Genomic DNA, 144179 nt, shown 5'->3' with positions numbered 1-144179 from the left:
GGATATTGATACTTTGGAAAGAGTTCAGAGTAGGGCTACTAAACTGGTTCATGGATTGCAGGATAAAACTTACCAGGAAAGGTTAAAGGAACTTAACATGTATAGCTTGGAGGAAAGACGAGACAGGGGGGATATGATAGAAACATTTAAATACATAAAAGGAATCAACTATATAAAAGGAGACTATATATATATATATAAAAGAAGAAGAACTACCACAACAAGAGGACATAGTCTTAAATTAGATTAACAAAAAGGTTTAAAAATAATTTCAGGAAGTATTACTTTACCGAGAGGGTAGTGGATGCATGGAATAGCCTTCCAGCTTAAGTGGTAGAGGTCACACAGGGAGGGAGTTTAAGCATGCATGGGATATGCATAAGGCTATTCTAACTATAAGATAAGGCCAGGGACTAATGAAAGTATTTAGAAAATTAGGTAGACTAGATGGGCCGAATGGTTCTCATCTGCCGTCACATTCTGTTTCTATGGTCTGCACCTGCTGGCAGTGTGTTGCCACGGTAACAAAAACATGTGGTATGCACCTTACAGGGGTGCTAGCTCCCTGGGTCCCCACCAGCCTCACAATGGGTTGACAAAAGCTCGGTGGCCCTGTAGAGAATCCGGCCCTGATCACCATTAGTCCTACATCTGCCATAGATGAAAATAAAAGGTCAGTGTATTAGAATCATGTCCATTAGGTGGTGCTCTTGCCTTGCAAATGTAGCACTGGTATGTTCATTGTATAAAAGCAAGGTTTACTTTGCCCCAAGCCACCTCATAGTGTGCCACAAACGTGGACATCAGGACTACAATAGTTTTAATGCAGACCTTGATTATTTATATTGTAGTAATTACAATTTCTACCTGGAAATTCATTAAGAAGGAACAGGGGGGCCTGCAGCATAGGGCGAGGAGACAAGTGGCTCCACGTGGACTTTGTGTAGAAATCTGGTATCTTTTGCAACATAAAAATATTGGGACTTACACATAGAATGGTCTTCTTGATTTTAATATATCATTTATTTTGCGCCCCCGCCCCCAAACAAATACCATAAACTTGAGTGTTACTGAGCAATGCGTTTAGGAGATCTACTTTTCAGCTACCAGAGTGCTTCTTTAACTGCGTAAATAGAAAATAATAATAATGATAAATGTCACCGACACAAGGTGTGGTAGTGATACTTGCTTTAAATAATTAAATATGTAAAATAAACCGTAAGATTACAATAAGAGAGACATAGGTGTTTGACCTTTTATTTATTAAAAAAGAAATCCAGGTTGGATTTGATACAAAGTTTAAAATTACACTTTATTAAATAGTGGCATTTAATAGTGGCATACGAAATACAACGTTTAATGCTGTTTTTGGTACATAAAGTAATAGGAACACTAAACAGGAACATCCAAAAATACTTTGTGTTTAGTGAGGAAACAGGGACTTGCATTGAGCTGAAAACGTAAATTGCAAAATCCTGACTAAAACGGCCAATTTGTGCGCGTTATTGAGAGAGAGAATTTTTCCAACTCTGCCATTTTAAGTTTTGTAATTTGATTTTCAATAGATTGTTTAGTGAATAAGCTTGAAACTGCAATGCAATATCACGGCCTTTAGTTAAAACCACCTTTTGTTTATGACTCTGCAGGAAGTAAAATACTCTAATAAAAATAAAGTGATGGCTACAGAAAAAATATTTTACAAATATTTTTAAATATATAAGCCATTCAATGCCAGTGGTGTAAATATGTGCCTTGAAGATAAATTTGTTGGGCACACCGATGGCACTTTCAGGTTTAATGGGGATGTCCAAGCACTATAACCACTACATGCTAATGTAGCCATTATCGTGTTATTAGGCTGCATCTGCCATCCACTTTGATTCCTGATCAAACTATTTGAGCAGAAGTTCTACTTAACTCACAGTATCTGATGTATCCCGATTTGGACAGCACTGATTGGTTGAGCATGTCATGTGACATAGTGAAAAATATTTGATCAAGAACTGTGGGATGGCATTGACATGTAGTGGTTATGGTCCTTATATTACCCCTCTACATTACCAGGTCCCATTTATTTGTAAATGAAATGCATTCCCTGCTTGGAACAGAATCAAAGCTATGCATTATATCTTGGCATTTAAACAGTTGCTTTGGATCTCTAAAAATGTAACATAATATTGTTGGTGAAAAAAGTTTATATATAAAAAAAAAAAAAAAAAAAAAAAATACAAACTATACACATGACCGTACATGTAAAATAACTAATTTACACCAATCCATAAACACATATAAAGTAGGCGCTTACTATTCACAGGTTACTGTTCATTAGTTAGAACCACAAGGAAGGGAAGGTCAGTGTTCCCCAGGTATAGCTGTCCATAATGTTCAAACACATCACTCACGGCCCACGTCACCCTCCCATCCGGGTCATGGAAACTCTCTACAACGTCACCTTGGTCATTTACTTCCAGAAACAAGCCGTGCTTTCTCAGGAGGACGCTGTAAAAGGACAACGGGGTAACCTGCAAGTGTCAAAGAAGCCAGGTCTTTGTAAGATTATAGTGAAATGTATGTAGCCCCAACAAGTACAACTTTTAATTCACTAAGCGACAGACAAAATACTGTGCTATTGGAGGGTTAGGTCGCAATGACCTCAATGTGCTAGAGGTGGGACCCATAGTCCCCAGGTTAGTAATTAACCCTGGGGTGTTGTACTAATTTAAAAACAAACCGCAAACAGTTTTTCTCCATAAACCCATAATATAGCTGCACATGACCTCATCACTTAAAGCTCTATTCGAGAGAGCACAGAAATGGTAGATTAGCAGTAATTGTTCTGAGTGAAGCCACCCAATATCAATAACACTGCAAGAGAGCTTCATCTTTGCTTTTCATGAATGAAGCTAACTGCAGGCTGCACAACTGTCAGTAAACAGCTGTAATGAGAACGACAACTCTTATAAATCTGTGTTCTATCCATATGCTCAGAATCTTATAGAAAGTTATGGGAACAAGTGAAGCGGAGAAGCCACTTTCTGTTTGGGTGGTCCATGGTGAGGTCCATGAAGCAGCGGAAATCCTCGCACATTTCTATAATACATTACCTATATGATGCATAAATAGGTGGGGGACAAATCCATCTTGCAGCTCTGTAGAGGACGGGTCCCTATAAATTACAGTTTATACCGCAGTCAGCTGGCACGGCCTCCTATATCACCCCAGATACAGACACTGAATATTTGATGAGATACATTCCAATCATTGCGATGGTGAATTACATATTTTTTTGGCCATCACCCTCTTGTGCAGCTGCCTTTGGGAGGAGAAACAATTTGATTCACCGCATTAGTGTGAGGACATAATTCCTTAATTAACCCATTGACAGCTGTTTTTTTTTATTTTAGATCTGATAAATCGCAGACGAGATCAGATTGCAACTACACAGTTTGGAATTTGGATCCATAATCTAAAATATAATGCAAAGAACAAGCCTCCTGCCACCTCCCTAAAATGGGAAATGTATTCCCTGGGGTACTATGTGTGGGATTGTTGGGGGTGAAGTCAGTAAGCTGAGAATATAGGAAGGATGCCGATTTTAGTAAAAACTTTTGTATATATCGATGTCTTGTACAGCAGTGTCTTGATGTACTCATGCTGGTGAGATTTCCGAGATATTAGGAAACCTATGGAGTAAGGCAAGGGGTGGATTACACCAAGACGTAAGTCACGGAGACTAAACCTCCCCTCTATCTTTGTAAGTGTTGGGGCAGAGTGGAAGTAAAGCATTGCACACACACTATCTGCTAGTAAATATAGAGTGTTACAGATTGCAGAACTGAAAGATTAAACAAAAAGGAAAAAAATTATCAGCAATGTTGTCTGGTGCCATGCCCTCATATAAAGGGGTCTTCATGAAAAACATTGACAAAGACACAGGAGGTAAAGCTGGCAAATAAGGGCAGGATCCATGGAGAATATGTGAGCTATGAAAAATATCCAGGTGATTGTTGATGATATTGGACTCTGTGGAAGGAAAGGGTGTAGGGGTACTAGAAGGGGTTAACTGGCGAGTCTCATCTTTAGGGTGTGTAATCAGGTGATATATTAAGCACGATAGTGTAAAGTTGGAAAAAAATAATCTTATGAAAGTGAAGATGCTTTAGTGGCAATTACCTGGTGGTAAAAACAAAATGAAGTTGTTATAGTGCCAGGAGGTCCTTACTGCTGGCTCACTTAAGGGTTTTAAACCATTCTCTAACAGTTTAACTCCAATATTGTGATCCAGTGCTGAATCTCCTTGCCTCTCTACCCAAAAAAGAAAAATGTGCAGCAAAACAAATTGCAAGGACTTTGCGCAGTCTTAGCTCTCAAGGCAGTAAAACCCTTATAAAGGCCATCCTACGCTTTGAAATTTCAGTCTGGGAGCTCTGATTGGTTGGCTTGTAAACCAATCTATTTTCGGTTAGATTAAACAATTCATGATAGAAGGGAGATGGTCCCAGAAGAAAAGCACGTACTATACCTTGACAATTAATCTCTTCAGTGCTGGATAGGGGGCAAGGGCATCCAAGAATGGGGGAAAGAGTCCAGGAAACCGCGTTGTAGATAAACCAATTCTGTAGGTGTCGCGACTTGACAGTCTGATGTTATCCGGATAGCCGGGCATATTGTCCACAAAGACTTCATGGACTCCTCTTCTGCTGCCAGTTAGCCAGTATCTAACCAACAAAAATCCAGAAACATACATAATACTATTGGACATGGTCATTTTCTATTATTACTTGCCCGATTTTTGAAAATTAATAAAAACGTTCATAATAAAATCATAAATGCATATAAAAGATTCAAGGTAGCATTATTTAAGTTGCGTCAAAAATGTCACATTTTATAGCAGTGCTCCTTGTAGATATCAATCCAAAGAACAGAGAATAGTGTTATCTCGATAGAACTATACTGTAGCCATAGTAAGTCATGATGAGGTACCACACTCAGGTGGTTATGACCTACCCAACTAGCTCAGTGTTAAGCAACAGCAGGGGAGGGCTTATCCCAGTTTGGGATATACAAGGCAATGAAATTTGTTTGGAGAACCCAAAAAAAGAAACAAGGAAAGCCTCCAATAGTATAAAACCACATGGTGATGTATATAGTAAAATTAATGTCATATACTCACAATATTGCGAGCAGTGTACTGGGCTCAGAGTATAATAGCTTTAGGTGGTTTGATTCTCACTTGTACAAACTGCTGGTAACTTGCAGTGCACCATGTTTAGTGATAAAATATTTCCAATGTGTGGAATTTAGTAAGAAAGTAATAATAAAAAGCACGAAAACGCATTCAGCATACAATAACACCAACGCATTTCACCTGCTTTATTAAATTGTATTTTTGGCACAACTTAAATTCTACTACCTTGTATTTTCATTTATGTGACAAAATTGAAAGAGTGTTTGTTTTTTAACGTATTGCTGCCTTTATCTGCACCAAGCGCTGTCCTTATTGTAAAATAATATTACAGATTGTTTACTGCGAGCATCATATATTTAGGTTACTTGTCATGCACTTTACAGAGATTTACTCGCCACGTTTATAACTTTATTACCTTCTGTTTAGTTGGTTTTATTGCTCAAACATTCATTTTATTCTGTAGCAAGATGTGGCTTTCAACACAGCAGAACTGTATGTTCCATAAAAGCAAACAATAGACACTATGTATAACAATTCTCACGCTTGCTTTCCCCTTTGTGCCAGATTTGTGTGTATTTGCCATTTCATGTACGAGAACGGTTACTCAACCATTTGTTACATTGAGACCTTTTCTGAAGCGAGCCAAAATAACTTGACTTTTCATGGATGTTTTTCTTTTGAAATTGACGACATTTGTTTCCAAAAGAAAAGGCTCCGTTTTGCACAACCAAAACATTAAATGACTGAAGACACTCAGTAAAGAATAATTTATAAGGGAATAAATTAGCGTAAATAAGAAAGCGTTAGAAGAAAATACATAGAAAGCGAGGTGCCATTTGTTCCCCCATAACCCCAATAATTTGTATAACAGAATATCCTATCTGCAATAAAATATTCTTTGTGTTGCTACTGAAATCCTGAGTTATTAAAACAGTGCATCATCAAGTCACTGGTTTTCCAATGCAGAAAGGACAGGGGTCGGGAGTCCTTCCTTTCATTGCAAAGTACGAAGCAGCTAATGAATCCTCCACGTACACACGTTTATTGTGGGATATATTCCAATCCAATAGATGTAGCACATTCTCATCATGTTACTCACATTGACACATACACAATGCACTAGTAGGTTTATGACACCGTAGATCTATAGCAACTCCCTCACCATATTATGCGTACCACGGTATTCACTGACCATTTATTTTACACATTGACATTACCCAATGCAATAGATTTTTATAGCAAACATAGAATATCAGACAAGGTTAGCCAGTGTCCATTCTTCCCAGGTTAGTTATGTAATATTTTACCTACTGTGCTTCCTCTTTTATTATTTCCATTGGAGAATACGTTTCCGGAACTTCTCCCTCTGTAATTCCCCAAACACGCCATTGACATTTAACGTCTATTAAAGACAATCTAACATTGTTATTAAAGGAATTCCAGGGGAGAATCTCTACTAAACATACTGCTTTCACCGCTGTATGTTTAGCTGCATTGCTGCAACAAGTTGGTTAATTAGCTTCCTCATTCACGGCACTGTCTACATAAGGATTCCTCCAATGTTCTTATTAATGATTATTAACAGGTGAGATATAACCTCACAACACTGGTATATGTCAATGTTTGGAACTTGAGTATTTCGTCCCACAAGTGTCTCTCCTTTACCTGTGCTTTTTATCTTACAATTATCAAGCAGGGAGACTGTCTTCAACTACTGTCAAAGCAATCTGTGTGCTTGCTTACTATCAATTATACAGTTCGGCTGGAACAAGACACGCCGGGAAGTATCCAATATCTTCTATAACACAGCGGCAGCTACTTACTGCTACAGACAGACGCTTACTGGTATCTCACATGGTTACGGTATGTGTTTGATTAAAACACCCGCCCCCTCCAAATCTGTAATACTGGTACTTTATATTCACCTGTTAAAGTGGGTAAATGTTTCTTTAGCTATGTATATACTATGAGTAGAATATAAAAAAAAACTTGACTTGTATCTATTCGGAGAGCATTGTTCATGTTGGCAGCATCAGGCACTTATTTTGCCTAATTCTTAACTTACCCCTCAATAATGTTTGAACCAATGCAAAAAAAGAAAACGAGACATTTGTGTTCTCAGGTACCTTGATATTCTGCAGATGCTGGTCTCTGCTATCAGAATAAAACTCTCATCCGGAGACAGTGCCAGCCCATTAGCCATGTATAAGCCATCCAGCAACGTCTCTGCTACTTTTTTCACAGGGTTAAACTTTATCAGACGCCCCAAATTGTTCAATTCCAGGACCTAGACTGACACAAAATGCATGTCTAACAAAGAACGGTAGGGACATGCCATCACCTGTGTACTAGACATCGTATTAAAAGGTTGAAAATTCCTGGGACTTCAAAGTGAATTTAGAATTTACTGCCAAAATAACGGACCTTAAATCTAAAATTCACATTGAATTCTCGCGTTAGTGAATAACATGGTTAGCGCCCATATCAGTAAATACTGGAACTTAGCCCAACAAAGTCTGGTGAGATGCACCTGTTGAAAGAGCTGGCATAATTCCAATGAAAAATTTTTAAATCTCTCAGATTTAATTCACATGTAGCTTTTTTTTTGCCCCCAAGCTATCAAGTTTGAATATACACCATTTATTCTGATACAGAACAGGTTCATGATTTTTTTTCTGCCACTTTTTACAAACAGAGAGATTACGACTTTTTTCGAGCCTCTGTAAATCTGGAGGTCTTCTTTAATGGAAATGTTTGTCAAAGGTGTCAAAAGTGGCAGAATTTATTATAAAGAAAACCACCACTTATGACTTAATTTAACCATCACCTTTCAGATCACTTGGATAAATATTTCCCAATGTGTTAAGGATTCCAATCTGTGTGTTTGTGCACGCAAAAAATGGAATCTGGAAGTCATATGATTGCCCTCTGAAATGACTTGGTACCTCGTATCTGTGATGTCTTCTCCCCCACTTGCTACTGGAGTCAGTAAAGTAAATGGTCCCATTTCGAGACAGATCAAGTCCATTTAAGAATCTGAAAGGAATTCCATCAACACCTGTCAAATAAGAAAATAACATCTTATTAACATCTTAAGTAGTTTTCATTGAAGAAAACATATCTCAGAAATATCACATTTCTTGTAGGGGGACGGGCCAACTAGATGGATAATTCTATTCATTGTAGGTTGCCAGACTCCATCCATTATCCATGAAAAGAAGAAGCACAGATACACATCCCTGGGGTTAAAACAATTACCCGACTCGTGACATGCTCGGAGATTTCCATACTGTGCTGACTGGGTATCATGATTGGTTAAGGAATGGCTCAGCTGGTATTCTAAGCTGGAGCTCAGGATTGGCTGTGAGATTGGTAGCAATACATATTAAGGGAGAAATATAATGTTAGAATAATTATTATAATCAGAATTGTGTAACAGCAGGAAAAAGACCCTGTGGAACAATCAGGATACTTCTCTACGGAACGTTCTACTACAATGATTGCTGCCATTTATTTATAGGGCTCAATTTAAAATTCTGGTGTTTGCTTACAAGTCCCTACATAATGCTGCTCCAACCTACCAATCCTCCCTAATGCACAAATATGTCCCGTTGAGACCCCTGCTCTCTGCCGAAGACCTACGCCTATCCTCTGTCCGTACTCCCACCTCTAAGACTTCTCCAGGGCTGCACCTTTTCTGTGGAACTCCCTTCCCTTCTCCGTTAGACTTTCACCCTGTCTCTACTCCTTCAAAAAATCTTTGAAAACACACTCCTTCAGGAAAGCATATGATTTAAACTGTTAGCGGGTTTTCATACCACCCCACCCATGACTCCGCTCCTGCAACTGTCAAAAATAACTGAGAAATAAAGTTCTCAGTGAATACTTTTCTAGCAACCTATTTCTTTACCCCTACTTATACAATTTGTGTCACTATAGCCCACTCCCTCTAGCATGTAAGCTCATTGAGCAAATGTCCCTGTGCATCCATTTGTCTGGTTACAAATATGTGTCTGTTAGTCCACCCTTTGTACAGTGCTACGGAATTTGCTGGTGCTATATAAATAATAAAAAAAATAATAATTTATGCTGCTTTACAAAAAAAAAAAGGCACTGTCTACAAGTGATCTATATCCCAAGGCATACGAGATAAAATGATAATACACTCATCCACTTCTGCCAGAGGTCTCAATTTGTTTCATGTGCCCAATTCACCTTCTTCATTAGAAAGCAGGAGGGTCTTCTCTCCCGTCCGTGGGTTCACCCTGAACAATCCAAAATATGAATCTGCTACAATAAGAAATCCATTGTGATCCATACGAACAGAATGTGGTCGTCCACACACCCGTTCATATTCTGGGGTACCTGGCAGGGAAAAATTATATATGTAACAAGTATTTGTAACATGCCATCTTAGTCTGTTTCACTATATCTGAGGTGCACGATTATCCAATGGCCTTATAGATTTGACACGGGGCACTTAATCATAGCCAGGGTATCAAAGTGTAGAGAAATTAATTTACTAGACATGAAGGTTTCACGCATGTCAGCAGCTTCCCCAGCGTCTCCATTAATGTTTTGCCAGCATTGTGGCTGCAAGAGCATTATGGATCGTGTAGTCCACAATTTCTGGAGTGCCAAAGTTTTCTCCCCCCGAACTATACTGAGCGGAACACAAAGCATAGTGGGAGTTTTTCCCATCACTGCTATTTTGGTCAAAATTCAATACCAAACCATGAAATTACTAATAAGTGTCATTGTGTAAGTTTTCATTAAAAGCCAACAAAGAAGTGTCAAATTGTGTCGCCAACGGGGGGCGGGGCCGGGCCGCCGAGCTGAGCGGTCGCAGGACAGCTCAGCTCCTGCACATAGGGCCGCAAATAGCCCACAAAAAGCCAATAAAACGCACTTTTAAGGGGAAATCCCGGCAACTACTTACCTGCGACCCTCGATGTAACCGGGCTGCCGAGCTGAGGTGAGGCAGTTCTAGTCCCTCGGAGGATGGGGCCCGCTGCACCGGGCGAGACCCATGCTGGCGGTGAGTGAAGCGGACGGCCGCCGCAGCACTATCCCGCCCGACGGAGCCCGACCCGCGTGAAGAGCCGGCAGACCCGGTCCTGCTTCCCCCCCACCGGACCGGGGGGGTGATCCCGGTCCAAACCAAACCGAGCCAGACTCCTCTACCCTCGGAGACACGGATAACGGGTAACCCGCGACCAGCACACAAGATGGCGGTGGCCATGCGAGCACAGCAAGCTACCTCGAGCACAGGCCGACCAACAGCCTTCCTGTATTCCTGCATGAGGGGTAATGCCACACGGGGTCCCACACACCCAGAGATGCCCCTGACTTATGTCACCCTCCATCTACCACACCTATGCATGCCACCGTTTAGAGGCCCGCTCACTCTTCTTCTGAGCCGGGCGCTCACAGGGGAGGAATTTTCCCCCCACAGCCTGCCATACACCCAGGGAGAAGCCGGGGAAACTCCTGCTGTTTCGGCACTGATACCTTTAGCCGAACAACTGACCGACTACTGTACCGACCCAGCGGAACCCTGGGCCCACGGACCTGGTGATGGGCCCAATGGCAAAAGGCAAGAGCACCTACACAGGCCTCAGGCCGAAGACCAGCGGCCCTAGACAGCAGGGCAGCCACCAAAGGGAACGCGGCGTAGCGACGCCAGCCCACAGCGACCATCAGCGGATCCGGGGCGCACATCAGCGGACTGACACCTAAGACCTACAAGCCAGGAATCGGCATGGGCCAAATGGGACTGTTCTGTGGACTAGTAATACCTGTTCTCTCTACGTCCCCCTGCAGGAACTCTCACCAACTCACGCTTTAGTTAACCAGTTATGCCACCCCTCACTGATTCTGGAGGGGCTACCATAAAGAAGCCTGCTACCACTCTTGTCTCCCTGCTTACCGCATGGTATAATGTTATCTGGGCTGCAGAGATGCTTTTGCCAGCTAGCTTAACGTGATCTCCCATATAAGCGTGTCTTTAAACTGCATGTAAACTATGGTGTAGTTTTACCGTGTTTTCCAGTAGCCAACACTGCAGAATCTTATGAGCCCTACTATACCTTTTACTGTAATACCCATAGTGTGACATCAGTACTTACAATAGCAAACGTAGTAAAGCGGATACACCCATCTAAAGCGAGGACACTCAACGTAAATGTTAAATTAATGCTCTTAACTGATTGATATTCATTTGTATTAACAAAAAAAAAAAAAAAAAGTGCTCTGTTCATCTATTACCCTATGTAACAAATGTTTTGAAACCTACGTATGGAATGCCGTTGGGGTACCATACGTAAGCATGTAATTTCTATAAGCACTGCAAAAATAAAGATTTACAAAAAAAAAAAAATTGTGTCGCCAACAACAGTATATTTTGGCTTGTGACAATGACAATAATACTGTACGAGTTGCATTACACAAATGTATGCGTATACTTGAATGTACCATGTATGTACCTGGTCACGCAACTATATCCACCAAAGAGTAATACAACAACACACCAAACATGAATGAATCTTTAAAAGGTGGTATAGAGAAGAGGGCAAATCACAAGATAGCATAAGTGAAAAAACGTGTTAGAAATTGAATGGGACACAAGTTAGTGTTTGTTAAGAGTTAATTAAAAACTCCTTGGTGGACGGTGACCAAGATATTACTTACAATGAACATGCCGTGTCTATGGTTGCTTATTATATAACACTGTTCAAATGCATGACATGTTACTTGGCTTTTGCACAAGTCAATATGCTAATGATCTATCACTAGGTCTGCCAAGATGGAAAAATAAAGAATATAAAAAAAAAAAAAAAAGCCAACAAAGAAGAGTAGCTGAGAAACGGAGATTAATGTTTAAAAAAATAAAAATACAAAACAGGAGAATTTTGCACACTCAAAGAATGAAAGATCAAAACATATTTATTTCTGTTTCAGTATTAAAATCTGTTTTCTCGGAATCACCTGTGCCACACATGTTTTTAAAGTCAAACATATAACGTGAAAAAAGATAAAAATAGACAAACTCCGAGTGACTGATTATATTATTATGAGCTATCTACATCCGAGCAAGTTAAAAAAAACGCAAGATTATAAATCGTCTGAATTCCAAATCATACAGTTCCTATACAGGTGGTTATTTGTAGAATATCACAGTTATTTCCAATTACCACTTTGATTTTACGAGAAGGAATACATCATTAAAAAACCACTGGGATGTTGCATCATCTGACCGAAGAGAGGAGACAGAGGACATAATGTCGTACCAGCACTAGAGCTGTATCTGGGATATATAATGGTTTTCCATTTGTTTTGACAATAAAGCCCTAACAATTACATTCTTTCAGGGAATCTCCAATCCAGACATGTATAGTTGCGAATGCACTGAATAATATGTAGTAATGCACAGTCGCTTTTATGTTTAAAGGGACTCTATAGTCAACATATAAAAGCAAGAAAGACAGGTCCCCCAGCCTTCCTTCTTGCTTTTATATGAACTTACATTTAATAAAAAAAAAATTCGAGGTGTTTTTATATTAAAAACTTACCTCCGTTCCAGCGCCGAGCTCCCAGCCATGCCGCGCCCCCTTTTTCGTCAAAATGACGAAATCGCGGGGCCCAATAGGACGTTTCTCTGAGAGAAGCGTCATGGCGATGTGGTGCGCATGCGCGGCTTTGCGCTGCACCAATCGCGTTCTTCATAGAGCGGCATTGACAGCCGCCCTATGAAGAACCTGAGCGCTTTACCGCGCATGTGCGCGGAATGCGCGTTCGCGAGCTGAGCTGTCTGACTCACAGCTCAGCTCGCTTTCTAAAACCATCAATAAGTGGGGGGACCTACTGTCCCCCCCCGGCCCCCACCCCTGAGCGGTGGGTGGGGGCCCTAAAATTCACAATAGGGGGGGACCTACTGTCCCCCCCCGGCCCCCACCCCTGTGCGGCGAGTGGGGGCCCTAAAATTATCAATAAGGGGGGACCTATTGTCCCCACCGGCCCCCACCCCTGTGCAGCGGGTGGGGGCCCTAAAATAAAAAATAAGGGGGGGACCTACTGTCCCCCCCCCCCGGCCCCCACCCCTGAGCGGTGGGTGGGGGCCCTAAAATTCACAATAGGGGGGGACCTACTGCCCCCCCCCCCGGCCCCCACCCCTGAGCGGTGGGTGGGGGCCCTAAAATTCACAATAGGGGGGGGACCTATTGTCCCCCCCGGCCCCCACCCCTGAGCGGTGGGTGGGGGCCCTAAATACAAAGGGGGGGGACCCTAGTTAACCCTCCCCCCCCAAAAAAAATAATATCTCCCTACCTACCCCCCTCACCCTAAAAATAATGAGGGGGGACCCTTTAACTAAAAACCTGTAAAGAAAAAAAATAAGATAAAAACCATTACCATTACCATTCGATGTTTTCTTTCTTCTAAAATCTTCTTTCTTCAGCCCCAAAAAAGGCCAAATAAAAAGCCATAATAACCGACGCAATAAAAAAAAAAAAAAAAAAAAAAAACAGAGCGCAAAAAAAATAATCCATCTTCACCCATGGAGGGCTCCGCGCAGACTGAGCTCCGCAGGGGGGAAGGCTTATAAAGCCTTGCCCCGCCCTGCAATTAGGCTAAGAACACTCTGATTGGTGGGTTTAAGCCAATCAGAGTGCTCTTTGTCATTTTACAAGCGTGGGGAAGTTCTTTGGAATTTTCCCACGCTTGTAAAATGACACAGAGCACTGTGATTGGATGGATTTCAAGCCATCCAATCACAGTGCTCTGTGTCATTTTACAAGCGTGGGAAAATTCCAAAGAACTTTCCCACGCTTGTAAAATGACAAAGAGCACTCTGATTGGCTTAAACCCACCAATCAGAGTGTTCTTAGCCTAATTGCAGGGCGGGGCAAGGCTTTATAAGCCTTCCCCCGGAGCTCAGTCTGCGGAGCCCTCCATGGGTGAAGATGGATTATTTTTTTTGCGCTCTGGGTTTTTTTTGTTTTTTTTTATTGCGTTGGTTATTATGGCTTTTTATTTGGCCTTTTTTGGGGCTGAAGAAAGAAGATTTTAGAAGAAAGAAAACATCGAATGGTAAGTTGTTTTTATCTTATTTTTTTTTCTTTACAGGTTTTTAGTTAAAGGGTCCCCCCTCATTATTTTTAGGGTGAGGGGGGTAGGTAGGGAGATAATTTTTTTTGGGGGGGGGGGGGAGGGTTAACTAGGGCCCCCCCCCTTTGTATTTAGGGCCCCCACCCACCGCTCAGGGGTGGGGGCCGGGGGGGGGGACAGTAGGTCCCCCCCTTATTGATAATTTTAGGGCCCCCACCCGCCGCTCAGGGGTGGGGGCCGGGGGGGGGCAGTAGGTCCCCTCCCCTTATTGATAATTTTAGGGCCCCCACCCGCCGCTCAGGGGTGGGGGCCGGGGGGGACAATAGGTCCCCCCTTATTTATTATTTTAGGGCCCCCACCCGCCGCACAGGGGTGGGGGCCGGGGGGGACAATGGTTCCCCCCCTTATTGATAATTTTAGGGCCCCCACCCGCCGCACAGGGGTGGGGGCCGGGGGGGGCAGTATGTCCCACCCCTTATTTATTATTTTAGGGCCCCCACCCGCCGCACAGGGGTGGGGGCCGGGGGGGGGCAGTATGTCCCACCCCTTATTTATTATTTTAGGGCCCCCACCCGCCGCACAGGGGTGGGGGCCGGGGGGGGCAGTATTTCCCCCCTTATGTTTTATTTTAAGGCCCCACCCGCCGCACAGGGGTGGGGGCCGGGGGGGACAATAGGTCCCCCCTTATTGATAATTTTAGGGCCCCCACCCACCGCCCAGGGGTGGGGGCCGGGGGGGGGGGGGGAGGAGAGTAGGTCCCCCCCCCCTTCATATTGTGGCCAGACAGCATCCCTGTGGGTTCGGGCTTCAGCTGTCAGCTGAAGCCACGCCCACAGCAGTGCTGACAGGCTATCAGCACACAAAGCGCGTTCACAGTGCTTTGTGTGCTGATAGCCCGTCTGATGCATTCACCCAGAATGCATCGGACGAGAGGCCTTTTTAGGGCCTCTGAACTCGGAAGTCCCTCTGGTGGCCGTCTGATTGACTGCAACAAGAGGTGTTCCAAGCTTCCAATGTAAATACTGCAGTTTCTCAGAAAATACAGTGCTTACAAGAAAAAGGCTCCGGGTAGCTGTAGCACTCACCTGAACAACCTCATTAAGCTGAAGTTGTTCAGGTGACTATAGTGTCCCTTTAAATGACAGGATGTAATTTGAGCCTCTCTCATAGGGGTTGCAGTTAAAAGCATTCGGTACACATTTCTTTAATAGATACCTCCAAGTAGTAGTTATAACTACATAGAAATACTATTAGATATGATACATATTTGTACCGTATTTATTTGAAATCTTGCTATTTTGGGATAAAGGGGCTCTACCCAGCACTCAAATCCTCCCTTTCTGCTTCCAACATAATAACGAGAAAAAGCGTCTCTCTTCCTCGTTATCCAGCCAAAATATTTGTGTAGATTAACAGGATTTACAGTACGGAATTATCATTAACCCGTTCAACAGTTCTGAGTTGAGACCGGCTCCCTTAAATGAGAGTGATGTTTACAGCTTTGGTCCAGCAATCTGTTCAATGATTTCATGAAATCTGGGTAACACTTCGCTCTGATCAAACTCCTCACCTTGCCCACAAGCAGGCTTGCTACATATGTATTTTTTAATAATTGCCCCTCTTTCTGTAACGAGTATATACCCCTACACGCAGGATCCAGCCTAACAGAAGACAGTACAGAGGAGAGATACGTCTACCGGACCTTAGAGTGGCCGGACTCGACGTAATAGGATAAAACAGAGTCAGGAACGATCCGAGGTCAAGGGCACAAAGAGACAGCGTAAACGAAAACTAGCCGGGGACTGGTACACAGGAATCAGCAAGCCGGCAAACAGTACAGAATAGGATAAAGCGAAAACGAAGTCAGAATACAAAGCCAAGGTCAAATACGGAGAAACACAACTGAACACAACAAGCACTAAAGGGAACTGTAGCAGAAACCACGATAGGGCAACGAACTAAGGGAAAAGGGTAAGTATAAGTAGCCTTCAAACTAATGTGATTGGCTCCTGTCACTTCCACTCCCCCAACAGGTAAGTGTATGGGGTGATTGGCATGACAGGAGCCAATGGGAGCCTTTTTGCAATTTAGGCTCCCACTGTCTCTTTAAGAGCGCGCCCGAGATTCGCGGCGCACTCTTAGCTGCAGGCGGGACACGTGACCGCTTCTCGCGGTCACTGCCCGCCTTCCTGTCTGAACAGTCGGACGAGCCGCACGCGGCTCATGCAGCCGCAGGACCGCGCGCGGCTTGAAGAGAGGACCGCGTCCGGCCCCCGGATAAGGTAAGTACCGCTACAGTACCCCCCCCTGAGGACACGCCCTCCGGGCGGGCAGGACCAGGCCTGGCAGGAAAACGCGAATGGAAAGAACGTACAAGGCGGGGAGCATGAACAGCATCCGCCGAAATCCAACTGCGCTCCTCAGGCCCATAACCCTTCCAATGTACCAAGTACTGAAGCCGACCCCTAAGAAAACGAGAGTCAATAAAAGCAGATACTTCGAAATCCTCATGACCCTCCACAGAGACAGGAGGGGGAGGGGGAGTATGCCGGGTATAGCGGTTGCGTACGTAAGGCTTCAACAAAGAGGTGTGAAATACATTGGGTATACGCAGATTCTTAGGCAGACCCAAGGCATAAGAAACGGGATTAACCTTATGTATAATGCGATAAGGACCAATGAAGCGGGGAGCCAATTTCATAGAAGGCACCCGGAGGCGAATATTCCGTGTGGAAAGCAAAACCCTGTCCCCCACAACATAGGAAGGAGCCGCTCTGCGATGCTTGTTAGCCTGAGCCTTCTGGCGGGCAGCAGAGTCCACCAAAGAACGCTGAACCTGCTCCCAAGTATTACGCAAACCAGCCAAATGCTCATCCAGAACTGGCATGCCCTGAGAGGAGAATGCAGCCGGAAGAACAACGGGATGCTGGCCATAGACAACGTAAAAAGGGCTTTTGCCGGAAGAATCATGAGTGGCATTATTCCGAGCAAATTCAGCCCAAGGAAGCAGGTCAGACCAATTGTCCTGATGGTGAGACACAAAACAACGGAGGTACTGCTCAAGAGACTGGTTGGCACGTTCAGCAGCTCCATTAGACTGGGGATGGTAAGCGGAAGAAAATGAGAGGGAAATACCCATCTCCGAACAAAAGGCTTTCCAGAACCTGGAAATAAATTGGCTACCCCTATCGGATACAATAGATAAGGGAATACCATGTAATCGAAACACTTCTCTAGCGAAGATAAGAGCCAATTCCTTGGAAGTGGGCAACTTGCGAAGAGACACAAAGTGAGCCATTTTGGAAAACCGATCTACTATCATTAGGATGACTGTGTTACCATTCGAAGGGGGTAATTCAACAATAAAATCCATTGATAGATTAGACCAAGGTCTCTCGGGAACGGGCAATGGATGCAACAGCCCACAAGGAACTCTACGAGAGGTTTTCATACATGCACAAGTAGTACAAGCACTTATATAGTCAGTAACATCCTTACGTAAGGTATCCCACCAGAAATACCGAGAAACGGCTGACACTGTTTTGGAAATACCAGGATGTCCAGCAGTCTTAGTATCGTGATAAAGTGACAGAATATCCCGTCTCTCGGGAATGTCAACGAACAATTTATCATTAGGCCTCTCGCTGGGTGCCATGCCTTGTTTCGCTTGTATGGCCTGCAAGAGGGACGAGGAAATAGACAATATAGTAGTTGCTATTATCCTGTCTGGGGGAATGACAGGAGTGACATCAATCTCCTGTTTGTCAAGTCTCGAATTGTCTGGACAGAGCGTCCGCTTTGGTGTTCCGGTCACCTGGCCTATAGGTGATTATATAATTAAAATGAGACAAGAACAGTGACCACCTAGCCTGCCTTGAAGACAATCTTTTAGCTTCGCTAAGGTAGGATAGGTTCTTATGATCTGTAAATATGAGACTAGGATCCTTAGTTCCTTCTAGCAAATGTCTCCATTCTTTGAGTGCTAAAATGATAGCAAGGAGTTCGCGATTACCCACATCATAATTCCTCTCTGCCTTGGACATTTGTTTAGAAAAGAAGCCACAAGGATGCAATGGCTTGTCAGGAGACTCTCTTTGGGATAAGACAGCACCTACCCCTATATCGGAAGCATCAACCTCAAGTATATATGGCAATGAGGGGACAGGATGCTGTAAAATAGGGGCAGAGGCGAACGTAGTTTTAAGAAAGTCAAAAGCCTGAAGTGCCTCAGTAGACCAGACACGTGTATTGCCATCCTTTTTAGTCATACGAGTAATAGGCGCTACTATAGACGAAAAACCTTTGATAAAACGTCTATAATAATTAGAGAAACCCAGAAAACGCTGGATGGCTTTCAGACCTTGCGGCAGAGGCCATTCTATGACTGCAGCGAGCTTCTGGGGATCCATCCGAAAACCCTCGGCGGAAATCAAATACCCTAAAAACTGGACCTCGGACTGGTCGAATAGACATTTTTCTAATTTGCAATAAAGACCATTAGCAAGAAGGGTCTTCAGAACTGTTGTAACATGTCTGTGATGAGCGTGAATGTCAGTAGAATATATTAAAATGTCATCCAAGTACACAATAACAAATGAGTGAATAAAGTCCCTTAAGACATCATTAATAAATTCTTGGAACACTGCTGGGGCATTGCAAAGCCCAAATGGCATGACGGTATACTCATAATGACCTGACCGAGTGTTAAAGGCTGTCTTCCATTCGTGGTCCTTTTTAATACGTATCAAATTGTATGCTCCTCTAAGATCTAATTTGGTGAATACCGTAGCATGTTTGAGCCTGTCAAACAATTCTGTTATTAGAGGTATAGGGTAAGCATTTTTGATGGTGATCTTGTTAAGACCTCTATAATCAATGCAAGGTCTTAAATCACCTTCTTTCTTTGATACAAAGAAGAACCCCGCTCCAGCCGGAGAAGAGGATCTTCTAATAAATCCCTTGTCTAATGACTCTTTAATGTACTCCTCCATGACACGGTTTTCTTGAACCGATAGGGGGTACACCCTGCCCTTAGGAGGTATAGTACCAGGCAACAAATCAATAGCACAATCGTAGGGTCTGTGAGGCGGTAATTTGTCAGCCTCTCTTTTATCAAAGACAGTCTTTAAAGTTAAATACTGAGAGGGTATTGTCGTAGATAAAGGAGGAACAGTAGGAACGTTAATAGAATTCACAGGCGTGACTTCAATAGTACATGACTCATGGCAGGCTTCACTCCATGATTTTATCTGCCCTGTCTCCCAGTCAAAAATGGGATTGTGGGCACGTAACCATGGATACCCTAACACCAACTGTGAAGAGGGAGAGGTGATGACCTGGAACCGAATGGTTTCATAGTGTAGAACCCCTGTGTACATGTGTAGCGGTGCAGTCTCGTGAGTAACAACAGGAGATATCAATGGTCTACCATCTATGGCCTCAACGGCCAAGGGTATCTCCTTCTCTCTGATGGGAATATTGTTTCTCTTTACAAAACCAGAGTCTATAAAGTTCTCGGCTGCCCCAGAATCAACCAGGGCGTCTATGTTTTCAACTATACAACTCTCTCCCATATGTAAAGAAACAGGGAGAAGCAGTCGGTTAGGAGGCAATGTAGGAGACTTAGAAATCACACCCAAGGCCAGTCCCCTATAAGGTCTTAGGTGTGAGAGTTTTCCGGGAGCAGAGGACACTCCTTTACCATATGGTCTCTCTTACCACAATATAGGCAGAGTCCCTCCCTTCTCCTATGTAATTTCTCAGTATCTGAGAGTTTGGCAACCCCTAATTGCATAGGTTCCTCTTCAGATACTTTAACACTCTCCGGTATATTAACTCTGGGTTGAATAGGTGTAACAAAACGTCTATTCCTGTTCTTAGTATAGAGCCTGTCACGAATCCTATTATCTATATCGATGAGGTAGTCAATAAGGTCCTCTAAGGCAATAGGAAGCTCCTTAGCTGCTACCTCATCCAATATAGAGTCTGATAAACCTTCCATGAAGGCCGTAGTTAACCCATTATTGGTCCAATCGACCTGTGAGGCAAGGGTACGAAACTGTATAGCGTAATCAGCCACAGACCTAGAAACCTGTTTAACCCTCATTAATGCTCTAGCGGCATTCTTAGACCTTTTCATAGTATCAAAAGTTCTGCGAAAAGCTGTTAGGAAACTGTGAAAGTTATGCACCATAGGTCCATTAGCCTCCCAAATAGGGTTTGCCCATTCAAGTGCTTTGTCGGTAAGTTGGTGCATAAAGAACCCAACTTTAGACCTCTCTGTGGGAAATGAACGTGGATACATTTCAAAATGAAACTCTATTTGGTTAATGAACCCTCTGCATGTCTTAGAATCCCCTCCATACCTAGGAGGAGGCGTTAAATGTGCTGTAGCGTTAGGCATAGTCGATGCTTCAGGAAGCAGGGGTGCAGGAGGGTTAGGTGCGGTTGCTGGAATGGTTCTAGCTAAGAGCGTCTGGAGAGCCTGAGCTATTTGATCCATACGGTGATCCTGCTCTACAAATCTAGCCTCATGGGTCGCCATCTGTTGAGCTAAATCTGCGGGGTCCATGGCCCTATCGTAATGTAACGAGTATATACCCCTACACGCAGGATCCAGCCTAACAGAAGACAGTACAGAGGAGAGATACGTCTACCGGACCTTAGAGTGGCCAGACTCGACGTAATAGGATAAAACAGAGTCAGGAACGATCCGAGGTCAAGGGCACAAAGAGACAGCGTAAACGAAAACTAGCCGGGGACTGGTACACAGGAATCAGCAAGCCGGCAAACAGTACAGAATAGGATAAAGCGAAAACGAAGTCAGAATACAAAGCCAAGGTCAAATACGGAGAAACACAACTGAACACAACAAGCACTAAAGGGAACTGTAGCAGAAACCACGATAGGGCAACGAACTAAGGGAAAAGGGTAAGTATAAGAAGCCTTCAAACTAATGTGATTGGCTCCTGTCACTTCCACTCCCCCAACAGGTAAGTGTATGGGGTGATTGGCATGACAGGAGCCAATGGGAGCCTTTTTGCAATTTAGGCTCCCACTGTCTCTTTAAGAGCGCGCCCGAGATTCGCGGCGCGCTCTTAGCTGCAGGCGGGACACGTGACCGCTTCTCGCGGTCACTGCCCGCCTTCCTGTCTGAACAGTCGGACGAGCCGCGCGCGGCTCGTGCAGCCGCAGGACCGCGCGCGGCTTGAAGAGAGGACCGCGTCCGGCCCCCGGATAAGGTAAGTACCGCTACACTTTCTCTATTTTCCCAATATTTCTTCTTTGTTTATGGAAGTTACCAAATGTTAGCTGTAGATGTAAATCTCTTGTATCCGATCAGATTTCTGTTTTTTAGATTAAGAATTTTCATTTACAAAAGATAAAAAACACAAAACATATCCAAAAAAAAAAGACAAGACAAAATAGAATTTAGTTCTGGCTCACCACACTGTGACACATTCTGTCCCATCTGTGTTATGAAGGATAGCTTGTCCCCAGAGATCTTCCACAGTTTCCCATCCACAGTGCCGGTGTAAAGATTGCCTACATGAAAATCAATGTAAGACACTGTAAGAAATATTGTAACACAGCTTTTAGTGCATCTTAGAACTGATCTTAGCAGGTACCCCAGGATAATAGAAAATGTGGTCATTTTAATAATTTAAAAGGACACTACAAGAACTAAATTAACTTTAGCTTGATAAAGCAGTTTTAGTGTATAGATCTTAGAGAAGTTAAATCACTTTCATTTCTGTTTATGCAGAAGTATATATACCTCCGCTGGCCATGATTCCCACAAGCTGCATGCAAAAAAATTATTTAATTTTCAAATCAGATGCTAACTTGTTTTACAAGTTTTTGGCTTCTGCCCTGTAAATTAGCTTTAATTACATCCAGGGGGCTTGTGCAGGGTCTAGAATGCTATTAATAAAGCAGGCGATACATTTGAAGTTAAACAAAATTTGCATTAAAGAAAATGTAAATGTTAGATCTCTTTACAGGAAGTGTTTAAGAAGGCTGTGTACGTCACATATGGGAAGGTGTGGCTAGGGCTGAATAAACAAAATGATTTAACGCCTAAAGTGAACTGGGCAGTGAGACTGCAGAGGCATGATCTACACACCAAAACTTAATTAAAGGGACACTATAGTCAGCTGAACCACTACAGCTTATTGTAGTGGATCGTGTGTCTTTAACCTGCCCTGCAGGTTTTTTTAATGTAAATGCTGAAAAGACAGTTTTCATTGCTAGCTAATTACACCTCTAGTGGCAGTCACTCAGACGGCCACTAGAGGTGCTTCCTGTATCAGTGGGATTCAGCATCTGCCTAGAGGTACTGAACGTTCCCCGTAGAGATGCACTGATTTAAAGCATCGAAATGAGAAGATGATGATTTGCGCAGCGTTTTGTCGCACATGTACAAAAGCCTCCCAAGGCTGATTTGCTGAGATCATCCAGTCATGGCACAGCGTGGGAGAAAAGTTGGGTAAGAACACCTTTTCAAAGTGATGCAAACAGTTTAGCACTATAGTATCAGGAATATATGTTTGACACTATAGTGTTCCGATGGGCTAAAGTTGATTTGGTGCATTTAACATAAACATTATTACATAGCACTGACCAGTTGACTGTTCACTCATTGAATCTCCCTGCCCTCCCACCCTTTTCCTCCCATGACTGTCCTGAATATGTAGGCTGGTGTAACAGGTGGGAAGAATGTGCAAATAGTAGCCGGGGCCAAATAGCACAAATAACTAAATAAATAGAAAGAATTGATATACCAGTATTTACCTGTGGGGTCTTATTCAATGAATAATACTACTAACTCATATTATTTTTGTTGGCTTTAATACTTTGTAATTGATGTAACAATGCTCTGCAAGTCCTCACATGCCCGTGAAGGCAAATATGCAAAGGAAATCATTGAAAACATGTTGGGAACGACTGGCATTTCAGCTTTGGCATCAGCTACCAGCGAGACTTGGTGCTAACAGCTGGCAGGAGATCTGGAATGTGAGCAGGAAATTTAATCCACATGTCGGTTTTCAACATGACCCAAAAATATATTTCTACAGTTTTAAAAACTCTTTTAACCAGAGTAAAAAATACAACAAATGTACATAGTATTTACTGCTTATCCTTCCTGTAATTCTTAAACGGTGTCCATATACAGTTTGTAAAATGATGGAAGGACTCTGCTTGTAGATTTAATAAACCAGGTGTTACGCTGTCGTTACAGGGGCAGACAAACTTACTAAACACGCTCAGGACTCTGAACGGATTTACAATTAAAATTAATTAAACTTTAGAGTTACCTTCTTTGTCACAGGTGAACGATTCCGGGCCTTTGAGTAGTCCATAGAAAATCCTTCTCCCTTTGTGAAGTTTTTGATTTAAGGCCAATGGCCCAACGAGGGCTGGTGGAGGTTTATCAAACCTGAGCAAAGGAAAATGTACAATATTATACCGAAGACAGCAGCAGTCCTCAAAATCCCATTTAGACGATATAAAGCCCAGTGCTGTGAACCTTTCTTTGCCACCTAAAACTGGACAGACTAATACGTTGACCCAGGTTGTACAATTAGTTTGGTGACTTATTCTTCGAGTAGTGTTAGAATATACATTAAAACAAATACTGCAAAGGTTAGCTTCTACATCACACAATTCACCGTTTAGTGGACAAGCCCCATCCGTTCACTGTTCCCATGATCATACGGGATCGAAATGGGACGCAGCACTGCTTCAATTAATATTTTATTATTGGTAGTTTTTTGGAACCTAGCATTTATTATCATAAAAGTATCAATCTCATGAAGACCCACTGAAAACAGCACAGGGCCCTCATTTTAGGTCCCAACTGATAAGGTAAAAATACACTGTACTAAAGGCCGTGAGTTCTACTACATATTATAAAATGTCAGACAATGATTGGCAAGGTGCCTCTTTTTTGTCACCTTTACAAATTACGGCAATAGCTATAATTGGATGTAAGATACATACTCAGTTACTGCAGGTAACTCACATGAAAGGCTCAGGATCAATAGGGGAAGGAAGCAGGTAAATCCCAACAATAGTTGCCAAAACTGCAGCAGAAAATCCCCATTTCAGGTACCTAGAGTAAGCAAATGCATCAATCATTACAGGAAACTTGTGTGAAATGGGAACCCCGTTTAGCTGTTCCAAAAAAAATATTTTGTTTTATTTTATATATATATATATATATATATATATATATATATATATATATATATATATATATATATAGAATAAAATTATAAATGCAACACTTTTTCATGAGCTGAACTCAAAGATCTAAGACTTTTTCTATGTACACAAAAGGCCTATTTCTCTTAAATATTCACAAATCTGCCTAAATCTGTGTTAGTGAGCACTTCTCCTTTGCCGAGATAATCCATCCACCTCACAGGTGTGGCATATCAAGATGCTGATTAGACAGCATGATTATTGTACAGGTGTACCTTAGGCTGGACACAATAAAAGGCCACTCTAAAATGTGCAGTTTTACTGTATTGGTGAGGTCCGGGTGGGGGAGGGTCCGGAAACCAGTCAGTATCTGGTGTGGCCACCATTTGCCTCACTCAGTGCAACACATCTCATTTGCATAGAGTTGATCAGGTTGTTGATTGTGGCCTGTTGGTCCACTCCTCTTCAATGGCTGTGCGAAGTTCCTGGATATTGGCAGAATCTGGAACATGCTGTCATATACGCCGATCCAGAGCATTCCAAACATGCTCAATGGGTGACGAGACCTGGGTAACCTCGAGCCAGAAGAAAGGGCGCGAAGAGAAGGGTTTCGCCGCCCAATCCGAAGAAAGGGTGTAAAACGCGATTGCACCAATCAGCTGAGAGGCGCGAAACCAATTTGTTGCAATCAGCGCTCAGGGAGGAGAAGGGTTTCGCTGCCCAATCACGAGAGAAGGACACGAAACCCCATTTGAACGGGTGCTCTGATTGGTCGCCGGCTCCTTGTAACGATCAATCAGCACTCCCTCGGGCCAACCAATCAGGAGAGTGGCGCAGACCCAGTTTGAATAGGTGCTCCTTCTCCCATTGGTCGGCACAGACTTCCACGCGGCCCTGTTAACCATTACACGTCCCAATCACATTGCACCCAGTAACCATTAAACTTCTGCAATCACAGTGCACCCAATAACCATTTCACATCCACAATCACTCAGCACCCATTAAACTTCCCCAATCACAGTGCGAGCATTAACCATTAAACTTCCACAATCACAGTGCGAGCATTAACCATTAAACATCCATAATCACTTAGCACCGATTAACCATTTCATTTCCCCACAGTGCACCCATTAACCATTTCACATCCCCAATTACAGAGCACCCATTAACCATTTCCCAATCACAGTGCACCCATTAACCATTTCACACCCCAATCACAGTGCACCCATTAACCATTTCCCATCCCAATCACAGAGCACCCAATAACCATTTCCCATCCCCAATCACTCAGCACCCATTAACCATTTCCCATCCCAATCACAGCGCACCCATTAACCATTTCCCATCCCACACAGTGCACCCATTAACCATTTCCCATCCCAATCACAGTGCACCCATTAACCATTTCCCATCCCAATCACAGTGCACCCATTAACCATTTCCCATCCCAATCACAGAGCACCCATTAACCATTTCCCATCCCAAACACAGTGCACCCATTAACCATTTCCCATCCCAAACACAGTGCACCCATTAACCATTTCCCATCCCAAACACAGTGCACCCATTTAATATCCCAAACACTCAGCACCCATTAACCATTGCATATCCCAAACACTCAGCACCGATTAACCATTTCATTTCCCCACAGAGCACCCATTAACCATTTCACATCCACAATCACTTAGCACCGATTAACCATTTCATTTCCCCACAGTGCACCCATTAACCATTTCACATCCCCAATTACAGAGCACCCATTAACCATTTCACATCCACAATCACTTAGCACCCATTAACCATTTCATATCCCCAAAGTTCACTCATTAACCATTTCCCATCCCCAATTACAGTGCACCTATTAACCATTTCCCATCCCAATCACAGAGCACCCATTAACCATTGCACACCCCAATCACAGTGCACCCATTAACCATTTCCCATCCCAATCACAGAGCACCCATTAACCATTTCACACCCCAATCACAGTGCACCCATTAACCATTTCCCATCCCAATCACAGAGCACCCATTAACCATTTCACACCCCAATCACAGTGCACCCATTAACCATTTCCCATCCCAAACACAGTGCACCCATTAACCATTTCCCATCCCAAAGGGTGTTTCATATCCCAAACACTCAGCACCCATTAACCATTTCATATCCCAAACACTCAGCACCCAATAACCATTTCCCATCACAAGCCACCCTATCACCATACCCATGTCAGACCCCTACATAGCTTTAACCCTTTCAGACCCTGGTCCCATTTTAGAGGAAGTTTAACCCTTGTTACTCAGAGAGGGTGTCACATGGTCCGTCCGTCCCCCCCCCCCCCCCTTAACCATTTCCCATCCCAATCACAGAGCCCCCATTAACCATTTCCCATCCCCAATCACTCAGCACCCATTAACCATTTCCCATCCCCAATCACTCAGCACCCATTAACCATTTCCCATCCCCAATCACTCAGCACCCATTAACCATTTCCCATCCCCAATCACTCAGCACCCATTAACCATTTCCCATCCCCAATCACTCAGCACCCATTAACCATTTCCCATCCCCAATCACTCAGCACCCATTAACCATTTCCCATCCCCAATCACTCAGCACCCATTAACCATTTCCCATCCCAATCACTCAGCACCCATTAACCATTTCCCATCCCAAACACAGTGCACCCATTAACCATTTCCCATCCCAAACACAGTGCACCCATTAACCATTTCATGTCCCAAACACTCAGCACCCATTGACCATTTCATATCCCAAACACTCAGCACCCATTAACCATTTCATATCCCAAACACTCAGCACCCATTAACCATTTCCCATCACAAGCCACCCTATCACCATACCCATGTCAGACCCCTACATAGCTTTAACCCTTTCAGACCCTGGTCCCATTTTTGAGGAAGTTTAACCCTTGTTACTCAGAGAGGGTGTCACATGGTCCAGCCTCCCCTCCCTCCCCGGTGTGAGCTGTGTAACACCCTCCGGCAGTCCCAGCATGCTCTGTGCCCGCCCCTTACATGGTCACTAGGTAGGTAGATAGAGGTAGGTGTGCTGCCGGCAGGTCCCGCAGAAGGTGCCGGTATGGAGTCAGAGATCGGTGCTGGCGGCGGAGCCCGGGATTTCAGCGCTGCCCCCTGCTGGGGAGAGAGGGGCGGAGCGAGCCGCGGGGTCATCCAGGGGACACGGCCTGGCAGCACCGGGCATACCGAGAGAGCTGCCACCCCAGCACCGAGTACACCGGCCGGGCAGTGCCTGTGCCAGCACTGTGCACACAGCCTGCTCACATGTAATGGGCCCTGGGAGTGATCTGATTGCTTTACATTCATTATCAGATTCCTTCACATTCTGGAATCCATGGGAAATTCATACTTTACACAATAATAGCTGGTTTGGGGAAAAAATCTTATTCTTCTATATTATCAGTTTAATAATAACTGGTTTAAATATAAAATCCTAGCCAGCTATATTATCAGTTTAATAATAACTGGTTTAAATATAAAATCCTAGTCCGCTATATTACCAGTTTAATAATAGCTGGTTTAAATATAAAATCCTAGCCAGCTATATTATCAGTTTAATAAAAACTGGTTTAAATATAAAATCCTAGTCCGCTATATTATCAGTTTAATAATAGCTGGTTTAAATATAAAATCCTAGCCAGCTATATTATCAGTTTAATAATAGCTGGTTTAAATATAAAATCCTAGCCCGCTATATTATCAGTTTAATAATAACTGGTTTAAATATAAAATCCTAGCCCGCTATATTATCAGTTTAATAATAGCTGGTTTAAATATAAAATCCTAGCCAGCTATATTATCAGTTTAATAATAGCTGGTTTAAATATAAAATCCTAGCCCGCTATATTATCAGTTTAATAATAGCTGGTTTAAATATAAAATCCTAGTCAGCTATATTATCAGTTTAATAATAGCTGGTTTAAATATAAAATCCTAGCCAGCTATATTATCAGTTTAATAATAGCTGGTTTAAATATAAAATCCTAGCCCGCTATATTATCAGTTTAATAATAGCTGGTTTAAATATAAAATCCTAGTCAGCTATATTATCAGTTTAATAATAACTGGTTTAAATATAAAATCCTAGTCCGCTATATTATCAGTTTAATAAAAGCTGGTTTAAATATAAAATCCTAGCCAGCTATATTATCAGTTTAATAATAGCTGGTTTAAATATAAAATCCTAGTCCGCTATATTATCAGTTTAATAATAGCTGGTTTAAATATAAAATCCTAGTCCGCTATATTATCAGTTTAATAATAGCTGGTTTAAATATAAAATCCTAGTCCGCTATATTATCAGTTTAATAATAGCTGGTTTAAATATAAAATCCTAGTCCGCTATATTATCAGTTTAATAATAGCTGGTTTAGATATAAAATCCTAGTCCGCTATATTACCAGTTTAATAATAACTGGTTTAAATATAAAATCCTAGTCCGCTATATTATCAGTTTAATAATAACTGGTTTAAATATAAAATCCAAGTCCGCTATATTATCAGTTTAATAATAGCTGGTTTAAATATAAAATCCTAGTCCGCTATATTATCAGTTTAATAATAACTGGTTTAAATATAAAATCCTAGTCCGCTATATTACCAGTTTAATAATAGCTGGTTTAAATATAAAATCCTAGTCCGCTATATTATCAGTTTAATAATAACTGGTTTAAATATAAAATCCTAGCCCGCTATATTATCAGTTTAATAATAGCTGGTTTAAATATAAAATCCTAGCCCGCTATATTACCAGTTTAATAATAGCTGGTTTAGATATAAAATCCTAGCCCGCTATATTATCAGTTTAATAATAGCTGGTTTAAATATAAAATCCTAGTCCGCTATATTATCAGTTTAATAATAGCTGGTTTAAATATAAAATCCTAGTCCGCTATATTATCAGTTTAATAATAGCTGGTTTAAATATAAAATCCTAGTCCGCTATATTATCAGTTTAATAATAGCTGGTTTAAATATAAAATCCTAGTCCGCTATATTATCAGTTTATCTGTTTTTGGCCTAAAATATAAACTTCACTTTGAGTTCCTGACAGTGAGCACATTGGTGAATACCTGCTGCTGGGAGTTATGAAATTATAGAGGCTTATTGTCTAAGCTCTGTATTGTGACATTTAAATAGGAAAAAAGGAAAGGAAAAGCAGCTGATAGGGAGCAATTCTCCAAATTAGTTTTATTATTATTATTATTATTGGTATTTATATAGCGCCAATTTTTTCCACAGCACTTTACAATATTATTAAAGGGGGAGATTTAACAAAAAATGAGACAATTACAAAATATTACAGGAACAATAGGTAGATGACGACCCCGCTCAAAGGAGCTTACAGTCTAGTGACAGCTCGGCTAGTTTCACCTCAGTTTTGCTATTTGCCTTTCAATTTACTGAATAAACCATGCTGTACATTTTAAATCATTGAAGTGGTGATGGTGCTCCAAATAAGTCTTTAACTGTAAATAAACTAAACAGGATAAATAAAATGCAAGGACAAGAATTTATTCAATTAAATATATGTCGGAGTGTTTTTATTTGTTGTTAGAAAAATATTATTGAAAAGAAAAAGGCGACTTTCCAGAGGTCAATTGGTTATATTTCTATTTAAATGCTTTTAAAAAGTTTCTTCTTGGGGGGCGGAGCCAAGACCTCGAGCTGAGCGGACGCATACCGCGTGAGCTCCCGCACGACTCACTAATATTTGGGGGATCCCCCCTCAACCAGCAATCTGCTCACAACAAAACCACGCTACACTGGTTGGGGGTACGGAGCTGAATCCATAGACCCCTCACTCGAGCACACAGGCGAGCGGGTTGCCGCGGATGAGCGCTGCGGCCTGCAGGCAACAGATCTGGGGGAAGACGGCCGATTTCCCCGCTCTAAGAGTGCTGCGCAGACAAGCTCCACTCCTACCCCCCCCCTCTGGACCGGTGGGGGATATCCCGGTCCCCAAAGGCTGACCCTCGGCTGACATTACCACACTCACCTCCGGATTAATCCTGGTGGCTCCCTGCACTCTCAAGATGGCGGCAGTCTCTGGGACAGCCACACAGAAGCTATGTACATCACACGACAGCCACAGGGACACAGTCCTGCAACGACTAAACAATATATTCGAGGAATTTTGGCTAAAGATACAGCAACGCATGCAGTCTGACCACCAGAAACAGAAGGAGGAAACAAAAGGGACCCAGCGGATGCAGCGCTGTGGGCCTCCCCTGAGCGATCCTGAAACCCGAGCGCCCAACCAAGCGGCTAAACGCCTGCCTAGGCTGAGAGCCCATGAAGGGGCTGCTATTCTGAAACCAGCACCCAAGCCGAGGAGAGTCCACTGCCCGCAACGAAGACCGCCTAAACCAATCCGCCCTGGGAAGGGAAGAGATACAGGCACCAAAGCCCGCGGACCAGTGCTGCAGGCCCAGCAGGGACGGAGGAGAGCCCTGCCATACAGAGCCGTATCATATACTCGCAAGGACTATCCAACAACCCTGCTCCCATGCAGTCTCCACCAAATAGCTGTACCCACACGCTTTCCAACTACAGGGGTCGGCTGACTGTGAACTGGTCCATCAGGACAGCTATGCTGCCTCCATTTCACCACTCTACTCCTAAGAAAACAAAACGCACTCTTACAAAGCAACTGACCCTCTCAGATGAGATTCAATGTCATGTATACTTTTATTAGTTGGTTCACTATGCCGCGACTTACAATGACCTGGCACTCCAGATCTAAAACACCCAATAAGCTGGTGAATCATTTTAGTATTAAATCCGTTTTTGTTATAAGCATGTGTAACCATTTAAGTCATTGTTGAAGCCAGTTATTTAGCCACAGCATGATTTTTTTGTAATAGACAGTTCCTTGCAGCTTAATGCAGCTAAATCGTCTAGAACCTGGATAAACCGGCATAGAATGACACTCAACTGTTTAAACTATGTACATCAATATCTTGCAATAGTCTGCCTAACTAATGTTCCTATCTTGTTAAAAAAAAAAAAAAAAAAAAAAGTGCAGTACCTCTTGACTACATGTACCAAATATTTAAAATGCTATGTAATTCTGAACAAGTCACTGTTTACGCCTGTACTTAACTCTGCACTCAAAAATAAAGAATTTAAAAAAAAAAAAAAAGTTTCTTCTTTTGTGAGCGTTTCCCATCGAGAAAATCATGGCTTTCTGTATTTTTTTGTCCTTCATAGGTTCAACAGCTTAGCGCAGGGCTAGGCAACCTTTCTGGCATGTGGGCCGGATGCCATGTCTGTGTATGGACGGAGGGCCGCTTTTATCCATATAGCTAAAAATGTAATATAGTAATGATAATAACAGTGGTTATAACAAGAAACTTGATTCTGATCTCTCAGCAGTTTAGTAGACGGCCTCCTAATTTTTTGCTCATGGTCGATTGCCATATATACAAATATAAAATTAGGGAGCTCTCTCCTAAACAGCGGAAAGATCAGAATTAAGAAATGCCTTTTTCTTCTCATCACGCCCGTTGGGGTGAGTAAATGAGAAAACAGTAAAAGTGGAGAGAGACAATATAGCCCATTGGATTGTGTTTGACGCAGCTGCCCAGAGAAAACTCAGTTTCCTGGCACTGTAGGTCCCATCCCCGGTTGCTGAAGGGGTGAAAACCCCTTCAGTCACTTACCTAAGATCCCCGCCGATGTCCCTCGGCGGTGGTTTCGGGTCGCCGCCGCTCCTCCCAGTCATTACGTCGGCCGGTGGGCAAGACTGATCCCGCCCGCTGGCCCTGGAGCCCTAATGCACATGCGCGGCAAAGCGCATTAGAGCTCTCCATAGGAAAGCATTGAAAATGCTTTTCAATGCTTTTCTATGGAGAATTGAGCGAAGCTGGAGGTCCTCACACAGCGTGAGGACGTCCAGCAACGCTCTAGCACAGGTTTTATGTGCTATGGACAAGGAAGTGCCCTCTAGTGGCTGTCTAGTAGACAGCCACTAGAGGTGGCATTAACCCTGCAAGGTAATTATTGCAGTTTATAAAAAACTGCAATAATTACAGTTGCAGGGTTAAGGGTAGTGGGAGTTGGCACCCAGACTACTCCAATGGGCAGAAGTGGTCTGGGTGCCTGGAGTGTCCCTTTAAGTTGTACCAGATAAATTTGGGGGAGGATTTGAATTTAGAGCCCAGGGGTGTTTGCCTGAATTTCATCCTATTTCAGTAAACCGTAAGGAATGTCGATTATACTGTGTACTCCTGACATAATATGGACTAATTATGCACCCACCATTTCAGAATAAGCGAGTCTGGGCTCTGAAAGAGAGATCACAGATAATAATACACTGCTCAAAAAAATAAAGGGAACACTTAAACACAATGTAACTCCAAGTCAATCACACTTCTGTGAAATCAAACTGTCCACTTAGGAAGCAACACTGAGTGACAATCAATTTCACATGCTGTTGTGCAAATGGGATAGACAACAGGTGGAAATTCTAGGCAATTAGCAAGACACCCCCAATAAAGGAGTGGTTCGGCAGGTGGTGACCACAGACCACTTCTCAGTTCCTATGCTTCCTGGCTGATGTTTTGGTCACTTTTGAATGCTGGCGGTGCTTTCACTCTAGTGGTAGCATGAGACGGAGTCTACAACCCACACACGTGGCTCAGGTAGTGCAGCTCATCCAGGATGGCACAGCAATGCGAGCTGTGGCAAGAAGGTTTGCTGTATCTGTCAGCGTAGTGTCCAGAGCATAAAGGCGCTACCAGGAGACAGGCCAGTACATCACGAGACGTGAAGGAGGCCGTAGGAGGGCAATAACCCAGCAGCAGGACCGCTACCTCCGCCTTTGTGCAAGGAGGAACATGAGGAGCACTGCCAGAGCCCTGCAAAATGACCTCCAGCAGACCACAAATGTGCATGTGTCTGCTCAAACAGTCAGAAACAGATTCCATGAGGGTCCACAGATTCCATGAGGGTCCCGACGTCCACAGGTGGGGGTTGAGCTTACAGCCCAACACCGTGCAGGACGTTTGGCATTTGCCAGAGAACACCAAGATTGTCAAATTCGCCTCTGGCGCCCTGTGCTTTTCACAGATGAAAGCAGGTTCACACTGAGTGTGGCGAAACCAACCTCGCCACTGTGCACTGGAGGAGCCTGGTTGCTTGCCTGCTCCCTTTGGACTATGGCCCTGCAGGTTAAAGCTTTTATTTTCCCTGCAGAAAGGCTTGTTCATGCCTTTCTGCCAGGGTGTTCGGTAGATTCCAGCTACCGAACAAACTACCGTACGAGGGACCACCTAGGAGCTGGAGTGTGCCGTCAATTGACCGCCCAGAAGCTGCGGTTAACCGCAGCTTAATTGATGAACACTGGGTGGCCTTTGTTCGTTTGCCGAACACGTGGCAGCGGACATTTTATCTCCCGAACGGCCAGCGGTGTTCAGCGCTCAAACTATGGAACTGAAAACGGACACTTTATTGCGCGAACACCGCTGAGCCGCCAGCCTCCTTTCCTCGGCATTCGGTAGTGGAACCGACTGGCTGTTCATTCGGTAGTTGGACCGTATGAACAGCTTCACCCCAGATAGCCATGCCATGGAGCCTATTCGTGTAACAAAAGACTATGTGAAAGACTTTGGCTCCATGGCGATTGAACTATATGTATGTGGTCTGAGCGCCATTCGGTAATAATGTGCGCTCAGATCTAAGCTATCTGGGGATATGTTGCATGTATGTGTTTTGTATACTAAATGTGTCAGTGGGTAATTTTGTGTCTTTTACTGTCTTTTTGTCTACCATATGGGTAATGGAGTTTTGCCTCTGTCCTTGGAGATAATTTGATTACTTCTCCAATTATCTCCAGGCCAGGGAGGAGGGATTGTGATGCATTGTGGGCTTGTTTAAAGGTGTATGTCTGTGATTGGTCCGTGTCCTATATGTTTCCCAGTTTCCCATCTGGTCGGAGTGTCCACCAGGTGGGAAACCTGCATAAAAGCCGGGCAGGTAGCCCCAGTAAAGGAGTTCCTGCTTAACCCTCAAAGTGAAGTGTCGTCTCATTCTTGGGGGGGAATTTGATTGTATGCCGATTGCCAGGAGTGTAAGCTGTTCGTATTGCTTTTCCTGTTCGGCTGCTTCCAGTGTTCGTGTGCATCCTGTTCGGGAGTTGGTGAATTCGTGCAGTTTGCAGTTCGGGAGATTGGTGATTGCAGTAGCTGCTGGTCTATCTGGAAGGGATTATCGCCTAAACGGTTTTTATCCTCTTGTGAGCGAAACGGTCCGTTACACTGAGCACATGTGACAGACGTGACAGAGTCTGGAGACGCCGTGGAGAACGTTCTGCTGCCTGCAACATCCTCCAGCATGACCGGTTTGGCAGTGGGTCAGTAATGGTGTGGGGTGGCATTTCTTTGGGGGGCCGCACAGCCCTCCATGTGCTCGCCAGAGGTAGCCTGACTGCCATTAGGTACCGAGATGAGATTCTCAGACCCCTTGTGAGACAATGCTAGACCTCATGTGGCTGGAGTGTGTCCGCAGTTCCTGCAAGACGAAGGCATTGATGCTATGGACTGGCCCGCCCGTTCCCCAGAGCTGAATCCAATTGAGCACATCTGGGACATCATGTCTCGCTCCATCCACCACCGTCATGTTGCACCACAGACTGTCCAGGAGTTGGCAGATGCTTTAGTCCAGGTTTGGGAGGAGATCCCTCAGGAGACCATCCGCCACCTCATCAGGAGCATGCACAGGCAATGTAGGGAAGGAGCTTTTCCATGCTCTAGTAATTTCCCGCATGGATTACTGTAACCCTCTCCTGATTGGTCTCCCCAAAAGCCGTACTGCCCCGCTACAGTCTGTAAGGAATGCTGCAGCTAGACTGATTTTCCTATCCAGTCGGTCCTCTCACACCTCGCCCCTCTGCCAGTCCTTACATTGGCTCCCTGTATCCTATAGGAGTCAATTCAAAGTGCTAACCCATACATTTAAAGCACTGAACAATTCCAGCCCCTCTTATATCTCTTCACTGATCCAGAGGTATGCCCCTCCTCGTACCCTCCGCTCTGCCCGCGACCACCTCCTGACCGCTGCTCGCACCCGTACGGCCAACTCACGCTTGCAGGACTTCTCACGGGCGGCTCCTCTCCTATGGAATAACTTGCCTACTGCCATCAGACTCTCCCCTAGTCTTCAATCATTTAAGAAGGGCCTTAAATCCCATCTCTTCAGGAAAGCGTATGGCCTCCCAGAGTAATCTCTCCCTTACATACCTGTCTCTTGCTCTCCTATGGGATAGTGCTTTGCTCTCTCCTCCAGCTCTGCTTCACTCCTACTTGATATTTCCTATCCTAATGTTTCTAATACCCCACCTCCTATAGACTGTAAGCTCATTTGAGCAGGGTCCTCTTCAACCTATTATTCCTGTAAGTTTTCTTGTAATTGTCTTATTTATTGTTACATCCCCCCCTCTCAAAATATTGTAAAGCGCTACGGAATCTGTTGGCGCTATATAAATGGCAATAATAATAATAATACAGGCACGTGGAGGCCACACACACTACTGAGCCTCATGTTGACTTGTTTTAAGGACATTACATCAAAGTTGGATCAGCCTGTAGTGTGTTTTTCCACTTTAATTTTGAGTGTGACTCCAAATCCAGACCTCCATGGGTTGAAAAATTTGATTTCCATTTTTTTATTTTTGTGTGATTTTGTTGTCAGCACATTCAACTATGTAAAGAACAAAGTATTTCAGAAGAATATTTAATTCATTCATATCTAGGATGTGTTATTTTTGTGTTCCCTTTATTTTTTTTGAGCTGTGTGTGTATGTGTATATGTATATGTATATATATATAATCACATACAAGATCCACGCACTCGCTCATTCACTAAACAGCAATGTCAAGTCTCATTGAATGTAATAGTTTTATTTAAAAACACCTCACCTAGGCAAAAATGAATGGGGGTTTAGTTACATTATATGATCATATATTGCATAAGCCTGCCACAACGTCAATGTACCCCATTCTTGGCAGGTCCTATCCTAGCAACCTAAAGCCTGCTCTTATGAGATTAATCCACTTATTTGAGAAATTCTTCATCCTAGGACTCCCTGCAGGTGGAGGTTAACCCCTTAAAGGGACACTGTAGGCACCCAGACCACTTCTGCCCATTGCAGTGGTCTGGGTACCAACTCCCACTACCCTTAACCCTGCAAATTATTGCATTTTTTTTTTTATAAACTGCAGTAATTACCTTGCAGGGTTAAGTCCTCCCCTAGTGGCTGTCTAGTATACAGCCACTAGAGGGCACTTCCTGCTCCATAGCACAGGTTTTCTGTGCTAGAGCGTCGCTGGACATCCTCACGCTGTGTGAGGACCTCCAGCATTGCTCAATTCCCCATATGGAGAGCTCTAATGCGCATGCGCGGCATTCCGTGCATGCTTATTAGGTCTCCTCAGCCGGCTGGCGGGATCAGTCTCACCCACCGGCTGACGTAAGGAAGAGGAGGAGCGGCGGCGAGCAGAAACCACTGCCGAGGGACATCGGCGGGGGTGTCAGGTAAGTGACTGAAGGTGTTTTCACCCCTTCAGCAACCGGGGGTGGGAGGGAGAGGGGACCTACAGTGCCAGGAAACCGATTGTTTTCCTGGCACTGGAGTGTCCCTTTAAGGACGGAGCCAAATGTTAAAGTTGTGATTAAAAAAAATAATTTAAAGGATCACTATAGGGTCAAGAACACAAACATGTATTCCTGACCCTGTAGTGTTAAAACCACCATCTAGCTCCCCTGGGCCCCTTATGCTTCCAGAAATATAGAAAAATCTTACTTTATTCAAGCCAGAAGCTGTAACTCTGCATGCTGTTTGACTCAAAAAAAAAAACAAGCAGTCTGCTGACATCATCAGAAGTGGTAGCCTGATCCAATCACAATGCTTCCCCATAGGGTTGACTGAGACTGACAAAGAGGCAGATCAGGGGCAGAGCCAGCATGATTCAAACACAGCCCTGACCAATCAGCATCTCCTCATAGAGATGAATTAAATCAATGAATATCTATGAGGAAAGTTCAGTGTCTGCAAGCAGAGGGAGGAGACACTGAATGTTTGGATGCATTTTAGGCAGTCATGACCCAGGAAGGATCTCTAACAGCCATCTGAGGAGTGGCCAGTGAAGTTATCACTAGGCTGTAATGAAAACCCTGCATTTTCTCTGAAAATACAGTGTTTACAGCAAAAAGCCTGAAGGTAATGATTCTACTCACCAGAAACAAATTCAATAAGCTGTAGTAGTTCTGGTGACTGTAGTGTCCCTTTAAGCAAACCACATAATTTGACTATATGTCTGTTTAACAATAATTTATCTCTTTCATATTACATGCACCCACACTTATTATATATTGTTTTGTTCAGGAGAAACAGAGCTTTCCTTTTATATCAAATAGGCATATATAGGGGCGTGGCCTGGACACCGAAGAGAGCAGACGCATGGCGGCTGAGCTCCCGCTGTATAACACATAGAAATAGATAAAGAGGGATATATTACCCCGACATCGCCGACCGCCGACCGCCGACCCTAACAACTCCACCCGAGATGGGGAAGAAGGCTAAAAAGCTGAAAACCCTGATCGGGGAAGGCTCTCGCAACATTGAAGACCTCCTGCAGCGAAGGCCTAAACCTAAGAAGGCGGCGCCACTTGACTCTCCCTACACCTCCTCTGGGGAGGAAGGCATGGATGCCCTGGATAAAATACCACACACTACGGGCCACCTACCCACACCACTAGCGGGGGACCTGTCGGCTCCAGCTACAAAAGGAGACATACAGGCCCTCCTGAATAACATACGGGCCTTCTTTAATGCGGACCTCGACATTGTCCGCGAGGACATCGCTGCAGTAACGGCCCGAGTAGGGGCAACGGAAGAGCACTTCTCCACAGTAACCCACCAACAAGACAACAACAGCGAGAAGATTTGCACCCTGCAAGCTGCCCACAGGGCCCTACAGATTAAACTGGACAATATGGAGGATGCTCGAAGACGCAACAAGCTCAAAATAAGAGGTATTGCTGAAACGGTCGATGACCAAGAGCTGCCACACTTCCTCAGGTGCCTCTTCACCTCTCTTATGCCGCAGCGCTCAGCAAAAAATCTACAACTAGACTGCTGTTTTCGCCTAGCACAATCCAACAGGGCTCCGGCTGGAGCTACCCGTGATGTCCTGGTACGCTTTCTACTTGCCCGGGACAGAGCGTCGGTACAAGAGGCAGTACGAAACAAGACGCCTTATGGCTTCGAGGACATGCAACTACTATTTCTGCAGGATCTATGCCGCTCAACACTACAATGGAGGGGATCCCTCAAAGAAGTTACACAGACCCTGCGCACTAAGAGCATCACCTATAAATGGGGCCCATCTCGAACTCTTCAAGCCACCAAAGACGGCCGCACCTACCCACTCACCTCCGCGGACGACACCGAGGAGTTTCTCAAGAAATTGGGCATACCCCCACTCACAGGCTCGGGAAGCGAGCCACGCAGCACATGGGACGTTGCCAAGGTAGTACCCTTCACCCCAAGAGCCGCTGCTGACACCGGCTGAGGGCAGCCAGAAATTCCGGACGTGGGCTCTGATCGGGCCGCAAATGACACTCTAGCTACCAGTTCAATTGGTTTACTTTTTCATTTTCCTGTTTACCGTTTTTTCTTTCAGCTTAATTTTTATTGTATACGATATGCTGGTCCACACATACCATGTAGAACAAAGTGGAGATACCATTTCGGTGTCTACCCACCCCCCCCCCCCTCTCACACTGCTCAGGGGTTATTGAGCGGAACCTCTAAAACTGAGGTACTACTACGTTCACCTGTCAGGGTATTTATATCGGCAGACATTTTGTGCTATGATAGAAATTAAAAGTGTATATTCTGAGTCACTCTGAACAGAACAGACTCCATTTTGTTATTTTCAAGCTAACAAACAGACACGAAATTTCTATCCTTTCTGTAACTAACCACTTTGCCAGAGCTAAGGAATGCTTGTATATACAAATCGAGTGATAAGAAATGAGAACGGGGGATGGACAGACTGTTAGCTAAATGCTAGTGGAATATAAATAATTCTAAAACCCAGACAATTGTGACAGAGAAGATTAAATAATTTAATTTTACTTTCGATAATGTATAAGAGTCCCATTGTAATTTAAGGGTCATATTTAGTATTATAACTGTCATATTATAAATTATAGCCGAATTTGCCAGACACATAGTCTGAAGAAAATTCGAAGAAACTCTTGAACTGACAGAAAACTTGAGTTATAGACAACTATAAAGATAAGGTAAATGACGTCAAAATAGCCACCAGGAAAAGTTAACTCTTTCCTGGATAGGTATGTTTAGTGGGACGAGACTGCCCTCTATAGACCAAATACTTAAATTGTTATATGGAAGGTAACCACAACCAAAGTGTTTCTATTGGTCTATCACCTAGTGAATTTTTCCTTTAAAAGTTAAGACAAAGGGAAGAGAGAGGTATGCAGAGAAAGCAAAGGAGTAAGCAAGATAGTCGGAAGCAGGCTAAGTAAGAAGCAAGCAGAGTCAGAGCGAGAAAGACACATTCCTTGACACTTAGCTACCTGAGAACATCTGATGAGAAAATCTACTTAACAGGTAAATATGCTGGATTCATTTAATTAATCTAAATTAATTACATTTTTTCTAATAGCATGATATATGACTGGATAAATCACGATTAGATTTCGATATTTAGAAATCTTAGTTACTAAAGAATATATAATTATGACATCCCAATCTGCAGATGGGTAAAGATTAATTATGTATTTAATGTGACATATCACATGTTAGCATATCGTGATATTTATCCAGGTGTATTGATTTGCTCTAAAATAAGATAAAATATCTGTTTAGGCAAGTTAAAATTCTGCTTATAGAACAAAGTAGATTACTCTTATTGGATGGTTCCAGGAAATTACTAATGAGCTGGTTTAATTGTTATTTTATTTAAAATTACATGAGAATAGATCTTAATTACTTAAGAGGTCTAGCCAGCATTGAAAGGGTTATTCTAACTGTCAGCTAAAGTTTTTATGGCTATTCGCTGGAAGCTTTCTCTGTGTGAAACTTTCACTTTCTTTCTGTGAACTACCGTCATAAATCTTCTTGACAATTAAGACTGTGTTAGCCATTGGAAGATATTTTGACATTACCATATTGTATTGCATACCATGTTATACTAAATATTCATTGATTATTATCACGCATGTTACATATTATTATTATTTAATTTGTCACAAATTGTATCTATTTTTATAACAAATTGTGATTTTATTTATATGGAATACATTTAACTTACATGATAACGATCTTTGGGATCTGAGAATTAAAATAGTGGGCAATTCTCAACTGTTTACTATTATCATCCCATAAATATCCCCACACACCACAGCACGGTAATGTGCATACACCTTAGATCTCCTGTACTGTGATACAGGAGTCCATGTAATCGATAACCCTGCACACTGCCCTCACCCTGCGTTTAACCGGTCCCTCCTCTAAACTGAATACCCGACCAAAAGGTATAGCCGGTTGGCACGTGGAGTGTTGGCGGGTGAAGGCATGCAGTAGCACATAGTTATAATACAACAACCACACACTGAGAGACGCACCTTAAAAATACGCATCACGGACACACTAACTCTCATATAATTTCTCCCTCTCATTTACCGTTCTTTTCTTAAGCCTAACACCTACGGCTAACACTTAGGTCTAATTATAAAAATGTGCAATGTATGTCAATGTCATGCATTAGTTACTTGATGTTAAATGTTGACCTGTGATCAATGCTGTTGGGGCATGTCAAAAGTATTTGTTACCATTACTACCTTATGCACGCAAAAATAAAATATTGAGAAGAAAAAAATAATATGCATATATGGAACTCAATTTTATATGAAGAAAAATTATTATCATTATACGCTGACCACAGAATTTGACAATATATCTGTTCAACAATAATTTACCTATTTCATATTACATGCACCCACACTTATTATATATTGTTTTGTTCAGGAAAAACAGAGCTTTCATTTTATATCATATATGGAACTCAATTTTATATGGAAAAAAAAAAAATCAAAAAAAATAAATGTTATTTTTCAAGTTCTGCATGGCATTTTACCTGTGAACCACTCTTAATTCCTAAATCCCTAGGCGAAGGCCTAGTGAAGGCATCGGGTGGCTGCTCTCCTGTCCTGTGCAACACAGCCCCGGTGCAGAACCCTCTTGTTACCCCATTCCCACCACCCCTTTGGGCCAGTGGGGGTCATCCCGGTTCCTGCTGGGTCAATAGTGAGGTTGACTGAGCGCATTCACTTACCTTCAAGTAACAAAGCTGTTACTGCCAAGATGGTGGACACAACCACTCCTGACCTACACATAATGTCACCACATCCAACTGACTTTGTCGCCGGATCCCTGCTGAAGTTCGACCAAATCTTTGAGCGCTTTTGGTCAGCTGTAGAAGAACGAGCACAGGCAGCACTTCAGACAGCAAGAGTTACCCCGACTCAAGGTCTGCTCTGCTGACCGCCATCGAATGCATTGGTTTCCCCCTAGTGCTGGGTGATGCACAGGAGCAGAAGATAATGCAGGAAGCCACTTCAACGGCCGACACCACACTGCTTAAGCCCACAAGCCTGTTACCTCCAACACCGGGCAAATTTACCCCGAGGAAAGTCATCCTATTGAACTAAGCGTATAGGGCTGTGAGCTTGTTCATTGTTGATTTTATTGAATTACTATTTATACATTGTGCATTATTGGAAGAGAAAGGAGGTAGTCTCGATGTAGGTGGATCTTTTCTTTCTAAACGTCCTGCCTTTATGCTGATGTGATCATACTTTATTTTTTAATTCCATGCCGACGTTTGGTTTTCAATTAGAAGTGATCTCAGTGATGTGGGTTTGTGAGTGCATTTGGTTTATTCCTGTATGTGTGGTATGCTCACAGTACTATTCAATTTTTTTTAAAAAAATTTTTTGTAGATATACATTGGTTCTATTAGCTGGATATTGTTGACCTAGAGAAGTCCTGTTTTATTTGTAGAACTAGAGTGCACAAGGGTAATCATTTCTTATTCATATCCTCACTGTATTTTTCTTTTTTATAATTCTTTATTTTTCGTTGTGCATGAAAGAACAGTATGCTTGCGTAGCCCCAACAGCAGTCGCAAATAGTATGGTGACAGGCAAAACAAGCCTTGCAATGCATAAGAATAGACAGCACATTTTTGGATTAAGGTGAGAAGAGGTAGACAGTAGATTGACATAACATAGAGATGTAGGTATGCCTGTCTGTGGTGATAATATAAGTTAATGTTCTACATTTGTAGTACATGCTGGTGAGATTATAAATTCCACATTGCTTTGTATGAGCTGCCTAAAGTTTTTTCAACGCTTTTAGGATATGCTAGGCATATTGATGGTATCTTTTCTACATGTATACTAGCTAGAACAAATATTCATACACAGTTAACAAGCTAATAATTAAGGCATCAACATTAATAGCAAGAACATCAGTACAGAGCTTTGTCATGTCGGGTTAATGATGGGGGGAGGGGGCATCAAGGCTAGAACTGTAGCTTGTATCAGGAGGTTAGGGCCACTGGGTGTGCAGAGAGGTAAGTAGTAATTATTCATGTAGGTAGTTCCTGTAGGTATATCAACAGAGCGTGCAAATGAACTGTAGGTCCCCAATGTGGGTACTATGGAGACAGAGCGGAGGGCGCGGTGCGCTTCTTGCTCCGTGGGATCTGCAGTGCAGTTGGTAAAGTTCGTAGGTCGCTCAGCCAATGCCCATAGAAGGATAGTCCTGTTTCTCGCCGTCTGCTCTGATGGGGGCTGTCTCACGAGCTTCGGACTCCCGGTCAGTAGGCCCAGGCTTCTCAAGGCTCGCCTCCCAGCTCTCTGTCCGAGCTTTGAGTCGCGTTTCCTCGGATGTGTACCGCGGCCGGTATGTAGCTCCAGCACTAGATAGAGTGGATCTCTGTGTCGTGGCATAGGTTGTAGCTGTGATCGTAGAGGGTAGAAGTAGGCTGTGCTGGTCCCACGTTGGGCCAGGGCTTTTTGCGGTAGCCGCTGCGTGTCGTGCACAGGATGGGTACTGGTCGGCCATCTTGGGATCCTATGTACGAACCTCATTGCTCGGTGTGGCCGGAGTGAAGGCGGTACGGTTTGCGGTGGCTGCTGCCCATGGATACCGGGATGACCCCCTCGGTCGGGGGGGGGGAGCACCAGATCGCCGTCCAGAGAACCGGGAGAGCGGCCGTCTCTCTCGGCTCAAGCTTGCAGGCCTCAGCCGGGTTACTTTGGCGCCGTGGACGGTCCTGTTGGGTATCCCTTGGGTCACAGCCGTCTTGGTGGCGCAGTGAGCACGGTTTCAGGTCGGTTTCTCGTTTGTGGCCAGCAGTTGGCTCCGGTATTCCAGCTCAGAGGCCGGAGCTCAGACAAAGCGTGTCTGATCCGACCGGCGGTCAGGCCCCGCCCCCTCACTGTATTTTTCCACAAAATTATTGGGAGTTTTAGTGTGAAGTAAAATTACACCCCCCCCCCCAATTAAACTTAGTATGTGCAGCATTTCCCTTTGAAAGCACGAACATATGGACTCCAGGAACCGACTTGCATTTGTAAATGTATTTGTAGGTATCTGTTGTACTGCATCGCATAGTTATAATTGTCAGGACACTTCCACAAAAAAAGAAAAATGTTTTACTAATTAAACGGTTTTGTCACCCATCACTGTGTGTCTGGGTATTCGATATTGGCAGCTAGAGAAGTTCAGTAATCCAATTGAGTTTGACAAGACACTGAAATATAAACTCTCTTGATGGTGATAAAGTGCTTATTTACTGTGCAGTCTGCAGAACTAGTTTTATAATCCTCATGAGACCAGAATAACTCATTCACACAATAAATACGGAAAAAAAAAAAAAAACACTTGCAGATTTCAGTCTATTTTATTGGACAGTCATGACAGATATGTTGGTGGAACCTTTGAAAACGAAAAAAAAAAAAAAAAAAAAATCATTTAAAAACAAGAGATCCAGCACTGCCAGCTGCAATTTTAAGGAAATCAATTCCCAATATATAAAACCCCCTGTCCAACCCCCCAAATTATAAATAACTGATTTAATTTTTTTTTATAAAGCATCCCAAAATCTAATTTAAAACTTTCTTGTACCATCAAATACTATATATATATTAGAAACAATATTGCATTGCAATATCAGTGTTTCAGTATTTAAGACCGTAATAAATCTCTGTTCATTATCCCATTCCCTTAGTTCCCCTACATGTTGATGGTGAGACCAGTGTGTTCAATCAATTTGTGCAGAATAAATATTTTTCCAGTGATGGTTTACTTTTTAACTGCATAAAATGGTTTTCCTGCTGCTATACGGTCACCCAGTGAAACACACTGTAACTGCAAAGGGCAGTGGGTAAGACATGCAAATTAGCACACATAGCAATAACAATTTTCCTTTACAAGGCGTTCAATTAAATTACAGGTTTAAAATAAAAACAAAGCAGGACTGTGGACATTTAACACGTTGATACAGTAATGTGTCCATATAGGGATATAATGTAGTGCATAAGACATTGCTGATGAGGTTTACAACTAATGCACTGGATATGCCCGAGATAATATATTTCAAGTAAAAAAAGAAAAATAATTCACAGTTTATAAATCTTTAATATATCTCAGATAAGACACAAAGTACGAAGCCTACCACCTAAGAAATATGCCATATCTTTCAAGGGGAAAAAAGTAAAGGTAATTCTAAAGTGCAACCCAAGATGTTCCCAAACATCATATTCCTTGATGATCAGATGGCTTACGGGATAGCTGGGTATCACTGGGTTTGGAAACATCTGGGGTGCCGAGGGTACAATAACCATTGCACTGCACTAATAAAAAAAAAAAATACAAATAAAATATATCAAAACTAAAAGGACAATACTTCATTCCACTGATAAAAATATGGCCCAGTCTGTTTAAATTGAAAGGAATCTGCTAACTTACTGTGGAAATCCTTCCCTTCCCTGAGGTGTTTGTGTCATTTTGTATACTACACTGCACTACTCTGATTTAAAGTGCAGGATAGGGTCCCAGATTCTTAAATGGTGCCAAGCTTTTATCCCCATTTGCATGAATGAGGGAAGGCATTGTAGGGCATAGCAGCATTTATTAAGTCTGGGCCTAGCTAGATGTGTGCAGCACCGTGTTATAACCCCTTATCCACCAGAGGCAATTTGTTGCTGGCTCCTCTAGTTACAGGTAAGGCCAAGTGATACAAAACATTCAGCACAGATTGTCCTCCATTGCACCACGATTGCCAACACAACAGTTGTTAAAACATTGAGACAACTAATACTTCAACAATGTGAGAAAACCGTGACTGAATATAATGTACTGAAGTGGCTTATATTGCCTTTGAAACGGCACACACAAGATATATAATGTCATACATGCCAGTGAAAAATACCACAAAAAAAAAAAACAAAAAAAAAAAACTACTAACATTTATTTTAAAATAAATAAACGAACAAAAAAAAAAAAAAAAACAGCTTTTTTTTTTTTTATAAATCTACATGTTAAATGGCTGGATTCTTCCCTGTATATAAATATTGAAGAATAAAATAAAATAAATAAATCTATCCAACTGATCAACTGTATCCTGCTTTCTAGATGCAAGTGTGTAGAAATTCATAGCTGTCCATTCCCAATATGAAGGCAACTTTACCGAAGACCAAAAACTGGCCACTGGGAGGCGCTCTTAAGCCACATCTCTACCATAATATTAGAGTATGCACCAGATCCACATGAACTACAAAGTAAACGACCCCTCCACTGAGAGATATAATAAAACAAAGACTCTTAAAACATTGAATGTCATAAAAAAAAGCAATTCATATGCTGAAGAAAAAAATAAAAAAAATAAAATAATGCTACATAATACAGATTTTGATTTGCTTGTTCTTTGGTTTCCAACATGCATTTCCTCATGCTTTCTTATAATTAGTTACTAAGCAGATGTGTTGTTCATTTGCAGAATGCTTTGTAACTCATTCAAAACCAATCGAAAGCCTATGTCATTGTGGTCAATGCAAGTACAAGAAGATTAAAAAATAAATAAATTGATAGGCAGACCTGATCAATAATTATTTTTCTGCCACTCTAAGTCTGTGGTAAGAAGCACCTAGCCTGAACTATCCTATTAAATACTGCAGCATCACAAAAACATAGGTACATGTCCTCGGGCCCTCCAACACTACATACGGAAAACCAGCAGCTCAACGACTCTGTATTAGCAACCCAAAACCCACCATCACTCGCCTTTTGCTACATGCACTGCCCACCCTGGGGGTCTGACACCTGTTTTCCTCCAAACATTGCTTCATTTAACTTTAAAACGTCAACTCAAAACGTTCTTACTTCGCAACGTAAATATACATACAGAGGGCAAACAAAAGCCCCGTTAGCTGCATTCTGTATTAAATGCATAGTTGTACATTAGCACAGTAAGTTTTGTTAAGAATTCGATCTCTGTTCAATTTAACCAACAGTCCTACATCACTTCACTCTCTGTATCACTTCTCCAACCATCTCGTCACATTCCTTTACCCTTTTTGCCACTGACTGCTCTAGTAACCTTCATAAATTCATGTGAACGTTCAGGTTTTTCAGTTTGTCAGGCAAGTACTTCCCGATACTTCTCAACTTTAACAAGCAAATTAACAAAACATTTGCTTTATATTATTTCATAGAAATTCAATTTGCTGACACTTTGTTTCCATAAACACAATCATAAGAAATTTTAGACTTAAAGCTTTTTTTTTTTTTTAATAATTTACATTAAAAATAATGAAAAAATAAAATAAAATCATGTAAAAATGATTTCAGTTTTGGATTGTCTAGTGCAGTCACCGCCTGTAAAGGGGGTGACCTGTGGAGTCCTGATGACACTTGGTGTAAACCTTAACCAGAATAACCAGTTTTGGGAAGGGGATACATTTTCTCAAATTCCATATAGACGTCTCCGAGGGAACAGTTCCCCTGTAAGGAATTGTCTGTTGAACAGATTGCAATCAAATGCTGCTGCTCAGTCATGCTGTAACGAGTGACAGTATGAAAGTCTGCTTCGTCAGTCGTTTAGCCAGGTTTACGTGCTCCACTCAAAGCTTCTTCCAGTTTCTCCTTGTAGGATGCGTAACGCCTCCTTAAGCTCTGACGCTGCTCCTCCTCCTCTTTATCCAAGATCCGTAAGAAGTTCTGTAGTTCTGGGAGACTGAAGGCTCCCCACTGCAAGAATTAAAGACAGCCCAAGTGTTACTCAAAGTATTTTCGCTTGTATAGGACATAAAAAGTAGAACACACAACTTTTACAATAAAAAGTAATGTGGTCATTGAGCCACCAGATAAAACTATTCAAAGCCTTTTATAGAAAATGTTTCTAATCTGTGCCAACCTGATTGGACATTAGAAGATTAGTCAATATACTAGGTTAATGTTACCCTAGGCATATGCCAGTAGACAAAAAAATAAAACATGCCCACAAATTGCACTTATGTACTTTCGCCCTCAAAATGGGTGTATGTTTTCTCTCTCTCTCTCTCTCTCACACACACCATACATACCTACACACAAGCATCCTTTGGAATACTATACACTGCTACACGCACACACACTTATCCTCATAAAGGGACACTCATTGAAGTGGTTTGGGTGCAATGTCTCTGTGCCCTTAACCCTGCAATGTTAATTATTTCAGGTTCTTAATAAACTGCAATAAGTGCATTACAGTGTTAGGACTGGCTCTAGTGGCTGTCAGACACTACTAGAGGCAGTTCCTGCATATTAGACAACTATAGGTAGCCTGACGCTGGACGTTTTAATGCTATGCATGAGGACATCCAGTGTCGGTAAAATTCCCAAAGGAAAGCATTGCAGACCCGCAAGGGAGGGGGCAGAGCGAACTATAGTGCTAGGAATACAGCTTTACCTACCCCCATTAACTCAAACTATGTCATGGCTCCTCTAAGTTCAAAAGCTGCAATTTGAAAAATTCAGAGTTGACAAAAGGACAGCATCTCCTCAGAGCCCGGTGGATGAATAAACTCTCAGGTGAAAAGGTTACTGTAAAATATTGGTTACAACCTGCGAATCCATTTCATCTTAATTTCTTTGACAATATCCCAGCAAAGTGAGCCTGCCATGCCAGGTTCAACTACAGATATAACAGCTCCTAAAGCATCAGGTATATCATTTAATATTGTGATTAATACGATCAAAATAGTTCTTGCTTTAGGAGCTCGTCTATACTTGCCATATCTCTATCATTCAGTGCAATCATTCTCAAGGCCCATGAAGATTAAACTTCTGTACAGTGACCCAAGCAGGGCAATCACCCCAAAGCCAGTGACACATTGGCTTCAGTACAAACACATTTGTGTTGGCATGGAATTACATCAGTCACTCCACTTCTCCAAAACAAAAGGCAAACACATTACTAATCCAGCACACAGTGCACAAGCCTTTGCAGACTGTCTTTGTGCAGGAGTAAAACAGGTTAGATGAATGGACTGTTTAGCCTAGCTTACATGCCACTGCAAGTCAAAAGTTGTAGGCACTATGTTGCTGGCACAGACTCATTCCACAACACCCCATCTGTCCTAATTTCATATCCAACAGTATTGGGAGGTATGAGTTGTAATCCAATTCCACTAATACGTAGTCTAGGATTTACGAATTACTGGTTGTAATTGGCCAAAAAGGCACTTGACCAAATTAAATGTAAGAGGACTATGTGTTTTTGATTGCATTACTAACACATTTAAGCCAGTTATTTCAAGTAATGTCTAGTTTATTACAGAAACTTTAAAGAAATTTAGACAAATGTAACAAACAATGCACATTTTTCTGATGGGAGAAGCAGTGATTAAGTCTGTAAAAATGAGCTGAAAGTAAATTGCTTAGATACGATTGGTCATAATCTGCTAATGCAAAAGATTTACCAATAAACCCACCTCAAGCAGGATTTCGAGCGGGTACTATTAATCTGTAACAGTAAATAATTCATTATTGTATACCAACAAATATAAACAACTGATCTTGCTGCAATCAGTTGTGTACATCACACCAAGAAGCTATATTATGCAAGTTTCTTACAGCATTTCAAGTCTCCAACAAACTTCAATAAAAAATAAACGTCTCTTACCATGACATCTCCAGTTTCATGTTCCCGCAGAACAAAGCCAAGGGTCTCGAGACTGGGCCCAGCTACCAAACGAAGGTACAGTGGGTGTTCCCTGTCAGACAGCCGACACAGGTACACTACATAGGTGAAAGGGGGGGGCAAAATACAGACATGTTAAGTAGGAAATAAAGAGCAATAGATCCAATGCCAGTTTTTTTTGGGGGTTGGCAACTCTGGGCTTCCAGATTGTTTGGCATCATCCATCTGCTCATATCACATATTTTCCCTCTATAACTCAAACATGAAGCTATTCAGACAGTAATGAACACCAATAAATATCTTTAAATAATATATGGCTTATTGTTATAATTCGTACATGCATTTACAGTTCAGTGTCACAATGTGTTTTGCTGTTTAAATACCGCAATCCAAATATATTACAGCGGAAATCAGACAAAAATAATAGGGTGTCATTGCTAAACTAAGCACGATCCCCATTTGTTCAACATTTTCCAGTATATATAAAAAGTTACCACAACAGGTTTTAAAGGGGACACTAAACACCAAAACCACCGACACAATGAAGTAGTTTTGGTGTATAGACCCCCCTCCTCCTCTTTTTTTTTTTTTTTTTTTTTGAGTACAAGTAACTGATAGCCACCAGAGGTGGTTCCTCATTGAAGACCTTTGTTCACTACAGCGCCGTAGTGCTGTGTGTATTGAAATCACCAAATGCTTTGCTATGAGCATTGGTTTGGTGGAGCATGGCTTTTCCGTGGATTTATCAATATCAAAGTGCTCAGGAGTGTAAAGGGAGCTCTAAAACCAGAGTCTGCTTTTGTAATCATCAGGTCAATGGGAGGTTATGCTGGTAAGGATGTTTGGCTAGTTATAAATAAATTCAGTTTTGTGTCTACTTATGCAAGCGTGTGCAGTTATGAAAGTATGTGCCTCGCTAATTAGGTTATGGTGCCATTAATAATTAATGTGTGAATGTAAAAGCTAGTTTGGTATGTGTATTAGTGGCTCCATAGGTATGATTATGAGATAAGTTAATTAGGTTTGTGAGAGGATAATAAAGTGAACATGAGTGTTGCTAATTAGATACAATATTGTTTTGCTCCTAACTTTTGCGTGAACCTGGATGATATTATATGAAGGATATTTTAAAATGCAGACACAGTGGTTTCAGTAATTATAAACGGTCATGTCACCCTGGGAATACTAAAGCAAACCTAAATTGATGAAGATTTTCAAACCTCAGCTTGCAAATTAGACCACCAGAGAATATCAGGAGTATTGGACAACAACACTGTCGGCAGTAAATATGGCCCAGATGGAATGAAGGCATAAATTAAAGATGTCACTGTACCTTGATCCTCCTTCTGACAGCGCTTGTAAAGTGCAAACTTGGCGGGATTGTCAGCTACCAAGAACTTTTTCAGCAAGGCCTCGATGACTTCGCGCACAGTGTTGGTACTGCTGATGTGCAGAATATTTATGTTGTCCTTGGGCATATAGAAGGCGGTCTCATTGCTGTTGCTGTGAGCATTTGTGCGAGTCCGTACAGTGATAGGTCGTCTGAGCTCCATCTGAACTTTAATGAAACCCGTATAAATGCCAGTGGAATTCTGAGCGGAATAAAAAAAGGAAGAGTTAAATATTTAAGATTTTACCAACACATACATGTATTTAAACATATGCATCATGCATGTACTAGTTATGATGCTAGGAGTAGCCATGTGCGGTTACACAGTAATGTTACAAAATGTTTAGCAATGCTTTGCCCTCTTGCCTGGGTCCTGCAAGACACCAATCCTCTTCTAATGGTGGGTGATGCAGATGCAGTTTTTGCAGATTTGCTAATCCCGCAAGTCAGCTGAGCAATCTCAGCCAGTGTATAGCAAGTTAGAATATCTCTGTATGTGCAGCAATTCAAACAAACATAGCACATACAGATTTTAAGCACCATGACCACTTCAAAATACCATTTAACAAAAAAACAAAAAAAAATCTCACAAAAGCACATAAAAGGCACTTTACTTTTTCACTCTGCGATACCGTGAACTTAAATAATAAAGAGACATGACACATACACTGATTGATTTAAAAAGAATAAAGTTTCTTAACTCCGCAAATGTTTTATTTACCTATAGTTACAATGGCAATACACAAACTGTGATATACTATAACCAAGTGATAAGAAGTACAAGGCAATGGAACAGATACAGTAAAGTTATCTTCTGCCGAGACACACCACACCGGAATTTCAATAAATGTTATATTAAGGTGAAGGTTCTTTCCGGTAATGGATGAATTTTATTCCGGAAATACAGGGAAGTCAATGAGAGGTCTAGCAGATATGGGGCCATTGAATATGAAAATGAGATAAAGGGGTCTAGGCTGAAGTCTTCATAACAGACTCCAGAGGGAAAGATAACAGAGAAGGCAGCCCACTAGACCATTGCTGCGGTAATCAAGAAGAAGATTTATGTATGTGATCCCTCCCAAAATCTCAGGAAGGACAACTATGTGGGTTTCATTTATTCCCCATGGCATTTCATTATTATTCCTTAGTAAATGACAGACACGGGTTGTTACTGGGAGCAGGAATAATATTCTTACCAAGGTCATTCTCAATTTGTCAGTAACTTCTGAATTATAAAGTTGGATCTTCTCTTTGGTTTCTTCTTTACTGAGGTACGACAGTGGATCTCTTTCCTTTTCCACATCCTGAAATCAGAATGAAATAAGGTCAATATACGGCTGTGTCCAGGGCATACTGCTCAGTGAATTATTAGTTTATCTTGGCACAAAACGGCTTATTACTAGAACTTATTTATAACCATATTCAGTGGAATGCATTGTATCTGCATCCCAAACAAGAAAATCCTCAATCTGTGAAGCAGTAACAAAATGAATAGGTAGGTAAAACAAATTAGTAGAAGCAAATATACAAAAAGTAGAAGCACAGTTGAACCACCTGAGACAAGCAGCTGTTGATCCACGTTTTTATACTTTCAATGATTTTGTTACATATGTTTACACTGTTGACTGGTTCCGCATGCCGATAGATCTATTCACTGTATATTCACTGTTCTAAACATGCATTCAAGCCCTTTGTTTTAAATATGTGCCCCACCCATTGCACGTTCAGCTCCTACATTCCACTTACTTGGTGCAGTTATGACTGCAATTTGTTGGAGGTTTTTAAGCAGCTCTTTACACCTCTCACACACGCCTTTAGTTAAAATGGGAATTCCCATTACATGAGATACTATCTGGCAGGTACAGTTCAATAATTGCACCCACCGTCCACCTGCTTTTACCCACCATATGGACCAGACACAGGAGTGTTTTATGTAGTGTTACAGAATTTAAAATGGCATCGATCCTCACGTGTTCTTTTCATTATGATTTTTCTTATGCATGTCACTGCTTATCTACACATGGTCTACTGTAATCTGTCTGCTGACCCACAAAAATTAATACATTAAAAGGGAAAAAAGTGCACACAAATTAACTGCAACAGTTTGTATTGCTTTCATGTCCACCTTCGGTCATGGAATAAGTCTAAAATCCTCCCAAAGTAATACAACCATATGCCTTATTGCGGGAAAAACTCCAAAACACTAGGCAGGAGCCTCACAGAGGTCAATGCAGACTGACTCTTAAAATGCCTTTTATAGCAGGATTAATAATAGATAAAGAAAGGGTGAATAGCAAGAGAAGTTTCATAAAGAACTTGCATGGTAACAACTCTGAAAATGGCAGCAATCATTACTGTATTCATTTAGCAAGACTTACACCATTTTGTTTGTGTTTTTTTTTTGCAAAAGCATAATGTCAGTAGTACTGACAAGGATGACTACATTATAACACCTAAAAAAAAGTAAACACAATCTCGACAGTTCCACTTTAAGACAGTTTTCAGACATTGCTTGCCGATATACTCCTCTGTTTAAGGAACACCCCAACCACCATAAACATTACAGCTTGTGGTTTGTCCTGACACTCCTCCAAATTTAGAGTAATGTGACTTCTTACATGGGATAAGCACCTCTCCCAGTTACCAAAGAGACCCTAGCACACAACTGTGGGATCCAAGTCTTTATATCCAAACCTATCAGGTAATATCTTGCAGTTTAATGATCTAATAACGTGCCATGCACAGTTCTGTTAAAGTAACACCATCTAAAAGTCTGGAGAATACCACATATGTTTAAAGTGCTAGAATGTAGTGAAGCAAACATTAAAATAAAAACATACAGGGTTTCAGTGTATGTATTATATTTTATATTGCAGTTCTTAACTTGACGTTACTCCCGAATTGCATATTATTCATCCATGTGGGGTCAATCACCAGGAACGTTCCATTCGTTTTCGTGGTGATTGCTCCACATTATTTATCTCGAGCAATTGCAGAGCTAAACGTTTAAACCTCCTTTACCCATATTATCGTTACTTTTCATGTTGCAACACTTTTTGTCTAGGCCCTGTGCTGACTATTTGTATACTTTCTGTGGGAAAGGGAAGTGTGTGATACAGATTCCTTTTATAAAACACCTGCTAGAATAGCTCTCCAGCACTAACAGACTGGGAATATTCTAATGCTTGGATATGTAAGGAGAAGAAAAATCTGCCTTTAAGAAACTGGAGAGATTCCAAAGCAGCATTTGGTCTGACACTGCAAGTACTCCAACAAGCCAGTGTTATAAATATAACCAGCACATAACCACTTACCAGAGGCCCATATATAGTAGGAGACTGTGATGCTCACTTCAGACAAACTGCTTTGTTTTCAACAACGATTTTGCCATGGAAGCTAATCTGATTTTAAAGCAATTGCAATTACAGAAGATTAGTGTTCTTTCCAGTAAAGAAATCAAAGGGGGGGGGGAATAAAATCTCAACAATAAAACATGCCAGGAGAATATTCTGTCCTTTCAATAAACTGAAAACCTGTTTTTGGATCTGTTTAACCACTATTACAAATGATTTATTTAGGATACAATGTATTTATTCTATTGATACTACTGGATAACCAGTATATACCTGGCCATCAATAGCACAGTTGTGGAAAGGAGCAAAGCATGCTGCCTGGATTACTGGCATGTTTAAATTAGACATCAAACCACCTATTATTTTACATTTTTATTTGGACTAGTTTGCTTTGTGTGAAAGAGATAAATGGATATATTCACATATGTATATTTAAATGCAGGGTACCCAAGACCACCTACAAACTGAGGATAAGGCTGCTATGTGAACATCTCGTGCAGGTTACAGGTTTCATCATGGCGAAGAGAACACATTGGGTTTTCCACTACTCTCCTGGTTTCCTGGATGGTGTGGTCAGTACAGGGATCCTGATTACGACAAGAAGAGGGCCCTTTCCACACCCCACATGCCTGCCTAGTTGCCCTTTCCTGTATAGTTGGATCCGCTCCCTATTCTGTGGTTTAACCAATATCTCCCTGTGGATGGGGTGTGGGGATAGAGGGATCATTAAGGAGGTCTCTCATTGTTGACCTACACACCATGAGTTGATCCTATAGACTGTTAGCTCGATTGAGCAGGGCCCTCTTCAACCTATCGTTCCTGTAAGTTTTCTTGTAATTATCCTATTTATAGTTAAATCCCCCCTCTCATAATATTGTAAAGCGCTACGGAATCTGTTGGCGCTATATAAATGGTGATAGTAATAATATAAAATCTTTCTGAAATTCTCATAAAGTGTTGAAATTTCACTAAAACTAGAAACCAGTCAAAAACGAAATATAAACAATGTACAGTACTTAAGAAATAACATATCAGAAGACAATTTAAAATTATTATTATTATTATTTTTTATTTTTTTTAAAGTTGCACTCTTGACTTTTCCTTGAAATTTTTATGGGAGAGCGCCAAATTTTCCCCTTTCCTGGATACCTGGTAACTATTTTGGAAATACAACAAATGCTTTCCCCTGGGAAGCCATCTCACTTTTAATAAACGTGTTTCAAAGAGATCAAGTAAATCTTGCATACAGTCTGTCAGAAGAGTTACACTGCTGTGACACACTACGTTTTATGTCAATATACTTCAATCCATTAAGAATAGAGGACGATTTGCAAGAGAATAACATTGAACTCCATAAAGTGCGTGTTTGCAATTGAGCAGCAATGAAATCTTGTTTCAGCCGAGTTCATAATGACCTCATTTATCAAAGGCCTCACTGCCAGTTCTGCTATACCCTACAAGGCCATGCTGTAAAAACTGGATGTTATGCCAGTGTTACAACAGGCAATCACTTGTTCAGAGTTGAAAAATAATCATTTCAAAAGAAAAATACTCAAGGTTATGTGTTTAAACATGCGATTCAGCAATAAAATAGCTATTGTTTTCAACAAATACTCCCATAGGTTTCAAGGTTGGACAGATTTATAACATTTGATTCTTTGTGAGGGACCCAGATGTTATCCTTGACCATGATCCTTTCCAGCTAAAAGGGGCACACTAAGTACCAAAGCCACTACAACTTAATGTTATTGTTTTGGTGCATAGAAGTTGTGCCTTTTCTCTGGCGTTGTGGTTTCTGACGGCTGTCAGGCACTAGATTTCCTCCTTACACCTTTTGATATTCGAAGGTCTTAATGATTGGCGTCTGTGTTTACAATTTAGTTTTCTAAGTCCTGGCCGAGCTGACCACATTTTATTATTATATTCTATTGCGTATTTATACACATGCGAATTAGGTCCTCCCATTGCCTGACGTTGGCGGAGAAGTGATGGGACATCAGCACTGGAATCTCTTAAATGTAAAAAGGGTTATCCTTTATTTGCCACTGGGTGGGGGCACAAGGAAGACAGTTTTGCATTCCTAAAACTATAGTTTTCCTTTAACACCCAAAAGTGCAAGCCAATTAAATACACACTAATGTAAATCTACACTTCACCTCCTATAAACACAGTTTGACCAAACTATAAACAAAAAACACACTGCAAAACAAAATTACAGAAGTAAAAAAAAAATGAAATAAAAATCCTGCTGCGTGTCCACACAGACACGCTTGGATCATGTGGTTTTGGTTTACTCTGTCCTTTGCTACTGATGATAAATTAATCACAGGGGAAATGGATTACAGTATCCATGAGATCCAACAGGTGGCATGTGAATGTTGACAGTGGCATTAGGCCTGTATTGTGAATTATAAAAAAAAAAATAATATGTGAAAAGAAAAAAAAACTAAATATATATAGCCATCTTAACTTTAAAAAAAACAGCTGTATGAGCTTGTAAAAGGGGTCTTGTTGTAGAACACAAGAATCATGTGGAACAGAAAGATAATCTAGTTCAGTCATTTCTTAGCCGTGCTCCAAAAGGTTATAGTTGCTCAGATTTTTATTTTCATCTTAGTTCAAAGACGGCTAAACTTGGCTTGAAGTCCACCTTTCTTGTGGTCAGCCTTTGAGGGAGGGTGTTTTTTTTTGTTGTTTTTTTTTTTTTTAAACAAACTATAAAAGAACAAGTTTTGGAATTTACTAAAGACAACAGTCAAAAGCTACTCGCATCTCCTGCTACAGCCAGAAAAATCATGCCCCCCCAATACATTTGAGTTTTACATTTTGAAAAATCACAGAACATCTGTATTTTTTGTTTCCTTCCCTCTTATTCCAAGGTCTGAAGCAAGAAACGAGAAGATTACACTCTTCACCCCCCCATACTTGTAGGGATCGAAGTGCACGTGTTTGTGGGGTTGGAATGTGAATGTGTTACTGAATGGGAGAGGTACTTGCATTGTACATTGGCAATCTAGTGCAAGCATGCTGTGTGTGCTGGCATCAGACTCCAATTTTGCACAGAATTTATGTTGCCGGAAGGGGAGTTATCCCTCTGGCAGTGAAAGGGTTAAGTCATGTATTCAAATCAGTGAAGTGATCATGGTGCTTGAAGTAACCCTTTAATATTCCCAGGCTGCACCATGATCTTTAGACTTGTGATGTTAGGTTGTGGGTTTAGCCTTGCAAGACCTTAGCTCGCAAATAAATGATCCTGAGTCCTTGATAACGAAGTGTATCTAATAAAGCCATCCCCAGGTTTGTGTTAATATATGGAGAGCCTAGTAACAGTCACATAGAGTATGGTTGCTTAACACAGATTTGTTTGCTTCCCGAGTGTCACAGTAAACTATTCATTCAGACTTGCTATTTACTAAAAAGTGTGTGGGTGGAATGGAGAGGAGCAGGATATAAAATGCTGCTTTTTATAGTAGATATTTTATTATTAACCGTTTTTTATATGGCTCTAACATTTCCTGCAGAACTCTACAATTACAGAACAAAATATTTAACAACTAGTAATTGACGCAATTGTCAGACACAAGAGGTGAGGGGATATTGTTACCTAGTACAACTCATGAAGCAAGACTATCTGGCCACTTCAAAACAAGATTTGTATTATCCGGACTACAATGTACAGATCGATAAGCCAAGGCTCAGCCCTGATGGATTTTCACCTGCACTTTGTACTGAAGTGTCTAGCAAGGCCACAGAATGGCTTGACAGGACGCTGGAGCAAGTAGCCTGCGGTTTTGATTCAGTGACCTGCTACAAAACTGTACAAGTAGTTCAGTCACCCCTGGAGAGATGACTCAATTCACAGCTCCGATTTAGAAGCAAAGAACAATGCATATCAGGATTCATAGCTCAAAGCATTCTTCATTCCTTTCCCTTACAATGAATGTGCAGGAAGCTGCACTGCGCAGGAAAGTCTGTTGCTGCTCCACCTTTCCTAAACCCAGCAAACCTAGAGTTGAATCTGGTGGCTTTCGTGGCACCAATATACGTTCAGAGGAAGCAAAGGTACTGGGAAGGATGCACACATATCTTCCCAGCAACATGAGACAGGACCCCCACAAGCAAAAAGGATGTTTAAAGTGTTTAAGAGAACATATTACCAAACAATTTATCTAATGTTTCAGTTAAAGGTATACTTCCCTTTGAACATCTTCTTGCCAGAATCAGGACAGAAATCTAACACACACTGTCATACCATGACGACACTGGAGGATCCACTCACAAAATTAGGAATGGAGAAATCAGTTAGCTAATAGCTGCAAGAGTGCCGCTGCAATCAGCTTAGGAAGGGTGTTTTATTCACCCTGTTAAAGGGAAACTCCAGTGCCAGAAAAACGATCTGTTTTTCTGGCACTGGAGGGTCCCTCTCCCTCCCACCCCCCAATCCCCGGTTACTGAAGGGGTGAAAACCCCTTCAGTCACTTACCTGGGACAGCGGCGATGTCCCTCGCCGCTGTCTCCGCCTCCGCGACGCTCCTCCTAATGATTACGTCGGCCGGTGGGCGAGACTAATCTCGCTCACCGGCCGAGGAGACCTAATGCGCATGCGCGGAAATGCCGCGCATGCGCATTACGTCTCCCCATAGGAAAGCATTGAAAAATCATTTCAATGCTTTCCTATGGGGTTTTGAGCGACGCTGGAGGTCCTCACACAGCGTGAGGACGTCCAGCGACGCTCTAGCACAGGAAACCTGTGCTAGAACCCAGGAAGTGACCTCTAGTGGCTGTCTAATAGACAGCCACTAGAGGTGGAGTTAACCCTGCAATGTAAATATTGCAGTTTATGAAAAACTGCAATAATTACACTTGCAGGGTTAAGGGTAGTGGGAGTTGGCACCCAGACCACTCCAATGAGCAGAAGTGGTCTGGGTGCCTGGAGTGTCCCTTTAAGTTGCCAGGTGCTGAACTACATGCCACAAACAAACCTTGCTAGGTATGCGTTCATGGGGTATGTCAAGCTACTTGCAAATTAATTGGAGAAACTTCAAAGCAAGCAGGAAACACACCCTCCTGGCTGTCTGAGTAACAGGAATGGGACAGTCTGTAGGAGCTTTAGTGATTTTTAGTGTACTCTTACATTTTAAAGCCAGTGATTGCATGCAGGATTTTGGGTCTTTGTACCAATTTCAATAAAATTACAGGTATGTTACATAGTTGAAAAGAGACACGCATCCATCCAGTACAGCCTCTCTCACATTTGTTTTTGCTGTTGATCCAAAAAGAAGGCCAACAAAACCCCCCACAGTTTGCAATGTTTTCTTGACCCCAGAATGGCAGTAAGATCTCCTTGTATCAAGATGCTATTACCCCACTAATTAAAAAGGCTATGCCCATTAAAAAATGATATCCTTATATGTGGCAAAGCAAAGGAAAATAAAATGGGATACACGAATTGCAAAGGCAAAAATATGTCAAGCATCCACAGCTCTCTGGGCTGTGCAGTACTAGAAAGTAGGAATTGTGTTTACTTTGTTACCAAGAGACATTCTGTAGTGAGGATACACATGTCATTTTAGGCAAGCAGTTTACTTTAAATGAAAGCTTGTTTGAAACATTAAGAAAAATCCTACAATGGTTGGTTCGAGTAAAATGCGCAAGTGTTGTGCTCTAAAAGTATACATGTACAGAGGGGCACTGCGCATGGGACGGCATGACAGAGTGGTCTTTTTCAAATCTGTCCTCGCTGCACACGTAAAAGAGAAGAGGTTTGGAATTATGGAAAGATCTATGCAAGCTCAGTGTGTGCAGACCTGGCGTGTGGGAACATTTTTGGAGTGGGGGACATTTATCAAAGTTTCGGTTTTATAAACAGGAGCAATCACCATGGCAACTGCAAGCACATTTTATTGTTGACCCCTTCCCTTTTACATTTTTAGCTGTCTCTTTGCCCCCGTTCCTTTATCTCCTTCCCTTTGCCCACCTTTAAAACAAATCTTTAATTAAATTTCCCCTGCAGACTTTTTACTACCTGCCTTTGTTTAAAAATAAAATTAAAAAGAAGTTTGCATTTATTGCTGAATCAGTAAGTACTTGCAGGATCTATTAAAGGGACACTCCAGGCACCCAGACCACTTCTGCCCATTGGAGTGGTCTGGGTGCCAACTCCCACTACCCTTAACCCTGCAACTGTAAATATAGTCGCTAAAATCCCTATAGGAAAGCATTTCCTATGCTTTCCTATGGAGTGGTGTAATGCGCGTGCGTGCATTAGGTCTCCCCCGCCGGCGGACGGGCACGCGCAATCGGTCTCCCCCGCCGGATGACGTTGGCAGGGGAGGAGCGTGGGCGGACCCCTCAACCAGCACTGAGGGACATCGGCGCCAGTCTTCGGTAAGTCTCTGAAGGGGTTCTAACCCCTTCAGCAACTTGGGATGGGAGGGAGAGGGGACCTGCAGTGCCCGGAAAACTATTTGTTTTCCTGGCACTGGAGTGTCCCTTTTAACATGGATTCTGAAAATAATTTGAAAATTATTTTCCTAGCTACTTCGTGATATAATATTTGCTAGGATTTGTCTGGGGGAAATATGAAATAGGTAGGGGTACATTTACATAATTCAGCGTAGAATACTCCAAAACTCCCTGAAATACAGCAAGTTTCAAAACGGTGTTTGAAGAATAAGATATGTTATTTTACACTAGGGATACACAGCCACTCACCAACAGCATACAGGGAAAAGGGGGGGGGGCAAAGGGAACGAGACAAATGAAAGGGGGCGAAGGGAACAAGACAAATGAAAGGGGGCGAAGGGAACAAGACAAATGAAAGGGGGCGAAGGGAACAAGACAAATGAAAGGGGGCGAAGGGAACAAGACAAATGAAAGGGGGCGAAGGGAACAAGACAAATGAAAGGGGGCGAAGGGAACAAGACAAATGAAAGGGGGCGAAGGGAACAAGACAAATGAAAGGGGGCGAAGGGAACAAGACAAATGAAAGGGGGCGAAGGGAACAAGACAAATGAAAGGGGGCGAAGGGAACAAGACAAATGAAAGGGGGCGAAGGGAACAAGACAAATGAAAGGGGGCGAAGGGAACAAGACAAATGAAAGGGGGCGAAGGGAACAAGACAAATGAAAGGGGGCGAAGGGAACAAGACAAATGAAAGGGGCGAAGGGAACAAGACAAATGAAAGGGGGCGAAGGGAACAAGACAAATGAAAGGGGGCGAAGGGAACAAGACAAATGAAAGGGGGCAAAGGGAACAAGACAAATGAAAGGGGGCGAAGGGAACAAGACAAATGAAAGGGGGCAAAGGGAACAAGACAAATGAAAGGGGGCGAAGGGAACAAGACACGTGGGAGATTAACCCCTTAAGGACACATGACATGCGTGACATGTCATGATTCCCTTTTATTACAGAAGTTTGGTCCTTAAGGGGTTAAGGAGAGTCAAAATTGGGGAGGAGCAGAAGATAAACATCTTCAAGAAATTCTATAGAGTCAGCAATCTGCAAACAGACATCAGGTTCAAGCAAAAACCATCTCATTGACGTCATACAGCAGTGCTCCCCTGGTTCGAATTTCAGTTAGTCATCTATCCCCTTCTCTAAAAAGGTTTTGCACCTGTAGTTTTACATAAATATATATATATATATATATAATTTTTTGTTTTGTTAGAGTAGAAAAACTGATTAAAACTGGTCTTCAACAAGCAGGCATAAAAGTCACTATATAGCCAACAATTCAGCCATTGAAAAATAAACCAATATATGATCAAATTAGCCAACATTCTTCCTGGCACTGAATTACAGATAGTCTATGACCCAGGCTCAGTTTAATACAGTGTATTTATATTAGAAGACTATTCACTGCCCAGATAGGATTAAAATATGTACACACAAGCCAAGATTTCCTTTCCTAAAACATTATTTTAAGTATTGCTACATGAAATTTTTTTTTACCATGAATTATTAAAGCACCGAGATCAAGATACTTAAACTCTTACGTCCAAGAAAAACAAGCATCCTGGATTAAAAAAAAAAAAAAAAAAAGTCAAAAGCACATGGGTATATTGGCAATATTACTGTGAGATTCACTATGTCTTGAGCATGTTCCCAAGAACAAGACAGACTCTTAAAGTTACATTCCAAGCAACATAACCACTGTAGTTGTTATACATTAACCAACACATTCACGCTCAAGTGTTAGGCGAGGAAATAGCTTCCCCGGGGGTGTCCCAGGATATGCCCCTTTACAAGATAGCCAAAATACACATACTGCTGGGGATACTGCTGTTAATCTGAAATGTAAACATATGATAACGGTGTAACACAGCAACATTAAAAGGTACACTGCGCAGGTAGGTGTGCACTCATGAAGATAAATTCGCTTTTGGGTGCCCCCCCTTAGATTTCTGGGGGGCCTTTAAATGGGGCAGGTTGCTTACTCGCTTGATGGATATTTGTATATTTTTATACTTTATTTTATGTATGCATTTGGATTTACTTTTATTGTTTTGTGTTGTTTTGGGACCCTGAAGAAGTCCATATTGTGGACGAAACATGTTGGACCATTTTGTTTTAATTTTACATTTCAGTTTTATATATACTTTTACATGAAAATAAAGCAGCAATTTGTACAACAAAAAGGTGCTTTCATTCAAGAGCAGGGAGAATCATTGGAAGGGCCCCCAGGAATCCAAGAGGAGGCACCCTGAATCCTCCTAATGCAAGTTGTCAAATTGTTTACGGTTTGCCAACTGATGTGGGGTCCATCGGGTGCCCAGTGATGCGAGCCTTAGCCCACAGCCAGTGAGCGATCTGCTGACACACTCCGCAACAAGTGGGCACTGCTAGGGATAAGCTTAGACAGACTAGCAGAAACTCTGTGCAGCAGCTTACAGTTCTCAATGAGGAATGGGATCCCAGGTAAGCAGTCAAACCATTAGCAAACAGTTTGACTTCTTACACAGAGAGGAAGTCAGGGTACACTCCTGGCACCAAAAATACTACATCATGCTTTGAGAGTTTCCTTAAATTCAAGAAATATTTGGTTGACCAGGATACACAATACAAATGTGGAATTCTCCCCTCCTTTTGTCCAGCTTACTCTTGCGTCAACAGTTTTACACTCTATGAAAATGTTATACCGGTCAAAAAATAATAATAAATATTTGCTTAGGACACCATGGGGTATAAATTTAACAACCATTCTGACCAAAGCTCGCTCGATTGTGACAAATTAATAACAGATCTTTTATGTTGTAAGAAAAACCTCACAAAAAGATAAAGGGTATGTTCTAACACAGTTTTAAGAAGGAAGCAAATAGAATGGGGTAGAACAAGGTTGTGTAAATCCGGTCATTCTTGCTGGCTTCTGATGCTGGCAGTGGATTATATGACTTGTAGTCAAACAGATGGGGGGTCGAGAGTTTTGGAGATTTGCCTGTCTTGAAAATAATTCAAAAGGACTGAATCTCGGAGAAGGGCTGTAGTTATATTTTATGACTAAGCAGTCTGAAAAATATAGTTCACTGCTTTCTGTGCCATCAACCACAAAACCAATTAGCTGATATAGTCAGATGTCAAGCACTTACCACAGCCCAGCAGACAGACACATAAGCAGATGTACAACATTCAGAGCCAATTCATAGAGAGAGGAGGGGGGGGGGATAACATTAAAACACACATATATACATACATACACACACACACACACATAGAATGATGTAATAAAAAAATAAAAATAAACACATAGTTACATAGTTACATAGCTGAAAAGAGACTTGCGTCCATCAAGTTCAGCCTTCCTCACATTTGTTTTTGCTGTTGATCCAAAAGAAGGCACAAAAAAAAAAAAAAAAAAAAAAAACCACACAAAAAAAAAACCACAGTTTGAAGCACAATTTTGCAACAAGCTAGGAAAAAAAATCCTTCTTGACCCCAGAATGGCAGTCAGATTTATCCTTGGATCAAGCAGTTATTACCCTACATTGAAAGATTATATCCTTGAATATTCTGTTTTTGCAAGTATGCATCTAGTAGCTGTTTGAACATCTGTATGGACTCTGATAAAACCACTTCTTCAGGCAGAGAATTCCACATTCGGATTGTTCTCACAGTAAAAAACCTTTCCTTTGCCCTTTTTTTCCAGTCTAAACGCATGGCCTCGTGTGCTATGTAAAGTCCAGTTTGTGAATAGATTTCCACACAATGGTTTGTACTGGCCCCAAATATATTTGTATAATCTTATCATATCCCCTCTCAGGCGACGTTTTTCTAAACTAAATAGATTTAAATTTGTTAACCTTTCTTCATAGCTGATATGTTCCATTCCTTTTATTAATTTTGTAGCCCGCCTCTGCACTTTTTCTAGTGCCATAATATCCTTCTTTAGGACATCGTGTGTGCTTTAATAAATTACTTGTGACTCCAGGCAGGGAAAATGTCACCATCTGCGCTTTTGAAGGTGAAAAGGGTGCCAAGTTCTCAGTTACTAAATATTGATAGCTGGCAGACCTATCCCCATCAGTACATTAACCTTTACAGCAGTGAATAGTATACAACGTGTAGACTTACACAAATTGGATATTTGCCATTGCCTATCTTAATCATTCTATTCCATAATTACTTAACAGCTAGACTTGCACAAATCTGAACAGTCTGTTTGGTCAGGTGGAAAGTATGTTTTTGATTGACCAAATTTCATGAAGGGGGCAGTTAATTTCAATATTAAAAGTGTAAAAAGTATATGGAGGGATAACTCACACTTTAGAGAGCTACCAAGAGCTCTTCTGTATTACTTACAATTTTTAGAGCAAAAACCTGCTCTGCTAGTAGAAGGCCTTGGTGGTACAATCCCCACCTGGACTATGCAGGAACTAGGAAGCCAGCCAGAAATAAATAAAAGGGAATATAGTATATAAGGGAATTAACTTAAAGATATAATGTAAACAATTAAAACAATAAACAATGCAATATAAAATAAAAAAGGTCCCAAAAGACTCCAAAATACACCACGTTCTGAGTTTCACCCAGCAGGGCTTCTTCAGAAGTGTAAGAAATGGAAATCATATCTAGGACAGGTTTCAAAATCTGCATGAGTATCTCCTAATAATGTGCATGATGCATAAAGAATACTAACAACTATGGCCTAGAATTCATCCACACTTTACTGCTAATAAAGCACAGTAGGGTTATGAATGGTCAAACTAAGCATCTGATGTACAATCTAAATGTGAATATCTTGCAGAAAATACTTCAAGATTAATAGAGTTAATTTGGAATAATGTGTACTCGCATCCTGAGCCAAAATTTAAAGTCTATCCCACCAGGAGACTGCCATACCTCCAATACAGGGGTAGGCAACCTTTGGCACTTCAGATGTTGTGAACTAGATCTCCCTTGATACTTTGCTAACATTATGGCTGAAGGAGTATTATGGGAGATGTAGTCCACAACTTATTCCAGTATGCTCATTCTGGAGAGGATATGACATCACATTCATGATCACATATGTAAAATGCCCTATGACCATATAGAAACAGAGACCATGCACAGGATAGAAAAACCGAAAGGAGTAGACTTTAACCACGGAATTTTGGGACAAAAAAAATGGATCTCCATGTATTTTTTGTAAATCTTCATTGGTAGGACAAGGTACATCAATATTCCAAAATAATGGAGGCACATTTTGATCCTGTGAAGACTCCAATGCTTAGGTTTTAGAATTTAATAACTTTTTTTTTTTAAGTAAAAAATAGAGCGAAAAAAAAAAAAACCCAACACAAATACAGACACAAACAAAGGGTCAAGTCTGACCCAACAAAGGAGTCAAATGCAGCAAATTAAAGAAAAGGTACAGAAATGAAAAACTAACAAAAGGTCACAATGCGGTTCACTCAATAAAAGTAGAATATAAATATGATCTACTAGGACTGGTGCAACAGATAACCATGACCAAACAGCAGAGTCTGAAACCAAGTTGGAGATGTACATCAGTTGGCGTACCTCGTGCAAGTAGGCTTCATTTTGGGTTGATCAGTAATTCAGAGGGTTGTAAAGCTGAGGTTTTTCACTTTTCAGCCATTCAGTAGATCCCCATTCACAAAATGTATGCATTTTTCAAATTTTATTGAAAGCATTCAAGTGCAATAAATACCTTTTTTAGGATATAGAAAATCCTGAATCATCTTTTTAATATTTTATATTAAAAAGTGCCAAGAATAATACTGGCCGCAAATTGGGACTACACTACATCCAGATAGTTCAGAGTTTATACTATGTGGTTTGTGTGATCCCGATGTCACAAGGGTACTTGCGGAGTAGCCAATAGGACATTATTTAAAGACGAACAAAAAAAAAAGTTGGGTAGCTATATATTGAGTTAAACACAAAGTGCCATTTCACTTTGGAGAGTATCTTTATACATGTCACTATTTATTACTAAAACATGCATGTAACCATTACAAAAGGTTCATTAAAGCGTTCAGTAACACAGTAAATCATGTCACTGACAGCAGATGGAGCAAGCTCTGGCTCCAAGGTTGAACAGTGTCACTTGCAAGCAAGATAAATAATACACTGGTGTAAAGTCAGCTTTATCCTGCTATGATCAGTGGTTAGGGTAATTAGATGCATGCCTAAAATCAAACATACACAATAATAAAGCACACAGTGTCATTACACAATCCCAGAGTTACTAGTGAAGTGACAGTCAAGTCAGGTCACTCCCTTTATTTATAAAAAATACCCGGGATTTACATTTTTATGGGCCACTCTAGTCACCAGAACCACTACAGATTAATGAATTTGTTCTGGTGCTTATAGCCTGTCCCTGTAGCCTTTTCAATGTAAACGCTGTCTTTTCAGAGAATTGCTGCCTACTAAGGCCTCTAGTGACAGTCACTCACACGGCCACTAGAGAGTCCTGTGTCAATGCTCTGCATGGAGGCGCTGAATGTTTCCCATAGAGAACATGCGTAATATCCTCCTAATGCTTTCCAATGAGAAAGCATTGGCTTAGCTTATATCATTAAAGGACCACTCTAGTGCCAGGAAAACATACTCGTTTTCCTGGCACTAGAGTACCCTGAGGGTGCCCCCACCCTCAGGGACCCCCTCCCGCCGGGCTCTGGAGAGAGGAAGGGGTTAAACTTACCTCTTTTTCCAGCGCCGGGCGGGGAGCTTTCCTCCTCCTCTCCATCTTGATCGCGACGTCATCGGCTGAATGCGCATGCGCGGCAGGAGCCGCGCTCGCATTCAGCCGGTCGCATAGGAAAGCATTTACAATGCTTTCCTATGGACGCTTGCGTGCTCTCACTGTGATTTTCACAGTGAGAAGCACGCAAGCGCCTCTAGCGGCTGTCAATGAGACAGCCACTAGAGGATTTGGAGGCTGGATTAACCCTCATTATAAACATAGCAGTTTCTCTGAAACTGCTATGTTTATAAAAAAAAAGGGTTAATCCTAGAGGTACCTGGCACCCAGACCACTTCATTAAGCTGAAGTCGTCTGGGTGCCTAGAGTGGTCCTTTAAGATCTCAGCTATGGAGGCGGGACAAGCCACGGCGAAACCAGCACGGCATGGAAAAAAAAAAGGTGAGTAAAAACACCAGTCATGTGATCAGAGGGGGACAGGCACCTAAACAGACACACTCTCTGACACACACACACACGCACACACTCTAACACTCACAAATTTATATTTTTAATTCTAAACTAGCCAGCCTCCCTACCTTTTGGAGAGCTGAGTGCAGGGCTCGAGTCCTGCAGGAATGCGTGGGAACGGCTTTCCTGCACTTTTTTCACTACAGGAACGCTGTTCCCGTTGTTCCTGCAGGCACTCAGGGGGCAGCAAGAAATTCCACCCCCAAATGCCCCCCTGGCGGGCGCCTGTCTACCTGTCAGACGCGGCGAGGGAGCTATGTTCATATTCCGGCTCCCAGCATCGGTAGACAGCCCGCGCGATGAGAGGGAGCAGAGAGGACACAGCTCCCTCGCCGCATCTGACAGGGAGACAGGCGCCCGCCTCACTGGACAGGCTACAGCAGCTCTCCAGGTAGGAAGGCTGGGTGGACATTTTTTTTAATTAAAAAATAATAATGTGTGTGTGTGTATATATATATATATATATATATATATATATATATATATATATATATATATATGTGTGTGTGTGTACGCGTTTATAAATGCATACGAGTATATATTATTTTTTGGGTGGGGGGGGTGGGATCCTGGGTGAGTTCCCACACTTTATTCCCCAGGACTCGACCCCTGGCTGAGTGGACTTTCCCTGGGGTCCAATGGGGCCGCTATTCCTGTGTGCAAGCAGTGATCTTCCTGAAGCTCTTCTCTGTGCCCCCACACTGTCTGCAGTGATGCTGGGGCCAGAATGACATCATATTCCAGCTCCCGGCATCACTACACAGCGCGAGGGAGAAGAGAGGAGCTGCAGGAAGATCACTGCTCCCTCACACGCTGCCCCAGCCTGCTGCCTCCATGCAGCCCAGGGCACCTCTATACTCTCCAGGCCGGTCATCTACGTGCTCCCTGAGCCGGCAACCTCCATACAGCCCACTGGCGCATGGAAGCGGGCGGCTCAGGGAGCTTTGTAGCTGGCCGCTTCCATGCGGCAGTGGGAAGGTAGCTGAAAGGCTCCATTGTTTGCCCAATCGGCCACTTTAGGTAAAAGGCTGACAAATCCCAGGCTCCAGGGCAAAGTTTCTAGTCACCATGGCGCCTGAAATTTGTCGAGCCCTAATCTAGCCTCATGATCTAACTGCACATTTTAGAGTGGCCTTTTATTATGGCCATTCTAAGGCACACCTGTGCAATAATCATGCTGTCTAATCAGCATCTTGATATACCACACCTGTAAGGTGGATGGATTATCTCGGCAAAGGAGAAGTGCTCACTAACAGATTTAGGAACAATATTTGAGAGAAATATACTTTTTGTGTACATAGAAAAAGTCTTAGATCTTTGAGTTCAGCTCATGAAAAATGGAGGCAAAAACAAAACAAAAAAAAAAGTTTATAATTTTGTTCAGTGTAAGTACATCATTTCACCAAACAAACAAACAAACAAACAAAAAAAAAAAGCTTGCACACACACACACACACACATTTATATATTGATTACAGTGCAGAAGGTCGAGGAAAGCATTTTTTTTTTTTTACATATACAAACACATAGCACAAATAAGTACACTACATCACTCAGAACTACAATGTCGAGTTGGATGCGAATACAATTCACAGTGCCAATACCAGTTAGGTTCCTGCTGGTCTGGAGAAGTTGCCAGGGCTAGAGGAAGCTGGTAATACGATAGGTCAATGAAGCTGAATTGCAGCAACATATGGCAGTATGAATCCAGACCAGTAATGTTCCCTTCAGTATTTGGTGTCAGGTAACAACGTATAATACTTTAGTTTTCACAATCTAGCCATTATCACGGCCACATGTCAACATTACCTAAGCAGCTGCGAAAGGGGAGAAGAAAATGATAAGTTATAACTCGCCAAACAAGAAGTTACTCATTAATTGTGTACTGCAAAAAAGGCAACAAACGGACAGGTTTTAAGTTCACTTAAAGTTATAAAAGAACGTATATAATGTTAGTCAAAAGAATCAATACAAATGAATAATTAATAATTGCAATACACGATGGAAGTCCCCATGACTTCACAAGTTTAGGCTAAGAATTTAAGTGTGTCAAAGTTCACCGTACGCTGAAGTCAAGAAGAAAGAGTGTGAGTGAGTGTGAGTGTGTGTGTGAAAAACGCTCCACTTTAGGCCTAATGTTGAATAATGTCTAAAAACAAAAAGAACACACATTGCTAGATTGCATGGTATAGATTGTCAACGTGAATAAATACAATAGTACATACAATAATTCTGCTTAGATAAAAAAAGACCTGAAGCAACTTTTTTTTTTTTTTTTTTTTTTTTAGCCACCACTGAGCTATAGCACAATACAGGATACATAGAATACTAAACACAAGACCAAATAAACAGTAGTCATTTAGCATTAAGATGGAGATCTCAAATAACAAGAGACCCTTGAAATTCCTCCACAGCTCACTAAAGCGCCCCTTTAAGAGGAGACCTTTGTTGTGTGTGAGTACAGGTCAGCCTGGATGGTTCAAAACATCAAGAAAGCAGAGACAGAGCACAGGTCAAATTCGTGAACCATACACACACCAGGAGAAGGGATTTGTCAATATGAAATGACAGTTCCGACAGTCTTCTTTCTGTTCATGAAGCCTTTAATGTAATGTAAAGAAAATGATGTCCAGCTACAAATGACCAACTATATTAAAGCAACAGATTTAGCCTCTATTTTTTTTTTAAAAACATCAACAGTACTGAAGACGTATTGTAAGCAGTGACATTCAGAACCATGTTCATGGAAGTGTAGAGAACAAGAAAAAATTAAATCAAGGTCCAGTACTAACTTCTCACTGCAGCCCAATCCTCCTACTGTAAGATCATTGAGACTGATGATCTGTTCCCAGTCAATTGCCATGATCCACAAATAAAATCCTTTTTAGGAGAAGCAATTAAATATTTTTCATAGAAAAAGGTTTGATGCACACCAAGAACCCTGTATTCTCTAAATCCTTCCAAAAGGCTACCAGAGCATGTGAACTCATATCCGCATTCAAGTCATTGCTGAAAAACGTTAAAGGGACACTCATCTCATCAATTTAGAAAAAGTTACGTTTTCAACAGAAACTGTAACTTTTATAAATTAACCTGGTTACAGACCCTGCTACTTCCTGGTTAGTTTGCTCAGTAGAGCTAAACTCAGGAAGCAGCAATTGCCCAGAGCACCTGACTTCTCATTGATCTACATTGGGAAGTTTGTGATTGGACAGCCAAATAAAGTCTGGGCTGGGCTAGAAGGGGAGGGCTTGACAAATCTCAAAAGGAGATCTGCAGCTTTTACAAACTGGTTTTAGATATAACCACAATAAAAGAAGTGCATCATTAAATGCCTGCATGCTTTATTTTGGTTATATCTACTAAACATTGATTTTTAGATGGGGGTAGTGGAGTGTCGCTTAAATGGCACAAAAATTATTTTTGTTAACGTTTGCAAACAGTGCCAATATAGTTTTTTTTTCAGTTCTACATGCATACTTGAACTTTTCTGATCATGATCTCTCATTAAAGCTCACCTTAAACTGAGGTTTTAGTGTTACTTTACATGTGATTAAGATATCCTTTAGATGTTTTCTGGTGCCAAAATGATTGCTATAGACTTTTGAAATAATTCGGCATCACTCTAAAGCTATTGACAGAGTTAAGTTCCTGAGACACAGGAGGAAGAAGCAGCGAAAAGAAGTGTTAAATAACTATTTTGTGCTGGGTTTATGCATTCACGTTAATCAAGAATGGACAATTGTTGTTCAACTAAAACGTAATGCTTTAACCAGCCAATGTCGATTATACACAGAATCTTACAAATATTTTACCAAAAAGTCCCTACTCGATCTTGATCTAGTAGTGGGCGGAATACTTTTAAGTTTAGAAAATTACATGTCTGAAATCGTGTGTACATTTTTTAACCTCTAATTACACTTCACAACACTGCTCAAACACTGTAATATTTCTGTCCTGACATAAGTTTAGGTATGCACTTAATGCTATTTGAACTCTTACTAACTTACAATTCAAACAAAACAGGCAGGTAGTTCATGGCAAACAACATTGCTGTGTGTGGATTTATGACACTGCTGCTTTGAAATGTATTTAGCTGCCTGACAAGACATGAGGTTTGAAGCAAGAGTTGTGTCATAGTGGTTATGGTGCCAGGAACAATTCACTGGTAATCTGAAATGGTTTAGGAATGATTTAACTTACATTTCCATGCCTTATAACATTCTCGATTTCGGTGGGATAGTCCCTATTTCAGGGTCCTGTCCTGACATTGAAGCATGGCAGATCTGCCCTCTTTGGGCGGTGCAAATGACAAGATTCAATCCCCTTTCACCCTGCCCACTGGTGTCCAGATTTATGGGACTCAGTCCTTATGTCAGAGTTTGTCTGAAAAGAGGATGTTCATATTTATTATTGCACTCATAGTGCCAACTTATTCCACAGCACATATCTGCATTAGCATACCAACTCACACCAGGTTTAAACAGAATGAATTGGCTGAAAGAGTCAGCCTGGTATGACAGTGTGGAAGTATGAACTTCGGCTTAATCAGACCAATGTAGAACAGTAAGGCTTACAGATGCCCAAAACACACCAGCATGCTGTAGTATTTAAAAGGGACAATATAGTCACCAAAACAACTTTAGCTTAATGAAGCAGTTCTGGTGTGTAGATTATGGCCCTTTAGTCTCACTGCTCAATTCTCTGCCATTTAGGAGTGAAATCAATTTGTTTATACAGCCCTAGTCACACCTCCCTGTGTGTGACTTACACTGCCTTCCTAAGCACTTCCTGTAAAGAGTCATCTAATGTTTACACTTACTTTATTGCAAATTATGTTTCATTTAGAATTTATGATCTCTTGCTCTGTTAATAGCTTGCTAGACCCTGCAGGAGCCTCCTATATGTTCAATTTACATAGCAGGAGATAAAAACTTTTAAAGTCAGTAACAGATTGAAAATGAAACCATTTGGTTGTCATGCAGGCTGTGTCAGTCACAGTCTGCGGAGGTGTGACTAGAGCTGTATAAACAAAGTCTAAATGGAAGTGAATGGAGCAGTGAGATGCCAACATTTAACATGTACATATATTAAGTTTTAATATATAATGTGATGGACTGTGATCTCAAAATATGTATAGTGTTTATAAAAGAAAACCATAAAAAGAGTGTTCCAGTGAGCTACCTTTAAGTAGGTAAACCATTTTAGAATGGTTTGACTTCTTAAGCTGGTATCGCCTATGGGCGCTCCCCAGCTCCAGTACCACAGCCAATGATCAAATAACCTTCGAGGGTTAACTTCACCTTTAGTGGCTGTCTGTCAGACAGCTACTAGAGAGACTTCTGGGTCGCTATACAACTTTTGGTCGCCTGATGCTATGCAGGAGGACATCGAAAGTCACCCAAAACCCCATAGAAAAGAATTGTATAATACATTCCTATGGGGAAATAAGAATGCGAGCGTGGCCATTGCCGCACGTGCACATTAGGTCTCCCCGAGCAGATTTCCTCACAACACCATATGTACTTATCTTCGCTTCACACAGACAATTAGCATATTCACTAAACCACAAACTGTGGAAAACACAAGGAACTTGCTAATTATATACCATAATCTTCCATTCCCTCGCCCCCACTGTTCAGTTATATAAAACTAAAGTTTTAAAATCCCTTGCAAATCCTCCAGTTTAATGAACACCATGATTGCCGTTTGATGAACACCTACAAAAATGAATATACATTTCCTGTTGCATTAGTTATCGTAAACTAATAACCTGGAAGTTGCATGATTCACTTACAAAGAATGCAATAATAATATTAACTATGTCATTTATAAAATAGGGTGTGTCCGAGAGTTTCTACAGAACAATCTTTTCATGCTCCAAATAACATGCCCATTAGTAACCATATTGGAAGTCGGAAGTCGCGTTTCCTGAACCTATATAAATCATTAGCAAACCATGCTTCATTATTAAAAGGACCACCACCAATAAAATGGCCTGGGGGCAGTGGTCCTGTCTTTTTAACCAAAAAAGGTAAAACACTGCCATTTTGTAGAAACAGCAATGTTAAATTTGAGGGCTAAAAAACACATGCAGTGGCTGTTACACCGATAGCCACTAGAGGCGTTTCTGCAGCTGAGTAAAACTTAGTCATGTGATGTTGCAGCCACCATAGGAAGCACTGATTAAATGGGGAAGTTTGGATGCATGCTCAGTTAAGCTGCAACTCTTTCAAGTCAGCTAATTTGGCCTAAATGTCGTAGTTCAGTTTTCAATGTAATACAATTCATTGTTTACTGAAAAAAAACCTTAAAAATAAATAAAATAAAATATATTTCTCCTCCATTTGCCCAACATTTCAACTGACAAAATGATGGCAAATACTTCAAAGCAGGAATTTCTGAGTTAAGCCTGCAAATTAATAATAAGTATAGGCCTCTTTTCAGATTCTCACTTCGATCTATCCAGCAACAGCAGTCAAAAGATAATCCCTCCAGCATTTAAATTATCTGTAAGTCACAAGGGTCACTCAATAAGAGTTTGGCTCCTGCAGTGTTTTATTTAAAGTTACGGTCAACTCCTTTCAGCAGTCATAAGGCATGTGGGTAAATTGCTGGGGTCAGTAAATACCTCCCTAAATGAATTCTTCAAAAGGTATCATTAAATAGCTCTCGTGCTTGACATACTCAATTTGTAAAAAGATTCAGTTCAAGCAAAACAACAGGGAGCAGGTTCAGAAGACTAGCAGTAAGACCGTGAAAGGATTTAATCATTAAACTCACAAATTAAAAATCTGGGGAAGAAAGGGAGTGGGGGAGTCAAAATGAGGCGAAAATAGCCAAAGCCAACTATAGCTTATTTGAAGAATTTTTGCCTAAATTTCTCAGATTATAATTCACTACAATATGGAATTTATTGAATAGTGCTGTAAGAGTTGCAATGGGATTTTAAAGGAACAATCCAACCACCTTAACTACTACATCTATCTTGCTATAGTGGTTATGGTGCCAGGAGTATCCTGGTAAACCCGCCCCCCCCCCCCCCCCACCCCCCCCCACCACCACCACCACCATAAGAAGTCACATTTCTACCTGCTGTAGCAAGTTTGTTATTTAGCAAATTTAGCAAATACAGACCTGAGAAAATACAAAGAATGTAGAACTAGTGACTATTTTCTATTCGGCCCTCTCACCCTGTCCTACAGGCCATAGCATTCAGGGATGGTTAACATGGGGACTACACAGCCCATTATCCTCAGTCACAAATACATTGTATCTATATATGTCAATGGCTTGCAAACATCTCTGCTGTAGTTAGCAAATACTTCCTGTTGTAAATTAGCAGGAAAACCAATGTACACGTCTCTCCCCTCAATAGAACACTCACTAATCTGGGGAGACTCAGGCCTTGGGTCTCTCTGCCTGTAATAGAAGCAGGAAGGGGAGACAGTCTGTAATGTTCTCTCTATGGTACATAGTTCAGTCCTCCTATCTCACCTTGACATGCACAAGGCACCTGTCAGTGTGCTGTTACTCCATTGGCCATTACTGTCCATTGTGCTGATTGGGCAGGGAGTGACTGCAGCATTTGGATACATTTATTGATTCTGCTACTTTTCGACCAACATAACACAGCATGCCATGTTTAGCTTTACTGTAATGCTGGTAAAGTATTGTGAGCACTGTAATTACTAGGGACATTTGGAACAAAAATAAAAAAAATAAAAATCTGCTTTTATCTTCTGGTTTGGGCAGGGCTGGTTCTTTAAAGGAAATCTGCCTTTTTAAAATTATAGAAAATATTACAAGTATTTTGTAACCTTAACTTTGCACTGTGGGGTCAAGTCTTTGGAGCCACGGCGTACCCAACCAATAATAGAGAGCCGGTGTGTCTTCCCGAAACATTGTACACATACACTCTAGGATGGGTTTAGACATTCATATCGTACATAGTCTTAGCAGGTAGGTGGTGTTTCTGAACAGAGAGGAATATAGAGGCTAACCCACACAGAGCAAGAGTAAGTCAGGAGATGTGTATTTACACAGTGCTTCGCTCCCACACTTGTGTGAGTTGAAAACCAAACTAGTAAATAAAAAAACGTAAAACCAAATTGGAGTATTCCTTCAGTTTGATGAAGAGATGTATTCACGAAGCACTGGGTCGAAAATGGAATTAAATAATGTAGACCAAGGTCTGTCCATAAAACTAAAAGGGAGAGAAAAAGAATTGCAAACTGGTAAATTTCCGATACAAAAGGATTTGGCACAGAGGGTGAGAGCCCTGTAAAAAGCTAGTCAGTGCTTTACAAGTGAATACATTTAACGAGTGTGAAAAACTTTGCACAATCAGCAATACTGACACAGAAACAGGAAATGTCAGGAGAACACAATGGTCAAGATATTGTTTAATTGTTATTTTAAAGAACACGCAGGAAACACACACACACACACACACACACGTCGGGCTGAAGTGTCACTTTCCAGCTCATCCTTGCTAGATGACAAGTGGGCTGCGTTGTGAATCACACTAATCGTAACAGACAGGAAAAGATAAGGAATCATATATGCTCCAAGATGAAAAGTAATTGGAACATAAATGAGTTTAGAGTTACAGTAAACACGGATGGCAGGAGTGTCCAGCAGGCCTCTCTCTCTGTCTGGAAAAGCTTTATGAGAGAGACACAAAACAGGACACTTCACTGTTGGCTAAAAGTAAATACAGGTGTACAAGTTCTCTGTCAACTTACAAAGTATTGCACATGGTCTGTACTGCTCACCTTCCCATACCCTTAAAGATTTTAATTTATACAGAAAAAAAAAAACAAGTAAAAGGTTCTACAGAAATATTTACCATAAACTAGACTTTTCCTTTCACTTTATCACTCAAGGAAAATCCCGCAGTTTGATAAGTAGAAAACACAATAGCCCGCATGAAGGCATATGAGAACTGTAAAGCCACCGAAGAACCAGTTCTGCAACTGAACGATGAAAAATCCAACAGCGGTTAGATGTGATTGTTATCCAGAGGTTAAAGCAGCAAAGTAAATACGAGTAGGTCATACCACCTCATATCCACAGTAATGCATTTTTTGGCTGCAGGCCATGTAGCCATAAACCACAAAGACTTTACTTTAGTACACCCTCCTTTGCAGAAATTAATGGAGTGAATGATTCAAGGGTTTGCCAAGTATTAGATTGTATCAAATATACAACTATTTGTGAGATATTTGATCAGAGCTTCCACTCACACAGCTGAAAACCAGACCAGCTGTCATGTTAGCGACTATACAGGCACAATGCATTCAAGAAACATTATCAAACCAGGATAATGGCCACAGATTTTTCCTAAAACTATGTATAGAGAAAACAGGAGATGAAAAAGGCTGCTGGGAAATTCAAAATACGGGTAAATACCTAAAACATTGTTATGGTATTTTTGTAGCTCACTGTGCCTGTTTTTTGTTTTAGTTCTAAAGAGCTCAAGATATTTTATGTCAATTCAGTGGGTGAAGAAATGTCGTTTTATTACAGGATATATGAAATCCCACAAGGATATTTTAGAGCAAAACATCAGGTCTCCAGTCAGTTAATTTGGTCTAAAATTTGCAATTCCCTTTGTCAGTTCCCCACAATTACTGGTATAGTGCATAAACAGGTTTGTAAAATAAAAAAAAATAAAAAAAAAAACCATGCCTAAAGGTTTCAGTTTCGAAGTACAGTAAGTGCCAAGTAAAAAAAAATCTCACATTAGACAAACACTCCTTGGGTAATATGTGAAAGGTCATTGTAGCACATATCATTAAACAAGAGTGTACAGGCCCAGATACAAGACATTTGCAGAACCTTGAAGATAAAACGTTAAATAATAGGGTTGCCTTGCTATTTATATTATGTTCTTTTGTGCAACCAACCCATTATAATAACAAGATAAGAGCTCATTTCCGCTCCCTCCCACTTGTGCGTAGGAGGTGAATAAATTAAAAAAAAAAAAAATTTGATGAGCAATTGCCTGAGAAAAGAGTTCACAGGTCATTTAATCATATTCAGTTTCAGAAGAGGGCGTTGATCACACTGGTTAAAGAGCATTGAGATAGAAAGTGAGCTCATCGCAATATGGACACACCTACAAACACAACCTGTCAGGCAGGGAGGACTGTGTCTGACCTTTATTCAAGTTCCTGTACTGATCTCTTTATTTCCAGGCCAAATACTCAGAACTTAAATGTTCGTAGATTATTCCAAGGAGTTTATTTGTAGATTATCTCTTTTAGATAAAAAAAAAAAATTATACTGTATAAAGGATTACAAAGTAGAATATACAAGTTTACGGTGGATCTAGTTAAGGAGTTAAAATGATTCAATAAAGGTTGGTGCATGTTTCCGTGTGACAAATGGTAATTATCTCTATAGGTTCATATACTAAATACATGTTAAATAGACTAAACAATGAGCTCCTTTGAACTTACTACCTCCGAGCGGATTAACAGATGAGTGATGCGTTATGCACATAATGAAAACCTAAAGAAAGGCAACTTGTATTCTCTTTAGGCCAATTTAGCCACAGGGCAAGGCTTGAAATAGTTTCATCAAAATGTAACTCCTGGCTATACGTGGCTCAAACTATCAACCAGTTTCTCATTGCTTTTTTCCTTCATGTACTTATAACAATCATTTCCCCCCCCCAAATAGCTGTAATATCTGGATCTGGTAGTTTCTTCTAGAATCCACTTCCCATTTACACATCCCACTATGATATCTCAAATGGATTTTTTTTTTATTTTTCCCCCCCCCTTTTCTTATTCAGGTCTCACATTTTCTCCATATCCAATTAGTCTCCAAATCGTAGAACTTTCACCTATGCCCCTATAAATGGCACTTGTTTGTGGACTTACGGTATTTCCCATCTTGATTATTGTAACTGACTCCTTGTCCAAATACCTGTGTTGTCTCACTTCAATCTGTAATGAATACTGCTCTTAGGCTTATCTCTGTGACTCACCACTACATCAGGGTTCATGCCTAGTCAGTCCTTACAATGGCTTCCCGTAACCATCAGGATTCAATTCAAACAACTTATAAAGCCCTAAACATTCCCACTCTTCTATTAACCATTACTCTTTCTCTTGCGCTCCGTTTGTTCCCACACTGTCAACGCTCCCTCCATACATACGCTCTTTCCACACTTTGGTTCCTCCACAAACCACTTTTATAAACTTAACTAAAACACCAGTATCATAACTATATCTTCCCCACTGAAAAATTGTTCTTCCTCTTGCGTTCCTTTACCCCTTCCGCCTAGATTGTAAGCTCCATTGAGCGGAGTCTATGTCTGTCAACATTATTTTTGTCTGTCAATTACATGTTAAATAACTCCATTGTATAATTCTAAGCACTGTGTTAATAATAATAATAATAATAATAATAATAGAAGTATGTGCATCACAGGCATTGTGTTAGATTACAATATGTATGCAAGCAGTCCATTAACTTTGCCAAACAATTTACTGAGGATGGAATGCAAAGTTGCAAAAATAGTTTCTCTGGTGACTGGTACGGTCCTAAATTGTGTTCTTTACAGATTTGTGTATTTGGGGAAGCAGTGGATATTGATCTCCAGAACATGTGAAACCATGGGAACTATCATGCCTTTTTGCTGTACATAAAATGAAGTTGTTGGCACATGTATAATATGTAAATATAACATTTCTCACTAGTGATAATCAGGAATTTTTACAGTTTATAAAACTGAAATGATGTACCCACACAAAGACAACAAAATCACAATAAACAAACAGAGGAAAGGTTAATGAAACATTTTATGACCAATTCAAAGCTATAAACAACATTCTACTTATTTCCACAAACAACAAAAGAAAGTCATGAAAAAAAAAGACTTAAAAAAAATAAATCTGACCTAGTTTTAGTTTTTCAGGAAAACTGAAGACTGAACTGAAGACAAAAATAAATAAAATAATAATATGAATAACACTGAAGTGACCAGGGGAGCACCTCCCCAGGCTGGAAAAAAAAAAATGATTATTAAAAGCTGACGTCCTCATGTGATTTCACAAAGCAGTCTGGGAAATACGCTCTAGGCTCTCTAACTCAGCACTATGTGAATACCATGATAATACCATTTTATAGAAACTGACATCCTTAGGAACATCTGCTAAGTTAAAAATTTTCACAATGCACGTTTTGCCTGACTGAGTACAGAGTTACAGTTTGTAAAAGCTGCAAACAAACACATGCAGGCATAACATACAGAAAATTCCAGGGGAAATCCTGAATGCGGATTAATTTCACAATTAACTGCAGCAGTTCAGTAACGATTAAAACACTGGACATAGAGCTAAACAAGGCACAGGACGATCACAGCCTGTGAATTCTATCTTCTGGCTTCACAATAAGAACTGAAACATTCAAAAAGTAATGGGTACCAATGGAAAAATAATACATCTGTGTTAGAAAGGGACACACGTCTCAACACAAGAGTGGATTGTTAGTGTAGATTTCTGTAAGACAGGGACATACAAAGCTCCTCGTAGGCTATCTTTGAATCCACTTATACCAGTTACTTTGCAAGAGGGAGTTAGAGGTAGTGGTGAGCATATATAATATATATATATATATATATATATATATATATATATATATATATATATAAATAAATAAAATGTTCAAAGTCTGGCACTCTACCTTTAAATAGATTCCAATGAAAAAAAGCCTCGGTGCTGCAGAGCGTGGATATGTATGCAGATAGTAGATAGAGCACTCCAGAGGTCTTGTTTAAGATTGTTTATTCGGTGTAGAAAAATCAACGTTACGACCCTCAGGTCTTTATCAAGATGGTCTTGATAATACATATATATACACACACACACAAAATTGAAGTGAAGTAGAGGCTGCACTCACAGTCTTTAGGTTCAAATATGAAAAATCGTTTTTATTCCATTTGTCAAAATCAACGTTTCAGTCCACACAGGGACCTTCCTCAGGATAGAGTGAATTCACTCTATCCTGAGGAAGGTCCCTGTGTGGACCGAAACGTTGATTTTGACACATGGAATAAAACCGATTTTTCATATTTGAACCTAAAGACTGTGAGTGCAGCCTCTACTTCACTTCAATGTTGTACATCTTTTCATCCCTAAAGGGACGGGCACCCGGCAATTTAAACCCACTGCACTGCAGCAGGAGGTCATTTGAGTGCAAGGAAATATATTATATATATATATATATATATATATATATATATATATATATATATATATATATACACACACACACACACACAAACTGTTACTGTATACTTGAATTCTGATTACAATTGCAGAGTATAACAAATATGTACAGATTTACAATGATTTTAGGAGAGAATAATGGACAACTTGCAAGGCATTTGTATTAAATGCTTAGTAGTAAATTAGCCAACCAGGACATGTGACTGTAGCATATCTATCCCCATTTACATCAATTAGCCTTCAGTTATACAGGGCAAATAACATATATTGAACCCTTTCAATGGACACAGGAAGGATCAAAATATCACAATCAAAAGGAATGATTGTAACCCGGGTAAATACCTGGAGGGTACAGTGACAGCTGTAATGACATAATTGAACCATAATGTGAAAACTCAAAGAAGAAAAAGCGCAACATGTGTAGCTAGATTTAATTTACAATCACATGAAACATCAAAGATACCCATTAGAAAATTAGAAGCATAGAGTAGTACTGGTTATTGAATTTAGAATGTGCAAAATAGCAGGGGAAAAAAGTTCAAGAGTCAATGTTGGTATTACGCAAAGTGAATCCACTCCAGACTGAACCCTGTGTGCGTTTGCAACATATTTATTAGAAATGTGGTCAGACCACAGGTCTTACCAGAACACACAGAGGTTATGTGTAAAACAGTCATTTTGGAGCAAAGGTCTAAAAATAGTGCAGTCACCTTTATTATTTATAAAGTTCCAGAAAATTCCGTAGTGTTGTACAATAGAAAACCAATAGAATGCCTCCGCCTATTGCTCCACTATTTTTTATTTTTATACATAACCTTTAACGTTCTCAATCTGGCGCAAAGCTTGCAAAACACAAATTAATATCCATATCCCAGGAAAATCCCCCAAACTACCCATCAGATCCCAGCTATCAGAAACAGACCAGTCACGCTCAATATAAAGCAATATTGTTTTTTAAAGGAACACTATAATTACCTAAACAACTTTAGCTTAAAAGGGATTCTCCAGTGCAGGACCCTGTAGTGCCCCTCTTCCTGTTACACCCCATCCCAAGATGTACCTCGGTGCTGGGTCAGTCTCCGCCTACTCTCCTCCCTCGCCAACGTCAGCCGGCGGGGGAGACCTAATGCGCACGCGCGGCAATGGCCACGCACTAGACCTCCCCAGAGGAAAGCATTATTCAATGCTTTCCTATGGGGTTTCGGCGACACTGGAGGCCCTCACATAGCGTGGGGACGTCCAGCGTCATATAACACACATATAACACACTTTTCGTGTTCAAAGAACACGGAAGTCCCTCTAGTGGCTGTCTGATAGACAACCACTAGAGGAGGACTTAACCCTGCAAAGTAATTACACTTGCAGGGTTAAGGGTAGTGGGAGCTGCCAATGGGTAGAAGTAGTCTGGGTGCCTGGAGTGTCCCTTTAATTAAGCAGTTTTGGTGTGTAGATCATGCCTCTCAGGTTTCACTGCTCAACCCACTACCATTTAGGAGTGAAATCACTTTGTTTCTGTTTATAAAGCACTTGCCACACCTTCCCTGGCTCTGATTGATACAGCCTGTATAAAATAAATAAAATAAAAACTGGTTTCACTTTTAATCAGATGTAATTTACCATAAACAATTTTATCTCTTTCTGTGTAAATTGAACTTTAACCACATACAGAAGGCTCTTGCAGGGTCTAGCGAGCCATTAACATAGCAGGAGATAAGAAAATCTACATTAAACAGAACTTGCAATAAAGGAAGGATAAACGTTAGATGGCTCTTTACAGGAAGTGTTTATGGAAGGCTGTGCAAGTCACATGCAGGGAGGTGTGACTAGGGTTCATAAACAAAGTGATTTAACTCTTAAATGGCAGATAATTGAGCACTGAGACTGCAGGGGCATGATATATACACCAAAACTGTTTCATTAAGCTAAAGTTGTTTTGGTGACTATAGTGTCCCTTTAATTCAGTACACACCAAACTGTAATGAACTGAAAATTAAGGCTTAAAGAAGAGCTTTAGGTCTATAGTTACAGCTTAGCTACTTTAGCCTAAATTTTACAATTTGTTTTAAATTTACGAATGTTCTCCATCTTGGAAGTTTGAAATGTATACTTAAGAATATTATTTTGAGAGGAAACAGTGGTTGTCTACTTTTGCAAGACCTGTAAGATTTAAAGGTTTTTTTTTGTAATGAAACCACAGGAAAGAAGTTGGTGGCACCATCATACGCATATTTAAAGCATGTTGTATTGGGAGCAGTAGAATATATTCTAAATAACTATTAGTGATGTATTAACGTACAGCCTCTCCCTCAGAAAGAGTGATACATTAGGAGAGGCTCATGTTCTTTCATTTCATGTTTCATAACACCACATTGTTTAAATGTAAAAGAAAAACGATGATGCATTGTGACACAAAGCTACTGGACCTCAGCCAGGATGAACAAATACAGAAAAATCTATCCCAGATCTGATTCCTTTGCAGAACAAAAATGATCTCATAGAATGCACATGCCCACTTATACTTACTTAAAACAGCAGCTTAGCAGTTTCCTAGTGTGAATCTGTGCATGCGCACACATTGCAGAAAATTGCATGTGTGCTCATGCAGTATGAGGATCAATCCAAATACAGTTCATGATACAAATGTAATAAGGCTGTATGATTCATGTGCAGAGCAGTATGGAAAATCAGTCTGAAGCAAATTTATAAAAGACAAAAAAAAAAAAATACTGCTTTATTTGTCCACACATATGTTCCCATTATATATTGCATGCTATAAAGCAGTGGTTTTCATGTACAGACACATTCTAGTTTAGTGGGCCCCAAATGCTTTGGACAAGTATGTCAGATTTATCAGGCCCTAGGACTTTTTCATAACAGGTAAACAAAAAGACCTCCTGTACGTCACTGTTAAAAGTAAAGGAAATGGCAAAACTCTGACTAACCTTCATTCAAATAAATAATATATGATTGTGGTTAAATTATCTAAATTTTGGAAATATATAGACAGGTGCTCAACAAGACAAGGTACACTGTATACAGGTACATGTCAAAGATTTGAAATTTAGGCAATCTCTACATCTGCATGGGAGGGGAAAAAAAAAAAGGGGAAAAAAAAAAAAAAAAGTACTTTATTGAAGATAAAAAGCCAAGTAGACCCCAGTGCTATAATTCTCAGCAAAAAAAAAAAATGAAAATGTATCTCTCTTTTACTAAAGCAAACCTTTGCCAAACAAAAAAACAAAAAGCTTGACAACCTGTTAAATACAAAACATTCCAAAAAACAAATTTAGTGAACAGTGGAAACTTGATTCCAACTTGGATTACTCAGAAGATGGTCAACAGACGATTAGAAGACCTCAGATCTGAAAATGGAGCTGCTATTTAGCTAGCTTTAGTTGTCAAACACAAAACACAAAGAGGAGGAGTTACTTGTGAACACTTATCCTTTATCATGACACCACCATACAAATCTTGATAATTCCACTGCTCTGTGATCTTAAACATCAACTACAACAATGGTAGCACAACTACAAGCAGACTACAATCAATCAACGGTGCTGCTTGGTAACATTTATTCTATCCCTTGCTTAGAAACTGAAGGCACACTTATAGCAACAGCATTATTGGCAGTAGACAACACTGCATAGAGTTACAAGCATGTTATATTATATAGTAAGAGATTACACAAAAAACAAACAGAAAAACACCAAACACATACGCTAGAAGGGCTCTCGTTGGCTCTTATTCCTGTACTTTCAAAGTTATGTTGTTGAAAAAAATAGGAAAGCTAAAATAGATATAAACTGGCACAGATGAACTTTCTTGAATAGGTGATTAAGATGTAAGAACATACCATCTAATATTTTATTACCGGGAAACACTTCAAGCGCCATATCCACTACAACTACAATGCCCTGTAGTGATTATGGGGTTAGGGGTGCCCTGACATGTCCCCAATGCATGTAGTCAAACCATTTCCAATTGGTTTGCCTTCTTACCTGGGGTCCACTGGGCTTCCGTCCCTGCCTCTCCTCTTCCTGGTTGGAGTTTCTGTTAACTCTCCTGACCTAAACTGTGCAGGGCAGGGAAAGGACATTGGCTGATAGTGTTCGCTGAGAGGCAGAGAACTTCTGGCTACAGAGAGGCAGGAACTTGCACCCTGCAAAACTATGGTTTTATATTAAAAAAAAAAAATGTAAAACCATTAGCCAACATATATAGAGAAGGTGTGCACCACTGCAGTCCTGGCACCACAACAGAGTGCTACAGTGGTTGTGGTGCGTGGGGAAGGAGGGTGGAGGTCAGACAATGGAATGGTTGAAGATAGCTCAACTAGATAAACAGTCCATCACTGATCTGTTTATTCTGAGATTTCTCAATGCAAAACTCCAATGAAAGCTTCATCTTTATACAAAAAGTCAAGTCTCCTTTGGCACAACACATGACACTATGTAGGTTCCAGGCAAACAGTTGCCTGGGTGATTAGATGACACTTTTCTATCCATAGGTATTCATTCACCTGTTGCTCTAAATATATGTCTTAAACAGCTGAAATGACATGGTAGATTCAATTTAAAAAAAGTGGGAAAAAACAAAAATAAAAAAAATTACATGTATAATGGACCCAGACATTACATTGAGTATATATTCAAACATCATCAAATCAGGAAAAATATAAACAAAAAAAAAAAAAAAAAAAAAATACCCCACAACACGCTATTTCTGTACTTGAGACTTAATGCTATTAACGAGCAAACACTTTTCAGTTCAATTATCTAAACTTTAAAAGCATTGAAGGAAAGGTTTAAAAGATTTTAGAACAAACTAAGCTGGCGTTCCCTTCAGATCAAGTCATAAGAATATTCAGCAATGGCATATAAACACATAAAAAAAAAAAAAAAAATAGATTATCCTTATCATTTATAGTCACGTGGATTATAGGAAAAATATTAAGTTGCTAAGAAGCAGACATGCTCTGGCGTGCCAAAAGCACAAAGGTGCCTGATTGTGGTTTACAAGAAAACAGAGCTCTGTAGAAAACAATAGTGTGCCATTTCCATGAGACTTTCCATTGCAAATACAGGCTATTTATGCAGAACCATACTCTTTAACTATGACCTAATTTCACAGTTTTTCCAATTGTGTCAAAATTGCAAATAACTTAAGATATGGGTTTTTTTTTTGGTTTTTTTTACAGAATTAATACAAATAAGTTAAAAACAAAACAAAAAACTTTAGTCTTTTACAACCTATATTACTACATAGAATATGGAACACACTGTACAGTGACACCATTAAAGGCCTACAGGGTCTCCTTGTACAGACATGGTAAGATCTGACAATATGACAAAGAGTGATTGATGAACTGTGTACATCAGAAAAGACTTTTGTACTCTTGGGTGTGGAGATCTTGAAATACAACCTTCAGAAACTATGCATTCAGCTTCACCACAAAAACACTAGTTGTACACCAAAACAACAGGATGACGCCGCGTAAACCACAAATCTAGCATGGGGCTCAGTGTCATCTGGGCTATTTAAAATTCTAAGATTATAGGCTAAATCACTGTCCTTAAAGGCCCATGAATAGGCCAGAATGTCACTTGAGCCTAGAAGAGTCGATTAGTGGGTCGGTTATTGTCACACACCTGTTCACCATATCGGGTAATTAAACAAACTATGTCCTATAGTCAGAACTTAAAAAAAACACAACACAAACACGCACTCATCTAAATCCTATATAAGAACTGCAAAATAAAAATTAACCCCTTGTTAGGTCCACCCCCCCTTCTTCCTGTTCACAGGGGAGGTTGTAAACTATGCAAACTTTGTTAATCTATTATGTATTCACATGTGAATAATGCAAAAGCCATTAAAACAAAATACAGTGTGTGATTCTATTGTACTTCACACGAAACCGGCTTCCTCGACTTGTCTCTTAACTTACTAATGTTGCATTGTGCGCACTCAGATGTCAAAATTACTGCAGCAGTATGCCTTTGACGTGATCAGGCTTATGAGAAGAGGCCCACAAAAGGGTTAGAAAAGGTTCTACCATACACTAGGATCTAACACACCTGATATATACTGTCTGTAACACAGACTTTGTGAATACTACACTGCAGCTGGAATGTAAATTTGCAAGAGACTTTATACCAGTCCAACATCTGCAGTAATGAGAACGTGGCGACAATGACGCACGTTAGGGACACTTATAATAAGTAGAATAAACTGTTTATGTGCATGGATTGGTTATCTTAATATTTAGCATTTGTTTTCCACTGCAAGTAAAGTTTTATGAAATAAAAGAAAATACGCCAATATGGGAGACAACCTCTAGATGTTATGAATATAAACAAACGAGAATTGCAAGGCAAGAAAATGACTTGTAACCACTATTCTCCAATGTGCACCTCACTCCAGCAACCTCTTCGATAGAGGTTACAGGGGTGCACAAAAGAGGAACGGTCACCAAACAATGACCGTTCCTCTAAGGCTAAAAACCAAAATTAGAGCAAAGATGTACATTACATACTGGCAGTATTGGCCCAAGTGGTAAAATAAATCAATATCAGGAGACTTGTCTGACATCTCTTTCGGTGTCTGGGTATGTCCGGAGAATTGGGCATATCTTTGACATTGCAAACCCTATGGACACTGCATTCGATCCCATCCTAAAACAGTGTGGGGGATTCTGTATTGAAGAGTGACACGTGATAAAGGGGGTGTAATAGCCAAGTATCAACAATGGATTTGAATTCACTACAATACACTGTTTAGTGAATAAGCCCATTACCTTCAAAAGAACTGAATATTCTACTGTGACATCAATCTTGTTAACATGTGATTTAAGTTATAAGATACCATGATTGCACCTTGCAGGAGAGAGTGTAAACAATGCTGTTTTGTTGGCTGGGCTGTAAAACAAATACAGTACAGTGAGGACAGCCACAGTGCACTTGTTGAATGAGTTGATTAGAAGAGAGAGCAGTAAGTGGCCAGGGATACACCCAGCACACAGTGAGAGCTGAGTATGTGATCAGCCAGAGACCCACAGTCTGTACAGACAGTCAGCATTGGATCATGGTGGAAAACTCATCAATAATAAGCAGGAGCCCATTAGTAATGCAATAGGGCACAGCTCAGAACAGAGGGGTAAATACAGCTACAGAATTTAACCCATTATTCGCCATGCCAGAATTGAACCCATTATACGCCGAGCCAGAAATTTAACCCATTACTAACTGTGCCAGAATTTAACCCATTACTAACTGTGCCAGAATTTAACCCATTATACGCCGAGCCAGAAATTTAACCCATTACTAACTGTGCCAGAATTTAACCCATTACTAACTGTGCCATAGTATGTCAGGTGGGTGGGCAATGTGGCACGCAGGGTTGGTGGCCCCGTGGTGGTGGGGGTGTACTTACTTGCTGGCCCCGGGGTCCCTTCCAGGGGGTCCTTTTAAAGGAGGTTTTGGCTGTGAAGTAAAACTCCTCGGAGTCGTCCTCCAGGCTGCTGTATCCGCTGCTCATGCTGCTGCTCCACGTCATGTGGCTGATCCCGGGCTCACGGCTAGCATGCTCAGCCACCCGGCCACCGGCCAGCCCTGGGATCCAGAGAGGGGGGGCACTCACATGGCAGTCCGGGGACCCGGGGAGGAAGGGGAGCTCTCTCTCTCGGGGGCAGGCGGTGAGTGACAGAGAGTGCCGGCTGGGATTACACACAGAGAGCGGTATGTCCGCGGGCTGAGCTCGGTCACTGCTCTCTGTGTGAGTGAGGAGATATTTCCTGCACTATGGAGCCTCCTCCTCCTCCTCCTCCCCGCCTCCTCTGTGCACACTCAGCACTCACTGACTGACTGGGACTGTTACACTCAGCACTCACTGACTGACTGACTGGGACTGTTACACTCAGCACTCACTCACTGACTGACTGGGACTGTTACACTCAGCACTCACTCACTGACTGACTGGGACTGCCACACTCAGCACTCACTCACTGACTGGGACTGTTACACTCAGCACTCACTGACTGACTGGGACTGCCACACTCAGCACTCACTGACGGACTGGGACTGTTACACTCAGCACTCACTCACTGACTGCCACACTCAGCACTCACTCACAGACTGGGACTGCCACACTCAGCACTCACTGACTGACTGGGACTGCCACACTCACTGACTGACTGACTGGGACTGCCACACTCACTGACTGACTGACTGGGACTGCCACACTCAGCACTCACTCACTGACTGGGAATGCCACACTCAGCACTCACTGACTGTCACACTCAGCACTCACTGCCACACTCAGCACTCACTCACTGACTGGGAATGCCACACTCAGCACTCACTGACTGTCACACTCAGCACTCACTGTCACTCTCAGCACTCACTCACTGACTGGGACTGCCACACTCAGCACTCACTGATTGGGACTGTCACACTCAGCACTCACTCACTGACTGACTGGGACTGCCACACTCAGCACTCACTCATTGACTGCCACACTCAGCACTCACTGACTGGGACAACCACACTCAGCACTCACTGACTGACTGGGACTGCCACACAGCACCTCAGCACTCACTGACTGTTTGGGTCTGCCACACTCAGCACTCACTGACTTTCACACTCAGCACTCACTGACTGACTGACTGGGACAGCCACACGCAGCACTTACTGACTGACTGGGACTGCCACACTCAGCACTCACTGACTGTCACACTCAGCACTCACTGACTGCCACACTCAGCACTCACTCATTGACTAACTGACTGCCACACTCAGCACTCACTCACTGACTGACTGGGACTGCCACACTCAGCACTCACTGACTGGGACTGCCACACTCAGCACTCATTGACTGCGACTGCCACACTCAGCACTCACTGATTGGGACTGCCACACTCAGCACTCACTGACCGTCACACTCAGCACTCACTCACTGACTGACTGGGACTGCCACACTCAGCACTCACTCACTCACTGACTGCCACACTCAGCACTCACTGACTGGGACAACCACACTCAGCACTCACTGACTGACTGGGACTGCCACACAGCACCTCAGCACTCACTGACTGTTTGGGACTGCCACACTCAGCACTCACTGACTTTCACACTCAGCACTCACTCACTGACTGACTGGGACAGCCACACGCAGCACTTACTGACTGACTGGGACTGCCACACTCAGCACTCACTGACTGTCACACTCAGCACTCACTCACTCACTGACTGTCACACTCAGCACTCACTCACTCACTGACTGACTGCCACACTCAGCACTCACTCACTGACTGGGACTGCCACACTCAGCACTCACTCACTGACTGGGATTGCCACACACTCAGCATTCACTCACTGACTGGGACTGCCACACTCACTGACTGGGACTGCCACACACTCAGCACTCACTGACTGACACACTCAGCACTCACTCACTGACTGGGAATGCCACACTCAGCACTGACTGACTGATTGCCACACTCAGCACTCACTGACTGCCACACTCAGCACTCACTGACTGCCACACTCAGCACTCACTGACTGACTGGGACTGCCACACACTCAGCACTCACTGACTGACTGGGACTGCCACACTCAGCACTCACTGACTGGGACTGCCACACTCAGCACTCACTCACTGACTGACTGGGACTGCCACACTCAGCACTCACTGACTGGGACTGCCACACTCAGCACTCACTCACTGACTGACTGGGACTGCCACACTCAGCACTCACTCACTGACTGACTGGGACTGCCACACTCAGCACTCATTGACTGCGACTGCCACACTCAGCACTCACTCACTGAATGACTGTCACACTCAGTACTCACTGACTGACTGGGACTGCCACACTCAACACTCACTCATGGACTGTCACACAGTCAGCACTCACTCACTGGGACTGCCACACACTCAGCACTCACTCACTGACTGCAACACATTCCTCACTCACTGACTGCCATACACTCAGCACTCACCGACTACCACACACTCAGCACTCACTGGGACTGCCATACACTCAGTACTTAGAGCCACAGACTACTCACTGCCATACACTCAGTCCCCACTCACAGACTGCCCCAGACTACTCACTGCCACACGCTCAGAACTCCCTCACTGCCACACTCAGTCCCCACTCACTGATACACACTCAGTCCTCACTCACTGAATGCCACGCACTCAGCACTTACTGACTGCCGCTCAGTCCTCACTCACTGGCAAAAGGCAGGGCATGGTCCTCATGTATTAAAGGGACACTACAGTCACCAGAACTACAGCTTAATGTAGTTTTTCTGATGTCTGTAGCCTGTCCCTGCAGGCTTTTTGCTGTACACACAGTGGTTTCAGAAAAAGGCACAGTTTACATTGATGCCTAGTAAAACCTTTAGTGGTAGTCACTCAGTTGGCTACAAGAGATGCTTCCTGGATGTACAGTGCTGACATTCAAGGTCTCCACGCACTGCATGGAGACATTTAACTTTCCCCAAAAAGATGCATTCAGTCAATGCATCTCTATGAGGAGATGCGGATTGGCACGGAACAACGTTTTGCTGTTTCTGAGCATTAGTCTCCCAATGCTTTCCTTAAATAGGTTTGTAGCACTGTAGGGTCAGATGTACGTTTGTATTCCTGACTTCATAGTGTTCCTTTAAGTTAGTATTATTATTTTTTGTTCTATTCTAACCCTTTGTGTATGTATAGTGGATTTATGTAGGTTCACCAGCAAAAGGCAGGTGAATATATTTTGTGAATTTACCTGCTACTCGATTAGTTTAGCGTGAATCTGATTTAACCCCTTAAAGACACATGACGTGTGACATGTCATGATTCCCTTTTATTCCAGAAGTTTGGTCCTTAAGGGGTTAAATTGTTTTTTTTTTCTTTTTTTATAAATATCGGAATCCTTCTTTTTCAATAGGACCCACAGTAAGAATGACTGATTTGAAAGCATATACCATAATGTACCAAAAGCATACCTCCCAAGTGTCCCTATTTAGAAAGTATACTTCCTATTTTGGGCCCAGGTTCCTCTGTCCCTCTTTTTATCCTAATGTCCCTCTTTTCTGTGAGCACAATATTGTTTGTATGTCTGAGTTTGTAACAGAGCTCCACAGCAATAATAAATTGTACCCTTTCTGTTTAAGCGCACCTATGTATATTATATATAATTTTATCAATGGTGTAGTAGTGCTTTCTACTGATACACTATATGTATGCACAATACAACACTAAATAGAAATAAAATTGAAATAAATTTTATTATTTCATTTTTATATTTCATAATTCATATACACTAAGTGCAAGTAAATAAATCTAACTCAAAATAGATTCACTGATTAGTCCTGATTGTTAAAATGTCAATATGTCTAAAATTTGAATTACATTTGTAGAAGTTATAAAACAAATAGTTTTAAAGCTACAACTTTGCAAAACTTGACATGCTAAGTCACAGAACCCAAAACAGATTCATAAATGTATAGATTTGTAGAAAGTATATCCCACAGGGGGGCTATGAAACTAAGAGCATATTTACACTTTTCATTTCACCATTTCATCAAACAAAAGACAAAGTATTCATTTATTTATCATTTTTTTTTTTTTTTTTTAAATCTTTCAGTCTGGGGCCACTAAATGCAGCCCCAGCTGACAGGCATCAAAAGACAAGTGGGGTTCGTTGGTAACAGCAGATTTAACCCTGCTGGTATTATTACTGCATAACGGCCTATCCCTTCAATGGGCGTTAAAGCCCTGCCCTGCATGACGGCACAGACCGTCATGTGGACTTTTAGTGGTTAACTACAATAAATGTCTTTAGAAATCAGTCGGTGTAAATAACATACATTGTTCTTGTTCTAAATTTAACTTTAGTTCCATAAATTGTTATTAGTAAGTCACCTGAAATTTCTTATAACCATCCTTAAAATTCTAGTCTCCCTCTTTGTCCATTTGAAATTTTGGGACGTATGCCAATTTTAGTGTTTCATTTGGTTGAAATAACTGAATTCCAACTAAATTTGCCATTGCTAAATATGAGAATCAGAAATGTATATATTTTTTTGAAGTGTTTTTTTGGGGGTGGGGGGGTTTGAGTGCAGGGTTCTTTTTTTTTTTTTTTTTTTTGTCCATCTGGACCAAATTCAGACTTTCGTGAGCAAGTGAGACAATTTTAATGAATTCAACATGCCACTGGGTAAGGCAACATATGCCAACAATTCACCCACTAGTCTATTAACAGTTTGCCAGTCCCTTGTAAATTCTTCATAACTGCCAGTTTAATGAATAAGTCTATCAGTGTTCCGCCACAGGACAAAACAAATCAAAAACAATCTGTGTAAATCTATAAACCAGGAACAAAGTTTACGAAAAGGATGTGGACAAATGATCACTCTGAGAGCTCTTTGAACCAGTCCCAATATTCTGAGCCAGCTGATAAAAGGATAAGAATGGTTTACTATTTCAGAACATTGGCAGTGGTGCCACATAATGCATTTAAGGTGGTGAAGAGGTAAGAGATTAAATATTTTCTTTTGATGATTTTACAGAATTGGTGTTAATATGCAAAATGTATGGAAAATCCACATCTGATCAATTTTCTTTACAAGGTCTCACTAAGCCACCTAACCAGTACAGCTACCTTATAGTATTTAGAATGCCTAGATTCCCCTAGTGTCTTAGCCCAGTTTAATATCCAACTGTGTAAGAACGATTTGATTTAAACAAAGGGCTTTTCCAGTGGCAAAAATGTTCACTCCATATTATGAATGAGGCCTAGAAGGGGAGGAATCAACCAGCACTAAGTAGAATACCGATTTACTTCAAACAGTTGTTGAACAGTTTCAGTGAGCTGTAGTGGTTATGACCTCAGCCAATGACTGTCTTTCTGTGCAATAAAAGTTGCATAGAATTGACATCAGACAACCCAGAATGGACGCTGATCAAGGTGTAAACTCTGTATGCGCATCGTTTCTAAGCGAAAAGCTGCACATACAGACTCCAGGCACCATGACCACTTCAAAATCACTGGAATTTAAAGGATATATTTTTAATCAATTCTCATTTTCCCTTCATTACTGTAAGCACTATACCCACTTCAGAGTGATTGACTTGGGGAATATTTCTAATTTGACTACTGCGGCCAAAAAATTTAAGTTCACTTTGAATACACACGTGTGTTAGCGTGCTCATTTTTAGCACACGTCAGGTTTTACAGCCAGGTCCTGTGCCAAGAATTGCATCATCCTTAAGGTAAATATCAACTCAGGAAAATAAATACGGGTTTGTTTTTTGTGATGTTATCTAACCTTGGCCTCACTACTTAATCTCTCTTCTTAATTGATGATGACAGTATATTAATATCTACACACACAGTGACAATAGGAAAATCTTGAAGATTAACAATTTGCTTGTATATCTTGGAGTTTGAGAACACTTACCCATTATGAAACAGATTAGATGTAAATCAACATAATACTCAGATCTATGCTAAAGGTTAAGCAAAATTAAGGGTAATATAATTTGTCCTATTGTTAATTTAGGTGAGCTGACACTCATGAGTTAATCTTTAAAGGAACACTAAAAAGATTTAGTAGATTAGCCGCTAAAACACTGAAAAAGTGCAATACAGTATTAGTATTTGTATAACCCTTTTTTACGTTAAACATTTTGGAGTCATTTGCTAAATTGGGAATGGGCAAAAACTGATGCATTGTACTATTGACGAATTTGCTGTGGTAAAAAGAGTTGTGAAGGCCAGAAAAAAAACCACACATTTTCTGGCAATATTGTTAAAAATAAATTATTTTCACGCTGATTCGGCATCTGCACAGAAATGATGTGCGCACCCATACAGCATTGTGTAGGTTAATCTAATTTACATGCCGCGCCCAGCATGATGTCATTATTTTTTTTATAAATAAATGTAAATTTAGAAATAGAAGAAAAAGGAAAATTAAATTTTTAGTGAAAAAAACTCAACCAATAAATAACTTTTACTTGGGTACTGAGTTGTACAAAAATTAGTAAATAAAGCTCAACAGATTACAGCGGCAAAATTATTTTACATTTTGTTTTTTACATGAAACCGGACATTTATATTGCATGAACATGCTTTTAACACCTTTTACATGTGTTTAATGTTAAACAAGATCATAAAAGTAAATAATGGCAGTGGATCCCTACATTACAGCATTTCCAAATCTCTGAACTGGTTTGTTTTAACTACAGACACACATGTTCACAGTATGTCGTTTACTGTAAATATCAGGACAACCACATGTTTTTAGGTGGGTATTGTATGGGGAAAAAAAGGGTTTTATAAATAAAGGAGATGATACGTTAACAGTTGTAGTGAAAGACACAACATATAACAAACAGGTTGCTAATATATCACTTTGGAATAGAATGATTGCTTTTCTCTCTACCTTTCATGTTCCTCCAATTTAACCCCTTAAGGACCAAACTTCTGGAATAAAAGGGAATCATGACATGTCACACATGTCATGTGTCCTTAAGGGGTTAAAAGTACAAAAGGTAAATAAGCAGCTTATCTGTGTATACAGTGACCTCATTCTTAGTGTCTTAAAGGAACAGGATTAACCTGATAGCTTGAAATAGCCGAAATGCATCTGTATTGACCCTAGTGAAATTATCCAACGTGCATTGGAGCTAGGGTTCCCAAATCCAACATGATTTCCTGGACCAATCATTCTTTCAGGTTGATGGACAGCAAATAAAAAAATACTTCCCAGAAGTATACAGAGTTCATATGCAGCAAGAAGTAGTCAGATGGATCCTGCCCCATATGAATGCTGCATACCACAGAGCATATATCATGTGCTGCCCACCTGTACGAAGGAATGTTGTCTTTACTGAAACACTTACTGGGTTATTCACTAACGTGAGAATACAGTGATTTTTACATTTTAGTCCAAAGTAGACGAACTTGAAACATAGCTGACTTTTCCAATTATGCTATTTTGGCCTTAAATTTGAAATTCACTTGTAATTCTCACTTAAAGGGACACTCCAGGCACCCAGACCACTTCTGCCCATTGGAGTGGTCTGGGTGCCAACTCCCACTACCCTTAACCCTGCAACTGTAATTATTGCAGCTTTCATAAACTGCAATAATTACCTTGCAGGGTTAACTCCTCCTCTAGTGGCTGTCTACTAGACGGCGGCCACGGATGCTCAATAGGTCTTCCCCGCCGGATGAAGTCGGCGGGGGAGGAGCGTGGGTGGACCCTGAACCAGCGCCTACTTGAGGACTGGTTTGGGAACCCATGCTATAGGAGAACACTTAATAGTTATTCATGAAAATCAGATTTAGCTTTCTAATTGTCATATCTCCCAACATTTTATCTTTCCAAAGTGAGATAAAAAATTTTAGTGGACAAGGCTGGTAGTGCGGCTCACGGATAGTGCTATTAGGGAATATTTTAAGTCTTATTGGTTGCAATTTATGTAACTGAAAACACATTTAACACAAGACAAAGCTATTTAATATCAATTAAAGGAACGGTCCAAGTACCATAACCACTAAAAGGCATTGTATACGGAGCTGCTTCCTGCCTCCTCTTAGCAGTGAGCCGAGTCAGGCGGTGCAGGGCTTAGCTTATTGGCTGACAGAGATAAGCTGACACTCTCAGCCAATGAGCTAGCCCTGTGCTGCGGAGTTTCTCAGGAGAGCGAACAGAAGATCCTAGCAGAAGCTTCAGGTTCTGAAGGCTGAGAGTTGGCAGGGAGTGGTGTCCAGCAGGTATGAAAGCAAACCATTGCTAAAACGTTTGACTAATTACATGGGGGTAGTGTGCCAGGGCACTCCTGCCACCTTAACCACTGCAATGTTTGGAGTGTTCTTTTAACACATTTCTAACCAATATTAATATAGAGTCAATAGACATACATGTATATTATAGAAATAAATACTGCTGGGAGTATTATTGCTTTAAAGTGCTTCTATGTAATCAAACATAACTAAAATTCCAAGCCTTTAGAAAACTGGGTCACTGGGATAAAAAAAAGAGGAACAGAGAATGTTCCTTCCAAATAGGGACTTTTGTGAAATAGGGTAATTGGACACATGACATGTGTGACATGTCATGATTCCTTTTTATTCCAGAAGTTTGGTCCTTAAGGGGTTAAGTCTAATATCCGTATTGGTTGTATATAGTGTATTAAGTCTAATATTCGTATTGGTTGTATATACTGCAGTGAGTGCGTTTTCATGGATGAGAAACGTAATATGTTTGCTGAGCAAATTTATTACCGCTTATTGTAATTTTAGTTTAAAAAACACCAATATACTCCAACGTGGGTAAACAGAGCATACAGATAATTGATGGCAAACAAATGTATGGTTTCCTGGAACAGGAGATGATGGGGGGCTTGAAAAAGCTAGCATACACTCTACAGATGGCTTACCGGTGGTGGTTGTTGGCCTGTTAACAACACCTTTTGAACCAGAGGGGCTTTAACATTTTACTTCTAGTCTTTCAATGTCAAGTACAGGCAAAGCTTCTGTAATACCTGCATTACCTGTTGTTGTGGGACAAAGAGATACCAGGATGATATCTATGGCTATTCTTTTTGCATTGTTATAGGGTTTTGAGTAGCCCAAACTAGCTGCATGCCCAAGGCACACACAAACAGGGTGATCACAATGTTTCTCCTTCCTCCAAACAAGCTTCAAGGGTGAAATTTAGTGTTTGACACCAAAATCAAATATTATTCTCCTAAAATTAAGAGTGATGGATAGCATATATCCCAGCACTGTGTCATGATTGAAGAATTATGACATTACTGTAATGTCTATTAACCATTGTTACATTTATTACAACACTGCACGTTTCCATTAGAGAATAACACTAACACATCACTGCATAAGGTATTTGGTTTTTTGGCACGTCCCCCATTCTTACTTAAAAACCCCTCTCGTTGTCGGCGCAGAATCCTATCCCACCTGGCGACAGCTTAAAGATTCTCTCACTGCCTTCACCTGCCCTTACATTTCCCTCCTCTCTAAACTCAGGCCTGCTCACTTAATGCACCGGGGAAACAAGAGATTTGCAAGCAATTTTACAGAGGATTGACTCCATGGAAAGGTGAGTATTACAGGAAAATAATGCAAGAAGTGAAGCTTGCCTTATTGCTTTATCCTTTGTCAAGATTTGTCAAGCGTAGGAAAAATCAGGTCGGCCCTGCTTTGTCCTATGTTTTTGAAGAGAAATAGAATTAGAAAAGACGGGGGGCGGGGCCTGACTGCCAAGATGGCCAGACGTGCTCCATGAGTGCTCCCATGCCATCGAGCACAAATCGGGATACCCAGAGAGATCCGACCATGTTAACGGCTCAAAATGCCCAGGAGCAGGTGCAGGACCTCACAGGGCACACAGCGATACCTGTCCCACGCCGACAAGCCACGGGAGCACCTTTACCGGCCATGCGACCTACACTGGAGCGGAGCCTGGGGCGAAGGGGAGGCGGCCGATCCCTCAGCACAGGTCCTGCTCACACATCCCACTCGGAGGTTGCCCCGCTGCCCCCCCCCCTCTGGACCGGTGGGGGATATCCCGGTCCTCGCTGGGGACAACAACCCCCACAACACGAACCCACAAAGCGACGAAACTCCCGCAAGCACGGGAACACAGAGGCGCAGACAAGATGGCGGCGAGAAGAAACGCTCTCCCCACACCGCCCAAGTGCACCCTAACATTCTTCTACCGACTCCGCAACAACCTTTGGCTCCACACAAAAGGTCGGCACCTTAAACGAGTACTGCAGAGTGTAGCGGCGTGGATCCGCCCGGCTACCCGGTGCCTCCTGAGCAATGGCCCGTTCAGAGCCCCCAGACAGCGCCTTCCCCAGAGCTCCTCACAGCGGGAAAAGCTGACAGTACTCCCAAGCACCGGCCGTCGCCCTCCTGAGCACCAGGATGGGACCAAGCCTGCACACCTAACCTGCCACTCGGCAACGCCGGATTCCTCCGGCCAAAGAGGCAAAACCCAGCGCTCATGTCCACGAGCGAAAGACCGAGAGGCTTACCAGAAGGCAACACAGCCTCCAACTGGCGACTGACCCGGGCGGGATACCCCTCCAAGCCATGCTAGTGGCGACCTCCTGCAACAATACCAACACCGCAAATACCCAGGGCCCACCTGTCAAGCCTCCAGGGTAGGCGTCGGCTGACTGGGATATTAAGCACCAGGAGTGGACTGCACTCTTGAAGGGACAATACGGGGCTCCACAGTACTTCCAGGATCCCTAAGTGTAACTACCTGTTCACACCGATAAACTCACAGACGAACAACATAGCCAAATTGACTCTGAACTGCACATCTGACTCTCTTTTCTCATTGCCTGGTACTCTTGTAAGCCTGTTTCACGAGATTGTTAAAAACGCACGTACTACCATATGTCCAGGCTTTTCAGTGCACTAGGATGGAGGTGAGAGTAATACCGCGCGTAGCATGAATACCTACCAGCCGCTTTTAGATCTAGATAATTGCTAATACAAGCAACATGGCACAGGGCTGCATAGTTGATTAACTTTTACAGTTTTTAAGGCTCAGCGTTTTGATCTAACTTACTCGCTAAACTTACCTTTATACCTATCTTAACTCAGGCTGCGACCCTACGACCATACGGTCTCCGGCGACAGCTAATACTTAGTTGAAAGTCCAACTCCCAGTTTTAGTTTTAGCGACCAGCTGAGTCTTTAACTAAAAGGTACACTGAGTAACCTGCCTGCTTAATTTTAAAATTAGAACACCTCTACAAGTTTCTTCCTAGCGTCTGACACAGCATATTAACCTACTGCGTAGAAAACAAAAGCATTGTTTTTATATGTTATGTTTTTCAAACTCTCTAAGCGATGTACATCATTTTTGTTCATGTTCTTACTTAAAAAATTGTGTGCAAGATCTCATGTTTACCCCTATGTTCAAACTATGTCTAACGTGCTAGAGGACTGCCTTTGGGGTACCTCATAAGCAACTGTTATTACTATGCGCACTTCAAAAATAAAGAATAAAAAAAAAGAAAAAAAAAAAAGAAAAGAAAAGACGAACAGATTCTAAAAGGAGAAGAGGACATAATTGCAGGAAGGTAAGTTAGCGATGACAGAGCTGCTTTAAACTGTAGCCCACTTTCCCAATAGAAAAAGCAGGACTTTCGGTAACTTCTAAACCCAGAGAATGCCCCAGTCTCATCCACGTTGAGAATGCAGAATTTACACCTCCATATTATCAGGGTTATTTACTAAAAAGTGAGAAATGCCAGGAATTCAAAGTAAAATAAAAAAAGAATTTCAAATTTTAAGCCAAAAAAGCTGAATTACAAAAATTCTCCATGACTATTTTCAAGGAGAACTAAAGTCACCCTGACCACTTTATGTCAATGAAGTGTTGTGGGTGCAGTAGTCTTGTAGTTCTTATCCCCAGGTGACATCAGTTTGGATGCGGATATTGACAGATGCTGCTGCGGAGTAGTCTCAGGTTGGCAGTAAGGTAAGTGGGCTTTATTTAACCTTTACTTTACACATAAAAGGGGGCTGGACAGTGATCACATCGATATTCCAGGTCTATAGGTTCCCGTTTAGTTTGACTATTTTGTCCTTAAAGGATTACTCCAGGCATCTTAACCATCACATTCGTGGCCATTCTAGTGGTTATGATGCCAGGAGTACCCTAGTTCAGCTGCCTGGTAATGGGACAAAGCACTTAGCAATCTGTTTGCCCTGTTACATGGGTCCCTGCCAGGCTCCTGCCCCCCTTTCAGCACCAGTGATGCGTTTCCAGCTTCTGTAGATCTATAGAAGTCGTAAGCCAATCCAGTCGCCATTCATTGGATGAGAATATCAGGCTCAACTATCCGCTCTTAAAAAACAAAGGCTCCTGCACCCCTTTCAGCACCAGTGACGCGTTTCCAGCTTCTGTAGATCTATAGAAGTCGTAAGCCAATCCAGTCGGCTTGGATGAGAATGTCAGGCTCAACTATCCGCTCTTAAAAAAAAAAAAAAATCTTTTTTTTTTTTTTAAGGCATATGATTCAGGATTACAGAATGAAGAAAGGGAAATGCACGATTTGTATACAAGACCGGGATATCACCGCATAGTATAACATCTCCTAGATAGTAATGCCTCTTTTTATTTTTTTTAAAAAGATAAACAAGCTAAAACTGAACTGAGTAGGCATGGTTAACGTTATAGACATTAAAGGGGAACTCCAGTGCCAGGAAAAAAATCAGTTTTCCTGGAACTGCAGGTCCCCTCTTCCTCCCACTCCCCGGTTGCTGAAGGGGTGAAAACCCCTTCAGTTACTTACCAGAGGCAGCGACGATGTCCCTCGTCGCTGCTTCTTCCTCCGCGCCACTCCTCCCTCTGATTGCGTCAGCCGGTGACGAGACTGATCCTGCCCACCGGCTAGGGAGACCTAATGGGCATGCGCGGCACAAATACAAGTTATATAGGCAATGAACATGTTGCAACTGACAACAAAACAGAAGCTATGAGTTAAACTGGACTAGTTTATGAATGAATATTGTTAAGAATAATTATTCTGCATGACACGCTAGATCTATGAGTATATCACTGGAACGTGGCAATCCACTCTGCACCCTATCGCAAGCATATCTCCTAAGCCTGTGTAAACCCAGAGTGTCCCTGGTGTGGCGGCCCTAAGGGCTAACAGTGGCAGAGTCATGTATAACCTGCTCATTGGGAGCAGAGAGAGTTCGCACCCCAGCTTTCCCGTTTTCATTCTCAGCTGAGGAGCCACAGAGGCCGCGGTACTGCATAGTGCCGTGGTGTGAAGCAGGCGGGTTGATGACCCCCTCCAGCCCCAGGTCTGTATATAGAGTGGCATCTGTAGGCCACAGACTCGCTGGCTCCAGGAGGCCGAGTCTTTCCCTTTACGGGCGCTTTGGGAGGCCCAGATGTTCTGCTGCCGCCAGCGGTGGACGGTCTTCCTGCAGTGTGGTTGACGCCGCCGAGGCAATCTCCTCAGGACCCTTGGCCCAGGTAGACGTTCAGTGTAGAGAGTTGATGCTGGCATGTGAGCTTTGCCTGGGATAGGCCGTTCCTGCCTCTCGTCCCCTCCACACCTCACCTCTTTCGTCGTGTTTTGTGGTTGCTGGTACAGTTGCACCTCCAGCTTTGCCCAGTACGTTTGAAGATATCGTCGAACCATTGGAGTGTTTGCTCCATCGTGGCATGCTGAATTCCTTGAGGCTGCGTGGATGTGCGCTCCGATGAGGGAAGCTTGTCTGCCATCTTGTCACTGCTTGCCAGGCTCAGTCTGTGTGCTGTTGCAGGGATCGGCAGAGGTATGTGCGTTGAGACAAGCTATCCGCTCTTGGCCAATAAATGGCACACTGCTTTAGGCTGACCAATGACGCCCCAATGGTGCTTCAAAGGGGTTAAACACCGTATGTGCAGTCATACTAAAGCAGAGCAGTCTGCCAGTGCTGTGGAGAACTTTTTTCTGTCAAACCGTTTTCAAACAATTTGGCATCCACAGACGCTGCACCTTTCCTGGGCCGTATTGTGCATTTTGTCCCCTTAACCCCTTAAGGACACATGACATGTCTGACACGTCATGATTCCCTTTTATTCCAGAAGTTTGGTCCTTGAGGGGTTAAAAGCTGGCATTCTGCCCTTAAATTGTACTCGTGGTTCCATTTTGATTCAACTGTGCTGTATTAAAGGGAAAAATCGATAAAACTTGTATTGCTGCCCGAAAATATCTTGATTGCAGTGTCGGGGAAGGGACCTTGAAATTTTTCTGTTGCATTTTAGCCTATAGCTATGTCAGTTAAAGTATTATCCATTTCCGAGCGTTAGCAGGATCTGAGAATTCCGTTTAGGAATACACAGCTGTCTGTGCTCCAGGAATGCAGACTACATAACGCTTTGTTGTCAGATTTCTACGGTTATGTCTGGCGGGATATGAGGTGTAAAATAAATGGCAAAAATAACAAGATAGAAAAAGCTATGAAACACGGCACGCACAGCATGAAAACTTGCAAAAAAAGCTGGAGACTCTCAGAATTGCTGGCTTTAACCCCTTAAGGACACATGACATGTGTGACATGTCATGATTCCCTTTTATTCCAGAAGTTTGGTTCTTAAGGGGTTAAGGAGGCCGTGAACCATGTATTGCTGTAGACAGTGAAGGCAAAGCATTTCATTAGTTTGAAGCAAGTCAAAAAGTTCTGGAATTGACAGAACCCCCTGCACTCTAATAATACACAGATCCTACCCAACCAGGGTTATACACTATAGTGAGAATTCAAAGTGAATTTAACATTTTTAGAGCAATGTAGCTGATCTAGAAAGTTATCGGAGATGGCTATTCTTGCAGTTCAGCTAATTTTGAATTTAAAAATTGAGATTCACTTTCAATTCTAATTTTAGTGAATAACCCCGACTATTTCAACTAATTTCATTTAACGTGGTTGTCACAGTCTGGGGTCCTTGGATCATTTTCGTAGACCCCCGATGTGGACTGCTCTGTTGGCAGTACAGTGGATGAGGGCTGCAGGGGAAGGTGCGTTATACTGACCTGAACCTGTCCCTTGCGCCTGTCCCCTTTCACGGCTGGGGGCTTGACAAAAGATAGCTTAACCTTTTTGTCAAATGTAGGAAAATTCCTACAACAAATTATTCCCTACTCTGTCTTAATATAGCGTTTAACTGTGTTGGAATTTCAGTGAAATCCCAACACAGTCAATGTATTTCATAGAGATTTTATCTTTATGAAACACTCATTTTGGACGGGAGAAGGTTGTATGTGTGACAGAGCCTCCTTAATTTTGGACACCATTTCACCCTGAACTTGCAGTCATGCTGGTACTTAAGTGCCTGGTTTAAGCACTCAAATGACATATGTGATAAGATCTCAGGCAGTATGTTATGGATTTGAACAACACCATGTATCTTTAACATTTATCTTGTGAAATCCACTTTACCTACACAACTGGGTGTACCTCTACTAGATGGTATCTGTGTTACAACCACGTAGGAGAAGTGACTCAATAAAGCCATCTACATAGGAAAAAAACATTTAAAGAAAAACTGTAACTGAATTTTAATTTTACAATAAACCTTTTTCTTTTTATTCTGTGTGTGCTTTCATTGTGCATTTATTATGGTAAACTTGTCGTTTCCTGCTTTCGGCATGATCAAGTCATGTTACCCTCTGCCAAATACACTACTTACCCAAATGAAGACAACTTATTGCAGTCGGAACGCAGTTTGTGCACTCTGTCTACAATTGATTCTGCATCAGATCTTGACAGGTAGACAGCGTTTAATACTGTGACACAGCGTTTATAGAAAATTACATAAGTGCTTATCACAAATAGAAGTGATTTTATATATAGTACCATATTTTTCAGTTTACAAGATGCACACATACATTTTAACTAGAGATTTAGAAGAAATTAATGTCCAGATAGAGGATAAAAAAAGATTCCCTACTGCAGCATGCTAGTAGCTCCTGTCACCCAGACATTGTGCCAGCTGACACTATAACCCCTTAAGGACCAAACTTCTGGAATAAAAGGGAATCATTGCATGTCACATGTCATCAGGGCCGGCCTTAGGGGTGTGCGAGCTGTGCGGCCGCACAGGGCGCCATGGTGTAGGGGGCGCCCTGCGGCCGCATAGCTCACACGGCATGTCTGTTAGCCGCAATGCTAACAAGGCATTTGCCTTGGGCGGCATTTTCCAGGGGGCGGCAAAAAAAGCCGCCCCCAAATGCCCAAGGCAAATGTCTTGTTAGCCTTGCGGCTAACAGACATGCCGGGCTGCTGGGTGGTCGGGCGGCGCTGGCGGGCGGCTGGCGAGGGAGCTCTTCCTCTGAGCTGTTTGCTCAGCTCCCTCGCCAGCCGCAGAGTGAGGCTGGGAGGCGGAGCCGGAATATGATGTGTTAATGTGGGTGAGTGTGTGTGTCTGTTAGTGTGTGTGTCTGTGTCTGTGTGTGTGTATGTTAGTGTGTGTCTGTGTCTGTTAGTGTGTGTGTGTATGTTAGTGTGTGTCTGTGTCTGTTAGTGTGTGTGTATGTTAGTGTGTGTGTATGTTAGTGTGTGTGTATGTTAGTGTGTGTCTGTGTATGTTAGTGTGTGTCTGTGTCTGTTAGTGTGTGTGTGTGTGTATGTTAGTGTGTGTGTGTGTATGTTAGTGTGTGTCTGTGAGTGTGTTTGTCTGTTAGTGAGTGTGTGTGGCTGTCTGCCTGTGTGTGTGTGACTGTTTGCCTATGTTTGTGTGTGTGAGACTGTCTGCGCGTGTGTGTGTGTGACTGTCTGCGCGTGTGTGTGTGTGTGTGACTGTCTGCGCGTGTGTGTGTCTGTCTGTCTGTGTGTTTGTGTGTGGCTGTGTGTGTGGCTGTCTGCCTGTGTGTGTGTGTTTGTGTGTGACTGCCTATGTGTGACTGTCTGGGCAGACTAGATGGGCCGAATGGTTCTTATCTGCCGTCACATTCTATGTCTGTGTGTGTGTTTGTGTGTGGCTGTCTGTGTATGACTGCCTGAGTGTGTTTGTGTGTGTGTGTGTGTGTATGGCTGTCTGCCTGCCTGTGTGTGTGTGTGTGACAGGGTGTGTGGGAAGGGGTAAGGAGTGGGGGAGGGGGGGGCGCTGTGAAGATTTTTTGCACAGGGCGCCCAAATGCCTAAGGCCGGCCCTGCATGTCATGTGTCCTTAAGGGGTTAAACATAGCACGCAAGCAGTTTTTTACCCCAAGTTTTGTTATAAGACTGCGTCCTATATTACGTAAAATCCGGTATGTAAATATTAAAGTTCACTGGTCGGATTTATCAAAATGTTCAGAATATGGTCTTTTTTGTAACGTTTAGAAATCTGTTCAATTTGTTAGTTATATAAAGTAGTATCACAAGAGTGTCACCTATCTTATATATTTGGGCACATTTTTACACCTCTGTCCCACTAAGAATAATGGAGGGATTTTCAGTGAGAATTCTGCATCACTTTCTGCAAAAGTAGAGTCAGATAATGTCAGAAATTAAAATACTTCCATGCTGCAAAAAAAATATATGTTTACAGATAAAATGTGATAGACAAATTGAATGCTTCCAAAGAATCCAGAAATTTTGCAAAAGTAATATATAGTGTCAAAATTGATGATTCGAGGCAAAGAATATAAAAAAGCACCTATTATTCTGGGACACATTAATAAATCTCCCCACAGAGACTATAAAGAAGATATGTGTTCTAATTTTTTCTTACAACAAGTGTATTTTCTTTTTAGTAATTTTAATTACAGGGTTCATTTAAAACCAGAGTACATGTTAATTATAGCTACTCCATCCGCTTTAACTCTGATAAATGTAAAGTCTTAGCAATACTTATCAAGCAAAGCACCTTAAACATATGGTTTTCATAAATAATTGACTAGGGACCATACCAAACATTTTTAGTGCAGAAAAAAAAAATCCTAGTTAAATAAATGCAAGGTTTACTGCTGCAATAACCGTTCTGCTGCTCTCTGGATATACATACAATGTCAAGCTTAACGGATCATGTGCTACTTATACGTTAATAGGGCAGTATCTGACTTTTCTATAGATCATTTATACAACTGCACACTAAGATACGATCACTCGCTTCTGTAAACATTATCACCTGCCTGCCATGATTTTTATGGTAGCATGAAAAAAAATAAAAAAAACTTTTTAGAGAAAGTGACAGAGAGAAATTGTTTTATTTAGAGAGTCAGTAAAATGCTGATAGAAAAATGAAAACTTAAATGGAAGCTGTATTCTGATTGGCTGCTTGGTGGTGCCACCCAATCACTGTGAGAAGCATTTGACTGGCTGAGCGCGATGATTACTGCGTTGGTACCCAATGATTCTCTACGAAAAGCATTAGATTGGGAACAAGTCATCAGAATTGATGATTAATCGAAAGCCATGCGGCTGTAAAAAAAGAGACTTGTCCCATTCCTGGATAACAGGTAAATTTAATGGTGTTTTTTCTTTTTTGTCACCCCCACCCCCCAGATGTTTTAATAGAAACACGTTAACATTAGAGGGTGTTCTTTTAACATGGTCTTCTTTTTTTTTTTTTTTTTTTTTTTTTAGTTATTTCAATTATATTTTAAGAAAAGTGAAAAAGCAAAGAAAAAGATGAAAATTAGATCACTTTCAGTAATTCGTGTAGCAGAGATGTCTGACCAGGTAAAATTAGCATCCATAATTAGCAATATGCATCCAGAAATGGCTTGGAAAGGATCTCCACTATCGGGGATTAATTATTAACTTAACTGGTACGTTATTCCTATAGCACAGCCTTGAACCTGTAGGGTAATGCACTATGGTGTAATAAGTAGGCAGTATTTCACAACAAAGTGGGAGATCTCTACACTCTCTCTGCTATTTGGAACGTCTAAAGAAATTTAAGCAATACAACCCCCTCTGCCCCCCATTCACTATATAGGTATTAATAATACATTTTAAATATGCAAAAAATAACAATAGATCCCTCCCATCACAGGAAGGACGCCATCAATCAGGAGCCCATCATTAAAGCCTGTGCAGATCTTTTTTCTTATCCAATAAACTTCTGACCAGCACGTAGTTCGTCCATCAAGCACAGTTCCACTCATCACATAGAATGAATGAAGCTACTAAATATGGGGATAACCCCCAAAGCCACTATGGGAAAGGAATTAGAGTGCAGGTTAGTCCCAGGCAATAATTAAAAGTTGTTATGTTAATTAGTGTGACATATTAATGAGTTTCTGTCACAGGTGGCATGGCTTTGAGAATGATTACACTTTACTACACATTTGGCTAGCAAGACATCACAGTATTGTAGTTCTACATCAACTGGGGATGTCACGTTTAATTACTCTTGCTTTAACCTCTTAAGGACCAAACTTCTGGCATAAAAGGGAATCATGATATGTCACACATGTCATGTGTCCTTAAGGGGTTAAAGGGGCACTGGAGGCATTAGGACAACATCATCTCAAGTGGTCACCTAATTAGTTAGCAGGACAGGAATAAGGCACTTGAGAAAGGTAAGTACATTTTTATTTTACACGAGGGGGACCTGGCAATATACCTCAATACAGAATGCATTGCCTAATTGACTATATTTATTACCTATTATGTATTTATATATCTGTGTACATACATATATATATATTATATATATATATATATATATATATATATATATATATATATATATATATATATTGTATTTTTTGTAATATTTCACCCTATTGTAGCAATGCAATGTTTTGTGGACCCAGGGCTTGAAAACGAGATACATCGTAATGTATCCTTCCTGGTAAAATATTTTATAAATAAATAAAGGACAGAAGCACTATAGTGTTAGGAATACAGATGTTTTTATTCCTAATGCTACAGTGTTAAAAGGGACATTATAGTCACCAGAACCACTACAACTTAATATAGTGAGTCTGGTGTCTATAGCATGTCCCTGTAGCTTTAGCACTGTACACGCTGCCATTTCAGAGAAAAGGCAGTGTTAACATTGCTGGTTAGTTACCCATTTAGTGGCAGTCACTCTGACAGTAACTATCGGTGCTTCCTGTGACAGTGCTGCACAGTGCACAGCACTGGCATTCAGCATCTAAATGCTCTGTGTGGAAGCTCTGAGCGTTCCCCATGGAGATGGGCTATTTCAATGCTTCTCTGTGAGGAGAGGCAGATTGGCGCAGCCCTGCATTTTTCTGAGTTTTTTTACAATAGCCTCCAAATGCTTTCTTATATGAAAGGATTGGATTGGCTGAGGTCATCAAAACTGATGATCTCAGCCATGGAGGTGGGGCTATCCATGGCAAGACTGGCGCAGAGTGGGAAAAAAGAGGAGTAAAACAACCACAACAGCACTTTAGAGTCAGGAATACATGTTTTTATTCATGACACCATAGTGCTATTTTCATTTATTATTTAAAACAGCTCAGTGTATGAGATTTGTAATATAACGTTTGAAGATAATCATATAAATTATATAATTTGTATAATGTCATAGCCATTCACTGACGGTACTTACTAGAGTAAAAAAAAGCAGAAAACAGAACGAATTGGGGGGAAAAAAAGCAAAACAACTACATGCAAAAACACAACACGGGTGGGACTCACACAGGAGAGTATCTGTAGTTATTATAGTCAAATGTTTACTAGTTCCACCTCACTGCTCATAACCTACAGGCCCGTAGTATCTCCACTGAGCAGCAAGAGAGCGTCAGTACATGTCAATCCATTATAAACCTTCACAATAAATACGTACATTTGGTGCAGTAAAGTGCAGTGAAAAATAACAGCATAAAATACAATCCCCCCTCCCAGTCCTTATATACACCCCCTTTGAATTGTAAACGTCCATCAGCTGGCTTCCAATTCACAATTTTACGCTGTTGAGCCTGGTGACGTCATCGCGTCCGACGTGTGCGTTTCATTTTGCGTTCCACCGACCCGGAAATGGGTCCCGGCTGTTAGTTAGTCGTTCTTGCGATGGTGTGTTAGCTCAAAACATATGGGTAAAGGAAACCGGAGGGAGAGGAAAACAATTAAAAAAAACTCTGGATGGCACTACTTGCAGGAAATGTGGAAATAACCTCTATATTTACAATATGGTCTATATTTATAATACAGTCGATATTTACAAATCTTACAGATATATTTGTTTTAATGATGAGATCTGTATAGGGACATATGTTATCCGTTCTGCATACATTTCATACATGCTTCATTTGATGGGAAAAAGTCAGTATTTACAAAATAGGAAAAAAGAGTGCAAAACAGATGTCTATATTGCCACTATTGGATATAGTGTCCATCTGTAATGCAGTATCCATACATACATATAGATATTAATGTACATACAGGGAGGGGGGATTGTATTTTATGCTGCTATTTTTCACTGCACTTTACTGCACCAAGTCCCTGAGGAAGTCCAGACTTGGGACGAAACGCGTAGGACGTATGGTGACAAGCTGTTTGTTTTTATATTTAAATGTAAGTCATTAAATACTTTTTTACTTTACTCTGGAAGTGCACTACATCTTTGTATATATCCTTCTCTTTTGAGATACATACATCTACTTTATGATGAACGTGTGAGGAGGGACAACACCACATTGGACACTGAAAGAAAAGATACTGCTTAAGGCTGTTTTAATTCTACAAATTTGTGAGTGACCAATTGTGATTACATACTAATATCTGTCCCCTACACAGTTAAACGCTATGTTTCTCCATTGTGTCTGTATTTAGCAGATATTCCCCTACTCTATGTGCATATATCTATTGAAGACAAGAGGAAGTCTTCGGGGATTTACCGGGAAAACTTCACCTAAAAAATATTAAGGGAAGTCCTGGTTTGTTTTGAACTATTCATTTTTTTCACTGGGTTGTGTTCACATATATTGTTGTTTTTGTTCACTGGCTGAGAGTGTCAGGAGATCACTCTCAGCCAAGGAGTTAAGCACTGCGCCACCAGGCTTAGCCCAGACAGAGAGCTTCCTGCTCTCTGTCAGAAGAAGTGGAGGCAGAGAGTGGCATTCGTCTGACCCCAAGTAAGAAGTCAAACCTGAGCTACAGTGGTTATGGTGCTTCAAGTGTTCTTTTAAGGGGATTTTGTTAATACAGCCAAAAACATGTTGTGTGGGATAATGCTATGTTTATCTCAGGACGTGGGAAAGAATCCAGTTAATCTATTGCTTTGCCTGCCAGTTCTGTCATAGTTGAAGTACCTTCTATCAAAATATACAGTGATTGCAATATTAATAGCATGAGGAGGTGGTGTTCGCAACAAATTCACATATATATATATATATATATATATATATAGTCATATGAAAAGAAAGTACACCCTCTTTGATTTTACATATCAGAACATAATAACAATCCTGTGTTCCATAGAAGGTCTTAGAATTAGGTAAATACAACCTCAGATGAACACATGGCATATTACACAGTGTTATGATTTATTTAACAAAAATAAACCCAAAATGGAGAAGCCATGTGTGTACTTTCCTTTTCCCAATGAATTAATATGTTATACTGGCTAAACTGCTAGCAAATATGTACAAAATAAAAACAAAATGCATGTTATCTCACGTTTTCACTTGCATTAGTATAATCATTCAGCAACACTCAGTACGGAGGGGATAGTTATTTGGTACACATGAAAGAGATAGGAATTATTATTAGGAAAAAACAGAGATTGGGGGTTAATGAATAAATAGAGGGGAGGACTACTGAGAGGAGAGGAAGGCTATTGAAGACTGGAGCAGGACCAGTGAGGACAATGTAGGTAATAGGATGTGAGGGCTCTTCAGGTCAGAGGGCTAATCAGAGAAGGGCAAACTACTTAGAGCAGATATTGAGGAGGATTTGATGACAGGAATGGGTATTGAAGACAGAGGGGGGGTACTGACAGAGACATGGGGTAACTGCTGAGATTGACAGGGGTCTGTGTTACTGACTATAACTAGGGGCACAATCAGACACCTGCCGGAGCGGGACAGGAAGAGCGGAGGGGCATAGGAGACTGGCAACGTAAATTCTTAGTGCCTGCAGCCCTGGTGGAAACCCCTCTGAAACAGATGGAACATTCCTTGTGATTTATTTAAAATAAAATATAATTTGTTGCTTTTACAGCAGCTCACCTGGAGCCATTTAAACAGACCTGCAGACTACTTGAAACTGTTCTTTGTCTCTTTACCCCTTGTTCCTGATACTCCAACCCCTACCCCAGCCTATTCCCCTGTCAACATAATTACTAATGTGTACACACTTATCAATGCATTACTGTGTTTTCTGTGTTGGGTCAAATAATTTTGTACAGACCCTATGAGAAACAGAGATTGAGCTTTGGTAGAGTATAAAAACTAAATTTGGGGTGTTCTGCAGGTTATGGATATAAGAAAGCAAGGAGCCTTTCTAGGCCTGAATATTCATATCATATTTACCAGTACTGAAAAAGTCATCTGTTATCTGATCGAAAAGTGAAATCATCACATAGGCAGATCTAGAACAAAGCTTACATCGGCCGTGTGTTTACACAAGCTTGGTCCCGTATAAGAATAATCAGAGGAAGGAAATGTGTCAAACATCTGAAGGTTGCGCTTTTAAAACGCACTCAGATTCCAATGACAATCTCATGCCCCCGTAGCCATAGCCAGCACCATTCAATTCACAGTCAAGTTCGTCCCGTCTGTGATCGAACACTCCATTTCTAATAAATGCTTTGCGCCAGTGATGGGATTTTTACACCCGCTTATAAAGAGAATGACAGTTGCGTTCTGCATTCCATTAAAATAAGTCACAGCTAAATAAAATTATTGCTATATTTATTCAAAGGTTAAATTAATGGAATTTATAGGGTGCAATTTTAAAGCTCCCACTTTATAGCTGGTCATATTGCCTAATGAAATCCACATATGCGGTTATAAAAAATGATGTTAAAAGGCGAATAACATTTTACACACAGCTGCAGGCATGTATGTACACTGTCAGAAGGTGTAATCTTAATGTGTCATTAACCGTTTGAGTGCCAGCGTCTGGTTGTGTTTTTGCACTATGCGTGTGCTAGTTAGTTTTAGACAGACAGAAAAGGTTAAAAAAAATCAACTAGTAGGCACGTACATAGGGATGAATAATGCAGTGTTTCAGGGAAATACAAAACATACACTGCCTGTTCACTGTGGCTATGCTGCTATGAGTGTATAGGCACTACCCCCTTGTTTTCTATAAAGCCTTTTTTGGCAGGGGCTGTATTAAAATCAAACATCTGAATATTGTTAAAGGGACACTATAGTCACAAGAACAACTACAGCTTTTTGTATCTTTTCTAGTGAGTATACTTATTCCCTTCTGGCTTTTTGCTGTAAACACTGTCTTTTCAGAGAAAATGCAGTGTTTACATTACAGCCTAGGGATACCTTTACTGGCCACTCCTCAGATGGCTACTAGAGGAGCTCCCTGGGACCGTGCTGACATTCAGTATCTCCTCCCTCTGCATGCAGACACTGAACTTTCCTAATAGAGATGCATTGATTCCATTCGTGAGAAGAGGCTGATTGCCAAGGCTGTGTTTGGCTTGTGCTGGCTCTGCCCCTGATCTGCCTCTTTGACAAGCTCAGCCCATCCAGTGAGAAAGCATTGTGATTGGCTTTTGATCAACACTTCAAATGGAATCAGCCAAGCAGGCAGATCAGGGCAGAGCCAGCAGTAGCAGACTGGATAAAATGTAAGATTATACTATATATAGGAATGCAATGGGGGGGGGAGGGAAGGTCATTGTTTCTGTTTAAAACAATGAGAAAAGTTGTTGGGAAAAAAAATAATTGTAAACAATATGACCTTTGAAGCATTTAAATTTACAATTTAACTTACAATTTAACGTAACTAATATTGTGTGATCAAGAAGTTAAAATTAAGGAAGACAAATATATTTTATATATTGTATTACAAATGCATCTTTGAGTACATGAAAAAGAAATTGTGAATTCTGCAAAATCACAGCTAAAATATCTCACGTTGTCCAGTTTTATCCTCAAATATACCTAAACTGCACCGTAGCATGAATAATTCATACACTCACAAACTTATGACCCAAGAAATTCCAAGGTACCCACATCCATGTTTAGACCATAAAGAGTTTTTAAAAAAACATGTATGCTTAGTTTTCTGTCAAAGCTCTTATTAATTAAATGTTTTTAAATCAATAATCTAAATAAAATAGCTCTACACTAAATGTTGCTTCTAAGAAGTGCTCAGACTAACACGAGAGCCTCACAAATCTCCTTATATCCCCCCTAATCCTGCGCTCCTGTTGTGGGCATTGTATGCTAATATGACTTATAAGTGTTCCTGCGGGTGTTATAGTCAGATCCGGATTTTATGCCGTCAATAATGCTTATGGAAAGCTTCCACTAAAGCTGCAATGGAGATTACCACACACGTATAATCGTACCAACTCCAAAATACAATTATTAAAGTGTCCCTGTCATGGTACATACAAGATAGGCCTAGTTTAGAGACAACAGCATTTCAACAATGCATTGTGCGAGCAGGGATTATCACAAAGAGATTTGAGATTTTTTTTTAATAATCCCACCCTTTGAAATCATATCATGACGCAACAGTTAAGATTGGCAATATACAGCTATTGAAGAAAAAAACACAACATACTTGCCACCTACCTTGTAAACAAACAAAAACTACTGTTATTACAATAAGCATAGTCACATAAACATACAAATGCCATTCAGAGAGATCATACAAATCTCTTTCAAGCAAAACTTTTCACCTACCTGCATCAGGAAGGTGGAGTCTAACTCTGTGTGTTTTTAGATTGATTCATTGTCTCAATGGAAATGTTGCAATAAATGGTGTATAGGTTATAGAGACAGATTTACAATACATAGATACTTTCATATGCTCTGACTGTTTGGAAGCTGGGGATTGGCGTGAAGGGTTTTAGCTATGAAGGGTGACTCACATTATATTCATCATCGAGACACGATATTTTGATATTGATATTCCCAGTTTAGGGGAACGCGGGAGTACGGGATACAACCACCATTTGCTGTGAAGTAACTATATGTCTAATTTTTACTGCTCCCCGAAGAAGTATATTGTTCAGACATGTTATTAGGGGTATGGCTACGCAGTTATTCCACCCAGATGTGAACCTGTGTGGTCAATTTTTATCCTGATATTGCCTGGCCCTGTGCGTCTGATATATTTTTTTGTATATTTGGTTTTGTAAATGTAATACTTTATACCTTTTCATGTTAAAAATAAATAAATATTTTGATATGAAAATTCAAATATTTGTTTTCTAGGCTGTCCCTTTAATATTCCTCATAAAACATATACATAATGCAGGGGCGTCGGGAGAGAGGACTTACTGAGTCCTGAGTGGGCCCCATAAAAGAACAGGGTCCCCAAAATTCCCTTTCTAATTATTGGGGTTTTAGGATGGGTTACCAAATTATTTTTGGGTTCAAGCCCTGGTGATTTTTGTACCTACGAACACCCCTGGCATAATGGCTGCTGAATATGAAATAAAGATTTTAATCAATAAAACAGTTTGTAAGTACTGCAAAAACCACTTGACACCTGATCATAAAATTCCAGACTTCAACAGCTATCAGTGCATGGGCAACTCTGATTGGCTGGCCTGCTGGGCTAATAGTCATCTTGACACACATGCGTGCCCGCATGACATGCTCATATTTGTGGGCGAGCACGCGCTTTTAAATCCACAACAAACAGCAGAGGCCGTGAGTTAAATATATCTGAATGATGATATATTGGCATTGGACTCAAGGTGGCAGTATAACACTATAAACACTGTAAATATATGAATATTACATAATAGGCTTGCTGTTTTACAATTGAAACTTGGAATAGCTGATACTGTGGTGTATTGCACAGTCAAACACATGACAACACATATAGAGTACATATGTATATTATAGGTGGCATTATGTTAGTGTCACGCTATCTAGTTATTACATACTGTGAGGGAATTAGCAATACCTGATGTTAATAAGTCGGTTGTGCTGCCAAATGCTACATTTAGGCACACTACATGCATACACACATCTACAAGTTGATACGTCTATGGCTTGTGATGGTGTGAACGTAACAGTGCATTATTGGACAACATAGAGGCACACCTCCCAACATTCCAAATGGTCAAAGGATGTAGAGTATATGGTATGTGACTGGAGGTGTGTCCAAATGGCAGGACACGTTATTAAGGTCACGTACAAAAGATTTGAGGTATTAGACTCATTTCTAAACGCAGCTTAGTAAGAGAATCACCACCGCGATCACCCATGACACCAGGAACTGGGCAGAACTGACAATGGAAGGTTCCTTTATCTTTTTCATTGCTACATTGCTATCTGTGAGAGAGGAATGGGTGACTACTCATTTGTGATGATCACCTCTTGGACGTATGGAAAATGTGGTTATCGTTATAACAATATCCAACTGTTGGAAATGGTGTGATTTTACGTTGCAATAAGAAGGTAATTTAAAAGCCTTAAGTATTCGAGAACTGTCCACCCTGTGGTAGAGGTGGTTTTTCATTACCAACCCATATAAAGCATAATGACATTCATAGATCAGAAATGTAATCAGCACTGTTGTTATTGTGGGCTCTGATGGGAAACGTTACTCTATGGTGTTACTACAGGCCCACACAATCACCTCGGCAAAATGTCGCAGGATTTAAACATATTTAGCTTGATTCCCAAAACAGCTTAAAGTGCAAGAGAAGAACAGAAATGGAAAATGAGCCGATTAACGTCCTCAATCAGCTTACCCGAGACACCAGGCTTTGCTCCAATCTGATGAACTGGACACTTGACAGAAGGATAATTGCTGGAAGTAGACAGGAAACTGAGGGCAGGTCCTGTCAACTAATCACTGCCAAAACTTTAATTCGACTTAGTAGGAGTAGCCAAAAGCAACAGGTGTGAGCACAAGAAGAGTGCTATAAAATGTGTTAAACTGATAGGAACCTTAATTGGTACAAAGTAAAAAAAAAGAAAGAAAAAATATATCCTTTTAGAGGAATTAGACAGGCAAAAAGATAGGTTTAACCCATTAAGAACCAGAGGAACAAGGAGGCCATTTCACCCCCCACTATTTATTGGAGACATTGTAGCCACTTGAACCATTTTATCCCAATAAATTGGTTATGGTGCCTCGAGTCCTCTGGCACTGTCCCTCCATCCAGTGTTAAACCATTTTGAGCAGTTTAAAGGGACACTATAGTCACCAGAACAACTACAGCTTAATGTAGTTGTTCTGGTGAGTATAATAGCTCCCTTCACGCATTTTCATGTCAACACTGCCTTTTCAGCTGTACTGTCCTCATGATGCACTGTGCAGGTTAATCAGCGTGCAGGCCTGTGCTTGTATTAGCATGCAAGCAGCTGTAAGCAGATTAATTCACACAGTGCACCATGAGGTCTGGGATGTGCTTTGCATTGACAGTCTACAGCTGAGAGACATGTGTGAGAAGATGCCCATGCTCTCATTCTCTGTGTGAGCAAGCACCTAATGAGATTCCTGCTGGCCAGATGCTCCAACAGGACTGAGAGCAGCCTCAGAAGAGTGAAATAAAGGAAAAAGGAAGAAAGTAAAACAGGAAGAAGGATTAGGGAAATGTACAGAGAGAGAAACTAAAGGCAACTAGGAATGAACAGGGTAAAGGAGATAACATGGGGAGCGTATCGGTATGTACAAGGGTTCCTGTGTGTCTGTTAGTATGGGTCTGTGCATGACTATGTGCATTCATGATTTTCAGTATGTGCATTAGTGTAAATCTGTGTCTGTATGTGTATTAGTGTAAGTCTGTGTCTGTAAAAATGAGGGTGTGTCTGTATGATAGTATGCTTCTGCATGTGCAAATGTGTCTGTATGATAGTATATGTCTACATGTGCAAATATGCCTGTCTGCATGTGCAGATGTGTCTGTTTGTGTGGTAGTATGTCTGTATGTATGAGTGTGTGTCTGAGTGTCCGCATGTACAAATAAGCCTGTTTTTGTGGTAGTAAGTGTCTGTATGTGTGTGTGTCTGTATGTATATGTAGGTATATGAGGCTGAATCCAACATGTAGAGACCTCCAACATTTCAAAGACAAAACGTCTCTTTTTATTTAGAATCCATTAAACAATTTTCCACTGTAAGATCATTGACGTACAATGTACAAAACCGCTTCAAATAGACATCACCCTGAGATCACCACACATCGTACGCCCTTTCGCTGTTCACGCAATTGATCATAGGCTTTATATGAAGCTGTGCTATTTTATTGCTCCTGACAATCCTATTATATTTCTAGTTAGTCTAGGCCCATTGTATGAAGCCAAACTTTGTGTTTGTGTTAGCATGGATGACAAGACCCACTCACTTTACTGGCCCAGGGCACCAAAATGGTAAGAGTAGCCCTAGTTGTAGGTAAGATATGAATGCACTATACACGACACAAAGACACACAACACACACTCTCCCTTTTAGTTCTTTGTTATGACTCTCTTTGTAAAGCTCTGTTTATGAGAAACATTTTGACCTTGGCTGAAGGAGAATGATGTATGGAGCTAGCAGTACTCTTAAAGCAATTAACTGTTTATTCCTGTGGCTATTGATCATTTTGAAGTAAGAATTGCTAATCACAAGGCTGAAGCACTATTTCCCGCTTGAATACTTCCAAGGTCTTCGGCATCATAATACAATTCAGCAATATGAAGCAGTGATTGGAGATTTAACCCTTTCCCAACATATATGTCACATTCTAATTTATCAAGTAAAAGTCAACACAATCAAGTAGCCCCGGTCCAAAAAAGTATGTAAATATTCATCATTTTAAAATGGAATATATTTGTTTTTCCTTATTTATTTCAAGAGGGTTTGAGATATTAACATAGAACTAGAATTGCCATTTTGCCATTTACAATTAACAAAATAAATGTCCATGGTGAAACACCTTGCTTACCAAACATTTTGAGTTTTAAGAGTGCACCTTAATTGGATTGCTACCAGAATTTAACAGGGGCAATAAAGTCTATATGCATAGGGTACTGCTACACAAATCACCCGTTTCATGCTACACTGTACAAGCTTTTATTACAGCCTGCAAATAATTCCTGTAGTTTACCTTTTCACCTACAGAAAGCATATAGCATAGAGATTCAGGATTGAACCAAGTGCTTCTGTGCAGAACAATATCTTTGTTCTGCCTTAAAGGGGATATAGACCAATGAGGGGTTTTACAAGACCTCTATATTAAATCCACAATTTATTATCATTTGGCTGGGGAAGAAAATTCACTTATTGCACACAACTAAAAAAATTATACTGCACAAAACAATAATACTGTTTTTGTAGCATGTACTCCCGCATATGCCCATATGCTGCTTGGGTTCTTATGCAGATTGCAACTGCAGATAAATAATCAAAATGTTCAGATTTCGGACATACCACCTGTTTCCAATATCGATCAAGCTATTTCAGGAAAACAAATTGAGCATTAATTGTAAAAACATTACACAATGCCTCATTTGTGACATTGTTTTTAAAAACTCATAAATGTATAGCACAGGGACGCAAAAGTATTTTTTTCTGAAATGAACACTCAAAAACATTGGAAACGACCTGGAATATTCAGAGACTGAGCTTTAGGATTTGTACCTTTTCGTTGTTGTTGTTGGAATTGTCCAGCGGTTCATAAGTAGGTATACATTCCATTAATTTCACATTCGGTTCACAGTTCAGGTGTACTTTGTCTTTGCAGTGAGAATGACACGTGTATTTACAATCTGCAGGTGAAGAGAAAGTGCAGGTTAATAGGATATTTTCAAAATGTCATTGCTAACTATACTTTTATCAAAGTATAATTTTTCATTTGATTTAAATATCCATATATTCCTTATGAATAATTATGATTGTTCTCACTGCCTATGTGTGTATTTCCTTTGAAGAGAACTCTATGCAATAGAACCTAAAGCTCAATGTAGTGGTTTTGGTGCAAAGGTCCTGTCTCTGAACTGTAAACACGGTCTATTCTGTGCAGTGTTTAAACTGATCCCTAAGACACCTCTAGTAGCGGTCATACAGCTCCTAGAGGAACTTCCTATGGGAAAGCATTGGATTGGCTGACATCGGCAAGGAGGCGGGATTCAGTGCATCTCTATGAGGAAAATTCAGTGTCTCCATGATGCTGAACGGAAGTGCTGCACATTGTGCAGCACTGACCCAGGAAGCACCTCCAGCAGCCATCTGAGGAGTGACCATTGTAGGTGTCCCTAGGGGTAAAAGTAAATACTGCATTTTCTTTAAAAAAAAAAAAAAAAAAAAAAGGCAGTGTTTAGATGGAAATGCCTGCAGGGAATGATTATACTCACCAGAACAACTACATTAAGCTGTAGTTGTTCTGGTGACTATAGTGTCCCTTTAAGATTAATTAAATTTAGCTATGTAAACACATGTTGCATAACTCTCTGATCAAACTGTAAGCAAATATAATATATACAGGCCATCCATGAAATATAAAAAGTATGGTAAGCAGTATGCTTTAGTGGAGTACCAGCAAACACATGACACAGACTGCAATCTTAGTAACCAGCTGCTTACTAACCCTGGAATGTCTCTGTTTGATTTAGAGATGTAAGTTCTTTTCTCGCTTGTGAATTAGCAGACTATGTTTATGCAAGTTCAATGAACGCATATTACAGCGAACGTTTCATTCTTTATGGTGAATATATTATTTATATTTTTTTGAAAGTGATTCCAGGCTTGTTGCTGATGATGAAGCTAATTTTTATATACGTTATATATACTTTTATATGTTCTGCATCCATGGTTATCTTTCTTCTTTAAATCCTATTTATTAATAATGTAAGTTTTTATGTTATGGAAAAAAATCACAAGTGTTCCTTTTAATGACAGTGTACCGAAAATGGGTTTATAAACAAACACTGCATCATTTAAATATATAATGTTTCAATATATACAAAGATGCTACATTGAAGTCTGATTTCAAAACGGCCCAGATTTAACATGGGATGAGGGAAGGTATTGTTGATTAGCCTCACTCCCAACAGATTCTGAGTTCTGAGCATGTACGTCATTGCTGCTTAACACCTAGCTGATTCTGATTAGATGGGTTAGCTGACTGATCCAGGTCACATGGGAAAGCAAGGCCAACGTGCGCCTGGAAATATACAATAGATACGTGCCTCTAACACAGCAATGATGTACAGCTCTGACTAACCCAACCAATCCATGGAACAACATTAAAATACATCACTGATAGGGGTGAATATTGGTAACACATGTTACAATGAGCCATCAACTAAAGTCAGTCAAGCTATCAACCTGTATGAGACTGCACTATACATTGAAAATCAGGGCCAGATTGCTTACAAAAAACAAACCTCATCCAGTCTATCCTATCAACGTTTTCCCTCAAGGAATCTCCTCATTCTCTACAAGATCATCACCACTGCAGTCCCTGATACCTACCACCAATCTGGGGGCCCCAATGTCCTGAGGTGGCGTGGGGTATTTAGTGCCTCAAAACGGCGGCGGCCAGTGCACATCCACATTCCTCACTGAGAGACCGGAGAACACCCGCACTGCACCGTATAAGCCGAAGGGGGCTTTTTCAGCATAAAAAATGTACTGAAAAAGTTGGCTTATACACGAGTAAATATGGAATATATTTATTTATTTTTTAGATCCCTGAACAGCAGTCTATATAATATAAATGTTGTCGCACCCAACTTCATATACATTTTTTTTTTTTTTATGAAAAGGCTAGTCTCTACAGCCTAGTGAAAGTGGGATTTTTCTCATCCAGTGGGTATGAACACTTGCAAGCCATCTTTATCTGACCAACTTTTTGAAGTTCAGAAATGCTGTTCATAAGAGCTTACACACTTCTCTATTATTCTTTGGGCAAATTGAATCATCAGTTATGGGGTCACTCAATTTCATTTGTACCATTCCCTGCAATGCTTATTATAAACGCTGATCTCACTTACATAAGAGATGACCTAGGAGGGTCTCACAGAGAAAATGCATTTCACTGACACACATGTACGATAGAAAACACTGAAAGCACCTGAGACCCAACAGCACAGGGCTATCATAGGCCAGGGGTAGGCAACCTTCGACTACATCTCACCTGATGCTTTACCAGCATTATGGCTGTAGGAGCATTATGAGAAATGTAGTCCACAGCATCAGGAATGCTGAAGGTTGCTTACCCCTGGCCTATAACAGGCTTCCCCAAACTCCGGCCCTCCAGATGTTGCTAAACTACAACTCCCATGATTCTCAGCCTATCCATTTCATTCACAGAATCATGGGATTTGTAGTTCAGCAACATCTGGAGGGCCAGAGTTCAGGGAAGCCTGGCCTATGATAACCCTATTCTGTTAGCTCTGTTCTGTTTGTTTAACAGCCTATAACCAGTTCTGATTTTAAAAAGATATATTTTTAGCATTTCTTCTAATGCAAAGTATAGATGAAACAGAATTCTCTTTCACTTAAGAGTAAGTTATATTTTCCCATGACACGTACACTTTAAATTTCACAAGGCTACCATCCCAAGTACACAGAAACCCAATGCTCGTAATAAAATCAGGAAGTCCATTTAGCGCACATCACTGCCATGTCTCTCATTTATAATTTAGCGTGGTGTATGAATCATTATATCATATAGGATGAACGAGAGACATGCAGAGCAGATCACAATGATTATGCATATTTCAGTTTTCAAGAGATTTATAAGTATATTCCAGCATAATGATGTAAACTTAACAATGATAAATGTATATATTATATATATATATATATACACACATATATATATATATATATATATACATATATATCTTCAGATAGCAAAGTGTATAGAAATAAATAGAAAGTTTCCTAATGTATCAAAATGTAAAATTCAAACATAATATTACGGTGTGGCCCGTCCCATCAATACAGAGGGGTCTTAAGTAAAGCTATACGTTAATCTGGGATAATGAATTGTATCAGTGTATCTGATCCAAGAGCTACAGTGTCAATTCTTTCATTAAGAAACACATTCCTAACGACCCAAACAGTGAATTTCAAAGCATAAAGAGATACTGGTACTTAAAGAAATAACATTAACACAATGCTAAAATACAACCACAAATTAAAGGAAAACTCACACAACTGTGTTTTGTGTATTCAACAAGAAAGTATTACGTCTAAATAAATACTGACGGGTCACAATGACAGCACAATTAACAAAACAAAATCTTTGGCTGATCAATTCGGAAGCCATTATTTCCTAATATCTTTCCTTACACCGTCACGTAGGCATTCTAGATTTCATATCAGATGCTCCAGACATTATTACCCCAAAGACACAGACACACATTATGGCCATGATTATGTATTACCGTATCTGATGGTTAATTTAAGGCAATTATCAATAAACCTACATACCTGAGGATTTCGATTTCTTCACCTGGACTTTGATCTTGCTGGATAGCTTGTATATTGCAGTTCCCATCCCAGACAGTGTGTTTAGCCACTAACAAGAGAAGCGGTGCTGCTCAAGCAAGCTATGATATCTGAAATGCAATGACTCAGTAAGAGCAGGCTTGCTGTCCGCTGATGCTGGGATGCACAGATCTCCACCATTGTGTATCTCGCTTTAACATGACCTAGTCAAGTGCAGCAGGAAGCCTCCTGGAAAGTGTACTTAACCACGAGATTCATTTGCCAGTCAAATAAGGTTGTCTGAGCAGACGGAGAAAACAATATGGACTAATGCTGATGTAATGTTTACACGTTGTGTCACAGGGGTGTATATTTTATACATGAGTTTTTGCAGTAATAAAACAATGCATTATATTTTCCAGCTATACTACTATCTCCTTTAATTGCTGAAATGAGGCAGTGGACAACAGTATAATGAAATAATGGGAGTGAGTGTCTCTGGTTTAAGAACCTGTAACCAGACTTTGTGGGTGTTTGGAACCAGAAAAACGACCAGAGGCCTAATTCCTCGTTAAATTTGACGGAAGCTCCTGTCTTGATTCTAAATACTGCTGCATTCATTCCTTTTATTGTGCTTCCCTGAACCCTTTACATTGTATCTATGGGTTCTGCAGATCTAAAATGCTGTAGATGTATTTTTAGTAATAATTTAGGCTGCAAAGTGGATTTCTATTCTAAATAGGGACTAGGGCAATATAGCTTTAGGAACACAAATTTGTATACCCAACGATGTTGTGTTCCTTTAAGAAAAATGGTTGGTTGAAAGATGCCAGCAGACATCATGACAAGACCACACATTGTGCATGATTTGTAGAGAGAGCCGATAGTGTGAATAAACTAACGTTATAAATAAAGAACAGCATATTTCACAACAGAAGCCGCATGAACATCACCATAGCTGTAAGGATACTCTGTGCACGGCTGGGACCCAGGTAAGAGGGCAAACTGTTGCACAACAAAGTGCCCCATTACCATGAAGCAGGGCCAGCATACATTCATAACCAGTACAGCGTCCTCTAGTTATGATTCGAGTATCTCTTTAAATAAAGTTGTAGTTGCTTGATATTGCAAGATAGGCAGATGTAAGCAATTGATATAGGCCAGTGCAGTATATAGCACCCACTGGAATGCAAACCCTACAGCCTGCTCATTATACTAAAGATGTAGAATGTGCCCGAAGAGGGGAAGGCAGGCTGGATTAGCCCAGAACACTCCAGACATTTGTATTCCTTCCAGGTCACTGACTCGGAGCAGGCCAGCACGAAAAGTAGTCTAATGACGGTCATTTGGAGATGTGATTTCTTTGAAGGCTTGTCACCATGAATAGACATTTCAACAGATCTGTCTGGAAAAAAACACTGAGCCCCAAGCTCAAGTTATGCGCTCTAGACCAGCTGAACCCCCTAGTAACAGACTACATCATCTGAAAAAGCGACTTGTCATCATTAAAGGATTTGCAAACTCCATCCGAAAAAAATGAATCAACAAACAAAATCTTACATATGTTGTACATACTGCAACTCAAGCATAAATCTGATAAACAAGTTCCAATTAAATAAATCCTCTAAAAAAAAAGAAAAGAAAACTAAAGTGACACCCCAAGCACCATAACCACTGCAGTGCATTGTAATACAGTAGTTATTATTTGCTATGGGTGCGCTCCCTAAATTTTTTAAACCATTTTCAAGGGGTTGGGGTTAAAAAAATAGCCATATTATAATATAGAGGTTACGTCTGTGGAACATCCCTTTAAGACAATATGTATCTTACGTATTTTTCAAATCAACTTATCACATTTGTAAAACAAGTGGCCATTTTTTATCATGGACATATAATTACATTGTAGCTCTGAGATTAATTGTAGTAATATTGCTCAAACTCATCGCCAGATCTGGTGACGCAAGATCAACCCTAACTTGATTTGGCATTACACAGCTTCTTTCTCGACATCATTAAGTACAGGAAAAGTACAATACGGCATCACATAAATTAATAATGACCTAATGCGGCAATGTTTCTAAATGTGATGTCTGCAGAGGAAGCCAGCTGTTCATTAGGCATATTTTCAGTTAATAGGGATGAAGCTTTTCTGAGTCTGGCATTTTACAGTTGTTCACCTGGTGCTGATGGTCTGGAGTATATATAGCAGGCCAATGAGTCAATTCTCAATCAAGAGCCAATAACATCTCCGAAAGTAGTCCATATGTGTAGATTGCTTTCAATGCACCTACATTCCCAAATGCTCCTCCATGATGAGTATTGGACTGGACCATCATACTGGAGACACTGGAGAAAAGGAGAGAATTTTTTTTGTTTCTAAACATGAAGGGCGGCCCTGAACTAGCTATGGACATCAAGACTGTAGCGTTAGGAATACAGATATATATTACGAATGCTACAGTGTTCCTTTAAATCATGATTCCCAAATTCTCTTGCTATCTATTTAAACTCAAAAGAATCGTTGGGGGTACTAGTTCAGCAACATCTGGAGGACCAGAGTTTGGAGAACCCTGCTTTAAATTATAAGAGTCATCACACACCCATAACATCTTTTACATCTGAATGGCGAGGGTTAAGCAAATCCCTTATTTGTTGCTTCGTAAAAGGAGCACTTTAAGTACCACAGCCATAAAACCCATTGGTTATGGAGCCAACATCCCCCTGGTGCCATCCCCTGGTTTTGTGTCCAACTGCTTTTGTGTTATTTGACACAAACCAACGGTCTCCAGGCACCGGTGGAACAACCCCTCTATATATAGTAGAAAGTACACCCAACTTTTACAGTATCAATTTTTTTCCTGGCTCCCACAGTTCAAATATATCCAGTTATGGTGTATGCTCAAACCATAACCACTACAGCGGACTAAAGCGAAACAACTTCAACCGCACTCATGTAGCATCCAACAAAGCTTCACAAGGAATTTCCATGAAAGGTGATTCAAAAGAACATTCATCACACATGACAGGGGTCAGACCACATAGGTATAGACAAATCTAGGGACATAAAGAGGTTAAAAAAGGCCACATATCTGAACACATAAGAAGCGCCGGGAGGAACGATGACACATATCGAGTCTACCGATGATGCATATCGCTTCTTTAGAGTTAACAGATGACTTAAGTGGTTTGGTGCTTAAAGTATATTGCATCTAGTGCTCCTGTCACCATCTCGGCTGGGTCTACCCAAGTCATGCTGTGATATCCACCAGCAAAATTTAGGAGTCCAGAGCATATTTAACCACCAATCACGGCAATGCGGTATAATATAGCCATCAAATACACTCAACTCATCTGATGGAGCCATCAGATTAATTTAAAGTACAATATATCTTTGATATACATATCAGTTTATGCAATGTTGGTAAATGTATCTTCAAAGTATTTATACTATTTTTCTGCCACTAAATGTTTCAGCTGACAATATTTTATAAGTGTATTTATGATGTGATGTGTGGGGTCTTCTGGTTGGACATCACCTACACGTTATAAAAATGAGCAGCTGTCGTTTTCCCCAGAATTCTCTTACGTATGAGGAAGACAGCTATTCAACATCTGGCCCCCTGTGTGCTTTGAAATGGTTGTTACAGGATGTGCTTCAATAACACAGATCAATAATTAACCTATAGAGTCTATATCTCTATATAATAATCTATATTTTACCTTTGCAGAATAATTTCAGTTTTACATTTATAAAGAAACTGCCCTCTAGTGGTGAAAACACAGAATACACATGACAAAAAATAACCAATTGTATTAAACCTGAAATCAAACAATTCTTACACATAAAAGAAATAACACAGGAACATTTAAAGGATTTAAAGGTGCAGGGTTTACTTTAAAACAATGGTGGGGTTTATTCATACAGGCAATACCTTTAGAGAATTAAGAAACAAAAAAAGAAAAAAGAAAAGAATTGCACAATTTAAGCAAAAATAGTCTTGAAAAAAATCAGCATCTCAACGATTTTTGCCTAAAATTCACAAATTCTATTTTGTCAGTTTTCCCCAACTGCATCTAAAGAAAAATAGGACAAAATAGAAATGGATAATTTCAAGAAAAATCAGCATTGCTTAATTGTTATGGTGTGTGCCAGCTCAATATTACCAGTACATACTGCCCCGAATGTTACCAATACACACTGCCCCGAATGTTACCAATACACACTGCCCCGAATGTTACCAATACACACTGCCCACAATATTACCAATACATACTGCCCCGAATGTTACCATTACAAACTGCCCACAATATTACCAGTACATACTGCTCACAATGTTACCAATACACACTGCCCACAATGTTACCAATACACACTGCCCACAATGTTACCAATACACACTGCCCACAATGTTACCAATACACACTGCCCACAATGTTACCAATACACACTGCCCACAATGTTACCAATACATACTGCTCACAATGTTACCAATACATACTGCTCACAATGTTACCAATACACACTGCCCACAATGTTACCAATACACACTGCCCACAATGTTACCAATACACACTGCCCACAATGTTACCAATACACACTGCCCACAATGTTACCATATACTGCTCACAATGTTACCAATACACACTGCTCACAATGTTACCAATACACACTGCTCACAATGTTACCAATACATACTGCTCACAATGTTACCAATACACACTGCCCACAATGTTACCAATACACACTGCCCACAATGTTACCAATACATACTGCTCACAATGTTACCAATACACACTGCCCACAATGTTACCAATACATACTGCTCACAATGTTACCAATACACACTGCCCACAATGTTATCAATACATACTGCCCCGAATGTTACCAATACACACTGCCCGCAATGTTACCAATACACACTGCCCGCAATGTTACCAATACACACTGCCCGCAATGTTACCAATACACACTGCCCACAATGTTACCAATACATACTGCCCACAATATTACCAATACATACTGCCCCGAATGTTACCATTACAAACTGCCCACAATATTACCAGTACATACTGCCCCGAATGTTACCATTACAAACTGCCCACAATATTACCAGTACATACTGCTCACAATGTTACCAATACACACTGCCCACAATGTTACCAATACACACTGCCCACAATGTTACCAATACATACTGCCCACAATGTTATCAATACATACTGCCCCGAATGTTACCAATACACACTGCCCACAATGTTACCAGTACATACTGCCCGCAATGTTACCAATACACACTGCTCACAATGTTATCAATACATACTGCCCCGAATGTTACCAATACACACTGCCCACAATGTTACCAATACACACTGCCCCGAATGTTACCAATACACACTGCCCACAATGTTACCAGTACATACTGCCCGCAATGTTACCAATACACACTGCTCACAATGTTATCAATACATACTGCCCCGAATGTTACCAATACACACTGCCCACAATGTTACCAATACACACTGCCCGCAATGTTACCGATACACACTGCCCGCAATGTTACCGATACACACTGCCCAAAATGTTACCAATACACACTGCTCACAATGTTACCAATACATACTGCCCACAATGTTACCAATACACACTGCCCACAATGTTACCAATACACACTGCCCACAATGTTACCAATACACACTGCCCACAATGTTACGAATACATACTGCCCACAATGTTACGAATACACACTGCCCACAATGTTACTAATACACACTGCCCACAATATTACCAATACACACTGCTCACAATGTTACCAATACACACTGCTCACAATGTTACCAATACACACTGGCCACAGTGTTACCTATACATATAGCCCATATCAATGTTACCAGAACATGTTACCCAAAATGTTACCAAAAGAGTGTTCCCCAAAATGTTACCAGTACATATTAATACTGATAATCGTTCATTGTTCAGAACCATATCCATTTGCAAGGAGGGGGCCAAACAGGAGTGGGTCTGCCCGTAAAAGGGGTGATCCAATACATTTTCTGTGTTAGTTATTTCTTTTTAAAACATTGATGTTCTCCTACAGGCCACTAGATGTCACCTAAACATCAAGGCCTTTCTTTATTTAATTAATTTGCTTGAATCAGCATCATGAGTGATCACAACATTTTCAAGATTTATCTGCAGAACTCTCATCTAAAGTCTATGGGAATTTGTGTAGATAAATCATTTAAAAAGTCTCTCTCTCTCTCTCAATATATCAAAAGCTATCAAAATATTGCAAAATGAATCCAAAAAATATTAAATCAACTTAAAAGCTTGCGCTCTCTCCTTAATCCCTATGTATATTTAAACAGATGGAGGTCATTTAGTTATTCCAATGGCCACTGGAGGGAATGTCCGCCTGCCAACGTTAAGGCAGTCCCCCCTAGACGGGTCCTACTCTGACCCTTCAGCCTGCTTCCTTGATCTTCTGGCAACGATATCTCTAATGAGACAGAGAGGGGTATTTTTTATATACACCCCTATATACTTATTAACCCTTAATAGGGAACACATGGGATGGGCGGCAGCATTGTAAGCTAGCTGTGTGATACAAAAAGTGAATACAAATACAAAAAGAAAAGTCCTGCGCTCACTCCCATCACTCCTGGGCGGCAGCAACGACCATAGTACACATCATCCCCAATACATATAGTAAAAACCAAAGGAAAAAAGTTACCTGCACTCTCCCCTTGACGTTGGCAGGTGGGCATTCCCTCCAGTGGCCATTGGAGTAACTAAATGACCTCCATTTGTTTAAATATACATAGGGATTAAGGAGAGAGCGCAGGTAACTTTTTTTTTGGGGGTTTTTACAATATGTATTGGAGCTGATGTGTACTGTGTGTTCGTTGCTGCCGGAGTGATGGGAGTGAGCGTAGGAATTTTCTTTTTGTATTTGTATTCAATTTAAAAGCTTATCCAACAATAATAGATCGAGGCCAAAATAAACTAAATCACAAATAATTTTCAAGTCAAATAAACAAGACTTGCCTGTGTGGCTGTTCTCGACTGTTCATATTGGTGGGAACAGTACCATACACTTTTGTTTTTATTTCATTTATAGGCCCACTAAAGGCATTGCGCAGAGCAATGAAGGCTAAAAGCTAATAAATTAGCTTTATTTTTTCATAAGACATGGAGGATTGACCCCTAAGCAGTTGGTAGGAGACTATAGCATTAGAAACAAACACTTGTATTCAAGCAGAGCATGGAGACGCTGAACGTGCAGCACTGACCCAGGAAGCATCTCTAGTAGTCCATCTGAGGAGTGGCCACTGAAGGTGTCCCTAAGTAACAATGTAAACATTGAGTTGTAGTTGTTCTGGTGACTATAATGTCCCTTTAAGTAAGCTACAACTTGTTTAAGATATCCTGAGTGGGACCAACCCATAAGGCATGCTAGTAAACGTTTACCCTTTCTCAATGTGTCTGATTTGGGGGTTATTTTCTCTTTTTCACACAGTCACAAACATTAAGAGCTTATTACTCGAGCTTTTATCATCCACTTCCACTCCTTCTCTTAACATCCCACCCACATTCGCCTTCATCCTGTCCAATCTCTTAATCTTCATAGAAAGTAAAATCAGGATTCTGATTTATAAGCTTTGCCAATTCATAAAGCTCATATTAACCAACATGTGTACGAGAGTAATTCTTTGGGCAAATGACACACTCACACAGCCTAACACCACGCTCTGCATAAAACTATATTTCCCATTAATGGTACTTTGTGCATTAGGAGATCTACTTGTATATACGCAAGCTTTTACTTTTTATAATTGAGATTCAGTGATTAAAGGCGATCTATGCTCAGCACTACCCTGTAGGCTTTACAAGCATGGGAATATGAAAGGCACCTTCTGATGTTGAAAGGTGAACAATGTCCTTTTAAGTTCGTTCATAATAACAAAAAAACAAAAAAAATAACACTATAATTATAACGTTAAATACAACATTTTAAACAATTGTAATTGAAGTTCAAATACAAAGGAGATTAAATAAAACTTTTTCTAGGAAAATAATATGGGTGCGTATAAGACAAAGATTAAAAGGAGGGGTTTTGAGAGCTGTTCAGACAAATGTGTAGACGTCACCCATTGAGGGACTCTTCGGCCAAACGATACAGATAGATCTACAGAACAGGAAAGGCATTTAGATTGTTGGTGAGGTCATCTTGTACAAAATGTTGTTCTACCACCATGAAAACCAGAAAAATGATTTGCTCTGTTTAAGCACAAACTGATCATGCAGAGTTGTTTACTCAGTGGCTTTAGTTTAACTCATCTGAATGTTGGAAGTTATGTCAAAATGATAACTATGCCATACTAAATATATACTGGGATTTTATCCAAATTTCAAATTCTTGTGACTTTATCAATGCAATCACTTTTCAAGCACTTTTTGATTGAAAAAAAAAAATAGCATTAAATGTATTTAAAGCAAAGTATGCATAGCTAGCATACAAACATATATAACATAGCAATTTTATGTATATATAGCTTTGCAGACTAAATTTACATCATTTTTATTTTTCACTTGTTTGTTCATCCTTTATAAATATATATATATATATTTGGGAAATGAAACACTTTAGGCATTATACAGTGTCCTTGATCTTACAATATTTCACCCGAGGTCTGAAATGTCAGTGTGAAAGCAAAAATGCTGTTTTTCTCACATACAGAAGTTGAGAAAAAAATAAATGAATAGAAATGGTCAAATACCTTGCTTATGGGTATTTGTATGGACCTTGAAGGAATTACTAGCAGGATAGCTTGCTAAAAATTGCAACAGAACATAAAAAGAATGTCTGCATTTGAGCATAATACCTGCATACACTAAAACACATATTTCAAAAAAGTATTTAAAACTGCTTTAGTAACCTTTATCAATATCTGGAATGTTAATAGAATGCTGACAGTGAAATGATAGAACTCACTACTCCCTAACTGTCAGAATGATATGACCCATTGAAAAACCCTTTGCTGTTTGCAAGCAGGGGGTGAGTTTGCATTTTCAGCAAATTTAAAGGCACTATAAAAGTGACTAGTTACGTATTAGCTTCTGGCACAGAAATCCATTCCTCTACAGCAGTGGTTCTCAAACCAGTCCTCATGGCCCACCAACAGTCCAGGATTTATGTATTTCCCTGTTTTATTCCAATGGAGATACTAACACAACCTGGACTGTTGGTGGGTCTTGAGGACTGGTTTGAGAACCACTGTTCTACAGGCTTGTAATCATAACTCAGGTATAAATGAGGGTGAGTGAGGCTTTATGGACTACGGTAGATTTCATACAGCAAAATACTGATAAATAAAATTGTTTATACCCGATTGCGGTGTTGAGAGGGTTTACTTTTCTAGTGAGCAAATGATTTGGAAATTAATCACCACCAGAATATTGTGGGAGGGTTTTTGATTTTAATAATTTTTTCATGACAACATATACATTTTTAAATTACCGCTTTGTTGATTCTTGCTTACAGAACTGAAACAAATCAGTAAGGGATTAGTGACAGGCCTTCCAAACATCTTGCTTTTAGCGGGACAATCCTGATTTTAGGGTCCTGTCCTGCTGTCCCGGGTTTGTTCCCTGGTATCCCTCTTTTAGGGACACAAGGAAACTATACCCTAAAAAAGCATAGAGTGAGCTCATCATTAGACACGCTTGCGCTATGCTAAGGGCACTAGGTCTGTACCACTTAAACTGTGTTACCCTGCATGGTCTGTCCTCAGTGGGTCAACCTAAGTGATTGGCAGGCGGACCTAGCGTGCATTCACACCAGGCGGACCTGCTCATTGTTCCATCCCATTCGACTGGGTGGCACCAGTGGCATTTGTTGGTGGTCTTGCAAATTATATAATACACAAGTAAAATTATCCAGTAATTTATTGCCCCAATATTGCAACATTTCTCATGTTTTCATATTGCCCACTTATTCTGTTACATATAGGGGGCAATGCCAGATTGTGCTAATTTTGCATACAGAGCACACCAACAGGGTTATTCACTAAAATAAAAATTGTCAGGAATTCAAGGAAACTTGGAAATTTAACGAAGAAGTAGCCGAATCACACCAGTTCAGCTACTTGGCCTTACTTTTAAAATTCACTTTCGATTCACTTTGAATTTCAGACAGTTCTCAGGTTAGGGAGTATTCTGACTACACTTGGTAGAAATGACGCTCCTGTATGTTGTATTTGTTGGTGTGACTCTTGGCCTATTTATCCATATTTCTCTAGTCTTGATTCCTGACTCAGTTTCCTCATTTCAGTTTCATAGCCTTGGTTAGCTCCCAATTTCAGACTCCTGGTATGCTGACCTCTGCAAGTTTAAAGTTTGTAACCTAACTGGCTTGCAGGCTTTCTTTTTACACCAAGGTATTGTTAAAGGAACAATAGTGTCCCTCTGCCTCTGCTTGTTGCCCCTCCCCATCCCGTCACTGACCCAGGAAGCAGTGACTGCAACTAGAGGTGTTACTAGGCACCAATGTAAACACTGTCTTTTTTTCTGAAAAGGCAGCATTTACATTGAAAAGCCTACAGGGACAGGTTATACTCACCAGAACAACTACATTAAGCTGTAGCAGTTCTGGTGACTATAGTGTCCCTTTAAAGCTTATTTTTATGAAACAAGTTGCATGAAGTACTGAAAGGGTTACTTACTTCAACCTGTATTGTCAGGAAATCAGCAGGGAATTGTAAATTTAAGATCAAAATACTAAAACTGGCTAAGTGTATAGACTAAATCCTAAAATCACTCCCAGCAGACTTCTTCTGCATACACAGCATACCATGGATAGGATCGACTAGCATCAGAAAGTGGATTAGATGAAGTCTTTACTGCTATGCCAATGGCATAACAGTAAAACTCAGACAGGTCAAAATAATAAAACATTTTTATGTCTGCTGTTTATTTGACTATTGTTTGGTTTGTCAGTTAAACTCAATAAAATTTAAATTTAATCTATACATTATATACACTACCAGCTTGGTTGTGTATAAATTAAATCCCATGTTCTGTAAAGTGGCACCATGTCACGGTAAGCATGTCAGATACACTTTTAAATTAATATAATTAATGTACAGGTAACATAGAAACATAGAATGTGACGGCAGATAAGAACCATTCGGCCCATCTAGTCTGCCCAGTTTTCTAAATACTTTCATTGGTCTCTGGCCTTATCTTATAGTTAGGATAGCCTTATGCCTATCCCACGCATGCTTAAACTCCTTTACTGTGTTAACTTCTACCACTTCAGCTGGAAGGCTATTCCATGCATTAAACTATATTATTATAATTATTTATATAGCGCCAGCATATTCTGCAATGAGTTACAATTATATAATGGAGATATCTTACAACAAGTAATTTACATACTGAATATAACAGAAACAAGAGTTGAAGACGGTCCTGCTCAAACGAGCTTACATTCTATACATAAGTCACTTGGACCTTTTTGGATTTTATTGCTAGGTACATAAACATGAATGTCTGGAATTAATTACTCCATGTAACAATTGTGGGATCTGCTCCTCATTATGGGTGTGCAATACTAGGAAAATAAATATATATATATTTTTATAGTTTGAAAATACATAGTAATAGAAGACAAGTTCCCAGAATAAAATGGAAAACATTTTAATTACAGCAGTGTCATGTCTTCTGGCAGCTTCCGTTCCAGGCTGCCAATTAAAAACAGTTGTTGCTTAGATAGGGTATTATTAATTCCAAGGACTGAACAGCTAGCTCTGGCCTGATGAAACCGTGATTAAAATGGGTTTTATTCACTAAATAGCGAATAGTGGTGAACCGAAAATCAAACAGCCGACACAGAAAAAGTCTCCAGCACCGCTATAGTCACAGTGCGGCTGTGTTAAAAAATTTAGACGAACTAAATTTGGATAATCTAAGATTCATCAAGAATTAACATTTCAATTCACTACAATTCGTGTTTAGAGAAAAAAACTAATTGTTTGCAGTTTCCCCAACAGTCCCGATTTCATCAGGAAAGACCTGATTTCGGGTCCATGTCCTGACTATGTTCCCTGGTCCCGCATTCTGGGACACACTGGAAAGGTCCTTGGGCAGGACAGCGCTGGCACATATTAGATGTGCTCACTTGTGAATGGGCACTAGGACCTTGTAGAGTTCTCTTCATCAGCTGCAAGGTCCTGTAGGTTGGGGGTTGGTCAGCGATCCCCACTCATGCCCACTCAACCATATATAGCTAGAGAATACAAGACAGTAAATCATAACAAATAATAAGGGCCTTAGATTAAGTGAGTTATGAAAGTCTCAGAATTCTCAAGTACACACTTCACCACTACATAAATTGTTTATTATGTTACTTTTTAAAACAAGGGGTCAGGCAAGGCAAGAGAGTAATCTCCACCAAAGATAGGTGGGGATTACACTTCTGGACAGCAGCGGCAATTTGTGGGTATTGTCTATAATTCAGCCCCGATAGCGTCATCAATCATGTATTATCAAACTATGTATAATCAAACTATGTATTCCGTTTTTATTTATGAATATTATGATGTCATCCAGCATGCAATACTCAGTTTGGGGAGGGGGGGGGATTATCTGCCCATTTAGGCAATAGGAAGATCGTGTCATGTATTTTTATAATAGACTACAAACTTGGAATAAATACTATCTAATGTCAATATTGTCTCTTCATTGTATCAGTGTTCTTAATATTAGCTTGTGGGTAAGCTAGATTAATAAGTCCCCATAATTTATTTTATTGCCAAGTCTAAAGACAGAAACGTTTTCTTATTTAAAACGGGTTCTGTTATTCCTGTTTTACGGCTACAATGTTTAACCTGTCCATATCTTGCCAAAATATATCACTAGTGCAGCCATTTACATGTCTTAAATATACGGTTTATGTGTCGAGACCATTCGTCAAGTGGGCGTGGCCTGGAACACAGGCAAGATGGCAGCATAAGTGCCTAGCTCCTGCTTAGCAGACTCGATAATAGCAGATTTTCCCCGCTAACACATATTCACATAAGAAGGCAATCACCCCTCATCTCTCTCATCGAGCGGTGGTACACCAGAGATCCAAAACCATGGAAGGTTTTCACTATATTCAAGTGGACATAACAGGTCCTGTGGTCTCTAGCCACGTGGCAACAGTGACCCCCACACCTAGCAGCCCAGGGACCTCTAACACAGGGGGGAGGGGAGCCTTATCATCCCTCGACCAGCCAAGGATTTACCTTTGCACCATATACTAAGTCATGTTCACTAAGGTGAATTGAGCAGTGGAACTCACTGCCTTTGCACTGAAGTTCTCCACTAAGGGGACAATTTGGCATGAGCTGGCTGACCTCCGGCAGGACATTGTAGACCTTGGTGACAGTGTCTCCACTTCGAGACCCTGTCCCCAAGGTCAATGATCCGAGCAACTGAATTGAGCAGTGGAACTCACTGCCACAAGGCAGGGAAACATGATCCTGGACCTACAGAAGCAGGCCAAAGACCTTGATAAGAGAGGATGCAGGAGCAATATCATGATACAAGGTATGCCTGAAATGGACGAGGAAGAACCCTTGGAAGCAACATTACAAACCCTCTTTTATGAATAAAGCTTGTTAACGACAACTATGGTCATTTAGAAACGATGCGGTCAGTTTTCACCAAGATCTCTTGGTTCTTACATTGGAGTCTAGTAGAGCTCTTCATCCTATCACCATGTGAACAGCACAGTACATACTCCTGGGATCACCCCTTAAGCCTAACTGCCAGATGGGGAGAAGCTTTGGAGACAATCAAGATTCTGGAGGACGTACACACCTTTCCTCTGCACCATTGGTGTGCCGCCGGTAACCATGTAGAATTGGATTATACACCCCACTGGCCACCATGGGAGCAGAGAAAAAGACAAAGGAGGAGATGGTGTGGGGACCACTGTTAATATCTGAGGGTGTGGGGACCTAGACGTTTGTGAAAGCGTGGATGATCCCAACCTTTGCATGGTTTGGCCACATAATAAACACCACTAAAAAGAAATTGATAAACCACAGAAAACACTTTTCTACTAATTTTCGCACATTGTAACTGGTACCGCCCGAAAAAGGTTGTGATTGTGTTGAGAATACTCATGTGATACCGGTTGACAATCAGAAGGCATTATTGATCAGATAAGGACTGTGGATTTTAATTTATCCTATGTTAATTAAAGCAACCTTAGCAATGAATTGGTGTAAACCAAACACTGTGCATCACATTGTGTCTGGCAATAGTTAAAGTATTTTCTGTCTGACCATCATGTGCACTCCTTCGCAATCCTGCCTTTATGAACCCTTGGTATTTTCATTTTTACTAGTTTGCTAATTCTTATCCAAAGGGGGATATTAATTAAAATAACCTACTTGGGGATTATATCTCCCAACACTGGGAGCTTTGATACATGAAGGGATTGTCTGGAATGGGGATTTGCCATGAAGCAATGCCAGTCATTGGTCACAAACGGTCACAAAGCATGGTTTTTATACGACAGCCTGAATGGAAGCTATGAGAACTGAGGCTGCCCATGCGCACAGCTCTGTGGATGCTCCTGTACTGACCTGATGCAGCACGTCATTAAACTGCATGTTCTAGGTACACTTCTCAACTATACCCAGAAACTGAATGCCAGAGAGAAATATATGGAACAATTAATAGATATGGGGATAAATGTGGACTGTTTTCGGCAACATAACCCCATTCTTCATTACTCATAGCCAAGTCCCCATGTGCAACAGAAAATAAGTAGACATTTATTAATCGCTGGAGTCTATCAGTCATGGGTCGTCACAGTAACAATACATTTCTAAGCATTTTGAATAAGAGAACCCCAAATATCACGGGTGAGCCTTATGAGAGCATCCAGAATGCCACGGTTAGCAATCACCCAGCTAAACATTAATTTGTCAGGTATAAGATTGCAAATTAGTATACAGAGACAGCCCCGGTGTACTGTTCCTCAGGCAAAATAATACCCAGCCAGTATTTCACTGAAAACACGTTCTGCTATTGCTAAGACATTGGCAGAAAAATCCAGCCCAACGCTGTAACAAAATCTGTCAATGATTTCTCGAGCTTCCATAAAGCCTAATGCAAACATGTATCCATGATCATTGAAACCTCATTCTACATTATGGTAGCCTAGTATATAAAGCCAAGCGTTCTACATGCCTATCATACAATGCCTAGCAAACATGACTAGCATATAAATAAAAACAGTTTTCTGGTTTAAAAAAAATAAATAAAAATACATATAGATAAAATGAGTGCTTTCAATAGCAGACGTGCAATGCATTTATTCCTGAAATACTGCACTGTGCATTTCTGGCTCATGTCTATTAAGGGCAGTAGAGGAGGACATGATAATATAGCTGGTACTGTGTCAATAAAGCAATATATTTTTTTATATTCCAATGGAGGAATGGCTAGTAAAGAATAATTTATGCAGATTGTGTCGCCCCTTGTTTTAAGTACCGCTGCTGTATTGCAGTGAAGCCTCTCGGGCTGTGACAATAGAATGAAAAGAATCCTTTTGTAGCTACACAGCATATGCCGCCAATTGCCAGTGTCTTTGGTCAATGTATAATAAAACTGCTGGGAAATGTGCTGCGGACTGCATTATATTAGGAGCTGCTTCGATCATTCTCTGCAGTCACAGACTTTGCATGCATTTTCATTCAGTACAAAAAAATATATATCTCTCACCACCGCACTGACAACCTACAATCTCCAATGCTGAAAAAGCATCTCATCACTTATCAGGAGTGCAAAGAAAAAAATACATGTGTATATAGATAAAAAAAAAAAAAATTATAATAATAATAAATGAAAAACCTAAAAAAATAAATAAATCAAACACAAGATTTTTGTTCTTACCAGCAGCCCTCCAGAGAAGCTTTAGTTTCCTGCCTCTGGTGATGCTCACTGTTTTGGGGAACCAGAAAAAGATCCGTGCTATTCTTCTGATGGTTTTGCCAAGCTCGTGCCTGACTGCCATGACTAGTTGGTGGTTGCTACGGGCACATAGAGCCGGTGTCAGGGATCAGATGGCTCTGCAGACAGAACATGCTCACAGACCTCGGCACGGTGATGTGTGACATGTTTGCTGTGAGCTCTGTGTCAGCCAGCATGTCTCAGGACCACCTGTTGTCAGACATCCTCCTCCTCTCTGACAGTCAGCTGGTGCATCCCGGACCTTCCCTCTCTTTGTAGCACAGCAACAAATTACTGCAGACATGCAAATTGTATCATTATTGGGTGGGGGGGGAGGAATCAGTATATTTTTGGGATTTAAAAAAAAAAAACAGATATGCATAAATAAATTAGAAGATAACCAAGCCAAGTCTCTCTCGTCTGCAATACGCACTCAACATCAGCATCTTGTAACATTCTTGCAGCAGGGATGAAAAGGGATCAGACACAATATCAAAATGGTAGCATGAAAGCTATCAAAGTATTATGGGAGTTGTAGTTCCACAACATCTGGAAAGCAGATGTCAATTGGCTATTTCTGATGTAAAACTACACATAAAAAAATTATTCCTTGCACCCATTGAATTCTTAAAGTAAAGTACACCAGGTAATTAATTATTTTTATTAATCCAGTATCTAATTCGGTTTCAAGGACACTCCATGCATTAACAGTGCAAGACTGTGTCTCCCAGCCCATTTATGTAAACAGAGGTTTCACTTTTTTGTATGATGGGCTCCAGTTACAGTTTCACAGTGTCCGAACAGCCCTCCTGTCCAAACACTCCGCTTATAGCCCTAAAAGTAAAATGCCCCTCTTTGTCAATTTAAAAAGCTCTGAGGTTGGTAGGCTTGCATGCAGCAGGGAATTCAATGATAAACTAACTAGTAATGATAAGCCACTCATTGGAGGAGGTTCAGATAAATTAAAAAATTGTTATTTATGTATATACCAAATCTGACTCTTTCCTGCAGTCCTGAATAATTATTAAGAAAAAATAGATGACAATTAAAAAGCCACTATAGTTCATTTGTTTAACTAGTCAAAAATAAGGGTTTTATGATTAAACTTTCAATAAATGGGTTTTCGCAGGTCTATGGTGCTGTAGTTGCTGTGATGGGGAGCAAGACTATGTATGCACACACGTCAGCCCTTTCAGAAGTCATGTGACTGTCAACTTTTCCTTATCACCAAATTCCTTCTACCTGCAGACCTCTATGTGGAGCATCTGAGTGACAGATCATGTAAAGGAGTGTTTGCTAGTAATTTTAGGAGCATGATGTGCTGATTATTTTTTTCAATCTTTCATTTAACCTAAACATGTGTTTACTTAATCTATTTTACTACTTGAAAATGAAGATCGTAAAATATTAACAGCGTCTCACTGACATGTACGTTAAAGTGAGAATTGTGCAGAAATGGCATGTGAATTGCAAAATTCTACTTGCAAATTTTAGTTGAAATGTAAAAATTTTTTTTTATTTTTTTGCAATTTCCAATGTAGTTAAATGACCCCACGAGTGTTATATTGAAGAAATTCTATGCACTAAACAATACCCTCTTTTACAGAATCTTGGGGACAATGCATAACCCCAAGGATGCTCTTATTGAGAAAGCACCAATGAGGTGCGAAACGCGTCCAGCACTTTATTACTCGACCTTTTCACTCGGGTAGCTGTGTGGGTGGTCTCTACCCTGTCTGACAGCTGCAGGTAGTACTGTTTTTCACTATATATATTTATTTATTTTTCTAATTTTCTGCTTATACTTGAAAACCTATGCCACTTCAACGCACCATGTAGTTTGTATGATGTCATACCTGTACAACCTGCAGTAATTATGAGGGCTGCCATGACCGTTCGATGCCATGTACTTATAGTCTACATATATTTTTCTACTAACTTAAGTGCACTTTTTTCATATTGCCGTTTTTCCTCTGTGACTTATTTGAGGATTACCGATTTTTGTGCAGACAATTGTTTATCTTTTGGGACTTATGCTCGAAAACAGTTTGAAGGATTACTCTGGGAGGGTGCCATGGCACTACTGCAGTATAACCTGATCCACTGATCTAAGAAGAATCATGCTCGTTGGCTAAGAGTGTTAGTTGAGTGCTCTAAGTCATGGTCCTGTATTGGATCTGCTTTGTTTATTGAAGACAATTCTCTTCTCCTGCAGAGGAAGACTGGATGCAGCATGGACGCCCAAGGGACCCATTCTGGAATAGTTTGACAGATTATGCTGCAAGGACACCGTGAGCTATAGTAGTTATGGTACTTGGAGTGTTCCTTTAAACAGCGACACGTGGGAGGAATGAATAGAGTCACAAATGTCATGCATTAAAATACTGCTAAAGGTAACAGACTGTGGAGGATCATGTACCCTCAATATCTGTACGATGAATGGAGGAACAGGAGGCATCTTAGCAAATAAATAAATATTTATAAGGTCTCTTCACCTGCAATATCGTTGTTTTCATTTGTTATGCTATTAAACAACTGAAACCACAAGGAATTTTTAATGGCGCATCGTATTTAACCACATAGTGTAGTCATACCGGTTTAAAGACCTACAGTGGCTTATGCGGACATGCCAAAAAAAACACCTTTTCGCTTTTTTTCCTACTTCACATTCACTTGTGTAGAGAGCTACCATGCTACCTGCAGTGCATGCTCATCACAATTCCCTTACATGATCTATAGAATGCTCTATAGAGTGCTGCTCTCAGATGCCCAGCTCTATAGAGTGCTGCTCTCAGGTACCTGGCTCTAAAGAATGCTGCTCTCAGATACCTGGCTCTATAGAATGCGTCTCTCAGATACCTGGCTCTATAGAATGCTGCTCTCAGGTACCCGGCTCTATAGAATGCTGCTCTCAGGTACCCGGCTCTATAGAATGCTGCTCTCAGGTACCCGGCTCTATAGAATGCTGCTCTCAGGTACCCGGCTCTATAGAATGCTGCTCTCAGATACCTGGCTCTATAGAATGCTGCTCTCAGGTACCCGGCTCTATAGAATGCTGCTCTCAGGTACCCGGCTCTATAGAATGCTGCTCTCAGATACCCAGCTCTATAGAATGCTGCTCTCAGATACCCAGCTCTATAGAATGCTGCTCTCCGATACCAAGCTCTATAGAATGCTGCTCTCAGATACCCGGCTCTATAGAATGCTGCTCGCAGGTACCTGGCTCTATAGAATGCTGCTCTCCGATACCCAGCTCTATTGAATGCTGCTCTCCGATACCCAGCTCTATTGAATGCTGCTCTCCGATACCCAGCTCTATAGAATGCTGCTCTCCGATACGCAGCTCTATAGAATGCTGCTCTCAGATACCCAGCTCTATACAATGCTGCTCTCAGATACCCAGCTCTATACAATGCTGCTCTCCGATACGCAGCTCTATAAAATGCTGCTCTCCGATACGCAGCTCTATAAAATGCTGCTCTCCGATACGCAGCTCTATAGAATGCTGCTCTCCGATACGCAGCTCTATAGAATGCTGCTCTCAGATATATGGCTCTATATAGAATGGTGCTTTTAGATAACTGTCTCTATAGAATGCTGCCCTTAGACACCCAGCTGTACAGAGCATCGCTGTCAGTTAATTATAGCCTTGCACAATGATTTGCTCAATAATACCCAGAACCAGCACTAAAACTGTGATCTATAGCGGCCAAAAGGGTCAGCCCTGAGCCCTGTGTTACCGGCTGTGAATTTATTAATCTATTCTACAGTCTGTCACAAGAGTTCAATTCCAGGCAGATTTATACCCAGTAAGAAAGCACTGGGCTGTTCTATTTTCCACAGCAGTAATGTGTGAATTCCTACACTTAATATGCATTCCATATCATGAAGAAAATGTTGGACCATTCACTTGGGCTTTTTATGCTTTCTAATCCACAGGTACTTTGCTAAACAGATATAGCTATTATTAGCCAGTGATCTTGTTAACCCACTAGAAGAATTAAGTTAAGAAGATAACCAAGGGAGAATCTGCAGCTCACATTCCCTGGCTAGACCTTTACATTCCTAATGGAGTGCTTAATGCTACGAATCACATTTCTTGTGAGTTACTGTACTGAAAGTGCACTACGCAGATACACAGTGGTTAAGACTACAAGTACAGACGGCAGGATTGGCTGCCTGTACAGCAACATCCAACAACACCAAGACTGAACGTGTAACCTCGGAATTCTGAGATGCCCCTTACAAGGTTTGTGAGCAAGGTGACCGCATACCCAGAAGCTCTTGTCCTCCATACTTCTATTTCCAACCAAGGACACCATCTTAGGTGAGGAGGAAGCCATATTTAGATTAGTACATCGTTTAATCCATGCATTTGCTGCCAAATAGGCCGCACAAAGCATTTTAGTAAATTTACACCTATCTGAATGCGGATTTGCCACCCACACGATTTATAGGTGATAGGTAGGGATGCACCGAAATTTCCGGCCGAAAAGGGGCCTATCCCATTTCGCCCGAAAACGGGTCAAATTTGCAGAATTATTTTTTTTTTGTAGTGTATAGTTTAACAGACATGCTTGCATTAACAATCCAGATGATTATATATCACAATGAAAGATAGTAATGAGAACATGAAAAGTCAAGAATACTGCACTTGGGGGGGAATGGAA

The 144179-nt window shown here is 40.9% G+C and overlaps 2 protein-coding genes across 3 annotated transcripts; both read right to left on the bottom strand.

The window, feature by feature from the left end:
• Positions 1-1737: 1737 nt before the first annotated feature.
• LOC134600750 (adipocyte plasma membrane-associated protein-like) lies at positions 1738-27641 on the bottom strand. Its single transcript, XM_063445135.1, has 9 exons — positions 27538-27641; positions 24318-24407; positions 23611-23732; positions 21740-21838; positions 9404-9553; positions 8134-8246; positions 7315-7475; positions 4523-4718; positions 1738-2522 (listed from the first exon to the last, which is right to left on the bottom strand). Coding segments are annotated over exons 1-9 (1140 nt in total). The 5' UTR covers positions 27540-27641; the 3' UTR covers positions 1738-2315.
• Positions 27642-46181: 18540 nt separating this feature from the next.
• On the bottom strand, positions 46182-139763 carry RASSF3 (Ras association domain family member 3). Of its 2 annotated transcripts, XM_063447061.1 has the most exons (6): positions 139453-139763; positions 119703-119830; positions 52410-52517; positions 51157-51415; positions 49806-49921; positions 46182-47890 (listed from the first exon to the last, which is right to left on the bottom strand). In XM_063447061.1, exons 1-6 carry the CDS (start codon positions 139571-139573, stop codon positions 47741-47743), a joined length of 882 nt encoding a protein of 293 aa, XP_063303131.1. In that variant the 5' UTR covers positions 139574-139763; the 3' UTR covers positions 46182-47740. The 2 variants fall into 2 exon arrangements, with proteins under 2 accessions (XP_063303131.1, XP_063303132.1); XM_063447062.1 differs by lacking the exons at positions 119703-119830; positions 139453-139763 and adding an exon at positions 88902-89246.
• Between the last annotated feature and the right edge of the window lie 4416 nt (positions 139764-144179).

This window comes from Pelobates fuscus, chromosome 3, assembly GCF_036172605.1.
Source record: "Pelobates fuscus isolate aPelFus1 chromosome 3, aPelFus1.pri, whole genome shotgun sequence".
In the NCBI taxonomy this organism is placed as follows: Eukaryota; Metazoa; Chordata; class Amphibia; order Anura; family Pelobatidae; genus Pelobates; species Pelobates fuscus.
The sequence above is the reverse complement of the archived record's forward strand: the minus strand, read 5'-3'. Positions and strand labels throughout refer to the sequence as shown.

Coding starts and splice junctions, on each gene's coding strand:
- RASSF3 (XM_063447061.1), bottom strand. CDS start 139,573: ATGGCAGTCAGGCACGAGCTTGGCAAAACCATCAGAAGAATAGCACGG. Junction 119,831..139,452: donor GCTTCTCTGGAGGGCTGCTG/GTAAGAACAAAA, acceptor CTTCACCTGCAG/ATTGTAAATACACGTGTCAT. Junction 49,922..51,156: donor CTGTCAGAAGGAGGATCAAG/GTACAGTGACAT, acceptor TCACCTATGTAG/TGTACCTGTGTCGGCTGTCT.
- LOC134600750 (XM_063445135.1), bottom strand. Junction 7,476..8,133: donor GAAGACATCACAGATACGAG/GTACCAAGTCAT, acceptor GTGTCAGTCTAG/GTCCTGGAATTGAACAATTT. Junction 4,719..7,314: donor AGCATCTGCAGAATATCAAG/GTACCTGAGAAC, acceptor TTTGTTGGTTAG/ATACTGGCTAACTGGCAGCA.